At 43.6% G+C, this 144,179-nt stretch overlaps 1 protein-coding gene across 1 annotated transcript; it reads right to left on the bottom strand.

Moving 5' to 3' along the window:
• Positions 1-33,271: 33,271 nt before the first annotated feature.
• On the bottom strand, positions 33,272-137,580 carry TGFB2 (transforming growth factor beta 2). Its single transcript, XM_044289669.1, has 7 exons — positions 136,607-137,580; positions 52,294-52,457; positions 48,131-48,263; positions 46,879-46,989; positions 43,242-43,404; positions 42,728-42,881; positions 33,272-39,273 (listed from the first exon to the last, which is right to left on the bottom strand). Exons 1-7 carry the CDS (start codon positions 136,959-136,961, stop codon positions 39,115-39,117), a joined length of 1,239 nt encoding a protein of 412 aa, XP_044145604.1. The 5' UTR covers positions 136,962-137,580; the 3' UTR covers positions 33,272-39,114.
• Between the last annotated feature and the right edge of the window lie 6,599 nt (positions 137,581-144,179).

The following is a 144,179-nucleotide window of genomic DNA, read 5'->3' as shown; positions in this document are numbered from 1 at the left end:
CAGATGCCGCGTTCATTGCTGATTACAGCATCCGAGGCTACAATTTAGACCTTTCAGGAGTTAATCAGGGTAAAACTTAAAAAAATAAATACTCAGCTTGTCCATTTACTCGCGTAGAGGTCGTCGCTGCCATCTTAATTGAAGACACCGCACAAGATCACTGCTGAAGAGCTGCATGCGGTATCAGCCAACATAATCCGACCTGCCCAAAGATGCAGAGACCTGAACGGTGACCACTTTCAGCATCGTTTGTGACTTGTGAGAAATTAACAAAAACTTGCTTGTTCATCTTGTCATACTATCGCTGGATCCGGGCTACTCTGTATAATAAATATACTAAAATGTTAAAGGCGTTATCCGAGACCTAGAACCTTGTTTAGTTTAGCCTTTATCTAGTTCCTTATACAACTTTACAATTTACTTGCCTTTTAAATTGTGCCCCGTTCACCCGCTCTCAATTGCAGTCACATGACGCACCTGCTGGCTTCATTTCAACACATCTGCTGAAGAGAGTAGTCAGGTGCCATAATCCCCAGCACTGATGTCGACGGAACGTCATCAGCACTGATACAACGCCCCCATTGCGGCTCCTCCACATCAACCTCCCTAGTTTAACAGAGAAGAGTGGGTGTAAACTAGGCAGGTTGACGGGTAAGAGCCACAAGGGGAGTTGTATCATTGCTAATGACGTTCCGTTGACATCGGTGCTGGGGACCCAATGACTCTCTGCAGTAGATGTGTTGAAGTGAAGCCGGTTGGCGCATTACATGACCACAATTGAGAGCGGGTAAACGTGGAACAATACGAAAGGTAAGTAAATTGCAAAGTTGTATGGGGTACTAGATTAAGGCTAACTAAACAAGGAGTTTTCTGTGCTAACAATACTAATGATCTATCCTCAGGATAGGTCATCAGTATCAAATTGGTGGTGGGCCAACTCCTGGCATCCACACAATCGATTATTTGCCGGAGCTGCCTGAGCTGGAACTACCATTGAGAATGGAGCCATAAGCAAAGCTCTGTTCAAAGTGTAGTGGTCATACCAGGTTACTGCAGCTCAGCTCCCATTCATTTCTCAGTGGTAGTTTTGACAACAGGGGCTGCCATGAACAGCTGATTGGGGGCTGTTGGGTGTCAGACCCCCAACAATCTGATATTAGTTGCAACGGGGCGCCAAAGGCGCACTCGGTCTCCCATCAGCCGCAGACCTGCTGCTTAGCTACAGGAGCGAGGATCCGTGTTTGGCCTCATTCCCAGGGCAGCTTTGCGAGCTGGGAGGCTTCCTGCTCCTAGGTCTGCCTTGAGCGCCGAGCTGAACACACGCTGCTCGACTTGTCTGTCTGTCGGTCATGTGATGCTGGCCATGTCACATGACCCTCACTCCCCACTATAAATACAGGCGGCCTGCTGGCTACAGGTTGCCTGTTATTTTCGTCCTATAGGCTGTGTACTTTATTGTTATTAAGCTACCTCTGGAATTGAACCTCAATCCGCCTCTTGACACCTCTTCTGCCTGCTCCCTGTACCTTGACGCTACCTCTCCGATTTTGACCTCGGCTTGTTTACGGATTTGTCTTTGCCTCTTCCCTTGTTCTGACGTGACCTCCTGGACTGACCTCGGCTAGTTGACCCGCCTCGCCTTCCGTTTTTGTTCTACCTCTTGTCCGCTTATTGTTACTTCTCAATTGCTGTCCTCTTTCCTGCTGTCTCTTTCTCTCTGCTTGCACTTAGTAGGTTAGGGACTGTCACCCAGTTGCGCTCCGTCACCTAGAGCGGGTGGTGCAAGTAGGCAGGGACAGGGGACCGGGTGGCAGCTCAGGGGGTGCACCTCCGCTCTATCTTGATTAGTGGTCTATATTGAGGATAAATTAAGTTCAATGTCGTTACTTTAGAAAACTCCTTTGATCACTGGAAAAATAGATGCTGCTCTGGTTCAATTCGAACTCAGGACCCCAGTACTACAAGTCAACAATGTCAACCATTGAGCCTATGAACTACCCAATGGTATTTTCTTCAGAATGTACATCTAAAAAAAAAGTTACATTGACTGCATGATAGATTATTAGGTAATATAGGATGAAACATTCTTGGCAAATCCCAGGATTCACTTGTCTAGGAAGACATAATGAAAGCGTCATAGGTAATTTAGAGTCAAGTGCTGTTCCTTTAGGAATACGAGTCACGCTGCTATGATGAGACTCTGAATCTCCAGTTAACATTCATTCCTTTACATTGTATGCACATTTTGAGAATCAAACTGTTATGATATCAAAAGATATTGCTAATATTTGTCTATGAAAAGCAGATGTTTGACCATGTGGTGCTACACTGCTGTGAAAACCTTGTGGAGGAGCAGTCACACGAGAATCTACATGTTATAGAAAGTTTTGTTGTAAAAATTTGGATGATAATGTCCTGTGTTATTGTTGTATTCCGCAGTCCAGGCATATTTGTCTACTCCCGATTCCCAGAGTGTGCATGCTACTGTTATTTATCCTCCATTGTGCTGTACAAAGAGGCTGGAAATGAGTGAGAACAAGAAAACAAAAACATACAATAATCAAAGCAGAGCAGTTTCTGACGTCAAAGGTATGTACACTTTTGCAACCATTGTTTTTATTTGCATCTAAGGGCACGTTCACATCTGTGTTGGAGGCTCATTCGCAGATTCCACCAAAATGAGCAGCTAAAAAAGCGGACACCTGAATGCATACCTCCCAACTTTTCAAAAAGGGACACTTATGGTTTATTATGTGAAAGGTCCACTTTTCTTGCATATTTATATACCTCAATAGCTTTTTTTTTTTACACAATAGCGCAAAAATGATCTGAATATAAAGATTTCTAAAATCAAAATGGCATCAAATAAGGAAATAATATGCAAGGCGGGCTTTACTATATAGATATGAATCAGGGAAACACATTCTGAATCAATATTGTAAATGTAATAATGCAAAACTATACCTCAGATCAAAATGAGGGACATTTAAGGAGCAAAGAGGGACAGAAGGACTTGGATCAAAAAGAGGGACTGTCCCTCCAAAAGAGGGACACTTGGGAAGTATGTGAAAGGACCCCATTATAGTCAATGGGGTCTGTTCCGCTCTGTTGGTTTTAGTTATGTGCCAGATCCTGGACTTCTGTTAGTTTTGTTGTTTTGATCCTGGAGTAGAACAATGGATATACCTAGCGGTTATGTGAACATAGCCAAAAATGAGCAACTTTTAAAAATAGGTTTCATTTTTACAGTTTTTGTGCATTCAGCTCTTATAACAATGCTTCCAGTGAAATCAGATGGACCCACAGAAACCTCTAAGTGAACATTAGATTCACAAAATTAAAGCAGCCCCTCTGTGACCATTTGGGGGAGTTTAGACATGACATGTAAGAACATGCTGAAATAGGCATCTGATGGTCCATAATGAAGGCTTTACCACTTTGGCATGGCGTTTTGCTTGACAAATGCCAGAAAAGCCAAATCTTCAACTACTCTACCATTCATAGAACCACAGTCCATGAGTTCCATAGGTACACCAGCCATGCTAAACTACTGTTCTACTAATGTTCTAGATGCAACCAAAACACTATGATGATAGTCTCAAGCCCAGAGGTAGTTGACTTTTCAATGATAGCCACTTACAGTATACACCAATGTGGGCCAGAATGATTGATTGTTCGGTATCTCTATTAGGACTGTTTCTCTCTAGAGTGGTGTAAAAACAATGGAGACACACCTCAGATAAAACAGATCCCATAGTTTTGCATGGGGTCCATTTCTTGGTAGGTGGCATCATTTTCAACATGGAATGTCTCCTGTAAATATGTTGCATGCAGACTATGGTCACCAGACAGGTACAAAAATTTATGAACTTTTTCATCAGCTGCTTTCCACTCGGGGAAAAAACAGACACAACTATGAATGACCCGCTGTATGGACATGAAATATAAAGTTTCTGCATGGAGCCACGATAAGGTCTATACATTAGAGCAGTGACCCTGTCCGACAAAGCCAGGAAAAAATAAAACCAGGATATGGTGGGGCTACTAGGGTAAGGTGGAATCACAAGGCATAGTTGCCAACAGTCTGGAATTGTCATGGATTGTGCCCAATTTCAGGCTGCCCAGTCAAAAATGATCAGAGATTATGTAAGCCACACTTGTAAGTGGATGGTCCCGTATTTGTTTGGTTCCGTTGATGTTAAGTAAGACATCAGGGCAGTGTTCTATCGAGATAGCCCCTTTCAGGGTGGACACACTGATGAGTAGGGGTAGAAGGGAAAGGTTGAACCAGAGAGAGTCCTGTTCCGTGGAAAGAGCCGACATGTTTTTCATATAGCAATTTAAGGACCACTAAGGAGAAATATGTAAAGTTACGGTATAAGGAGAGTGAAACCTTAAGAGCGTTCTAAAGGTTGAGTGCAACAGTCCGAATTATATCATTTATATTACGTTGACTATGATGTGACATCGTTATCACATCCATTTCAGGATTATTCACAATGTTTTAATTGCAATGTTCCAAAAACTATGATTTTTAGGTTACAAAACTGACCCTTAGAGTCACTAGATTAGTAGAACGTTTGTTCTTCCTTCATATTTTAACTGCATGAAAACAACCTGGTGGAAACTTACTGTTATGCTAGTGGCCCATGCTTGCAGTATCCCACATCAGTGTGTAAATGGGACACTTTAAACATCTGCCTATGTATTTGAATTGTATGGTATTTCCTATTATCAGGCTGGCATTGTCATTACACCCAGTCGCCCCTAGGTGGTGCTGGCACCACATAATATATATAGCTTGGGGTGTGTTTAGAACAGAAAAGTTAGTAGTTAGTGAAAGGAGGTAAAGCAAGTGTATGCAGGAGAGAAACAGGCATCGTCCACCTCCTGACGAAGCTGAGGCGAAACGCTCGTCGGGGTTCCAGCCTGCCCTGTGTCCGTTGTCTCTGCCCTCCATCATGTCTCTGGGTATGTTTGTTTTTCTAACAGGTACCTGTGGGCGAGTTTTTTGCTTATAGCCTCTATTTTGATGGCTTGGTGTATGGGGACTTGTCTACCTGAACACTTCAGATAGATATTATGTAACCTGTCTTGTCATTATTTATATATTACCTAGGGCCCTACACCTTTATAGACTCGCTTCAGGGTTATGCAGTGGAGTGAGGATCACAGTTACTCGTAGTGGTTTTGCACCAGATACTACTTACTTGTAAATCACCCCACTGCATTTTGCACATACACCAGACATGTGTTCCATCTGTTTGGCGGGTTATTGAGACACCGGCGGGGGGACTACGGCATCCAGGTTGTTTGCTGACTTTTTCCAATTAATTCTGTGTAATAATGTCTTATATCTGTGAATTTTGATCAATTTATGATATAATAAAGTATATATATTTTTAAATATACTGAGCACTCTATGGTTGTTTTTTAGCAACACTTTTAGGTTTGTATGATTGGTTCTCCGTTTGCCCTACTTTACGGCTTTATAGTGAGGCCTTCTTTTTTGGTTCATCGTCCACCATGTAGTCTGCTATTTCTACCCCTTGGTCATGGCCAGGTTAAGGGAGTACAGCGAACATTTCTCTAGAGAAACCAAGCACCAGACAGTGAATAAAAATGCAATAAGCCTAGTGAGGGTTACAGCTGAACCTAGCTTATGGACCTCATCAGCACAAGTGACCAGGAGTAGCTTTCCGAGTACCTGGACACAACTGGATGATTAAAGCCATAATTGTCCATATCCACTACACAAGTCTTCCGGGACATAGTGAAAAATAAAACTAAACCTTTTTAGTGGAGCATCCTGCAAATAATGAAGCAGAAGTGTTTGCCTGCTGCGAGGGGAACATCCTTATTAGATAGCTCAAGTAGAAAACAGCATATTTAGTACCAGAGTGCTATAGTTTGGACTTAGAATAATTACAGAAGTCTTGCCTGTAAAGATTCAATCCTAAAGAGAACTCCTCAACTGACAATTGCCTAAACCTGATAAAAGGAATACAATTTAACTTATTTCTGAGTCATCACTTATATCACACAAATTAACTGTGTCTGTACTGACTACCTGAAGACAATTGATTTTGTAAATGTTCAACTGTTTGATAACAACTGACTCCTCATTATTTCCACTACTAAACCATCTACTGAAAGGGACTCTGTCCCTTGTTGCTCCAATGCAACTGGCATCACAACAAACAAAAAGAACATGAGGAAGGAACCCCTCGGGCCATCGGCCCCCATGCACTGCACACCTGAAGCCTCCCCAGGCAGTGACTGGCTATCCTGGGTTACTAAAGGCACTTTCTCCTATGAGATGGTGCCTGAGCAATAGGTTCTAGTTATCTAGTTTCCTGCAAACATGTACTCTTTCTCATTCATCTGCCATGTACTAACATCTGCTTGATTTCTAGATTTGTCTTTTCAATGCCTGACCTCTGCCTGTTCTCCATACTGACCCTGAGCTGCTGACCTTGGGCTGTTTATGGGATCACACACATCTGCCTACCCTGACCTCAGCCTGTCCCTGATTATGGTTCTGTCTGATCTCTTGGTGCTCTGCACTGGTGTCTCTTGACCCCTATGGGTAAGCAGTCACTTGAAAAGAGACTACTCCAAGAGGTAGTGGCCTGGTGGTTCCCCTGCGGCAGAGTACAGATCCCTGTACAGGAGTTAAAGGGTCCACTTTGAAAAGGCTCTTAGGAGTAGCCCCCCAGCCAAATCTGTTCTGTGACACAGTGGATCCACATCCACGTCATAACACTTACCTTCCATTCAAAAGAGATCTAAGGTCAGTAATCGAGTACACGAAGACTTGGACTTGACAATCCAGAACATACAGACACTAGAGGATCAAAGTTAAATGCACTGGAAAGATCATCAACAGTTTAAGAGAACGGTTTAGTACCGAGGGTTTGCTGACTATTCCAAGGTTTCTCGAAGCAGTGAAAGGGTAAACAGAGGACTAAGATATATTACAGAATATAGCTATTTGTGTAGGAGCTGCGGCCCATAAAGTCTTAAATGAAATGTAATCAGTCTTCTAGCCATAAAATATGCGAGTTCACGTAGGGATCTTTTTAACATTATCCCAGAAACCAATGCTAGAAACTTGTTTAGTCAACGGCCGGGCAATCCTGATGGCTTGAGATTCTGTTTTTATTGTGAATGTTTTATCTTCTTCTCATCCAAAGTTAGAAGGAATGTCGACATAACAAGCCTCCCGGGAGCAGAGCAAGACGTTGTGATGGAGTTTAGGGGATGGCCATTATTGTTACCATGCTTTATGACTGCTCCTCGGCCAGTAATAAAAATTTTGTGGTATATTTTGTTAATTCTAGTAAAAATAGGTTTTAACATCTTCAGTTCTGTGCTCTCCCCAAAACTGTTAACTTCTTCGGCACAGGACGATGCAACGCAGACATTTCATATAACGATTGTGGTTTTCTTTGAGTTCTGTACTTGAGTTCATACTATGACACTTTCCCTAAAGGGGTTGTGTTACGAACCATATTCTACATTTTTCAAACCAGCACCTGGATTTGAATACTTTTGTATTTGCATGCGATTAAAAATTTTGTATAGCCAGTGAGCTATTCAATACAATGTATCTGTATAGCGCCACCTGCTGTTTGTTCTTTCCCTTATTTTCTGTCTATCTCACTGAGCTGGTCGAATGTGCTCAGTTTAAATCTTGAACTGCCACCGAAGTAGATTCGAAGTCGCTTCGCTCAAAACTTTTTTTAATGCTGAATGGAGATCTGTCTCCGTACAGCATTAAAATGTATGGGTCCCGACTTCAGAATTTGATTATTAAACTGGAAAACCATTTTAAAATCGGTATCTGAAGTCGGTATGGACTGCTTCGGAACCAAGTTTTAAAATGCTTTTCAAGTTGAAAAATAAAATTTCCCGAAGTGATTCAAGGAAGTCCCACGAGACTTCGGTGATAACGTACTTGCCTCACCGGAGTCCATACATTTTAATGCTGTATGGCAACTAATCTCTGTCTAGCATTAACACAAAGTTTTGAGTGACGCATCTTTGGATCTAGGATCCGAAGCTCGCTTTGCTCATACCTAGCCATCATTTGCTGCAGACTGCTAGCGATTCATTCATAAGCCATAATGTAAGTAGTTACTGAAACAGTCAGATGAGGTGACAAGTCCTCTTTAGGTGCTGTGCCTTCTATACTGTAAGTAGACAGCATCACTATCTTCACTGTAAAGACTTCTTGCTTTCCAGGAAAAAGGCTGGGGGCATCTGCCCCTTGGTTCAAATGATTAGTGGGGGTCCCATACTCTATAGAAGTCCCTTTTGAACATGTCTCTCCTTGCAAAATCTAAATAACAATATTCCTTATTAGTGTTTAACGCATCGAAGTTCATGAAGTGGACTTCAATACGAATTTCAGGGAAAGTCCGATTTGCCGCGAAGCCGAATTTCCTCGTGCTTCATGGTAATGAATCAATTTTCCCTAAAATGGTGGTAAAACAAATTCATACTCACCTCATCCATTTCAGCGAAGAGCCCTCTGCGGCCATCTTGATTGAAGATCTGGAGCAAAATCTAGTGCGTGGTGACGTCATCACGCACCACGCACGATTTTGCGCTAGATCTTCAAGCAGGAGGTCTGCAGCGGGCTCTTCGCAATGGATAAGGTGAGTATTTTAATTTTTTTTTTTTTTAACAGATTAACCCCTGACAGCCTACAATGGTCATCTCGGATACCAAGATCAGTGATGAACATGGCATCTGAGGGGATCAATTACGGGTGAAGCGCAATTCATCACAAAGCGAATTTCTTTGTGAAATTCGGCAAAGCAGCCTAATCGAAGTTTTGAGGACTTCACTCATCTCTATTCCTAATGACATATGTAGATGAGGTAATTTGGCGTCTGACTATTTGGACTTCCAGTGATAGCTGGCAGTGATAGCAAAGATTGAAAACCCCAAAAAGGAGTTTGAGCGAGATGTTCCTTAAAGCGAACCTGTCACCGGTTTTTAACCATAAGAATCATCGGCATCCTGAGATAGTTCTCCCCCACCCTAATCATCCTAGTTTTTTTTTAGTTTTTTTTAACACCTCCAAGTACTTCTTTTACAGTCCACTTTCGCTTTTTTCATAAGAGTGACATAATCTAAAGATCCTACCCTCCTCCCGAACTCACGTCCCAAATCCTGTGCATGTGCAGAACCAGTCACTGATGAAAAAAAATCTAAAATACTTACAATTACGAAGATATAGCACTATATTCTAGATCTTCACGAATTCTCTAAATATGCCGATATTCACGATAAAAATTTGTGATTAGAATATTCGCGATCAACACTACTCCTCATCTCACACTGATCATATAATGTATACTGCACAGCTGGAGACTTGGAAGAGAAAGGGTGGGGATGAGCAATCGTAGAGGGTGAGTCTTATTTCTTTTTGGGGGTGGCTGCACTCCAAGAGTCAGAGAACCCTGGACTCCTCTGAAGCATTGAGAAGACAGGACTCAACTAAGGTTCATTTACATATATGGCGGGAACATTTATTTTAGTTTTTTCTTTGAACTGATAGTTCGCTCAGAATTGATTTGAATATCATTATTAATGTATTAAAAAGTATTTATAGAAAAGTGAGCGGATAAATAGGCTTAGAAAGTGATGACAGGTTTCCTTTAAAAGTGAAGTTTAACCCCTTAGTGACCACCCATACGTGTTTTTACGGCGGTCACTAAGGGGCCTTAAGCGCTGCACGGATCCCCCGTGCAGCGAGGAGCACGGACCCGGCTCTCACATGAGAGCCGGGACCCTGCTCTAACAGCCCGGACCGGCAGAAGTGCCGATCCGGGCTGTTTAACCCTTTACATGCCGGGCGCAATGGCGCCCGCTGCATGTAAAGTGGTGACAGAGGGAGCGGACTCCCTCTGTGTCCCATCAGCACCCCGAAAATAAGATTGCGGGGTGTTGATGTGTTGGGAAGCTTACCTTGTTTCCGATCAGGGCCCCGAGACTGTCTTCCGTTATCTCCAGCAGGCTGTGCCTCTGGCGCAGCCTGCTGGTCAAGGTTTGAATAGCATTGCTATTGAAATGTAATGCCTTATAGAGATAATGCATTACATTTTAAAAGCAATCAAAATACTGTATATTATAGTCCCCTTGTGGGACTTTTAAGTAGTAAAAAATGTTTTAAAAAATACACATTTATTAAATAAAAAAAAATCCATAAAATAAAAAAATATGCTTTTTTTTCCATTGAAAATACGCTTTTCAATGAAAAAAATAGCAAAAAGAAGATATTCCCCATATGTTTGGTATTGCCGCGTCCGTAACGACCCGGACTACATAAATATTACATAAATTATCCCCTATGGTGAACGCCGTAAAAAATAAAAATAAAAAAAGACAGAATTTCTAATTTATTCTTAGTTTCCACCGAAAAAAACGTAATAACAAGCGATCAAAAAGCGCCATTTACTCCAAAATGATACCAATGAAAAATACAAGTTGTCCCTCAAAAATCAAGCCCTCACACAACTCCATAGAAAAAGAAAAAAAAAGTTATGGGTCTTGTGAAGTGGCAATGCAAAATCATTTTTTTGGTTAATAAAAGGGGTTTTATTGGAAAAAAATGTAGTAAAACGTACAAAAAATTATAAGTATTTAGTATCACTGTAATCGTACTGACCCAGAGAATAAAGATATTATGTTATTTGTACCGAAAAATGAACGCCGTAAAATTTATAATGTAAAAACGCAGTGGCAGTATTGCTATTTTCCCCCATCTCCCTCCCAGAAAGAGTTAATAAAAGTTAATCAGAAAGTTATGTATACCCCAAAATGGTGCCATTAAAAACTACAACTTGTCCCGTAAAAAACAAGTCCTCATAAAGCTATATAGTCGAAAAAATAAAAAAGTTATAGCTCTTGGAACGAGACCATGAAAAAAGGAAGAAAAACGCTTGGTCATAAAGGCCCAAACAGGCTTGGTCACTAAGGGGTTAAAATAATCAGAATTAGGCCGCAGTGCTACATGAGGTTCCCCAGATGGGTGCTCTCAGCCAACAGATTCACCCAATCTATACAGCTCAATAAATATATCAAAAAAGAGAAAAAATATTTAGAGATGGAATAAGTATTGCGATGGGGGCATAATCGACAAATTCAGACCTATTCGAATATTGTAAAGAATTATCTCGATTTGTCCATCAATAGACTACAAACTGTGTAGACAAAATCGGAGTAATCTCGAATATATAATGTCGCTACACACCATGCGATTATTTGTACGATTATTTATGTGAAATTCTGGATATTGGATCGAAAACTAACAAACAAGTTCTATAGGAGCACCTTGTTCTTAATTTGTGATTGTATTATTATGGTTTATATTGTTTAAGTTATTGTTTATCCCGTTTTAGTCTGGCCAGACGTGTCACCTATTAAATATAGATTTTAAGATCACACATTTTAAGATTTTATGAAATAAAGCACCACTCACTCCAGATATAGAGAGTGCCCAGACCCTTTTTTGATAGGTTTCCTTTACAGAAGCGACAGAAATAGCTCATGCTACCCACCACTCGAATAAGTATCCAGCATATTGGAGCCCCTCATCCTAGAGGACATCCACCAATCTAGAATTCATCACCTATCCAGTATATAGGTGATAGGAGTTTGGGGTCAGGATATCCCTTTAACTTTGCTTTGAAAACATTGTCCGAGATGAAAAAAATAAATAAAAAATAAACAAAGACAGCTCCGGCTGCGATACGGAGCTCCAGGGTGGGCGGGGGGTGTCATGTGGAGGTGAATGGTGCAGAATAAGTCAGCACCTGTTTCCTCCTAGGTCAGGCAGAGGACACCACTGTTTTGGGTCCCCTGCCAGCGCTGCTATTGGCTGGAACAACAATCCAGTCAATGGCAGCGCTATAGCTGCACAGGAAGAGGCAGAACTTCCCTGCATGCAGCCATTCTAGCTGGTGACTGCGTGCAGAGAGGTTCTGTGTCTTTCTGTGCTGCTGTTGGCATGCTGGGACTTGTGGTGCACCACCACTGCAATTTAACCCTTTCCTGCTGAAAGAAGAACGAAAGAAGAAAAAAGAAGAACATCTGGAATAGCTGCACTGATTTTTTTTTCATTTGCAGCTGTTCCAGATCTCTAAACCACACTACGTCCCTGTCCCTTTCCGCCCGCCTTCCTTTTTTTACGGACGCCATTTGGTCCGAGCACTTTTTTTGGTCTTTTTATTTATTTTTTTACCATTTTCCAGCTCTGCGCCACTTTTTCTGCATGCCAGCTGTGACTACCAAGTGCTGTTCAGTGCGTACCTGCCTGATCAGCACCTGGGGATTATTTGTGCTGATTTTTTTTTCCAATTTTTCATTTTTGGGGTTAAGAACTGGTAGTTAGGGCTTTATATAAATATATATAGAGTTCAATATTTCTATATATATACAGTACAGACCAAAAGTTTGGACACACCTTCTCATTCAAAGAGTTTTCTTTATTTTCATGACTATGAAAATTGTAGATTCCCACTGAAGGCATCAAAACTATGAATTAACACATGTGGAATTATATACATAACAAAAAAGTGTGAAACAACTGAAAATGTGTCATATTCTAGGTTCTTCAAAGTAGCCACCTTTTGCTTTGATTACTGCTTTGCACACTCCTGGCATTCTCTTGATGAGCTTCAAGAGGTAGTCACCTGAAATGGTCTTCCAACAGTCTTGAAGGAGTTCCCAGAGATGCTTAGCACTTGTTGGCCCTTTTGCCTTCACTCTGCGGTCCAGCTCACCCCAAACCATCTCAATTGGGTTCAGGTCCGGTGACTGTGGAGGCCAGGTCATCTGGCAAAGCACCCCATCACTCTCCTTCATGGTCAAATAGCCCTTACCCAGCCTGGAGGTGTGTTTGGGGTCATTGTCCTGTTGAAAAATAAATGATGGTCCAACTAAACGCAAACCGGATGGAATAGCATGCCGCTGCAAGATGCTGTAAAACTACAGGGTACATCAAGGATGAAATTAAATTAATGCTCCATGGATGAGTGGTAGATTCTGAAACAATCTTTGATGCACAGGCCAGGTTTTTCTGGGCAGGTTTCGCAATGGTAAATGGTGTCTTTCCTTATCTGCCTTTTGGAACACACCCTGCATTTTTTTGGGGTCCTTCCCTTCCTCGCTGTTTGTGGGACTTCACCAGGGAAATGTTGCCCTGGTCATACTCGGGCACTGTAACTTGCAGATGTACTGGGGCCCTCCATTGCTTGGTTTAGAAGAATTAGGGCACCACCTCTTGAAATTGTAACAATGTTCTTGTCTGGCCTTTAGATCTAAATAGTACGTATGCACAGCACATTGTACAGCGCCATCTGTACGAGGTGCACGGACAGCTTTTTGTACCACACTTTTGTTTTTCGTGTGGCACTGTAGGGTTTCAGAACTTGATCTGAAAGATCAACCCCGCCCATCTGCCTGTTGTAGTCCAGAATGCAGTCTGGTTTGGGGACAGAGGTAGTGGTACTACGTACAGCGGCAGGGGAGATGGTGTTACTGTGAATAGTGCTCAGTACAAGGACATCCCTCTTGTCCTTGTACTTAACCACCAACATGTTCTCATTGAGGAGAGCACGGCTTTCTCCTTTTCTTAGTGGTTACCCTACGAGGGATCTAGGGAGGCCTCTCTGATTTTTGCGTACTGTGCCGCACACCACAGTATCTCTGGAACTTAGTGACCGGATCAGTGATAGACTCGTGTAGTAATTATCCACGTAAAGATGGTAACCCTTATCAAGCAGTGGGTGCAGTAAGTCCCACACTATCTTCCCACTAACTCCTAGGACGGGGCGGCATTCTGGGGGTTTAATCCGGGTGTCCCTTCCTTTATAAACCCGGAACTTGTGAGTGTACCCAGAGATACAGTTTTATGCCATACCTTGCCCGCTTGCTGGGCAGGTACTGGCAGAATCTTACCCTCACTTTGAAAAGTAACAGGGATTCGACTATGCAGCCATTTTGTTCTGGGGTGTACACTTCTGAAAACTGTGTTGAAGTGGTCAAAGATGGGCCTAATTTTGAACAGATGGTCAAATGCGGGATCATTCTGGGGTGGACACTCTGCATTATCGTTGTAATGCAAAAACTTCAGTATTGATTGGAATCGATTACGGGCCATGGCATTACTGTAAATTGGAGTGTGGTACAAGACATCCGCACTCCAATAATGATTAATCTTATTTTTATTTTTTTACTATGCCCATATGCAGCAAGAGCCCCCAAAAGGTCATCATCTCTGCTGCATTTACTAGGGTCCAATCTTGGGGTCTAGTGTAATGCGATGTAGGGTGCTGGGAAATAAATTGCTGGGCGTATAAGGCCTCTTGCACATGACCGTTTGGCTTTTTCAGTATTTTCCGGTCCGCAAAAAACGGATCCGCAAAAAATACGGATGATGTCCATGTGCATTCCGATTTTAGCGGAACGAAACAGCTGGCCTCTGATAGAACAGTACTATCTTTGTCCGTTATGCGGACAATAATATGTTCTTTCTTTGAACGGAACGGAATAATGGAAATACGGAAATGAATGGTTCCATATACGGTCCATAAATGGAATGCAAAAAATGGAATGTAAAACGAAAAGAAAAACGCTTGTGTGCAAGAGGCCTAAATTTGTTTGGGTTACCATCAAATTTATAAAATCTTCATAGTAAAAGATTTTTTAAAAATCAATTTCAGTCTATCTGAAATTCCTGAGTTGCCCACAAACTTAGGAATTTGGGACTGATAATTCTCAGGGGGTGGGGTCCATGTGGGCTCTCTGGGGGGCTGCCTCCTCTGCTACCCTGGGGCACCTTCTAGAGGGTCCCTCATCAGCGGATGATAATGATGATGAGGGGGTAGAGGAGTAGAGGAAAGTGGGGGGTGTAGTTTCTAAAATGGGGTAATTTATGGGTGGTTTCTAATATGTAAGCCCCAGAAAGTGACTTCATAACTGAACTGGTGCTGAAAAAATTGGGGTTTGGAAATGTTCTTAAAAATGTTTTGCTTCTAATGTCCCAAAAAAATAAAATGTCATTTTCAAAATGATAAAAATATTAAGTAGACATATGAGGAATGTAAAGTAATAACTATATTTGGAATTATATTTATTATGAAAGTAGAGAAATTGAAATTTGAAAATTTGAAAATGAATTTTTTTTAAACTCAATTATACCAGTGTCATGAAGCACAATATGTGACGAGAAAACAATCTCAGAATGGCCTGGATAAGTCAAAGCGTTTTAAAGTTATTACCACATAAAGTGACACAGGTCAGATTTGCAAAAATCGTCCTGGGATTTAATATAGAACAGAAGACCGGCACTTCACTGGTAGAATCTTCACTTTTATTTTAGCATGGAGGAAACAGCGCAGATGCGACACGTGTTTCGGCTCAGGCATGAGCCTTTGTCAAGCATCATGCTTGACAAAGGCTCATACCTGAGCCGAAACACGTGTCGCATCTGCGCTGTTTCCTCCATGCTAAAATAAAAGTGAAGATTCTACCAGTGAAGTGCCGGTCTTCTGTTCTATATTGTAAGTGGGCTTTTCATACCCTGGACGCGAGCACCACGATTCTGCAAGAGGACTGCCAACTGTTTTTCCTTTTTGGCCTGGGATTTAAGGTGAAAAGTGGCTCGGTAGTGAAGGGGTTAAAATAACAAATTAATCCTATAATTGGTTACATTTGCCTCTGTTCTGGCACCACCGCTCGCATCCTTCCCGCAAGACTTTGATACATTGCAGCAGTAGCCACGTGTCAGTATACGCTATGTATTTGCTCAATGTGCCACAACTCTGCTGAGGCCAGTGATTGGCTGCAGCAGTCACTTGGGTTACACAAGCATGTCATCGCTGCAGCCATGTAAAAAAATTCGACAAGAGTGGCAATTCTGGAGCTAAAGGGCACTGAATCCGTGGGTACAGGATATTTTATTATTTTAACACATTCTATGAGTTTGGTCCATATTTATTTTTAGCTTGAATAAACCCTTGGGGTTGTCTAAATCCTAACCCACAACCAATTAAGGGCTGGAATGAGGACCGGAAGTGTGACATCTCATTCTTCATCACATGCACCTCTGCAGCCATTAATTAGCCTCAGCAGTGACCTCCCTAAGCACCACGTGATGACCGAGACTAGTGAATGGCGGCAGCAATGCACGTGATGAAAAATGAATTTAGAGTTAGGGGGTAAGACAACCCCTTTAAAGAAGCACTCCAGTTTTTTGTTTTTAATTTTGCATATATTACTAAATCACCACCAGTATCCCAGTGGTGTCATTTGTTATACCCTAACTCAGTTGCATCCATACATTTTGAACTTATTCTCTCTCATGACTCTGACTTCCTGTGAAGTACCGGATGACATCATCACCCATCAAATCCCTTCCTGGCAGCCCCTCCCCACGCTCCTCTGTATGTCCCTGTATTCTGTTGAAGGTATAATGTCTCCCCATCTAAAGGACTAGGAGTGGAGATATATAGTAGGTGCAAAGCCGGGCTTAGTAGGAAATGTGGCACAGGACGATGCAACACAGTCAGTACTATTGAGTATTATTACAAAATTGTACAGGTCCTTCTCAAAAAATTAGCATATTGTGATAAAGTTCATTATTTTCTGTAATGTACTGATAAACATTAGACTTTCATATATTTTAGATTCATTACACACCAACTGAAGTAGTTCAAGCCTTTTATTGTTTTAATATTGATGATTTTGGCATACAGCTCATGAAAACCCAAATTCCTATCTCAGAAAATTAGCATATTTCATCCGACCAATAAAAGAAAAGTGTTTTTAATACAAAAAGAGTCAACCTTCAAATAATTATGTTCAGTTATGCACTCAATACTTGGTCGGGAATCCTTTTGCAGAAATGACTGCTTCAATGCGGCGTGGCATGGAGGCAATCAGCCTGTGGCACTGCTGAGGTGTTATGGAGGCCCAGGATGCTTCGATAGCGGCCTTAAGCTCATCCAGAGTGTTGGGTCTTGCGTCTCTCAACTTTCTCTTCCCAATATCCCACAGATTCTCTATGGGGTTCAGGTCAGGAGAGTTGGCAGGCCAATTGAGCACAGTAATACCATGGTCAGTAAACCATTTACCAGTGGTTTTGCCACTGTGAGCAGGTGCCAGGTCGTGCTGAAAAATGAAATCTTCATCTCCATAAAGCTTTTCAGCAGATGGAAGCATGAAGTGCTCCAAAATCTCCTGATAGCTAGCTGCATTGACCCTGCCCTTGATAAAACACAGTGGACCAACACCAGCAGCTGACATGGCACCCCAGACCAGTGATAGGCAAACTGCGGCTCTCCAGCTGTTGCAGAACTACAACTCCCAGCATGCAAAGACTGCCTACAGCTTTCAGCCTACAGCAGGGCATGATGGGAGTTGTAGTTTTGCAACAGCTGGAGAGCCGCAGTTTGCCTATCACTGCCCCAGACCATCACTGACTGTGGGGACTTGACACTGGACTTCAGGCATTTTGGCATTTCCCTCTCCCCAGTCTTCCTCCAGACTCTGGCACCTTGATTTCCGAATGACATGCAAAATTTGCTTTCATCCGAAAAAAGTACTTTGGACCACTGAGCAACAGTCCAGTGCTGCTTCTCTGTAGCCCAGGTCAGGCGCTTCTGCCGCTGTTTCTGGTTCAAAAGTGGCTTGACCTGTGGGAATGCGGCACCTGTAGCCCATTTCCTGCACACGCCTGTACACGGGGGCTCTGGATGTTTCTACTCCAGACTCAGTCCACTGCTTCCGCAAGTCCCCCAAGGTCTGGAATCGGTCCTTCTCCACAATCTTCCTCAGGGTCCGGTCACCTCTTCTCGTTGTGCAGCGTTTTCTGCAACACTTTTTCCTTCCCACAGACTTCCCACTGAGGTGCCTTGATACAGCACTCTGGGAACAGCCTATTCGTTCAGAGATTTCTTTCTGTGTCTCACCCTCTTGCTTGAGGGTGTCAATGATGGCCTTCTGGACAGCAGTCAGGTCGGCAGTCTTACCCATGATTGCGGTTTTGAGTAATGAACCAGGCTGGGAGTTTTTCAAAGCCTCAGGAATCTTTTGCAGGTGTTTAGAGTTAATTAGTTGATTCAGATGATTAGGTTAATAGCTCGTTTAGAGAACCTTTTCATGATATGCTAATTTTTTGAGATAGGAATTTGGGGTTTTCATGAGCTGTATGCCAAAATCATCAATATTAAAACAATAAAAGGCTTGAACTACTTCAGTTGGTGTGCAATGAATCTAAAATATATGAAAGTCTAATGTTTATCAGTACATTACAGAAAATAATGAACTTTATCACAATATGCTAATTTTTTTAGAAGGACCTGTATATTGGAGGCCTTTTATTGAGAATTTTTATAGTAAGCATTTTTATTTTCAATCTACATATAATTTAAATATGCAGACTGTTTTTTTAGCATTAGGCACTGTTTTAAATTTGAAGCCTAGCTTGCTGTACCTGTTTATAAAAAAAAAAAATATATAAAACATACAGAGTCTCAAAAAAGTATTCATACCCGTTACATTTTTACAAATTTTTTCATGTTGCACACATTTTCACGTAAATTTATTGGGATTTTATGTAAAAGACCAACACAAAAGTAGCAAGTATGTGTGAATGATACACATACAAAATGCTTTATAAAAAAAAATCTGGAACGTGTGGCGTTCATTTGTAGTCAGCACCTGAGACAATACTTTGTAAGACCACCTTCTGCTCATATAAGTCATTTGGGGTCTGTCTCTACCAGGTTTGCACATCTAGAGGCTGAAATTTTTGCCCATTCTTCGTTGCAAAATAGCTCAGGCTCAGTCAGATTGGATGGAGAGTGTCTGTCAAAGGCAATTTTCAAATCTTTCCACAGATTCTCAGTGGGATTTATGTCTGGGCTGTGACTGCGCCATTCTAAGGCCTCATTCACACAAACGCGGATTTTCACAGACCGTGGTCTGACAAAACCCGGCCTGCCGTTCTGCTGAGTGCACGGTGTCATTGGTTGCTCAAGGACAATCCACGTATGTGTGAATGAGGCCTTACACATGAATATGCTTTGATTTAAACCATTCCATTGTAGCTCTGGCTGGATGTTTAGGGTCGTTGTCCTGCTGGAAGGTGAACATCCGCCCCAGTCTCAAGTCTTTTGCAGCCTCCACCAGGTTTTCCTCCAGGATTGCCCTGTATTTAGCTCCATACATATTGCCATCATCTCTGACCAGCCAAAAAGTTAAACTTTGGTCTCATCTGACCAAAGCACCTTCTTCCACATATTTGCTTCCACATAATGGCTTTTTGCCATTCTTTCATAGAGGCCAAATTTATGGAGTACACGGTTAATAGTTGTCCTGTGGACAGATTCTCCCACCTGAGATGTGGATCTCTACAGCTCCTCCAGTGACCATGGTCTCTTGGCTAATTCTCTAATTAGTACTCTCCTTGCCTGGGCTGTCAGTTTAGGTGGATGGCCTTGCCTTGGTAGGTTTGCAGTTGTGCCATATGCCTTCCATTTTTGGATGATGGATTGAACAGTGCTCCATGAGATGTTCAGAGCTATTTTTTATACAACTTAACCCTGCTTTACACTTCTCCACAACTTTATTGTTGACCTGTCTAGTGTGTTCCTTGGTTTTCATGATGCTGTTTGATCACTAATGTTCTCTAACAAACCTCTGAGGCCCTCACAGAACAGCTGTAGTTATACTGAGACTAAATTACACACCTGTGGACTCTGTTTACCAATTAGGTGACTTCTGAAGGCAATTGGTCTCACTGAATTTTATTTAGGGGTATCAGAGTACAGGGGGCTGATAATAAATGCACACCACACTTTTTAGATTTTTATTTATAAAATTTTTTGAAAACCATCTATCATTTTCATTTCACTTCACACATACTTGCTACTTTATGTTGTTCTATCACCAAAAATCCCCCAAAACATACATTTAAGTTTGTGGGTGTAATGTGGTAACGTTAAAGGAGTATGAATACTTTTTCAAGGCAGTGAACTTATCTGCTCCGTTGTGGCTCCCTGCCACATTTTTTCTAGCCCCTGTCCTTAAACTTTCTGGATGCGGTCATGTGCACCATTTCAGCCAATGTGCCGATTGGGGACTTGTCACCACTGAGAGCAGTCATTGACTGGGATGGCATGTATGACCCAGTCTGTCCAGAAGTTTACAGGATGGGGATCAGATGGCCACAATAGAGAGCCAAAAAGCCAGAACAGACCAGCGAGGAGCAAGTGAGCGTTGTTTCTTTAACAGGAACCGCAGACTACGCTTCAAAACTGTAAAAAACTTTTTTTTTTTTTTATAAAAATGATATATAAATACTTATAATTAGGGATGAGCGAACTCGAACTGTATAGTTCGGGTTCGTACCGAATTTTGGGGTGTCCGTGACACGGACCCGAACCCGGACATTTTCGTAAAAGTCCGGGTTCGGGTTCGGTGTTCGTCGCTTTCTTCGCGCTTTTGTGACGCTTTCTTGGCGCTTTTTGAAAGGCTGCAAAGCAGCCAATCAACAAGCGTCATACTACTTGCCCCAAGAGGCCATCACAGCCATGCCTACTATTGGCATGGCTGTGATTGGCCAGAGCACCATGTGACCCAGCCTCTATTTAAGCTGGAGTCACATAGCGCCGCCCGTCACTCTGCTCTGATTAGCGTAGGGAGAGGTTGCGGCTGCGACAGTAGGGCGAGATTAGGCAGATTAACTCCTCCAAAGGACTTGATTAACTGATCGATCTGCAGCTGTGGATCATTGAGCTGCTGATCCTCAATTGCTCACTGTTTTTAGGCTGCACAGACCGTTTGTCAGTCTCATTTTTCTGGGGTGATCGGCGGCCATTTTGTGTCTTGTGGTGCGCCAGCACAAGCTGCGACCAAGTGCATTTAACCCTCAATGGTGTGGTTGTTTTTTGGCTAAAGCCTACATCAGGGTGAAGCTGTCACACCAAGTGCATTTAACCAGCAATAGTCTGTTCATTTTTTGGCCATATACAAAATCAGGGGCAAGCTGCGCCTGTCACCAAGTGCATTTAACCCTCAATGGTGTGGTTGTTTTTTGGCTAAAGCCTACATCAGGGTGAAGCTGTCACACCAAGTGCATTTAACCAGCAATAGTCTGTTCATTTTTTGGCCATATACAAAATCAGGGGCAAGCTGCGCCTGTCACCAAGTGCATTTAACCCTCAATGGTGTGGTTGTTTTTTGGCTAAAGCCTACATCAGGGTGAAGCTGTCACACCAAGTGCATTTAACCAGCAATAGTCTGTTCATTTTTTGGCCATATACAAAATCAGGGGCAAGCTGCGCCTGTCACCAAGTGCATTTAACCCTCAATGGTGTGGTTGTTTTTTGGCTAAAGCCTACATCAGGGTGAAGCTGTCACACCAAGTGCATTTAACCAGCAATAGTCTGTTCATTTTTTGGCCATATCCCAGTCTAATTCTGTCACTAAATCCATACCGGTCACCCAGCGCCTAAATACTAGGCCTCAAATTTATATCCAGCTAAATCTGTCCCTAGTGCTGTAGCTGGGCGAGTTATTTAGTGTCCGTTCAAGCACATTTCTTGTTCTGGGTTGAAATACAATTCCCAATTTAGCAATTTCATAATTTAGTGGTTCCTGCTATATCAGAGCTCTTTGAAATCTATCCCAAAAAGGGTATATAATATTGAAGGTGCACATAGGGTCATTCAGAGTAACTTCACACACACCCGCTACTGTGTATTTCCAAGTCTAATTCTGTCACTAAATCCATACCGGTGACCCAGCGCCTAAATACTAGGCCTCAAATTTAATTCCCTCTAAATCTCTCGTTACCCACCGCTGTACTGTTGTTGCTGGGCAAGATATTTAGTGTCCGTCAAAGCACATTTTTTGTTCTGGGTTGAAGTACAATTCCCAATTTAGCAATTTCATAATTTAGTGGTTTCTGCTATATCAGAGCTATTTGAAATCTATCCCAAAAAGGGTATATAATATTGAAGGTGCACATAGGGTCATTCAGAATAACTTCACACACACCCGCTACTGTGTATTTCCAAGTCTAATTCTGTCACTAAACCCATACCTGTCACCCAGCGCCTAAATACTAGGCCTCAAATTTAAATCCCTCTAAATCTCTCGTTACCGTTGTCCTGTTGTAGCTGGGAAAGTTATTTAGTGCCCGTCAAAGCACATTTTTTGTTCTGGGTTGAAGTACAATTCCCAATTTAGCAATTTCATAATTTAGTGGTTCCTGCTATATCAGAGCTATTTGAAATCTATCCCAAAAAGGGTATATAATATTGAAGGTGCACATAGGGTCATTCAGAATAACTTCACACACACCCGCTACTGTGTATTTCCAAGTCTAATTCTGTCACTAAATCCATACCGGTGACCCAGCGCCTAAATACTAGGCCTCAAATTTAATTCCCTCTAAATCTCTCGTTACCCACCGCTGTACTGTTGTTGCTGGGCAAGATATTTAGTGTCCGTCAAAGCACATTTTTTGTTCTGGGTTGAAGTACAATTCCCAATTTAGCAATTTCATAATTTAGTGGTTTCTGCTATATCAGAGCTATTTGAAATCTATCCCTAAAAGGGTATATAATATTGAAGGTGCACATAGGGTCATTCAGAATAACTTCACACACACCCGCTACTGTGTATTTCCAAGTCTAATTCTGTCACTAAACCCATACCTGTCACCCAGCGCCTAAATACTAGGCCTCAAATTTATATCCAGCTAAATCTGTCCCTAGTGCTGTAGCTGGGCGAGTTATTTAGTGTCCGTTCAAGCACATTTCTTGTTCTGGGTTGAAATACAATTCCCAATTTAGCAATTTCATAATTTAGTGGTTCCTGCTATATCAGAGCTCTTTGAAATCTATCCCAAAAAGGGTATATAATATTGAAGGTGCACATAGGGTCATTCAGAGTAACTTCACACACACCCGCTACTGTGTATTTCCAAGTCTAATTCTGTCACTAAATCCATACCGGTGACCCAGCGCCTAAATACTAGGCCTCAAATTTAATTCCCTCTAAATCTCTCGTTACCCACCGCTGTACTGTTGTTGCTGGGCAAGATATTTAGTGTCCGTCAAAGCACATTTTTTGTTCTGGGTTGAAGTACAATTCCCAATTTAGCAATTTCATAATTTAGTGGTTTCTGCTATATCAGAGCTATTTGAAATCTATCCCAAAAAGGGTATATAATATTGAAGGTGCACATAGGGTCATTCAGAATAACTTCACACACACCCGCTACTGTGTATTTCCAAGTCTAATTCTGTCACTAAACCCATACCTGTCACCCAGCGCCTAAATACTAGGCCTCAAATTTAAATCCCTCTAAATCTCTCGTTACCGTTGTCCTGTTGTAGCTGGGAAAGTTATTTAGTGCCCGTCAAAGCACATTTTTTGTTCTGGGTTGAAGTACAATTCCCAATTTAGCAATTTCATAATTTAGTGGTTCCTGCTATATCAGAGCTATTTGAAATCTATCCCAAAAAGGGTATATAATATTGAAGGTGCACATAGGGTCATTCAGAATAACTTCACACACACCCGCTACTGTGTATTTCCAAGTCTAATTCTGTCACTAAATCCATACCGGTGACCCAGCGCCTAAATACTAGGCCTCAAATTTAATTCCCTCTAAATCTCTCGTTACCCACCGCTGTACTGTTGTTGCTGGGCAAGATATTTAGTGTCCGTCAAAGCACATTTTTTGTTCTGGGTTGAAGTACAATTCCCAATTTAGCAATTTCATAATTTAGTGGTTTCTGCTATATCAGAGCTATTTGAAATCTATCCCTAAAAGGGTATATAATATTGAAGGTGCACATAGGGTCATTCAGAATAACTTCACACACACCCGCTACTGTGTATTTCCAAGTCTAATTCTGTCACTAAATCCATACCGGTGACCCAGCGCCTAAATACTAGGCCTCAAATTTAATTCCCTCTAAATCTCTCGTTACCCACCGCTGTACTGTTGTTGCTGGGCAAGATATTTAGTGTCCGTCAAAGCACATTTTTTGTTCTGGGTTGAAGTACAATTCCCAATTTAGCAATTTCATAATTTAGTGGTTTCTGCTATATCAGAGCTATTTGAAATCTATCCCTAAAAGGGTATATAATATTGAAGGTGCACATAGGGTCATTCAGAATAACTTCACACACACCCGCTACTGTGTATTTCCAAGTCTAATTCTGTCACTAAATCCATACCGGTGACCCAGCGCCTAAATACTAGGCCTCAAATTTAATTCCCTCTAAATCTCTCGTTACCCACCGCTGTACTGTTGTTGCTGGGCAAGATATTTAGTGTCCGTCAAAGCACATTTTTTGTTCTGGGTTGAAGTACAATTCCCAATTTAGCAATTTCATAATTTAGTGGTTTCTGCTATATCAGAGCTATTTGAAATCTATCCCTAAAAGGGTATATAATATTCAAGGTGCACATTGGGTCATTCAGAATAACTTCACACACACACGCTTCTGTGCATTTCCAAGTCTAATTCTGTCACTAAATCCATACCGGTCACCCAGCGCCTAAATACTAGGCCTCAAATTTATATCCCGCTGAATTTGAATACAATACATTGGGCCAAATAATATATTTGTTGTTGTGGTGAACCATAACAATGAGAAAAACATCTAGTAAGGGACGCGGACGTGGACATGGTCGTGGTGGTGTTAGTGGACCCTCTGGTGCTGGGAGAGGACGTGGCCGTTCTGCCACATCCACACGTCCTAGTGTACCAACTACCTCAGGTCCCAGTAGCCGCCAGAATTTACAGCGATATATGGTGGGGCCCAATGCCGTTCTAAGGATGGTAAGGCCTGAGCAGGTACAGGCATTAGTCAATTGGGTGGCCGACAGTGGATCCAGCACGTTCACATTATCTCCCACCCAGTCTTCTGCAGAAAGCGCACAGATGGCGCCTGAAAACCAACCCCATCAGTCTGTCACATCACCCCCATGCATACCAGGGAAACTGTCTCAGCCTCAAGTTATGCAGCAGTCTCTTATGCTGTTTGAAGACTCCGCTGGCAGGGTTTCCCAAGGGCATCCACCTAGCCCTTCCCCAGCGGTGAAAGACATAGAATGCACTGACGCACAACCACTTATGTTTCCTGATGATGAGGACATGGGAATACCACCTCAGCATGTCTCTGATGATGACGAAACACAGGTGCCAACTGCTGCGTCTTTCTGCAGTGTGCAGACTGAACAGGAGGTCAGGGATCAAGACTGGGTGGAAGACGATGCAGGGGACGATGAGGTCCTAGACCCCACATGGAATGAAGGTCGTGCCACTGACTTTCACAGTTCGGAGGAAGAGGCAGTGGTGAGACCGAGCCAACAGCGTAGCAAAAGAGGGAGCAGTGGGCAAAAGCAGAACACCCGCCGCCAAGAGACTCCGCCTGCTACTGACCGCCGCCATCTGGGACCGAGCACCCCAAAGGCAGCTTCAAGGAGTTCCCTGGCATGGCACTTCTTCAAACAATGTGCTGACGACAAGACCCGAGTGGTTTGCACGCTGTGCCATCAGAGCCTGAAGCGAGGCATTAACGTTCTGAACCTGAGCACAACCTGCATGACCAGGCACCTGCATGCAAAGCATGAACTGCAGTGGAGTAAACACCTTAAAACCAAGGAAGTCACTCAGGCTCCCCCTGCTACCTCTTCTGCTGCTGCCGCCTCGGCCTATTCTGCTGCTGCCGCCTCGGCCTCTTCCTCCGCCTCTGGAGGAACGTTGGCACCTGCCGCCCAGCAAACAGGGGATGTACCACCAACACCACCACCACCACCACCTCCGTCACCAAGCGTCTCAACCATGTCACACGCCAGCGTTCAGCTCTCCATCTCACAAACATTTGATAGAAAGCGTAAATTCCCACCTAGCCACCCTCGATCCCTGGCCCTGAATGCCAGCATTTCTAAACTACTGGCCTATGAAATGCTGTCATTTAGGCTGGTGGACACAGACAGCTTCAAACAGCTCATGTCGCTTGCTGTCCCACAGTATGTTGTTCCCAGCCGGCACTACTTCTCCAAGAGAGCCGTGCCTTCCCTGCACAACCAAGTATCCCATAAAATCAAGTGTGCACTGCGCAACGCCATCTGTAGCAAGGTCCACCTAACCACAGATACGTGGACCAGTAAGCACGGCCAGGGACGCTATATCTCCCTAACTGCACACTGGGTAAATGTAGTGGCAGCTGGGCCCCAGGCGGAGAGCTGTTTGGCGCACGTCCTTCCGCCGCCAAGGATCGCAGGGCAACATTCTTTGCCTCCTGTTGCCACCTCCTCCTTCTCGGCTTCCTCCTCCTCTTCTTCCACCTGCTCATCCAGTCAGCCACACACCTTCACCACCAACTTCAGCACAGCCCGGGGTAAACGTCAGCAGGCCATTCTGAAACTCATATGTTTGGGGGACAGGCCCCACACCGCACAGGAGTTGTGGCGGGGTATAGAACAACAGACCGACGAGTGGTTGCTGCCGGTGAGCCTCAAGCCCGGCCTGGTGGTGTGTGATAATGGGCGAAATCTCGTTGCAGCTCTGGGACTAGCCAATTTGACGCACATCCCTTGCTTGGCGCATGTGCTGAATTTGGTGGTGCAGAAGTTCATTCACAACTACCCCGACATGTCAGAGCTGCTGCATAAAGTGCGGGCCGTCTGTTCGCGCTTCCGGCGTTCACATCCTGCTGCTGCTCGCCTGTCTGCGCTACAGCGTAACTTCGGCCTTCCCGCTCACCGCCTCATATGCGACGTGCCCACCAGGTGGAACTCCACCTTGCACATGCTGGACAGACTGTGCGAGCAGCAGCAGGCCATAGTGGAGTTTCAGCTGCAGCACGCACGGGTCAGTCGCACTACAGAACAGCACCACTTCACCACCAATGACTGGGCCTCCATGCGAGACCTGTGTGCCCTGTTGCGCTGTTTCGAGTACTCCACCAACATGGCCAGTGGCGATGACACCGTTATCAGCGTTACAATACCACTTCTATGTCTCCTTGAGAAAACACTTAGGGCGATGATGGAAGAGGAGGTGGCCCAGGAGGAGGAGGAGGAGGAGGAGGAAGAGGGGTCATTTTTAGCACTTTCAGGCCAGTCTCTTCGAAGTGACTCAGAGGGAGGTTTTTGGCAACAGCAGAGGCCAGGTACAAATGTGGCCAGCCAGGGCCCACTACTGGAGGACGAGGAGGACGAGGATGAGGAGGAGGTGGAGGAGGATGAGGATGAAGCATGGTCACAGCGGGGTGGCACCCAACGCAGCTCGGGTCCATCACTGGTGCGTGGCTGGGGGGAAAGGCAGGACGATGACGATACGCCTCCCACAGAGGACAGCTTGTCCTTATCCCTGGGCAGCCTGGCACACATGAGCGACTACATGCTGCAGTGCCTGCGCAACGACAGCAGAGTTGCCCACATTTTAACCTGTGCGGACTACTGGGTTGCCACCCTGCTGGATCCACGCTACAAAGACAATGTGCCCACCTTACTTCCTGCACTGGAGCGTGATAGGAAGATGCGCGAGTACAAGCGCACGTTGGTAGACACGCTACTGAGAGCATTCCCAAATGTCACAGGGGAACAAGTGGAAGCCCAAGGCCAAGGCAGAGGAGGAGCAAGAGGTCGCCAAGGCAGCTGTGTCACGGCCAGCTCCTCTGAGGGCAGGGTTAGCATGGCAGAGATGTGGAAAACTTTTGTCAACACGCCACAGCTAACTGCACCACCACCTGATACGCAACGTGTTAGCAGGAGGCAACATTTCACTAACATGGTGGAACAGTACGTGTGCACACCCCTCCACGTACTGACTGATGGTTCGGCCCCATTCAACTTCTGGGTCTCTAAATTGTCCACGTGGCCAGAGCTAGCCTTTTATGCCTTGGAGGTGCTGGCCTGCCCGGCAGCCAGCGTTTTGTCTGAACGTGTATTCAGCACGGCAGGGGGCGTCATTACAGACAAACGCAGCCGCCTGTCTACAGCCAATGTGGACAAGCTGACGTTCATAAAAATGAACCAGGCATGGATCCCACAGGACCTGTCCGTCCCTTGTCCAGATTAGACATTAACTACCTCCCCATAACCATATATTATTGGACTCCAGGGCACTTCCTCATTCAATCCTATTTTTATTTTCATTTTACCATTATATTGCGAGGCTACCCAAAGTTGAATGAACCTCTCCTCTGCCTGTGTGCTAGGCCTAAATATATGCCAATGGACTGTTGCAGTGGTGGGTGACGTGAAGCCTCATTCTCTGCTATGACATGCAGACTGATTCTCTGCTGACATGAAGCCAGATCCTCTGTTACGGGAGCTCTCTCCTCTGCCTGGGTGCTGGGCCTAAATTTATGACAATTGACTGTTGCAGTGGTGGGTGACGTGAAGCCTGATTCTCTGCTATGATATGAAGACTGATTCTCTGCTGACATGAAGCCAGATTGTCTGTTACGGGACCTTTCTCCTCTGCCTGGGTTCTGGGCCTAAATTTATGAAAATTGACTGTTGCAGTGGTGGGTGACGTGAAGCCTGATTCTCTGCTATGATATGAAGACTGATTCTCTGCTGACATGAAGCCAGATTGTCTGTTACGGGACCTTTCTCCTCTGCCTGGGTTCTGGGCCTAAATTTATGACAATGGACTGTTGCAGTGGTGGCTGACGTGAAGCCTGATTCTCTGCTATGACATGCAGACTGATTCTCTGCTGTCATGAAGCCAGATTGTCTGTTACGGGACCTCTCTGCTCTGCCTGTGTGCTAGGCCTAAATATATGCCAATGGACTGTTGCAGTGGTGGCTGACGTGAAGCCTCATTCTCTGCTATGACATGCAGACTAATTCTCTGCTGACATGAAGCCAGATTGTCTGTTACGGGACCTCTCTCCTCTGCCTGGGTGCTGGGCCTAAATTTATGACAATGGACTGTTGCAGTGGTGGCTGACGTGAAGCCTGATTCTCTGCTATGACATGCAGACTAATTCTCTGCTGACATGAAGCCAGATTGTCTGTTACGGGACCTCTCTCCTCTGCCTGGGTGCTGGGCCTAAATATATGCCAATGGACTGTTGCAGTGGTGGCTGACGTGAAGCCTCATTCTCTGCTATGACATGCAGACTAATTCTCTGCTGTCATGAAGCCAGATTGTCTGTTACGGGACCTCTCTGCTCTGCCTGTGTGCTAGGCCTAAATATATGCCAATGGACTGTTGCAGTGGTGGGTGACGTGAAGCCTCATTCTCTGCTATGACATGCAGACTGATTCTCTGCTGACATGAAGCCAGATTGTCTGTTACGGGACCTCTCTGCTCTGCCTGTGTGCTAGGCCTAAATATATGCCAATGGACTGTTGCAGTGGTGGGTGACGTGAAGCCTCATTCTCTGCTATGACATGCAGACTGATTCTCTGCTGACATGAAGCCAGATTGTCTGTTACGGGACCTCTCTGCTCTGCCTGTGTGCTAGGCCTAAATATATGCCAATGGACTGTTGCAGTGGTGGGTGACGTGAAGCCTCATTCTCTGCTATGACATGCAGACTGATTCTCTGCTGACATGAAGCCAGATTGTCTGTTACGGGACCTCTCTGCTCTGCCTGTGTGCTAGGCCTAAATATATGCCAATGGACTGTTGCAGTGGTGGGTGACGTGAAGCCTCATTCTCTGCTATGACATGCAGACTGATTCTCTGCTGACATGAAGCCAGATCCTCTGTTACGGGAGCTCTCTCCTCTGCCTGGGTGCTGGGCCTAAATTTATGACAATTGACTGTTGCAGTGGTGGGTGACGTGAAGCCTGATTCTCTGCTATGATATGAAGACTGATTCTCTGCTGACATGAAGCCAGATTGTCTGTTACGGGACCTTTCTCCTCTGCCTGGGTTCTGGGCCTAAATTTATGAAAATTGACTCTTACAGTGGTGGGTGACGTGAAGCCTGATTCTCTGCTATGATATGAAGACTGATTCTCTGCTGACATGAAGCCAGATTCTCTGTTACGGGACCTCTCTCCTCTGCCTGGGTGCTGGGTAGTGTTGAGCGCGAATATTCGAAAAGCAAATTTTTTTCGCGAATATCGCAACTTCGCGATTTCGCGAATATTTCGAATATAGTGCTATATATTCGTAAAAACGAATATTCGTTTTTTGTTTCCCCCCCCCCCCCCACAAAATTACAGTACACATATAATTGATTGTTTCCCAAAGGTCCAACAGCTCAGATCTTACTCACATTGCCTAGAAAGTGATTGAGGCGCGAATCTTCGTAAGGCGATTTTATTAGCGCACATGCGAATATCGGCACGTCCCAGAACAGAGGCAAAGGGCTTTGCATTCATACATTAGTGAATTGAGTTGCGAATCTTCGTAAGGCGATTTTATTAGCGCACATGCGAATATCTACACTTGTCCCAGAACAGAGGCAAAGGGCTTTGCATTCATACATTAGTGATTGAATTGAGCTGCGAATCTTCGTAAGGCGATTTTATTAGCGCACATGCGAATATCGGCACGTCCCAGAACAGAGGCAAAGGGCTTTGCATTCATACATTAGTGAATTGAGTTGCGAATCTTCGTAAGGCGATTTTATTAGCGCACATGCGAATATCTACACTTGTCCCAGAACAGAGGCAAAGGGCTTTGCATTCATACATTAGTGATTGAATTGAGCTGCGAATCTTCGTAAGGCGATTTTATTAACGCAAATGCAAATATCTACACTTGTCCCCAGAACAGAGAGGCAAAGGCCTGTGCATTCATATAGTATAGCACCATATTCGCGAATACGTAGAACTTCGTAAAATTCGATTTACGAATATTCGTATTTTTTATTTTACTTTCCACCTTACAGATTACATTGATCTGTACTCTGTCAACTACTGTCATCACCCCCCACTGTATCTCGATTGATTCCCAAAAGTCTCACATTCCCTAGAAAGTGATTGAGGTGCGAATCTTCGTAAGGCGATTTTATTAGCGCACATGCGAATATCTACACTTGTCCCAGAACAGAGGCAAAGGGCATTGCATTCATACATTAGTGATTGAATTGAGTTGCGAATCTTCGTAAGGCGATTTCATTAGCGCACATGTGAATTTTGCATAGCATATGTATTATGCGATAATTCGAATTATCGCATATGCGAAATAATAACGAATTTGAATAATCGCGAATATTTTACGAATATTCTTTCGAATATTCACAAAATTTCGCGAATTCGAATATGGGACATGCCGCTCAACACTAGTGCTGGGCCTAAATTTATGACAATGGACTGTTGCAGTGGTGGGTGACGTGAAGCCTGATTCTCTGCTATGACATGCAGACTGATTCTCTGCTGACATGAAGCCAGATTGTCTGTTACGGGACCTCTCTCCTCTGCCTGGGTGCTGGGCCTAAATATATGCCAATGGACTGTTGCAGTGGTGGCTGACGTGAAGCCTCATTCTCTGCTATGACATGCAGACTAATTCTCTGCTGACATGAAGACAGATTCTCTGTTACGGGACCTCTCTCCTCTGCCTGGGTGCCGGGGCCTAAATATCTGAGAATGGACTGTTCCAGTGGTGGCTGACGTGAAGCCTCATTCTCTGCTATGACATGCAGACTAATTCTCTGCTGACATGAAGACAGATTCTCTGTTACGGGACCTCCCTCCTCTGCCTGGGTGCTGGGCCTAAATATATGCCAATGGACTGTTGCAGTGGTGGCTGACGTGAAGCCTCATTCTCTGCTATGACATGCAGACTAATTCTCTGCTGACATGAAGACAGATTCTCTGTTACGGGACCTCCCTCCTCTGCCTGGGTGCTGGGCCTAAATATATGCCAATGGACTGTTGCAGTGGTGGCTGACGTGAAGCCTCATTCTCTGCTATGACATGCAGACTGATTCTCTGCTGACATGAAGCCAGATTCTCTGTTACGGGACCTCTCTCCTCTGCCTGTGTGTGTGCTGGGCCTAAATATATGCCAATGGACTGTTGCAGTGGTGGCTGACGTGAAGCCTCATTCTCTGCTATGACATGCAGACTGATTCTCTGCTGACATGAAGCCAGATTCTCTGTTACGGGACCTCTCTCCTCTGCCTGTGTGTGTGCTGGGCCTAAATATATGCCAATGGACTGTTGCAGTGGTGGCTGACGTGAAGCCTCATTCTCTGCTATGACATGCAGACTAATTCTCTGCTGACATGAAGACAGATTCTCTGTTACGGGACCTCCCTCCTCTGCCTGGGTGCTGGGCCTAAATATATGCCAATGGACTGTTGCAGTGGTGGCTGACGTGAAGCCTCATTCTCTGCTATGACATGCAGACTGATTCTCTGCTGACATGAAGCCAGATTCTCTGTTACGGGACCTCTCTCCTCTGCCTGTGTGTGTGCTGGGCCTAAATATATGCCAATGGACTGTTGCAGTGGTGGCTGACGTGAAGCCTCATTCTCTGCTATGACATGCAGACTGATTCTCTGCTGACATGAAGCCAGATTCTCTGTTACGGGACCTCTCTCCTCTGCCTGTGTGTGTGCTGGGCCTAAATATATGCCAATGGACTGTTGCAGTGGTGGCTGACGTGAAGCCTCATTCTCTGCTATGACATGCAGACTAATTCTCTGCTGACATGAAGACAGATTCTCTGTTACGGGACCTCCCTCCTCTGCCTGGGTGCTGGGCCTAAATATATGCCAATGGACTGTTGCAGTGGTGGCTGACGTGAAGCCTCATTCTCTGCTATGACATGCAGACTAATTCTCTGCTGACATGAAGACAGATTCTCTGTTACGGGACCTCTCTCCTCTGCCTGGGTGCCGGGGCCTAAATATCTGAGAATGGACTGTTCCAGTGGTGGGTGACGGGAAGCCAGATTCTCTGCTATGGAACCTCTCTCCAATTGATTTTGGTTAATTTTTATTTATTTAATTTTTATTTTAATTCATTTCCCTATCCACATTTGTTTGCAGGGGATTTACCTACATGTTGCTGCCTTTTGCAGCCCTCTAGCTCTTTCCTGGGCTGTTTTACAGCCTTTTTAGTGCCGAAAAGTTCGGGTCCCCATTGACTTCAATGGGGTTCGGGTTCGGGACGAAGTTCGGATCGGGTTCGGATCCCGAACCCGAACATTTCCGGGATGTTCGGCCGAACTTCTCGAACCCGAACATCCAGGTGTTCGCTCAACTCTACTTATAATATGAAATGACAAACACATAACTGTACAACTGAAATAATTTATTTACCACTACAGCACCACGAAAACAAACATACAATGTGTTAAAATACAGAATAATCAGTCAAAAATACAGCTGAACTGGTTGTATATTTATTTTCTCCTACGGTCTATACAGGTGTATTGTTGATAAAACAGCCAACACTGAACTTAAGTTTTTCTCTTATGGAAATTTTTTTTGAAACAATACATAAGGAAAAAAATAAACCAAATTCAAATAGAAACACCGAAATCCAGAAGTGGCACGTTAAAAAAAAAAAAAAAAAAAGACTAAACAATGCACTTTTGAAGAAATTCATTTCACTCACATTTAATTGCCTCCACCACAGGGTAATGGATTTGACATGCAAAATAAAGAGGCCTTTGCTATCCAAAATACCTCCAGTAACCATTACTCATTTGCTTCTCTCTTTAATCATCTCAACCCTTCAAAATTGCTTTACTGAAATCTTGGCGTTTTTCCTGGAAAGCGGAAGTCAAACAAAAGTACTAAGAACGGTTTAGTCAATATTTTATTTAAAGTTCATGTTAAAAAATGAAAATACACCTTTCAGGGGTTGTTACTGTTTATATGGTGCTTCACGGCCCTTTATAAAATATTTTACACTGAAATTACTGGAATATGGCATATTCACTGCACCTTCCTAGCAAAATGAAAAATAAAAAATAAAAATAAATTGTAAAAAAAATTACAAAAAAAAAAAACACAAGTTGTTCCTGCTCATATTTATAACTATTTACATAGTTGAGAAGAAAAAAGGTCATTTTTTTTTCAAAGCATACTGTAGGTTGAAGAGTATATCATGAGCTAGTGTATCGACGGGTATTTCAGTAACATTGAGAATTATTGGGCATTAACTGTATTGAAAAAATGTCATCATTTGTGCAAAAAAATTGAAACAATTATAACTTTGGTGCCATCAGTTGTACTGAAATGGAAAGGTATAAAATCAACAGTTTTTTTCAATATTTTAAAAAGCCATAGTAACAAAATTGACAAAAAATAATTTCATATTCAGGAATCCCAAATGTAATTTAAAAAAAATAAGAATTGAATTTCCTTAAAACCTAATTTAATTCATCATTTATCTTATGGTTTTAGCCACACATATATAGCAGAATTCCTGTGGTTACAGATCCATCGTCACTCCATATTCTTTCAGAAGGGCACAACAGAAGACTATGGGTGCTGTATTACATCTACCTGTGCTTCAGAGGTTGAGCTGTGCAAGGGGCCCTATATTCACCCAATTGTCTAGACTATTACTTTAGTCTATTTTTTATTTATTTTAGCATATATTTTATTTCACTTCCTTCAGTGGGACAGTTATCTGAAAAGTTGGATGTAGCCGTTTTCTTCACTAACATACTGACCAAGATGCGGACCATCCATATTGAACTAATCTAAGAAGCTCTAATTACCATAGATGTACAGAACTGGAGAATTACTAAAATGTTGAGATGTTTTTGTATGGTTTTCATAACCCTTGAGAAACATCACTGGTGCCCTTGTCATGTATAATCAAACCCTTGGCTCAGGGGCAGACTGGTCATAGACCTTATAGGGAACCACCTAGACTCTCCTCACGGTCAGCCAGTGGAAGTTTTTGGGGATCTATTTTGTGCTGCTGGCAGTATTTCCATCAGTTTGGACCAAACTACAAAATGGGGCCACTTTTAGTATTTTTTCCAGGGCCATTAAGTTCTTAGTCTGCCCCTGCCTTGGCTCGATCAGTGTTACTGCTTTGGGGACCAAAACGAGCTTGTTATTGGCTCCGAATCCTATAAAATTTGAGTAGAGTTTTTTTAACTTGGTTTGGCAGAAGGATTTCCACTTGCTACCCTGAATATTTTGAGCTAACTCATTCATTTAGGGCTCGTACACACGAACGTGTGCTACCCGTTTCCGCATTGCAGATCCGCAATACACGGGCACCGTTCCATGGCCATTCCGCTTCACGGATGCGGACTTATTAATTTCAATGGGTCCGCAACTCCGGAGATGCGGAATGGTGCAGAACAGAAGAATGAAACGGAACACTACGGAAGCACTACAGAGTGCTTTCTGGGGTTCCGGTCCGTGCTTCCGCACCGCAAACAGCTAGAACTTGCTCTATCTTTTTGCGGAACGGAAGGATCGCAGATGCATTCAAGTGAAGGGGTGTGCGATCCCCATGGGCTTGCCCCACAGACGGTGCCCATGCATTGCAGACCACAATTTGCTGTCCACAGCAGGGGCATGGGCTTCACACGCTCGTGTGAACGAGCCCTTAGGATGATATAAAGCTAAGTCTGTAGGTCCAAGTCATATCTGTTCCTAGGATTCAGATTTTGTTCTCTCGAGAATGAATCCTTCTGTTCTACATTAAAGGGGTTTTCCGGGTATTTAACAGATATCCTCATGTAGTTGCTTTCCTCATTTCTATTATGCTTTTTTTTCCCCCAATTTGGACTCTCCTGACCCATTTTCATCATGTACACAATTCGCTCTGGTTTGTTTCTATCCTGGATGTAGCAATTGCTTTTGCTGTATCCAACCAAACCCATGATCCACTTCTCCTTTCTCTACCTCAGCTCCAACACTGCCCATAACAACGCCCAGCAAGTTTATAACCCCTCCCACCCAGCTAGTTACATAGACACTCTACTACCACTTCCCCGCCCATGGACATGACATCACAGGAAATGAGAAAGAGCTGCATGGACGTGGTCATGCGATGGACCAGAAGATAGGAGTAAAATAAGGGTAAAAGTAATATATTACAAAATTACAACTACGAGGTTCCTTCATAAAGGACTACTTTAAAAGAGGTTAATGCAAACCGGAAAACCCCTTTAAATATTTTTGGTGTTTGATTTAGCAGTGAATATTAAGTCAGATTGGAGTCCAAACTAAACATCTTTACATATGTCAGATATTTAAACCTGCCTCTGAAAGTTCAGAATTTAGAAAACAGTGTAATTCCCAAAAGATCTCAGATTCATTACTGTAAAACTGCTTAAACGTTTCATTCTGTTTGGAAACATGCAGAAAGTACAAGGAAAAAAGAACAGGTAGCTTACGGCATAATTACGAGCAAGATGTAGTATTGTAAAATATGTATTCTAGTGCAAGTCAATGTACAGGACTCAGCTCATACTGGCCAGCTACACAGAACCGAGCAATCAAAAAGAGCCCTAACTGTAAATGAAACATTGCTATAGCTGACATTTTGTACAGAGTATAAAAATATGGTTGGTATGATTGTACATTTTACACATGATGAACATAATTATTGGTTTTCAATGTTTACAACAGAGATCTAAAGAATAGTTTCCAAATATTGTTGACTCCATATTGCCCCCCCCCCTCCCATTGTAATACTATCGGTACAATTACATATACCCAAAAACACAAACACATATAGCATAGCTATACAGCATCGTAGCAAGGTCTGTTGATTAGACCAGTAATCATTAAATATTTCACTGGTTTAATAAATGAAATTTACATTAATTAATTAAATTGCATAAATGCCTCAGACAAAAATTTTGGAGAAGGATGTGGTCAATGACTCTAAGTAATCTTAACATTTTTGTTGGGTAGGCCAGTTATCAAATGGAAAAATACTATCCAGAAGGGCATTTTTAGGTAAGAAAATAGAGCCAGGGCGGCCAAAGACCTATAATAATCAACACATTATCAGAAAAGTTACAGATTCAGATTGGTTTTTATGGGCGAGTCATGACACTGTACATGGTCCAGAGGTGCCATGATAAATCGAGGGTGAACCAAAAAAGATTTGGGAATTTTCAGTTCATGAAAATTCTACCTTTTTGTTGCGATGACCTTTTTGCAACAAATAGTGTTATAATGCCCAAACCACAGGTGGCACGAAAACCCAACCGGCACCCTGATGACTTCTTTGCTCCAGTTTAGCTTCATTAACAGATCTCTTCCTATTTGTGCATAAGGAGAGACCTGTCAATCAAGCAGAGCCAGGCAGACAGAAGCTGGCACTGAGTTTCCTCCAGGATTCTTCTCCCAGTTCCTGACTCCTGTTTAAACACTGTTTTCTCTGAAACACTGCAAAGAAAAACCAAGATGTCTGCAATGACGGAGCTCGACAAGATTTCATCCTGCCCATGAATCTCCTGACACGTCCCGTTTAATATATGCCGTAGGTCTAAGTAGCCACATGAGTAGAGAAAAATGGTCCAGGCATCAGAACTTCTTAGAGGACTAGTTTCAACTTATTCCATGAACAAATCTGAACTACTGAGGATCACTATTGTTCCAGAAGAATCAAATATAGAATGGATGTGACCTACTAAGAATTTACAAAAATTAAAAAAGTATTCCCATCTGGATGTTTATGGTATATAATTAGGATAGACATAAATGTTTGATGGTCCAACCCCTGAGACCCATTTCTTTCTCAAGAGTGGGGCCCCATCATGAATGGGGTTTAAGCCGCACATGTGCAACTTTCTCTAGTCACTGCTATGGGAGTTCCAGAAATAGAAGAGCACTGCTTCGACCTACCCGAGCATTTCTTTGGCTATTTTCAGAAGTCCCTCAGAGGTGAACGGAGGGGTGGTCACACATGCGTGGTGTCCACTTCATTCACCGCCTTGGGACATCTAAAAAAAAAATTGCCAAGCATACTTGCTTGGGTATTTTCAGAAGTCCAATAGCTGTGAAAAGAGAGGACGCCATGCTCTTCATTCGTTGCCGGGCCCCAATTTTGAGACAGTAGCGGGTCCCAGGGCTGAGATGCCATAAATGTTCAGATGGGCCAGATGAGTTAACCCCTTTATGGAATCGGGGGTAAGTGTAATAAATAATGCACAGGAAAACAGTGGTAATGCCTACAGCAATCTGTCAGAGTCTGTCATTTTTGAACTGTGGAAACAACAGACCAAAATATTGCTTTGGGCAACTCGTTTCTCAGTTGCCATTTCTGATACAAGTTTTTATAGGAAATCATCTTGTATCTTGGAAACAGTGATTGACCTCAAAAACATAGGCACGTGCATTCCTAATCAGGGAAAAATATCAAAAAGTGGGGAAATTAACCAAATGTGTAGACAGCCTGTTATAAAGGAAACAAAGAAATCTGAATATTACTGGGAGAGATACAGCTCTACTAAATGGGCTATTTCCATTGTTTTCTTCTTTCACATAATATCACTAACACATTATTCCAGTGTTTATTCTTATATTAATGTTTTTATGTTCTTCAAAGATGCTCAGAAAAAATTGAGACATTCGATTCTGTTAGTAGGTCAGAAACTACGTAAGGCAAATCTCCTATGTTTCTACAAATCTACTTTTTATGTCTTTTTTTTATTTTATAGTGTCAACTACAAATACAAAAACATAAAAATAAAATAAAAAAAGTGGGCCATTCAAAAGCTGGTTACGACACAGGCGTGGAAGGAGAACCAAAATGATGTATTCAACAGAGTACCAGAGAGGAAAAATGATGCATCAATAAAATTAATTTCAGGAGACCTGGGTTGATCCTGGCAGGCATCGAGAATGAAAAAAAAATTGGCCCAAATCTCTTACTGTAACACAGGAATATCACAGCATAGGAGAGGGGGTAATGTTCCACTCCAAGTTTTATTACCAACTCTGGATAAAACCTTCAGTGACGTATAGTTTCTGCCAGTTATTAAAAATAAACTTTCCAAAAAAGTTCACACTAGTACCGTTTTTTCTTCTTTTTTTAAGAATATAACACTGATCGAACAAGGCCTATTTTTGCTTTTTTTGTTTTCTTTGAAAAAGTTTTTTTTTTCTCTGTTTTATCCCATCAAAACAACACATGCTGCTATGGCAAATCTAGCCACATTTACATGACTTTACAATCATATTTGAAAGCTGTTCAATTTTCGGTGTCTTTCCGACATAGTACAAGATGGTCAAAGATTCTAAATCTTGAGATACACAACACGGTGAGGCAGATGCTTCTGGGTTGATTGTGTTATACAGACCGAGCACCTATGAAAAAAAGAAGAGAATTTTTTTTATGTTCAATGTGCTCAATGTGCTATGACCAGAAATGTAATGGTGGTTCTCAATGCAAAATCTGTAATCATCCTGATTGTCGCATGTCCATTACAGTACCAGGACAAAAAGGGACCTCTGGACCCTCTCTGGTTTCAGGGCACATATGTGACTAACTTCTTCACACACCAAAGAAAACTACTAGTAATAAAGTAATAGTAAAATCCAGAAATTTGACAGGAATTTGACAGGAATTTAGCAAACAGTTAGGGTTCGAATAAATTTAAATTTTGTTGCGATTCGGACCAGAATTTAATTTCTTTTAAATGTATTTATGTCCAGTAATAATATTTATGGGGGATCTGAGGTTAGGTGGCAGCAGTAGGAAAATAAATTGAGATCTGGACTCCTTATCTACAGTACTACTCATGTACTACCTCAGATAATAGCCCAAAACCATGGTGAAGGATTCTCTAAGCTGGCCATACACCATTTTATCAAAAGTTGACAGAACCATGTGTTCCCATATGCTACGGTGCCTCCATGCAACATCACATTCACTTCTAGAAGCTCTGCTTCATAATATGAAATCCAATGGGACCATAGATTTCTATAGGTATCACAATATGGACACATACAACACATTCATAATACAGTCATGTATATTAAAGGGATTGTGCAAGAATGCCGGGGTGGGGGTGGTTGGTTGGAAAAGCCCCCCACATGGCCAGACCTCTAAAGGGAAGCTTACTTACCTGCGCCCCGGTGCTGGTTCCCCCTCCTTCTCTTCCAGGCCTGCGATGCTCCACTGGGCTCCCTAGCTGAAAACATCCAGTTTGATGCCTCCTGTAGCCAATCACTGGCCACGTGGTGACCAGCTTCCTTTACATCAAGATAAATGGTCACATTGTCACGGACATTCCCGTGACAGGTGCCAGGAGATCAGTGAGACTAGCAACAAGTGGTTTGATCTGACAGGTTTCTTGTGGATCAATTCTTGTCTGTGTTGTTTCTGGTAATGGCCACACCCCTTGACTCAGGTGTTGCTTATGTGGTAATTTTACCTTCCCTATTTATTGTGGCTCCTCCCACCATGTGGTGTGGTTTATAGCTTCAGTCTTGTTTTGGATTGCTGGTGTTTGGATCTTGGCTGAGTTCCTGTGCTTTCATAGCTACTTAAAGTTAAGTGTCTCCTTCCTCTGTTGTTTTATTGTTTGGGTTTTCTTGTGTTGCTCTTTTCCCTGCCATTTGTGTTCAGGCCTGAGTGAGACTCCTGTTCGTCCTACCGTTTGGAGGAACAGGTTGTCTCTTGTCCTAACATTAGTAACAGGGTACTACAGGTTGAGTTAGGACTCTAGGTTCCTGTGTAAGAACTTTCCTACCTCTGGGGTCAGTTCATACTTACGGTCAGTCAAGACTTGGATTAGGGTTTCTCTAGGAGGTGACCTGCTTCTTTCCTTAGTTTCCAGGCCTTTTTCCCCTCACCCCTTTCCCTCCTACGTTCGGTGTGGGTTTCCCTCCCTTACCGAAGCGTGACATACACGATGTAAGGGGATCTAGTCATCCGTTCATTTTCAGCGAGGGTAAACAGTGGAGCATCACAGGCTAGGAGAAGAAGGAGCGGGGAGCCAGTGCTGCAAAGCAGACAAGTGAACTTCCTTTTACCAGTCCGGCTAAGTGAGGGGGGGGGCTGCCAAAAGCCCTCCATTAATGTACAACCCCTTTAGGAAAACATCTAGGTGGAAAGAAGCCCTTTATATATATTTTTTTTTAAAAGCAACAATTGCACATTTGACAAGAAAAATAAATATACAAAACCAAATATAAAAAAGTTATAAAATACAAAAACTCAAGTCTCAAAGTTGTAATGCAACTATCTACTGTATATAATTTGGGTCTATTTCTGTGGAACTATAGGAAGTGTGTAGGTTACCCAGTGGCATCACTTACAGATTTATAAGGATGCCATTAATAGGTTAGCAAAACACAAAGTGACCTTTTCCTACAGGTTCAATGGACTATTTATATCTGAACACAGAAGACCTCTTCAGCATCTCTACAAAGCCTACGTTGTGTTACATTCCTGCTGGCGTCTTGTGTACCGTAAATGCCCAAAAGATATTTGTGACAGCTGAACTTCCTGAGAATATTTCTCCTGTAAAGCAAGGAGTGAGGTTTTACTAAGGTTCTAGATGTTCCTCTATATATCCAAGTAAGGTGGTAGAAAACTCCAACGTATAGAGATTAGAAACCTCTTGAAAATGACCACACTAAATTGCATTGAAAAACACTCTTCTAGGACAGAAGGTCCTCTCGAGGAAGATGGAAAGTACATAGAGTGTAAGCTGGAAATGAAAATCTGTCACAGAAAATATGATCTAGATACTTAAAGGAGAGGTCTTCTTAAAGACTCCAGGGGGCTTTTGAATGCAACAAATTTCAAATCTTAATATTAGACTGTTATATGTAGTATTAACAAATAAACTAGCTACATAGAGTGTCTGTGTGTGCGAGTGTGTGTGGAAGGGGGGTATAGCAGATATGAAAATGGAGAACGTGTTGTGATGCTTCATGCCAGCACACCAACCCATCACAAAATATCATTGGTTGCCAAATTTTGTACTACTATGCATTTGCCAATGATATCTTACCATCGCTCAACTAAGCAGGGAAGGCATCATCAATGACTTCCCTACATTAAAAGGGTTATCCAACATATCAGACCCAATAGAGTGGCCGACCCGCAGTGGTGATCATATTTATCTGGTCCCCACTGCTGGGTTGCTCCCCATTTGGCTATTCATCTCCCTGGTGCACTGATATCAACATCCTTTTGACAGGGGCGCATGTGAGCACTGCAGCCTATAGCTGGCTGCAGCAGTGACCTGCTCTCCTTGCTTCACATGACAATCTTTTGTGGCGCAAGGGACACAGGTCACTGCTGCGGCCAGTAATTGGCAGTGCTCATGTGCGCTTCCCTTCCAGTCAACAGAAGGTTGATATCAGTGTACCAGAGAGATGAAGAGCTGGCTGGGGAGCAAGAGACCAAACTCAGTGGTAGAGGACCAGATAAGTATGATCACTACCGTGGGACGGCCACTCTGTGAGGTCTGATATAAGGTTGGATAACCCCTTTAATCTAAGCACAACACAAGGAATGGTCATCTTTACCAACCTTTAGATTACTATTATCAGCCATGTCAGATCAGGCAACCCACCAGAGGAAATTGTTTAAAAGACTCTTTCCAAATGAGGTTGACTTTTGCGTCAACAATGGTGCCCACTAGACAGTCCATGGATGGTGATGGGAGACTCTACATATAGCTCATACTGTATATGCCAATTCTAAGTACAACAACAACGAAACACTTGTAAAGCGCTTTTCTCCCAGTAGGACTCAAAGCACATTAAGTAGAGAAAGATACACCAATGAAGTAGGTTAACTTACCCGACTGTGCTGGGTGTCAGCACTCCATAAATAGGGACAAGCTCCAGCACAAAAGTTTGCATTGTAGCCCTTCGGTTCATGTATCCATTTCCATCCAAGGTCCCTCTTGAAGTCAATATACAAAGATCGTAGACAACAGTTGTCTTGAACATTTCTAGAAGAAACAACCATCGCGGTTAACTTCATATGGTTTTCCTGCTGGTCAGTTTTCTTAAAATATACATTTTTGCCATTTCCTCTACATGGTGACTTGGTTAGTGCACTCACTAAGAAGTATTACATGAAGCTCTTTCAAATCCAAAGGTTGTCTATATAATACATGGTCAGGTTGGCTTGGGTTTATAATAACTGGCATCAATTATCCAGTGGTGAGGGTAAAGATGAAAACTAATTACCGGTTATTAACTCTATAATCTCTAATAGAGTGCCATATTTTAAAATGGGCTTTCTAAACCAGGCAACCCGTTTAAAGAACACCTGATTAAAAATTTTACCATCAAGTCTATTCACATACCTGAAACAATACGCAGCATCTAACGCCCGTTTCCTCCGCCGACTTGATTGCTGGGAATCTTGTCTGTATGGCGGTAGCAGCATCAGCAGTAGATGGGGAGTATGGTTGTTTTGCTTTTTTGGACCAGGCTTCACAATGGGATATGAGAATGTGTCATCAATACCTAAAATATAAAAACTGGAATCATAATTCAAATCTGCAAGTTAAGCAGATATATAATCGACAGTGACTATATCGGCAGTCCCATGTAAATAACACCAGTTCTCTCCCTCCAGTCCTATGTAAATAACCTCTCTTGCTTACAGTCTTCTATAACATACAGTCCAATGTAAGTAACATCACTCCTCTCCCTCCAGTCTTCTATACCATGCAGTCCCGTGTAAATAACACCAGTTCTCTCCCTCCAGTCCCATGTAAATAACTTCTCTTCCTTTCAGTTCTCCATAACATGTAGTCCTATGTAAATAACTTAAATCCCCTCCTTCAGCCCCTCCAACACACAGCCCCATGTAAATAACATCACTCCTCACCCTCCAGTCTTCTATAATATCCAGTCCCATGTAAATGAAACCAGTTATCTCCCCTCAATGTTATATAACAGTCCCATATAAAAAAAACATCTCTTTCTTACAGTCTTCTATAAAGGGAAGCAAACAAAAACAGGTATGGCAGCACAACATCTCACATACAAACAATAAAACTTGGAGAAGCTCTTTGCGCACATTTTTGATCAAATGTGTGTCAGGCCCATCTACCAGGCGTCACGGTGGCTTCTGCAGATGGGTCCGCCCTGAATATTGTAGGCTTAGGTCAAGCCCAGGAGAGGCAGTTCTGTTAGTGTTAGGGGCCCATCGGCAGAAGCCGCCTTGACGCCTGGTAGATGCAGTGGCATACACACAATCCATGGGGCCCCAGTGCAAAACTGAACCATGGGGCCCCCCTCTCCGTCGCCGCCCTCCCTCCACCAGCAGCATGCGTTAGGTGCGGATCCATCTGGTAGACGGATCCGCACCTATAATGCAAATGCTTGTATCCGTTCAGAACGGATCCGTTTGGCTGCAAGCAGCGTTTTGGTGTCCGCCTCAAGAGCGGAATGGAGGCTGAACAGAGGCAAACTGATGTATTCTGAGCGGATCCTTATCCATTCAGAATGCATTGGGGCTAAACTGATCCGTTTTGCACTGTTTGTGAGAGCCTGAAACAGATCTCACAAGCAGACCTAGACACGCCAGTGTGAAAGTAGCCTAAATGTGGTGAGCAATTATGAATTTTTTTTACAAATCTTATCTTCACTTCCGGACCGGCACCGGCTTCTTCGCACTCTCCCGAAAGCTTTTCTCCCTGCTGCGTCTCGGGCGTTGTTGTGCGCCTGCGCAGCCTAGGGAAACGTCATGTCCGGTGCGGCCGCCCAACAGGAAATGACGAGGCACGCCGCACCCACACGGGTGGGGCTGGCCTGGCACTGCAGCGCAGAAACTCAACACTGGGCGACGGGCCCCGGGTTGGTCGCCCGGGTTATACAGGCAGGCACAGCACTACAGCAAGGCGGGGCCAGGGGTCCACAGTGCCAGGCCCGGTCGCAACTGCGACCCCCTGTATGTACGCCCCTTGGGTAGATGGACCCGACACACATTTGATCAAAAATGTGCGCAAAGAGCTCCTATTTTTTCATTTATAGTAGTTATAATACCACTTTAATTCAGTATAATCCCCATTTCCAAGTTTTATTGTTTGTATGTGAGAGGTTGTGCTGCCATACCCGTTTTTGTTAGCTTCCTGCATGCTAGCTTTATGGTGTGCACCTGCGACTATTTATGTGCTAGTTTAAATTTTCTTGAAGTAGTCTTCTATAACACACAGTCCCATATAACTAACAGCCCTCCCCTCCCTTCAGCCCCTCTAACATACAGTCCCAGTTAAAAAACATATTTCCCTCCAACTAAGCAGGGAAGGAGGTATAATGGGGAGAACCACATCTCCCAGCATTTCTCTGGCTCTCACATTCATTCCATGTCATCACAGGTCTCCTGCTATGTCTCTCCACTGCTGAGCGCTGCCCTTTTCTGCACTGATCCCATGATGGTGAACTCATCACAGGTCCTACCACCACTTCCACTGTTGAAAAGATCACATGACTATGATGTCCTCGCAGGTCCTGCAGCTATAGAGTTTAGGCAGGTTCTGCTGGCACTGGGAAAGGGCCCCCTCCTTCACTGAACCAGCTGCACAGGCCCCTGAGCTGCCAGCTCGAAATAAATGTAACAGAGCAATTGGAACAATGAATGTTGAGGTCTCTGGATCCATGTGAGGTACAAGGCTGGTTTTAGCTTTGTTACAAAGATATTGTTATGTACTATATGATGTCTGATTATCTTTTTTTTCTTCATTAATCATGGGAGAACCCCTTTAACTTAGCCCTAACATGTTTTGTGAGGTATCTGTACATATGGTCCGGGGTCTATATTTTGGGGATAATCTGGTGTGGACTCTGTATTTGGAGAATCTGGTGTGGGGTCTGGTCTGTGGTCTATATTTTAGAGGGTCTGTTCTGGATTCATTTTGAGTTGTAGTAAAGGTGTTCATACGCACTATTTGGGATTTAAATGCCAAAGGGTAGAGGCATGTCCTTTACAAATGGGGGGGCATACGGGTAAAGTTCTTACATGTTGTACCACTTAATTTTTCTCCTTTCATAACCTTCCTGATATTCCTTTTTAAAGGGAACCTGTCACCTGGATTTAGGGTATAGAGCTGAGGACATGGGTTGCTAGATGGCCGCTAGCACATCCACAATATCCAGTCCCCATAGCTCTGTGTGCTTTTATTGTGTAAAAAAAAACCGATTTGATACATATGCAAATTACCCTGAGATGAGTCAGAGCTTGAAAATATGACTCTTCTCTGGTCACACAAGTAAGATATGACTCTTATGTTAATTTGCATAAAAGGCGGGAAGTACAAAAATGCATAATACTTATTGAATTCGTCTGCAAATGAAATGAAAAGTGTAATTTATATGTTTAGGGTAACACAATGAAGATTTAGAAACGCTCAGTGAGGGTAGCATAGTAGAGGTGACAGGTTCCCTTTAAAAAGATTGGTAAGTATGGCATACATATAGTTGAGGAATGAAAATCCTTGAAGATTTGGGATTTTCAGAGCCTGATACGTAGGGTAGTAAGTGTACTGATCCACAGCCAGGACAGCTCTTTCATAGGGGATAAAGATGTGCCAGAGAGGTCGCACGGGCAGAGATACCATTGGTGCAGTGGTACAGGGCCCTTATAGGAAAAGGGGGAGCATACTACTATAAAAAAAACAAAAGGGTACGGAGATTTTCCTGGATAAAAATTACTGAAAAATTCAGATCCATTAGATGAAGGATTGAGTAGAGTCATAGTAAGGGATGAGAAGCACTATGATGATCCCCTCACTCTTTATAAATTAACTGCAAGGGTTCCACATACTATTTTTGCTCAGGGGCCCTCTACTGGCTATGTCAGCCCTTGGACATAGGCAACTGGATTTTGATCGACATTAGGCTGGTCCACAATGTGCCAGGTGATGACACTGATTGTATAAAGCAGTAACCAAATCTAGGCTAATATCCATTTATTGTCATACAAGTTCACTGTACCTGCAAATCTGGTCTCCAACTCCTCACTTTTGTTGGGGATGATATAGTTATTGGAGGGAACAAAGGTGCAACATGGACAATGTAAACTTATTTTAAATCCAAGATTTCGATCTGTAAAAGAAAAAAAATATATAAATTCATAATTCATGATAATTCATTTATATGCAATCAAATTGTTAGAGTAAAAATGATCTAATTTTCAAAATGTTGTATGACATTTTTGACCTGTCATCCATGCTTTTATTTCTTTAAATGGGTTGTCCCCCTACTTGTGACCCACCTCTTTGAGCAAGAATACTCTACTGTACTTGGGTAATTTATTGAGGTGCAGAGGTTGCAATTCTAATGGAACTCCTACTCTATGGTGGTCCATAGGGCCACCTGCCGTGTAGTTAACTGTGTAACTTGGGGCAAATGCAAATTATGTAACCAGCCAACTCAGGATATTTCTAACATATTAGTGTCCACTTACGTGGATAAGAGGCTATGGTTCCACTTAATTTCCATAGCTACACCTCTGCTGTTTGTCCACAGGTGCGAGGAACCAAACAACGAGATGACGAAATTCTGATATTGGTGGTCCTTTCACGAGGTGTGGGCTATACTGTCTAAAATCATCACACACGGTAAAGATAGGTCATTGCTAGTGAAAGGTGGACCTGGGTATAGCATTTACACCAGGGACCTTAATGGTGGACAGTCTTTTGGTTGAATGGCAAGAGAGTATTGAGCTTTACTTTGGTAGATTGTCTGACATGTCAGACAAAGTCAAATTTTTGGGTGTTTTTTTCCTCTAAATGGACTTGTGAGCCTTACTGGGAAGTGTTGTAGACACCTGGAAGCATCAATAGTAAGTTTAAAAGTGTCCCACAAATGGGGTTGAGCATTGTTTTTGTTTGAAAAACATTCTGTATGTAGGTCTAATATATGCAAGGGATGTGTCTAATGCAAATCTGCATTAAAAGGGGCATTTCTATAGAGTTTGGGTAAATTCTTGCGCACAGTTGGGGCAGTTCTTCTATGATTCAAGTATTGGGAGGTACAGTACATGAAAAGCATTAGATTAGGGTTCCCTAACTTGTGATCCATGGGCCCTCAGAAGATCGAATTCAGAAGGTCAGTAAACTTGGAGGGTAAAAATTGTGATATGGCCCGCTTTACTGGTAGTCCCTTTTGATGAGATCTATTCAGTGGTCCACAGCCCAAAAAATTAAACAACCCCTGCATTAGATGAGCAAAGATACATCTTTACCTCTGTGACGGAGCCATTCTTTTATAGCTTCTGTCACATCGAATGACAACCACTCCCCCTCTGCTCTCGTTTTCACTACTTTACTGTCTATGTAGCGCTGCATCGGTGACGTTAAGTCTTTGGATTTAAGAATCTGTATAGAAAGATACCCCCAAAAAGGTAAGACAAGGTAAAACATGGGCTGTAGTCCATTAAATACACCGTTATACACCAATATAGCATTTTTCAAATTTTTCGAAACTCCAAACATAAATGTGCGGCAGTGGAAAATGTGATGCTCTTTCCATCCATCCAATATCTATCTATCTAATATATACAGTATATATCTAATATCTCATTATCTATCCAATATCTATATCTAACAACTATCTAACAGCTATCTATCTATCTTTGTAATATCTATCACCTATCTAATAATTATCTACCTAATATCTCTAATATGTAGCTATCTATCTCTATATAAATCTACACACACTACGGTGGCTCAGTGGTTAGCACTGGTGCCTTGCAGCACTGGGGTCCTGGGTTTGAATCTGACCAAGGACAACATCTGCCTGGAGTTTGTATGTTCTCCTTGTGTCTGTGTGGGTTTCCTCCAGGTTCTCCGGTTTCCTCCCACACTCCAAAGACAAACTGATAGGGAACTTAGATTGTAAGCCCCTATTGGGGACTGGATTGATACTAATGTCTGTAAAGCGCTGCGAAATATGTCAGCGCCATATACATGCATAAAATAAGTAATAATATTATCTTGGCGATTTGCTTTTACCATTTCTTCTAGTCAATGTCCTCTTTCGTTCAGCCGCCGGAGCAGCACTCTCTTTGTACAATCCTGCCTATTGACCCCTCAGTAAATGTGAACTCCCCGCTGATATAAAAGACATCCGACTGTCCGGAGATCTTCCCAGTTTTTACAGCAATAAATGCTATCTGCCGAGAAGACTTCTTATGAAGTGCAGCCTTATCTGATCACATTCCAATAAAGTCAGCATTTGGCAGAAATCCTCCAAAACGGAGCTCTGACCCCATGTGACTCTGCAACGATTCCTCCTGAGAATTGCGTTGTTATTATCTAATTTCCTTGTATATCCAGAAAGCATCAGTGGACCACCAACATTAATCTCTTCTATCCTGCGAAGATCTCCTATGAGTCTGTGAACAAGGAGAGCGGTGGCCAGTAATCTGCAGCTGATGTGAAACTACAACTCCTAGCATCCCCTGACAAACTCAGTGGTAGTTTCACAATAGTTGGAGATGCGCTGGTTACAGACGACTGCTGTAGAATATGGAAACCATGCATTCCCAAGTCCCATGTAAAAAAAAACAAAAAATATTAGAGTTCAGGAAGACCTCAATATTTTTTCTTCGCTTTCAGATTGTATGACCTTTTCATTCTAATAATTCTCACAATTACACGCCCACAGATCAGTAAGTGATAGCATACCCTAACTTACTATGATGGGAAAATCACCTTAACCAATTCACATCCAGGCCATTTGCCCCCTTCTTGACCAGGTCTAATTTTGCAAATCTGACATATGTCACTTTATGTGGTAATACCTTTGGAAACGCTTTTACTTATCCAAGCCATTCAGAAAATGTTTTCTCGTGACACATTGTACTTCATGGGAGGGCATGGCTCTTCCTGCTCTGTATACACAGTGCTCGGTGAGCGCTCTGTATGCAGCGATCCAGAAGGCAGGGGAACCTGGGAACTGTCCCTGCCTTCTCTCTGGGTTGCCCTGCTGTCTGACAGCGTGCAACCCGCTCTGCAGCTGCACGATTAGCGTGCAGCTGAGATCTCTGAATGGACGTTCAGAAACATCCATTAAGAGATAGAGAACCACCTCCCAGATGTTTATAGTCAATGGGCGGACGGGAGGTGGTTAAAGGGGTTGCCTTGTTCACATTTTTTTTATTCAAAATCCAACAAGGATACAGTATCGGAATGGAAAATTCCTAAAATCTGGCTCCTACTGATTTCAACGGGAGGCAGTGACTGATGCTTCCTTTTTTTCGGCATTCTGAAAACACAACCCTAGAGTGCCATGGTTAGTGCACAGGAACTAGCACTTAGTTGCCTGATTTTCAGAGACAGTCCTAGCAAATTTGTGATGTCCCAGGCCACAAATGGGCGGGCTATAAGAAACCCCACCCATAAGTGGGTGTTTCCAGGTGTTTTTGGGGCATTCCCAGGGACAGGGCTTATATGCCCCAAATTAACCAAGTTAAATGTCAGTAAGTATGCACTAATCAGCCCCACTGAATGGGGGTAATTGGCATGCAGACCGGCAGGTGAATCCGTAAGCTCAGCCTGGACTTTCTGCGGCAGATTCCAGAAGTAAAATATGCATCATATTTTTCAGGGAATGTAGTACTAAAAGGTACAGAAAATTCATTATGTGAGATACGGGGAGATGTGCATACTGGAAAGTAACAACCCTTTCTAATATACTCCTTGCTTAATCATTATTCTCAATCTGATCTCTGCAGGATAACTGTAGAATATGTTTTTGCTTGCTCTGGGGTTGCCATGGTAGCATCAACATTCTTCTGTGTATGGACTTCCTGTCAAGTGACCTCCACTCATAAGAGCACAGGTATAACCATGGAGGTCACATGACAGGAAGAAGATTGTGAGAATCCTTTAAAAAATATATAATAATTTGCGGCAGTGTGGCTTTGGCCTTCGTTTGGAATTTTTTTTTACTGCCATTATCAACTACTCTTTAGGGGAATTTTATGAAAACTGGTATAAAGAAGAAATGGCTTAGTTGCCTATAGCAACCAATCACATTTCAGCTTTTATTTTTCAGAGCTCCTTTGGAAAATGAAAGGTGGAATATGATTGGTTGCTATGGGCAACTAAGCCAGTTTTCCTTTTTACACCACTTATAATGCATCTCCTCAATTATGTACCTAAAACATGGTTGGACCATGGAAATCCATTCACTGCATTCATTTTATTCATTTATATAGCTCTTAAATAATCTGCAGCGTTGTACAAAGATTGCTGGTATTCACGTCAGTCCCTGTCCCCACTGAGGCCCACAATCTTAAGTCCGATCCTATCAGTACGTTTTGGTGGAAAATCCATGCAAAAACTGAGAACATACAAACTTTGTACAAATGCTGCCCTTGTTTGGACTTGAACCCAGGACCTCACAGAAACAGCGCTAACCACTGAGCCACTGTGCCGCCTATAAAAACATATATAATCATATCATTGTATCAAGTAGTAGTGGAAACCCAATATAGAATACATTGCTCTGCCAATTATACTGTAATGTCTAGCATCAGGCATGAAGACATATTCTTGAAGCGGTGGTGTCACAAAACATTCTACATTTTTCTGAATACTTTTGTAACTGCATGTAATTAAAAATTTAGTATAGCCAGCGAGCTGTTTAAAAAAAATCTATCTGCATAGCGCCACCTCCTATTTTTTTGTCCACCTCATTTGAGGTGGTCGCACATGCTCTGTTTAAATCTTCAACTGGCACCATCCATATGCCTGTGGAAGTTACAGGGAAAGAGCTACAGCAGAAAGGAAAAGTCTCCTGAGCTGCCAGGCTGAAGATAATCTAGCAGAGTAATTAGAGTAGTGATTGTGGAGATCTCGGGATCCATGTGAGGTACACGGCTGGTTCTAGCTTTGTTAGAACAGTATTGTCATGTACTATATGATGTCTGATTCTAATTTTTTCCATAATGCTTGTCTTACCAAAGACATTGGTGGCATAAATTTAGGATATGCCAACAATGTCTTATTGGCAGTGGTCCAGCTGCCATGCTCCAAGATGGTCACTAGAGCTAACTACCACTTCATCTGCTGTCTGTTCTGCTCAGTTTTCCATTGAAATTCTCAATTTTTTTTCAAATACCCAAATACATCATTTTGGTGGTCCCCATTTTAGAGCATTTACTTATTAGCCAGAGTGTACTGTGGCTACAAAGACCGATTCTCTCTGGAGGGCTGAGCACGTCCACACATTACACTGATACTATGTAATATCTCATTCCACCTCTGGGGTCGCTGCAGGGAAACAGAACACTAGCTTACCTAATAGATTACTGAGGGTCTTATCAGCTGGACAACCTGTGATCGATTTACCATTATCACTCTTTTAACAAACACTTATATAAATGAGTCTGTCGCTTACCTGATATAGTTCTATTCGTTGTTCCGATACTCGTGCTTTTGGGTTCTGTAAACGAAATATTCTAAATTCTGCCTTCACTAAATTGGAAACATTTTTCTCCATTGCAGAGACGTCGAACCGGACGATTCTGAAGTAAGGATTGTAGTAATTTGGGTGGATGGCATCTGGAAAATGTAATAATATTTTTTGTAAAAGTACTGTAAAATAGTGTTCATTATATAAAATATCATATGCATCTGTAACCTGGTGGTAATTTAATATTTTAAAGAACTTTTGGGAGCCTGAACTAAAGAGCTAAGTGAAATGGCAGCTTTTATCAATGCTGTTACTGAACCCAAAATCAAGCACAAAAATCCAAAAGATGGTGGGTGTGGCGAGTAGCTATTAAAGGGGTTGTGCCACAAAAAATATTCTACATTTTTCAATCCAGCGACTGGATCGGATTACTTTTGTAAATGCATATAATTAAAAATTTAGTACAGCCATTAACCGATTCAACAAAAGGGATCTGTATGGCGCCACCTGCTGTTTGCTCTTTTCCTTAGTTCTTGTCCCCCTCACTGAGGTGGTCACACACGCTCAGTTTACATCTTCTGTTAGAAGTTAGCAGTTACAGGCAAAGAGCTGGAAAGGACAAAGTGCTCTGATAGTTAGAGCACTGCAGCAGCATGGACATGCCTCCTGAGCTGTGATAGGGAGAGAGCTGCAGCAGAAAGGACACACACCCCTGAGCAGCCAGCCTGAAGAGAATCTAGCAGAGCATTTGGAGCAGTGAATGTGGAGATTTTTTAGACCCATGTGTGGTACAGGGCTGGTTCTAGCTTTGTTTGAAAGGTATTGTTGTTTACTATATGATGCTCCAATTTCATTTTTTACATCAATCATGACATAACCTCTTTAATTGTACATTGTATACAATGTGGTTGGACCCCTCATTGGGGCCTTTATCCATTTTCCTTCATTGAATGGATTTCTGAAAGGCACCTTAGGGACCTCCAGGAAAGATTCCGAACCCAGCAACACAACTTGAGGCTTAGCATTCCTTGTTTCTGGCTGAGCTCAGCAGAGCTGTGCCTATTTCTTGCTAGATGAGAATATACCTGTTTGTTGTAAAATTTTTAGACAATGTACTGCAGCCAGAAATTGCCCGTATCTCCTTTCCTCCATATTTTTTCTCCTTGGGTATATTATCTCCATATACAACTAATGACACTGTGCTAACAATGGAAACACCTTCTCAAGAAGTATTCATAAAAAATTCCTCACCCAACTCAGTTTCTTGACTATACATATTAACAAAAAGGCATTGGGGATGTGTTGTCCATGGTGATGTCACATCTCTTCTCTATCATACATGATGACATAGCATTGCTTGCATGCTAATTGTATTGTTCATAGTGGAGAGCATAGACAATGAGTGGAGCATATATAAAATGAGTGCCGCTTGCCCTGGAGGACCCAAGATGTCCATGCATTATACAGACAGCCCTTTAATTTCAACAGGCATTGTGCAATGCTGAAATTCTCCTGCGGCGGCTCTGCAGAATAACTGGTCTGTAAAACAAAACATGCAATGCAACAGCTCTCTGCAAACCAAATAAAGTACAAAAATGCATAATAATTGCTGGTGCTATACTTTTAAATTAGAGATGCTTGGCAAATCATTTTGTACAAAATCGTGCACTCCTGACCAGCTCGTCTGCCCCACAGGCTGATTTTAATTAGTGAGTATATAGCTTGGCCTGCTCCCCCTCACTCACTGGAAGCCATTTGGCACCAGGAGAGATATAATGTGAACTCTCATTGTATTCTTTGGTGGTCATTTGGCACCAGGAGTAGTGTGGAGTGGGATCGGCATGCATGTTGGTACCTGCATTCCTTGGATATAATGGAGGCCATTTTGGCACCAAAGATGACAAAAATTAAAGCAGGCCCAGCATGCATGTGGAACCTACACTCCCTGAATTATATGGTAGCCGTCATGGCACATAACAGGTAGAATTTAGTGTTAGGAACCAGTCTTACAGAGATCGCCTTGACGTGTGGCAGACGGGCTCAGATAATTTTGTACAAAATGATTTGCCAAGCATCTCTAATTTATAAGTATAGCACCAGCAATTATTATGCATTTTTTGTACTTTATTTGGTTTGCAGAGAGCTGTTGCATTGCATGTTTTGTTTTACAGTGTTGTTCTCAGCCATAGCAGCGTGCCCCTGCGCATTGGGATGTGCTGACTGACCCCCTTGCAGAATAACTGGTCAACTGGCTCCCACAGAGTTCATAGATATGTCAGTGGAATTCCCAGTAGCCGGACTACCTGTGATCACCTTATCATTGGAGGAGGACCTTTCTAATAATAAAAGGATTGTCCATGGCAGGCAACCCCTTTAACTGCACATATTGTGACTGTTATTGAAAGTGTTCTACTACAGCCGAGAGATTTCTGATATAGCAGAAAGCAGTTCCCTTAGTTATCTCATAAAGGTCATGAATTTGGCATCACTGTGTCTTATGCGCACAAGGAAATAGTTGGCACCATGAATCTCCTTGGTTTTCAGTAAGTTCAAAAAGTAGAGTCAAAAATATAAAATATTTACCACCCTTGACTATTCAAGAAAGGTATCCCAAAAAGAAACACTTGAGATGGAACAGATTACATACAGTGGTGTGACTTTTATCTTTATATGTGGCTTAAAAATCATACAAGAAGCCCTATTCATCCTTAACAATACACAGCTACTGTTCTTCTGATGCTTTATCTGCTGCTCCAGAAACGCCAGCTCAGACAATCATTGCCTATAGCAGTGTCCCACCTCGGGTAATGTTTGGCTGAGCAGACCTTACCTGGTGTCAGGAAGTGCAGAGCAGCGGGGCCCAGAACAGCATCAGAATGGCAACAGCTTTTTTTCTATTTTTAACCCACTGTGAGCTATATATCAATAGAAACTGTAATACCTTTGGACAACTCACTTAAATAACTACTAGAAAGTCTTTGAGGACCTTTACTGCCAAAGAAGTGAGTCAAGGATTCAAGAAGCTGTACTTATATGAGTCTTAATTATGTGACAACAAAATGACCATGACTAATTCAGCTATGAATCACTTGGAATAAGTCTAAACCCTTGGCCATTTGAGAAATAAGTTGTTTTTCATATTCAAGATGTCTTATGACAGTAGTGAAGATTCTTCATGCAAACTGCAGTTAACAACAGACAGATATAAGAGACCATGAGTCAACCGAACAAAATTTTAGATTGATCCAGATCAATGTTTCCCAGTCGAGGTAATGTCTTGAAGATTTCCTTAACAAGATGTTTCTTGATGGGAAATCCTCCAGACATTACCTGCTGGTCATTCCTTGGAAATTTGATGGGAAACACAGATTTAGAAGGATTCATGTCATCCTTTGCTCGTGGTTCTTCTCCTCCACTTTCACATGATGACTTAGGGCGCTGTATTGACCAAGGAAAACAGAACAGATGGGCTTGATGTCTTTTATTCCTATTACCCCTATGATGAGTCTTCAGAAGAGGTTTATAACTTTATCAAGTTTCCACAACTGGTTATGCCATACATAAAAGGGAGTTCTTCGGGCTTGGATGAAACATGGCTGCTTTCTTCTCGAACCAGCTCTCCACCTGTCTATGGGTTGAGTGTGGTGTTGCAGCTCTATTCAAGTGAATTTGGTCTGGGCTGTAATACTATACAACCTGTGGAAAGATGTGGCATTACTTTGAAACAAAGCAGTGATGTCCTTCTAAAAATGTATAAGCTTCTAGATCATGAAATGCAGAAGATCTGTCCAGGATAAGAAGTAAGATTTCAACACTCATCTGACCATAGACATTTTTGTTTAAAAAAAGGCTCTCCTAAATACAAACCGGGTTCCAAAAAAGTTGGGACACTAAACAAATTGTGAATAAAAACTGAATGCAATGATGTGGAGATGGCAAATGTCAATATTTTATTTGTAATAGAACGTAGATGACAGATCAAACGTTTAATCCGAGTAAATGTATCATTTTAAAGGAAAAATACGTCGACAAGTAGCAATAAGAGGCTGGAAAAAGTAAATTTGAGCATAACGAAGAGCTGGAAGACCAATTAACACTAATTAGGTCAATTGGCAACATGATTGGGTATAAAAAGAGCTTCTCAGAGTGGCAGTGTCTCTCAGAAGCCAAGATGGGTAGAGGATCACCAATTCCCACAATGTTGCACAGAAAGATAGTGGAGCAATATCAGAAAGGTGTTACCCAGCGAAACATTGCAAAGACTTTGCATCTATCATCATCAACTGTGCATAACATCATCCGAAGATTCAGAGAATCTGGAACAATCTCTGTGCGTAAGGGTCAAGGCCCTAAAACCATACTGGATGCCCGTGATCTCCGGGCCCTTAAACGACACTGCACCACAAACAGGAATGCTACTGTAAAGGAAATCACAGAATGGGCTCAGGAAAACTTCCAGAAACCATTGTCAATGAACACAAACCACCGTGCCATCCGCCGTTGCCAGCTGAAACTCTACAGTGCAAAGAAGAAGCCATTTCTAAGCAAGATCCACAAGCTCAGGCGTTTTCACTGGGCCAGGGATCATTTAAAATGGAGTGTGGCAAAATGGAAGACTGTTCTGTGGTCAGACGAGTCACGATTCGAAGTTCTTTTTGGAAATCTGGGACGCCATGTCATCCGGACCAAAGAGGACAAGGACAACCCAAGTTGTTATCAACGCTCAGTTCAGAAGTCTGCATCTCTGATGGTACGGGGTTGCATGAGTGCGTGTGGCATGGGCCACTTGCATGTCTGGAAAGGCACCATCAATGCAGAAAAATATATTCAGGTTCTAGAACAACATATGCTCCCATCCAGACGTCATCTCTTTCAGGGAAGACCCTGCATTTTTCAACAAGATAATGCCAGACCACATTCTGCATCAATCACAACATCATGGCTGCGTAGGAGAAGGATCCGGGTACTGAAATGGCCAGTCTGCAGTCCAGATCTTTCACCTATAGAGAACATTTAGCGCGTCATAAAGAGAAAGGTGCAACAAAGAAGGCCCAAGACGATTGAACAGTTAGATGCCTGTATTAGACAAGAATGGGAGAGCATTCCTATTTCTAAACTTCAGAAACTGGTCTCCTCGGTCCCCAGACGTCTGTTGAGTGTTGTAAGAAGGGGAGATGCCACACACTGGTGAAAATGGCCTTGTCCCAACTTTTTGGGGATTTGTTGACACCATGAAATTCTGATTCAACATATTTTCCCCTTAAAATGGTACATTTTCTCAGTTTAAACTTTTGTTCCGTGATTTATGTTCTATTCTGAATAAAATATTAGAAGTTGGCACCTCCACATCATTGCATTCAGTTTTTATTCACGATTTGTATAGTGTCCCAACTTTTTTGGAATCCGGTTTGTAGTATAATGAGTCTAATATATTCAGATAAGAAAATACTGGGCACTCTAGTTCATGGAATACCATATGTTTTATTGAATGATTTTGGTATAATACCTTAAAACAATTGATAAAAATTATTATTAAAAAAGACAATACACAGTTCTAAGATAAATGACCATATACAGTATTAAAACATCATGGTGTTAATCCTAACCAAAATCACTGGAAATCTCATATATAATAAAAAGTAAAATAACACAAGTAAAATGCACTGTATGTATGTCCGTTTTTGTGGAGATAAATTGGATGATTCCTGGATACAGGGATAATTCAAATAGTATTTCTTAGGTGAGCGTTAATGCGGCGTCCCGCTTTACTCACTTAATTCAGCGCTGTCCCGTTAAGTCCTTGCAAGATCAGCTTGTTTGCAGCTGCTTTTCCGGTGCAGTGTGTTGGTGCTGCTGCACAGTAGAAGAAAATGACTCTGCCGTTCGGAATAGTCGCTCTGGACACCGCTCCGCTATGTACTAGAGCCGGTATCCATTTTTCCATGGATAAGCTGGCAAATCTTTAGGGGGGTCTTGAGCCAAACCAGACGCGTTTCAGGGGTTAATATCGCCCCTTCCTCAGTGGTAAGGGGCGATATTAACCCCCGAAACGCGTCTGGTTTGGCTCAAGACCCCCCTAAAGATTTGCCAGCTTATCCATTGAAAAAGACTCTGATAACGATTATGCCGGAGATACACGACCTGACACGCTGATTCCAATTAACCAACAGGAACACAGCTGAGATCACACAAGCGTCTGGCTGTACGAGCGTGGAAGAAGGTATACTAAGCTCGTAGGATACCGGCTCTAGTACATAGCGGAGCGGTGTCCAGAGCGACTATTACGAACGGCAGAGTCATTTTCTTCTACTGTGCAGCAGCACCAACACACTGCACCGGAAAAGCAGCTGCAAACAAGCTGACCTTGCAAGGACTTAGCGGGACAGCGCTGAATTAAGTGAGTAAAGCGGGACGCCGCATTAACGCTCACCTAAGAAATACTATTTGAATTATCCCTGTATCCAGGAATCATCCAATTTATCTCCACAAAAACGGACATACATACAGTGCATTTTACTTGTGTTATTTTACTTTTTATTATATATGAGATTTCCAGTGATTTTAGTTAGGATTAACACCATGATGTTTTAATACTGTATATGATCATTTATCTTAGAACTGTGTACTGTCTTTTTTAATAATAATTTTTATCAATTGTTTTAAGGTATTATACCAAAATCATTCAATAAAACATATGGTATTCCATGAATTAGAGTGCCCAGTATTTTCTTATCTGATTGTATTCTTGTTCAGAGGAAGGGCGAATCCTCTATACTGAGAGCACCTTTTCCAAACTTCACCACTCCGCTGCGTCACATATTTAATTACATTTGAGTCTAATATATATATATTATAAGTCGACCCTCCACCACATGCCTTCTGCCTCTTGAGATTAAGGAAATGATAGATTAGCCAATCACTGGCCACAGCGGGTCATGATTGCAGTGAGTAATTCGCTGAGAAAGTATTTCCTGTGTGTTGAGATGGAACATGGTATAGAGACAGGTGGAGGACCATAAAGCATCAAAATGGGAGCAGTGAGGATCGGTGAGGTGAGAATTTAGTTATGTTAAATCATTTTTTATTATTATTTATATTATATTTAGGATCATGGGGGAAAAGACTGTTCAAATCTTACTTCTCTTAGTCTGGAAAGAACTTCCAAATGTCATGATCTTCTTAAATTTCATGATCTACGCTAGAACACTATGATGTAATTGTAAACCTTCTTGTTAGGTAGATTGAATTGTGGGAAATCTACATTAGGGTGGGAGTTGCTCTTTAAGAAAAATACATCATTGTAAGACAAAAAGTTTTGTTTTCCAAGCAGAGCCATGTTGGCAAATCCATCATTGGCAATAAACATTGAAAGATTAGCACAAGTGAAGAAAAAATAAATGTCTCTTGTTTCCTCAAAGGAAAAACAACTGAAGGCCACAATGTATAACAAGGATGAGCTTGGTATAACTGCCTGAATTCTGTAAGGATCTGTAGACTCTAAGTAACGTCTTTCGGTTGTAATTACTGCTGGTAAACAAGTGTTACGAAGATTTATTTTTATGGTCTTTTGTGTTTATGAAGTTCCTGTTCTTTGGTTTTAGGCCAACACTTCACAATTTCTGTTTCCAACCTGGTCTCCGAAATGCGGTAGTCATCTAGAGAGGATCTGCAAATATTTACAGTTACATCCACTTATTAAACACAGCTCTGATCCCTTTTTTTAGATCCCGGCCAATTTCTCTTCCCACCGGCAATTAAAATAATTAGGCAGTCTTCAAAGCCGATCTACCATGAAACCCTGAACGTACAGTATCTAGGATGAGTGTTAACAATGCCGGGGCGCGTGAAAGCATCAGAGAAAAGAGCTGTGCTGTGGGGGGATGCACCAATATTCATCAATATTAGTACAGCTCGGAAAACCTGTCTGCCTTTATTGATGTCGGTGGCTTTTTGAGGATTGATGGAGGCCTCTGGAATGTTAGCTGAGACAAGCAAAATTGCTCTCACTACTGTGTGAAAATCTGCCTCCTGCATCAATGATGTGACTGGCGTCTAACGCACTGGCTGAAGACTTGAGAATACTCCAGGTCGAAGCACACATGGTTACAGGGATAAATCAACGGAGATATATTAACTGGCTAAACCGTCGATAAGGGCCTGGGATACAGTGATACAACAATTTTATTTCTCTTAGAAACATGCATCAATGATAGATAGAGTTAGATAGATAGACAGAGACCGCTAGATAGAGATAGATAGATACTAGATAGATAGATAGATAGATAGAGGTTGAAAACATTGTTAATATAAGTCTCTTAATGGGGGTTAAAGATGTAATTTAAAAAAATAACAAAAATGCAATCTAAAATGCAGTATAAAGCTAGTATAAAGCACATTTTATTGCACACATTACACAAAAAAATAACGGGTTATTCAGTGTGCAAGATGAAGTAAAATTTAAAAGCAGCAATGCCAAAAAGCACTTTTTCTATATTTGCGCCACAATTTTTTTTGGTAGATTTATATGTACCCCTAAATAGCATCAAAGAAATATCATTTTCCCTGCATAAAACAAGGCCTCATCAATTCAGTACAGCCATATCAATAACAAAACATTTCTTAAAAATTATGGCTGAGGGTTAGTGGCAAAACAAACCCTCTCCTTACGAACATAATCACATAAGGCCTAGTTCACACGAACGTTTTTTTTGCGAGTGTACGGGCCGTTTTTTTGTGTTCCGTATACGGTCCGTATACGGAACCATTCATTTCAATGGTTCCGCAAAAAAAATGGAATGTGTTCCGTATGCATTCTGTTTCCGTATTTCCGTTTTTCCGTTGAAAGATAGAACTTGTCCTATATTTGGCCGTAAATCATGGGTCGTGGCTCCATTCAAGTCAATGGGTCCGCAAAAAAAACTGAACACATACGGAAATGCATCCGTATGTCTTCCGTTTCCGTTCCGTTTTTTCTGAAACATCTATTGAAAATGTTATGGCCAGCCCAATTTTTTCTATGTAATTACTGTATACTGTACATGGCATACGGAAAAACGGAACGGAAAAACGAAAAGGAAACGGAAACACAACGGAACTCAAAAACGGAACAACGGATCCGTGAAAAACGGACCGCAAAAAACAATAAAAGCCATACGGTCGTGTGAACTAGGCCTAAGTAGATAGGTCACTGCCTCCCCCAGGCTCAACACACTCTTCTGCTGCTGTCATCATTGCCATGACCTAGTTGGCTGCACACTGTTCTACTGAATGTCATGACACATTTTTACATAACCCTGTCCTTACCAACATAATCAGATTAGATAGGTCACTGCCCCCTACAGGATCAGCACACTCTTCTCCTGCTGCTCCTATCATGCCCATGATCAAATTGGATTCATCACAATGCCTTTATTTATAGGAGGCTCTGCCATTACAAGCATCATCACATGAGAGCCCAGGTCACTGCCTCCCACAAAGTCAACACAGTATTCCCCTGCTGCTGTCATCATTGCCATGGTTTCATTATTTAAGTATGCCGATTGCATCCATGTTTCCAAATCTACCAGGTGGAATTGTCTATGAAAATAACACTCGGGCAGCTCTCAGCATGAGGTCACTTTCCCTGGCTTCCTAAAGGGTCAAGTAAGCGATTCAGGTAACGGAATCATCTCGGTCATGTACTCTCGAGTAAAGTAGCACCTTTGCAAAAGTTGTCATTTTCTTGGTTGCTCCAAAAGCACCAGTGTGACTGCAGTGCGGAGCACTAGGATAATGTTAATATAGCTTGCATGGAGTATGTTTCCACTGTCCCGTTATGAAACGCAAACTGGCAGATAAATGACCAATAAAAGTATGAGAATTTGGGAAAAAGGACTAATGATTCTGGCTAAAATTCCCAGCCTTCTTCTCCTGGGAGAGACGGATAACAGTAGATCTTCTGTTTTCTATTCCCTCTCTCTTGAATGCAATGAGAGACGAGCACAAGACTCAATGGTTCTGCTTTGCCAAACCACCTCGTTGTCACAGCAGCGGTGCAAATTGCCAAAATAACATATAAATTCTGTCAAACTCCGCTGCCTGGATTATTCTCACTAGTAAGGCACTAAGCAATGTTTCAGCAGATCGGACTATAAAAAAGTGTTGGGATCCAAATATTACCACACCCTGACCACTCTTCTCCACACCCAACCATACTAGAAAGAAATGGGACACAAAAGAGATTCTGTGTGTCAGTATCATTAGTGGGCATTTCAATAATTATACATATAATATACAATCATTAGGAGAAGAGACACCAGACAATAAAACCAATATTTCTACAAAACAACCTTCATAGGCTTCACGTAGGGCCTGACAGATCTTTAGATAACCAAGTTTGTGCCATTTGATTTTTTAAATAACTAATACTGCCATAATACTGCCCAAATAATAGCGTCATCCTGTGTCCACACAGCAGCACAGAGTGCTCCCAAAATAGCATCACAAAGTGATTAATAATATAGTATCATACAGTGAATACAGAGAGCGGCATCCAATGCCCAAAAAACAAAGTAATATATTACACCCATATAACTACTGTACAGTTCCTAAATAGTACCAGAATGGTTGCCATTAGGCAAGTTCGGAACTGACCACCAGGGGAGAATAATACTGTCACACAGTGTCTGAATAATAGTATGTACAAAAACACGGTAGCAAAGAGCGCTCTCATAAAAGCATCACATGGTGAGTACATAATAAATAGTACCATACTGCGATCACATAGTGCCATACAGTGTAGATTTACTTAATCGTATAGAAAAATGCTTGCCATGAGGTGAATTTTAGACTAGCCCACAGGGAAAAAGCATAGAGCTGTCAAATAGGTGTCTCAATAATATCATTCACAGCAGCAAAATCCTTTAGAGTACCGCAAAGGGCTTACATAATAGTATCGTAGAGCGGGCACATACAGTGGTTATATAATAAAAACTATATAGCGCCCATATAACTTCTGACGGCAAATAAACACCACCTATTGCCCATCTATATGGGTTTTTATGGTCGTGATTATCCCTCTGTCCATTTGCCCGTTTCAGAAGCTAATGCATGCGTCAAGATGTTAAAGGGGTTATCCAGGAAAAGATAGTTATGACTTTTCCTCGGGATAGGTCATCAGAATTAGATCTGCGAGGAGTGCTAGACAGAGGACCTCCACCGATCAGTTGTTACAAGAGGCCTTGAGAGCTGCAGCCTCTTCCTAGACCAGCGACATCACTGTACATCAGCCTAGTTGCAGCTCAGCACCATTCAAGTCAATGGGGCTGAGCTGCAATACCAAGCACTGCCACTATGCAATGTACAACGCTGTCCTTGGAAAGCTGCCAGAAGCCAGCATCGCTCACCAGAACTAGGGTGAGCACAGCGGTTCCTTGGATGCCGTGACTTGGACCCCCGCTGATTTGAAAATGATGACCTATCTTGAGGATAAGTCATCATCATCTTTTCCAGGATAACCACTTTAAGTCCTCTTCAGCTGGAAACAACTAACCTTAGTGCCTCTTCTCTGAGGAGACCAAGCTTCCCACCTGGCACTTTAGTCATGCTGGTCATCAGTTGTGGCTGCAGCAATTGCATCTGCTTCCGTAACACCTTCAGCAGCCACCTCATCTACCAGAACACTGCACCGTGCTACAGCCATCTCATCTGCAGCTGTCTTCTGCTGGCATACCCTCTCCTCATACGCTGCAGCTCTACATGCTGCTCTGTCACTATGGGCTGTTATTGTAGCAGTGGTGATTACCAGGGTCCCTGCAGCAATTTTGAGAAAGTGGGTCCTTGGGGAAATAAGATACTGACTGGCCTGCCTCTGTCCCTAGAAGTCATCTCAGCCACCAGATGCATCTACTGTAAAATAAGATAAGCGAATTGATTCCACCAATTTGGAATTCATCCCAAATTTCCCAAAATGTTCAAACCCAATTTTTATTTTATTTGTTTCAGGCTAATCAGATAGAGAAACTAGAGGAACGCTGCTAGCCTGTAATGGTCATCAAGTATATTTACTTATCTCCATAATAGAAATAGTACCCACCCAGAGTTCCCCCCAAGGCCTTTCAACTAGAAAAGCAGATTATGTCTACTTTTCTCTGATAAAGGGCTTTGTCTTGAAAGAGCTAGTTGCAGATGTGAGGCTAGCTTAGCTATTTTCCTAAATTTGCGACATAAGTATGTTTAAAAAGGCTTAGCAATGACTGGAATGATATGCTATACTGTAGTTGTCAAACACTCTCTCTCTCTCTGTGCAGGATGTGAAGGACTAGGGGCCCATCTTTGCTCAGGGGATCCACCTGTTCCCCCTATGGGCCAGTCCAAGCCTGTGCACAGCAATTAAAGGGATTGCCTAAGGATAGCGGTACAGGGATGGCCGCCCTGCTAATATCTTTGGAGGGTACCATTTTCGTAAAGTTGCCGCCTAAAATCAATCCATCTATCCGTCATCTATGAATCTAAGCAATGCATATTTTCTCCAATTCCATCAGAAAATGTTCCACAGAACAACTGAAAGAAAACACACTATTATGTGATCAAGAAAGATTACCATCCTTCCCCGTCCCGCAGAGCCAGTTCGAAGCCTTTGAAACCAATAACCTCAATCGTTTACATTCCTTGCGGAATTCAGTCCTTCCCACTGTATTTAAAACAGACAATGGCCGACTTTCTCCTCAAACATCAACCATCTGTCTACAAATTGCCGAGCCAAAGCTTCAATAGAAGAAAGATGTCAGATATTACAGCCTCTGCCCATTCTTATTGCTACTTTCCTCTGTGCAATCACTCTCTACAGATCTCATTACTGTGCACTATCACCGCCTCGCTCCATTCACTTCCCGTCCTGATTACTGCAACCTTCCACTGGCTGCATTCATCTCCTATTATAATCACACTAATTATGGAGTGGATGTGGCATGGAAGTATCCGAAATATGAAAATAAAATAGTGTTTAGCGAAAGATTTCCTTCTTGTTTTGGAGGGTCTTGAATTTATGGAACTTTCTTAAAAAATAAAGGGTAATTACACAAAACATAACTATATGGATGTTAATTGCATCAATGTTTAAATATTATATTAGGCAATTAAGGGGTGGCATAAACAGGACAACCTCTTTCTACTTAAGGTATTCTGGTGATCAGATGATCGCCACAGGTCTGCCTTAAGAAAGCTGCGGCTGGCTATGAAGTTCCCCTGCAGTGGCCTCTATAGGGGAAACTTAGTATTACAGGCAGCAATTCAACCAGGTAATAAAGTCCTGATTAAAAGTTTAAGACCACTTGAAAAATGGCAAAAAATCATATTTAGCATGGCTGGATCTTAACAAGGTTCCAAGTAGAGCTTCAACATGCACCAAGAAGAAATGAGAGTGAGATAAAACATTTTTTGAGCATTCATTTTAATGAAAACAACGAATAAACTGAAACAGGCTGTTTTTCAGCTGATCAAAATTTAAAAGGCCAAATCTGTGCAAAGATGTGGATTCATTGTCATTTTCTGTCAGGTAGTCACACATTGTGATGGCAAAGGCAAAAAAACTCTCCCTTTTTGAATGTGGTCGGGTTGTTGAACTGCATAAGCAGGGTCTCTCACAGCGCGCCATCGCTGCTGAGGTGGGACGCATTAAGACATTTGGAATTTCTTAAATGATCCTGAGGGTTATGGAACAAAAAAGTCAAGTGGAAGACCTAAAAAAAAAATTTCATCAGCACTGAGCCGGAGGATCCAATTGGCTGTCCGTCAAGACACTGGACGATCCTCGACCCAAATTAAGCCCCCTACTGATGCTGACTGCAGCCCCATAACCATCAGACGGCATCTGAGACTGAAGGGCTTCAAAAACAAAAAATGTCTTCAAAGACCTCGTCTCCTTGAACGCCACAGAACTGCTCGTTTGGACTTTGCAAGAGAGCACCAGACATGGGACATTCAAAGGTGGAAGAAAGTTGTATTCTCTGATGAGAATTTTTTTTTTACCTTGATGGTCCTGATGGTTTCCAACATTACTGGCATGACAAGCAGATCCCACCTGAGATGTTTTCTATGCGCCACAGTGGAGGGGGCACCATAATGGTCTGGGATGCTTTTTCCTTCAGTGGAACAATGGAGCTTCAGGAAGTGCAGGGGCGTCAAACGGCCGCTGGCTATGTCCAGATGTTGCAGAGAGCATTTCTCATGACTGAGGGCCCTCGTCTGTGTGGTAACAACTGGGTTTTTCAACAGGACAACGCTACAGTACACAATGCCCGCAGGACAAGGGACTTCTTTCAGGAGAATAACATCACTCTCATTTCTTCTTGGTGCATGTTGAAGCTCTACTTGGAACCTTGTTAAGATCCAGCCATGCTAAATATGATTTTTTGTCATTTTTCAAGTGGTCTTAAACTTTTAATCAGGACTTTATTACCTGGTTGAATTGCTGCCTGTAATACTACATTTCCCCTATAGAGGCCACTGCAGGGGAACTTCGTAGCCAGCCGCAGCTTTCTTAAAGGGATTCTGTCACCTCCCCTAACCCAAAATCGGATTTTAAAGCAGTCATGCAGCACAGCTTACCTTGAATCGTTTTGTTCGGCGCATGCCCAGTAACGACGATGAAGCTCCTGCCCTCAGTCTCCTGCAGATCGCACTGTGGTACCCTCAGTGGGTACTGCGCCTGCGCGAGAGTTCGTTCGGCCGTGAGGGAGGGGGAGGAGAGGGATAAGAGGCTGTGGGCGGTTAGGCATTCTGAAGGAAGGCGTTTTGGGCACTGTAAGAGGGGTGTTACTGGGCACACTAAGGGGAACAAAACGACCCTCTGGGCACCTTCAGGGCTAATTAGCAAATTCATAAAAGTCATTTTTCTCCTAAACTACTGGACGGATTACAAGATAGAAGAGCACAGCCGATTCAAGGTAAGCTGTGCTGCATGACTGCTTTAAAATCCGATTTTGGGTTAGGGGAGGTGACAGAATCCCTTTAAGGCAGACCTGACCCTGCAGCAATGTTGAGAAAGTGGGTCCTTGGTGAAAGAAGATACTGACTGGCCTGCCTCTATCCCTAGAAGTCATTTCAGCCACCAGATGCATCTACTGTATAATAAGATTAGCAAATTGATTCCACTAATTTGGAATTCATTCCAAATTTCCCAAAAAGTTCAAACCCAAATTTTTGGTAATTTGTTTCAGGCGAATCAGACAGAGAACCTAGAGGAACGTTGCCTAGCCTGTAATGGTCATCGAGTATATTAACTGGTCTCCATAATAGAAATAGTACCCACCCAGAGTTCCCCCCAAGGCCTCCCAACTAGAAAACTGATTGTCTGCTTTTCTCTTATAATGGGCTTTCGTCTTTAAAGAGCTAGTTGTAGATGTGCAGCTAGCTTTGCTATTTTCCTAGATTTGCTACATAAGTATGTATAAAAAGTCTGAGCAATGACTGGAACAACATGCTGTAGTCGTGAAACTCTCTCTCTGTTCAGGATGTGAATGACTGGGGGCCTACCTTTGCTCACGGGACTCTACTTTGTTACATGAACTCTTTCAGTACTGGACTCTAAATATTTAAAGACCCTTCCCCCATTGCTTTTTGCATGATAGTTTTGCCCGTTTCTGTAGAGCTTGGATTGACTTGGATTGCCACTGAATTTGAATTTCTGCCTTTGACTTTGTCTGCTTGGAATATGGTATTGCATGAACTCGACCAGCCCTGGCTTTTGGTTTGACAGACCACGAAATCCACCTCCTTTTTTTTGCTACTACAAACTGATTTCTACTCATTTCCGCCATTGCCTACAGATTCCACTCCAGAGGTGATGACCTCTATCTAAGTCAACCCAGAGGATACCCTATGGTTAGGTTCACATAAGTGGCATGAGCTCTAGTAGTCTGTTCAAGTACAAATACAGACTACCGGAGCTTACTGTATTCGGGCACTGCTGGGTTTCCATTGACTATAATGGGATTCTACAGGAAACCTGACAGTTTCTAATATAAACACTATTTTTCGGACGGGCAAATACTGTTGCATGCAGTATTTTTTGTCCAGATGAAAGGCGGCATTTATGCCAGAAACTGGCCATTACCCACTGGATGCCATTATAGTTAATGGGGATCCGGCTGTAAGAGCCAGTATCCAGCTGTTCCAGAGTTGGTGCTGCATATGTAAACATAACTGAATTCACATCTGCATTGAACTTTCAAGTTCTTCTGATCGATCAGAAGAACAAAGAAAATGATAAATAACGAATCGGTCTTATTTTGAGCATCAATTGTGATCAGTTTGCATCTGTCCCATCACACGTCAGTTATTTTGCATGCAGTACTTTTTCTCCCGTCAAAAATAACTGACATCTAATGGAACTGACACAAACTAAAGCAAACGGATTAAAACATGCTCAAAATAAAATGGATCAGTGATTTTGAATTTTTCCGTTATGCCTCATTCACACGTCAGTGTTTGGTCAGTGATTTCCATCAGTGATTTTACACCAAAACCAGGTGCGGCTCTAAACACAGAACAGGTGCAGATCTTTCCCTTATACCTTATGTCTGTGGAGGCTCCAGTGCTGGTTTTGTCTCCCAATCACTGATGGAAATCACTGACCAAGCACTGATGTGTGAATGAGGCTTTAGATTCTACCACATCAAATTACTGAAGAGGGCCTGGTTTGGAGTGCTGTGAGATTTCCACTCTGAAGCCTGCAGAACTGTGAAAGCAGTTCAGGAGTAATACAATATGCTATAACAGTACAAGAAGTAATGTATGTACACAGTGACTCCACCATCAGAATAGTGAGTGCAGCTCTGGAGTATAATACAGGCTGTAAGTTAGCATCAGAACAGAATAAGTAATGTAATATAATGTAGGTACACAGTGACTGCACCAGCAGAATAGTGAGTGCAGCTCTGGAGTATAATACAGGATGTAACTCAGGATCAGTACAGGATAAGTAATGTAATGTATGTACACAGTGATTCCACCAGCAGAATAGTGAGTGCAGCTCTGGAGTATAATACAGGATGTAACTCAGGATCAGTACAGGATAAGTAATGTAATGTATGTACACAGTGATTCCACCAGCAGAATAGTGAGTGCAGCTCTGGAGTATAATACAGGATGTAACTCAGGATCAGTACAGGATAAGTAATGTAATGTATGTACACAGTGACTCAACCATCAGAATAGTGAGTGCAGCTCTGGAGTATAATACAGGATAAGCAATGTAATGTATGTACACAGTGACTCCACCAGCAGAATAGTGAGTACAGCTCTGGCGTATAATACAACTCAGGATCAGTACAGGATAAGTAATGTAATGTATTTACACAGTGACTCTACCAGCAGAACAGCGAGTGCAGCTCTGGAGTATAATACAGGATAAGTAATGTAATGTATGTACACAGTGACTCAACTTTATATATAGATTGATTAAATACGTAAACTGGGGGTCAAGGGTGGATATACCCTTGAAGCTAGGGACTATAAATTCTGTACAGCACTGCAGAACGTGTCAGCACTATGATCATAATATAATACACAGCTAGAAGGTAAGTACTGAACCTCTGAACTTCATACACTTCAATGTGCTCGTGTCTGGTTCATATAAAATAGCTTGAAATTGACTCTCTAGCCGCTTCTTTGATGCCTTCAGAGTTAATGCATGAGGTCAGGAATATTCACCAGAGACTTGTGAAATACTAACTTCAAGGGGAGCTCTTAGCAGATGGGGAGGATGCACCTGCACAGAGTTCTTCACCAACGCCAGTCCAGCTCCCAGATCCAAACAAAAGGATGCATTCTCCAGGCTGCCGTAACCAGAGCTGAAGGGACTCATCAATATAACATGCTAATTAAACCAAATCACCAACAATGTCCTCAAATTCATCCCAATCAGTCAAATCCAGGCCTTACAATAATAAAGCCGACTTTCTGGAAATCTGTAAAATCCACCTTAATTTCAACAAATACTTTGCCATTACAGGACGACTACGCCTGATATCCTGCAACTGCCAGTCAAGCTGATTACCCACAATCTGGATTAAGGCTCGTTCACATGAACGTTTTTTGCGTTCCGTATACGGGCCATTTATTGAGTTCCGTATAAGGAACCATTCATTTCAATGGTTCCGCCAAAAAAACGGAATGTACTCTGTATGCATTCCATTTCCGTATTTCTGTTTTTCCGTTCCATTCAAAGATAGAACATGTCCTATTATTGTCCTCAAATCACGTTCCGTGGCTCCATTCAAGTCAATGGGTCCGCAAAAAAAACAAAAAACGGTACACATACGGAATGTACTCCATATGTCTTCCGTATCCGGAACAATCTATTGAAAATTTTATGCCCAGCCCAATTTTTTCTATGTAATTACTGTATATGCCATACGGAAAAATGGAATGAAAAATTGGAATGGAACCGGAAACACTACAGAAAAAACTGAAAAACAGATCCGTTAAAAACGTCCCGCAAAACACTGAAAAAGCCATACGGTCGTGTGAACAAGCCCTTATTCTCATGGGTTTCCAAGATTAAATAACAGAGTTTTCTATAGAAACAGCACCACCCTTCTCCATGGGCCGTACCTGGTATTGCGGCATATCCCAGTTCAAGTGAATCGGGCTAGGCTGCCATACTAGACACAGAGTAGCGCTATTTTAGGAAAATGGAAGACCCAAAAAGAAACAAAGATTATCTTTAAGCCCAGTGCACACTATTCCCTACAGAAGCCATCAGCATTGTTCATGAAAATGTTCCATACAGATGTAGCAGAGGTGAATTTGTAATCATCTACAGGAAGGGCATCAGAAGCTGCTACACATAAATGGTAACCATGTGCTTATCACACCAGAAACATCAGTACAGCCAAAAAAAGATCATTTTAAAGCAATTTACTCTTTGAGAAAGCAATGTGTAATTTATTCTAGAGGCACCCATCCACAAAGTGGTTGTCCATATTGGGGTTAAAAATGTAAAAAAAAAAAACAATCAGACATCATGTAGTACATGACAGTCTCTATCCAACAAAGCTAGAACCAGACCTGTACCTCACATGGATCGAGTGATCTCCACATTTATTGCTTCAATCCAAAGATTACAACAGTTTGCTGAAATTATGTTATAGACAGCGAGTAGACCCACAGTACCAACCAACCAGTTTGGCTTTGGGCCAACTCTAAGGGTATTATACTGGCAGTCTTAAGGTATCCAACCTTTAACCCCTATACAGGCATCTAGACTTTGCTGCGGAGTAACCACCTGACCTCTACCTCCCGAAACAATCTCAGTGTGGTTGGGGTCAGAGATAGTGGTGTGAAGCACCGAAGGATCAGGCAATATGTGTAGTCTGGAGACAGGCCAAGGTCAGGGCAGGTAGAATACTTGCATATCCATAAAACAAGTCCAAGGTCAGGGCAAGTGGCAGTAGGGAAATTCAAGAAACAGGTTAAGGTCAGGGCAAGTGGTTGGAAGTCAGAATCGGTAGTCACGCTGGAGTACGCTACAGTGGTAGTCAGATTGAAAAAAACACCTTTGCTGGTTACTAGAAACTAGTAAACCTATAGCTCAGGAACCCTTCCACTGGAGAAGGTACCTTAAATAGCCTGGAGTGGCTAGCCATAGGCTAAGGAAAAATATAGATGTGTGCCATTTAAAAGGGTTGTGCAGGAAATCTATATTGATGACCTAACTTCAGTAGCTCAGAGATCAAAAGCTGTCAGCTGAGCTGCCTGACGGAATGCAGTTAAAACACACAGCCTGCTTTAGAGAATCTCATGCCTTTACCGAGCTAAGGGCTCAACATTTTTATTAAAGACCAATTGAAAAAAATAATTTAAAAAATTGCCAACAAAGATGTACATAACCTTTAAGTGCCCAGGAGATGGCTCTTCACTGTAAGGCGCTCCCTGCATTGAACTGCATCACAGCTCCTCTTCTTTGAGTCACAGTTTTAACATCCAACCAGTAGATCACTAGGGGCAGTGAAGCAGCTTCATACAGAGAGCACTTCACAGTGAAGCAGCGCCTTGGGCACTGGCAGGAGCAGAATCTGGCCGAATAAAACTTTATACTCTCAATACTTCTGATACGAAAAGCTCCACAAAAGGTACGTTTGTACTGCTCTTGCCAGTCCCGACCTAGTGCTGTCAGCAGCTTAGCATGGTGAAAACTGCTGACAGTTTCCTTTTAAAAGGAGGTGTCCCCTTCTTAAACAAAAGCAGGAATGGCGAGATCACCCAGGTCTGGCATTTCAAAGGCAAGCAGTTAAGCTTCCATCTGACTATACAATTCACCTGTAGCAACCAAATAGCTGGCTGACCATGTAACAAATGAATGGGCTGGTCCGAAAGTTGTTCTGAAAAGAGAGCCCCTCTATGATGTCCAGAGGGCACATGAACAGAGGTTGTCCTAAGCCACCCCCTTTATGTTTTTTTTTTCAGTACAAAAGGGATGTTCTCTGTAGTCAACTGCAAGCTAAGAGTTAACTATCAAACGTCGCCTTTCGTTTTGGCTTTTCACTTGGGAAACAGGTCATCAATAACGGGCAGAAATAAATACTGTGAGGAACAGTCTGCCGTCAGCCCATTCTACATCTTAGATTTCCAACATTTGTTTGCAAAAGCCGTATGATACCAGACGATACGTAGGCTTTCTATAGAGAGCAGGCTCCAAAGCCCATCAATTAAAGGGCAGCCCGTGTTCGCTGTACTATGAGGTCCGCAGAAAAAAAAAAAAACACTAACGTTTTTAAAAAGTTTTAATACAAGCACAAATAAACATTTCCCAAAGTCTTAGGTCTTTCTTTTCTTTTTGCAGCCTTGTTGTAGGGTCAACAGTGTCTGGAAGCTGTCACTTTGTACACGATAAACACAATGTCGAAGGAAATGGGGGGGGGGGGGGTCATTTCCCATCGATTGCACAAGCACAGTTTGAATTATTCAGCATGGTATTATGTGTCCCTACCTTGGGGCAAGGAAATTGAAGTGTAATTATCTCTCCTGCTTGCTTCTGCATAATGTCAGCGCAATAAACTGTGCTTCAGTTTTCAATTAGTCTCATTAACTCCCAGAGCCATCTAAAACAAAGAAACGTGTGATAGCACATACCGCTGACTTAATCAGCATCCCGAGTTGTTTGACTTACAGCGGTATTACGATATTTCACGGTACGTGCCGAATGCAATAGGGTGATGCAATCAGTAAATGAAAATTAATATGGAGATGTTTATTTCTGAGATACGATGACGAGTGATGTAGATGGAACAGAATATTACCGGTAGGACATGGTGGCCATAGACTGTTGGCTTCTTAGCAACAGCATCTGACCAAACACTAAAGGACCCCATAGAGATTACAGTATTGACGGCCCAACCCATAGATTTTGCGGGGCTGGTCAACGATCTTATGTGTATGGGGAGTTCAAGACTCTACCGGATAGAAGATGTCGGAGGATAGAAGGATCAGACGTGTTGAATTTCAAGTACCTGTGTATGGGTGAATCAGGAGAGAAAATTGTCGGCTAAATGAGCTGGTGGCCATCGAAGGTGTATGGGCACCTTAAGACTAACCATACCGATTAGAACCTCTCACCCCTCATGCTCATGAATGCTCGACCAAGTACAAATGTGTTCTAAATGGGGATAGGGGATAAAGCGTATCTCCTCTGATGGCAAAAGGATTGGGTATGTTGAAATCCAATATCCTGATCCTTCTCTCTCTCTCAACATCTGCTGTCAGGGGAGAGTTGGAAGGCCTCCATACACATTTGATGGTCAACCAGTAGTATAGTACTGGTATATACACTACTGAAAAGTGTACATATAGGCTCATTTAATTCCCAAATGGGTAATCCTAGGGTACTAGGGAACCTTTTTAGAAATTCCTTAATAACTTCAAGAGCTGTGACTAAGACTAGGCAGGACATGGGCAGGATGGGGTGGATCAAAAGTAAAATAAATTACTGCTTGTCTGACAACTTTCATGCTGAATTTCAAGGACCAAGGGCGGTGGAGAGCTTTCTCAAGACAACATCTTGGGCACCAACAGAGCTTGTCCCACTCCTGGTAGGAATGGGGCAGTCTTACAGGGCAATATTTTTTCAGGATTGGCCCAAGGTTTGGAACTATGACTTAATTGTTTTAAAGGGTCACTAACTAGTCAAACTTTACATATGTCATAGAGACATATGAAAAGTTTAGATTGGTAGGGGCCCCAGCATTCAGACCCCCATGGATCTAAGCTTTTGATAGGTCTCTATGACATATGTAAAGTTTTTTGAAAAATGTGCGCATTCTCTCCTTGCTGCTAAGGACGGAATCAAGACGGGCCCATAGACTTCTATAGAGCCCATCTTGTGCATTGAGAAGAGAGAGAGTGCTTCTCTATCTTCATTCTAGGGATCAGTAGGGGTCTCAGCTCTCAGACCCCCCCTAATCTAAACTTTTGATTAAAAAAAAATTGAGATAAATAAAAAAACTCCCATAATGCCCTGCTATAAAAAAAATCCAAAAAGTTGAATATTTCTCATGCAGTCCAATCCCAGAATTCTACAAGTATAGCTCCAATCCGCAGGCCCTTCCTCTGTTCTGGACTGCTTAACATTTACACTGACACAATTCATCTCTAAACAAACTCCAGATGGCACCAGTGAATGACTATATCATGGGTATAACAAGACGTTCAGGAAATGCGGGCGAGCTATTATGGTGCAACCTCTAATTGAAATAAATTATAGCTGGAGACATCATAAATTAGCAATTGTTGCAGTGTCATCATCATTAGAACACGGGAATGCTATCCAGGGTTATGACAGATGCCGTTGAACCTTCCAGGAGATGCAGCAACGTTTTGGCATTTTCACACATATTGTAGATTATGCAGGAGCTACTGAAGTCTATTTACTAAAATATTTTTTTATTATTTTTAAGTATCGGGCCCGAAGTACTAACTGTTTAGTCCATACTGTGTGTATACTTTATTACTAGAAGAATATGGCCTACTTAACATATGCCTTCAAGTTCTGCTTTAAGATTGTGCACAATTTTGGCATGTACTGTACTGTAAGATGCACTGTCAAAAACTGGCCATATTCCCATAATATTAGGCAGAGAACCCCATTAACAGTGCTAGATTGTCCCCAAAACAGTTACAATCAGAGAGCCCAAATATACAGTTCCAGAAAGAATATTCCCAAAAACAGTGCCAGCCAGAAAGCCCCAAAAACAGTGGCAGCTAGACAGCCCCAAAAACAGGGGCAGCTAGACAGCCCCAAAAACAGGGGCAGCTAGACAGCCCCCATAAATGTTGCCAGAAAGCCTCTATGAACCGTGCCAGTCAGAGAGCAGTGGAAGCTAGGGACCCCCAATAAACAGTTCCAGAAAAAGAGCCCCATAAACCATGCCAGATAGAGAACACCCATAAGTTGTACAAGACAGAGAGCCCCAATAAACAATGTGAACCAGTAAGTCTCTATAAACAATGCCAACCAGTGAGCCCACAAAAACTGTGTCTGGCGCTATTTATGGGGGCTCTCTGTGTGTAACTGTTTATGGGCGGGTCTTTGTTTGTCAGAAAGCCCCTATAAACAGTGCCGGACGGACAGCCCCCATTATCAGTGCTATCTAGAGAGCCTCCATATACAGTGTCAGATAGAGTGCCCCCATAAACAGGGCCAGACAGAGAGCCCCTATACACATTTCCAGAAAGAGAGCCTCATCAACAGTGCCAACCAAAGAGCTCCCATAAAAAATTAAAATCAGAGAGCCCCATAAACAATGCCAATGACAGAATGTACCCCATTTATAGTATCAAGCTTCTATTTCAATTAAATTAAAAAAATATATATAAAAATTTTGTATAAAATATAATAAAATGCATGTCTTGGGTGACATACCAGGTATGTACGTAGATTATGTTTACTAAAAATCACAAAATCACCCAAAGCCCAGTGTGCTGGCACCAGACCCGTTTCTCATTCCTGCTGCATGGCTAACGGTAGCCATACACTTTCCGTAACTGTCTCCCAAACTACAGAGAAATTTAAACTAGCAAATTCATATTCATAGTCACAGGTGCACATCCATAAAGCAAACATTGTTGATAAAAAAAATAATAGGTGCACAACTTTACACATACAAACAATAGAGCTGAGAAATAGGGATCATTCTAAATTAAAGTGGTATTATACCTACTATAAATGAAAAAATAGAAGCTCTTCGCGCACATTTTGATCAAACTTGTGTCGGGCCCATCTACCAGGCGTCAAGGTGGCTTCCGCAGACGGGTCCCTAACACTAATATACCGCCTCTCTTGGACTTACCCAAGTCTACATTTTCAGGGCAGTGTAGTATAGAACCACTATAATTTAGAATGATCCCCATTTCTCAGCTTTATTGATTGTATGTGTAAAGTTGTGCAGCCATTATTTTTTTTATCAACCATGTTTGCTTTATGGATGTGTACCTGTGACTATGAATATGAATGTGCTAGTCTAAATTTCTCTGTAGTATATATTGAGGGTAGCGCCTCTTTTAGACTGAGCAACGCCCATCTACCTGGGGCTTCTGAGCAAAATCCAAGAGAGGCGGTATATTAGTGTTCGGGACCAGTCTGCGGAAGCCACCTTGACGCCTGGTAGATGGGCCCGACACAAGTTTGATCAAAATGTGCGCAAAGAGCTTCCATTTTTTCATTTATAGTAGGTATAATACCACTTTAATTTAAAATGATCCCCATTTCTCAGCTTTATTGTTTGTATGTGTGAAGTTGTCTCCCAAACTAGCTATTCCTAACAACTCCCCATGCACATGCATGCTCAGTTCAGCCAAACATGCATGCGTTACTAATGGGGAGAGAATAAGTTGCTGCCAGATGCTTATCTCTCTGTAGAACAAAAGATCGGGCTTTGAAAGGCAACCTGCCTGATCCTTCTTTTCCAAGACACTATCTTTAGGTGAGAGTCAGAAGGTCACCATGCACACTAGGTGGACTGCTGGTTCCACCATTCATCTAATATGTATGGCCACCTTAAGAGGATTCGAGATGGGATGGTACATATGGGGTGAGCCCACAAGGGAGCTTGGGAGTGGTTGTGCCGGCGAGGATGGCAGTAGTAGTCCTCAACCTGGCACTCCCTGGGACATGCAGTAAAGGGAAGGGTGCACCCTGGTTCCTTTGCTGCACTCCCTGGATTTGTGGAGGCTCCTACCTGGTGATGGCTGGGGTACCCTTGATGGTAGGTAGATGAGCAGTAGGGTAAAATGCAAAAGGGCAGGTGTAGGGCTGGAGGAGGATCGTGGTGGAGTCAATGACCAGGTCCCTTTGGTTATAATAAATAGAGTCTTTCTTTACTGTGCAGATGGTGGGAATTGTAGTACAAATAAATGCAGTAGGCACAGTTATGTGGTATATCACACAGCAGGCTTTTCCCAAAGGCTGTATATAGGAGGTGGCAATGATGGTAGTCATTCTCCCCGAGTCTCTCTCTAAATACATTTTGCAATCTTCCAAAATCACCACACGTGTGCAATCACTCACAATATACTTTCTGCGATGCCCAGTCTGCAGTCCTAGACTGGATGGCCAGTCCGTCTCAGAAGTGTGCCAGGCGCCAGAAGCAAGTAACCTTTACCACATGCAGTAAAGTCTATTGTCAAACGTTTGTTTACCTTACTATCGCAATAAAAAAGCACAGCCTTTAAAATGGTACTCTACCTCTGTACAAATTCTGACGTGTCTGACGTGGATTGAAAACAGCTTTATGAGTCTTGAGAGGTTTCTTAAAACAAGATACTAATAAATCTTCATGTATCCAGGATTTTGTATACAGGGGAGGAAGGGGTTAACAAAAGCTAATTGCAATGCATCCTGGGAGATTCAGGTGCTTGATGAGCTGCTGCCCACCCACAGAAACTGAAGAAAGTCTTTCACATGTGAGTAAAAGTTTTTTTTTATTTTTTTTTAAAGGTTTGAAATTTATGGGATAACCCCCTATAAAAGGATATGGAGCACACTATAGAGATGGGTCTACTGGTGTCTGTCGTGGATACTATGCACACACTGAATGAAAACAGCTTTACGAGTCATGAGATATTTCCTAAAACAAGGTACTAATTATAAATCTTCACATATCCGGAATATAGCTGCTATTTCAAGGGCTACAGTAGCTTCTAATGTACAACCCACAATAAATGCTTTCTGGCTTCTGTTCAAATACTAGAGTTGTCTTTCCGTTTCCACAGAGCAGTGTGAATCCCATATGACGAGAGGCTCGTAAAACCAAGCCCTGTAAGAAATAAAAGCAAACAATATGGAATTCCTGCAGACGTGTCGTAGTATCGCGACAATTTTTTTAATTTTCCAAAATGATTTAAAAAAGGTATACAATGTATCTGTTTAAAAAAATATATATTATGGATTCATATTCTCCCTGCCAAACTAGTTATGTCTGCTCCAAGATCTGACCATCGTCTATTGTTTATGGGTAGGGGATCAGTCACCTCCAAAATCCATTTCAAAGTAAGCATACCGCCTTGTAGGGTAGGTACCCACGGAACATAACCATACCTTTGTCATGAAAATCCTACTCCTGAGAAAAGCTTTTTTTATAAAACTGGTTTTTTTAAATGTAATTTTAATATATATATTTTTTTTTATTCACATAGGAATGTTTCCCTACATGGCAGTTTTTCCCTGCGCACATGACCCTTGCTGTATTCACACATACATCATGCATCATTCACATGTGTCTGCTCATACGGTTGAAGTGTCAATCTTTGGTAGCAGCGAAAACATTTTTCCTCAATCTTTGGATTTTTCCCAAATCATTTGCCTTGTTTTTCTTTCTGCCCTGGTAAATTATGAAACTCAACATCTGGCATTGAGAATGTCCAACTGTTTTCTGTACCTCAGGTTGAATTAGCAGCTCTATAATTACCGGTACGTGTATCAACTTAAAAATATATTTAATTTTAATCCATTTAATACCGAGATTAAGGGGAAAAAAATGAAAAAGAAAGCAACACATATAATCCTTTTCAGGTGTTTGGATTATGCGGGGCAATTAGGTATCCGGCACTTAACCCATTTGTTGCCAGGAAGCACTAAACTGTGATTGGAATTGGTTCATCTGTAAAGAAGTCTGGGAAGGATCCGTGTTTGGTCCACGTGTCCGTTTTTTTGCCCTCCGTGTGTTCCATGGACACTGCTAGTCTGAAAAGTAATTTCCAGAGCATCTCCCACCAATGGTCCATGAAAAGCATGGACCAAAGACGTATGTCACCTGTCTTGTGTTTATGGTTTTCACAGTCCCATAGACTAGAATATGCGTGGGAGATCTGTAATCACTGACACCACGGAAGCATCCGCCGTTTTGTCACCATGGATTCATGGTCCGTGGAAATCCACTGATGTGTCAATCCACATAATAAAGTCAGTGGATGCGTGAGCGGACCGTGGAGACCACAGACAGCATACATCCATAATTCACTAATGCATGAAAGAGGCCTAAGGCAACATCTGTATGGAGCTTGTTTCTCCTGCCGACTCCGATTTCTGAAACACAAATTAGATACATTCTCACACAGACACATATAGCGTAAATAACGCCTGGCAGAGTAGCACATTTTGAAAGATGTGCATTTCTGGTGGCGGTTTTCAATCTCTTCGAAGCTTACCAGGCACACTTTTACTGGCTGTGCTTGGCATTGCAGCCAAAGCCCATTAACTTGAATGGGAGCGAGGTGCGCCAAGGCCATGTGACCGATGAACATAACGTCACTGACCTAGCAAGAGGCCGGAGATCTACCCGGAGCACCAAAGCCTCAAACAGCTAATCGGCAGGGGTGCAAGATGTCAGACAACCTACCAATCAGATACCAATGACCCATCTTGACGACAGGCGATAAACACTCAGACACCTTTAACCACCATGCTACCCATCTCAAAAAGTGTCTTGCCAAGTTCTCCCAACATAAGCAGTAACATGCCCTCCAAGGGCTTCTTAAAGACAACTAAACCACAGCAAATATGTTGTAAATAAATATATTCAAGAATAAATTAATGATTTTTGTGTCTTTATACAACCGATGCAGTTTAAATAACGGTTCACGCAAGATAAAGTTCCACAAGTGTTTATTGCACTAACTGATGACGACTAAATCCCCAGACCTCCCGGAATCCTTCATGCTGGACTTTAAAAGTGATTGATAATCAATTTGACGTAATCTGTTCTTACATCAGAGGTCAGAGGTCTTTGCTCCGGTCTACAAGCCGCGAAGCAATGGGCGAAATATCTACAGAAGAACAGGTGAAGACTGAAGAGTTGGTGGCAGCTTGACCAGATAGAGTTGACAAGGGTTGTACAACATGCCACCCAGACATGAACCACAAATAGGTACAAGGTTCTCCAGAGAATTGGAAGGCATGTGAGATGTTTGCTGACACTTTTGAACCCATCTCTGTCAGCACATTTAAAAAAAATAAACCATTCTAACAAACCTTCCATTTCTCTAACCACTTCCAATGGACTTCTTTGAAGAAGTTAAAAACAGGATGTCAATTCCTCTCTCGCCAGCTTCACACCCACTCGTTCAGGCCCATAACACTCCTATTATTCCTCTTCCAGCAATGGGAAAGGTGTAGGAGGAAAAGAGGAATGAGTGACAGAGTTAGATAGATAACAGTAATCCCTCTCTCTGGGAAAACAAACAGCCGTCTACCTTTTGTAAGACAAGATAAATATGGAATTTTTTCCACAGTATAAGTCTACCTTTACAATATGTTAAGGAGGCGTTAGAGCTAACATCTATCTCATATCCACTTACTATGCAATTGAATATAATCTAAAGGTTGAGGAGAGGTCAACAAGGGTGGGATTATGGATAGAAGGTCAAGAAATATCCTTGACCCCCTTCACCCAACCTTGGTGACTCCAAGACCAATACTTTATCTCCAGAGGTAAGAAAATCTAAATATATTTTCATATTGTCACGTACAAGTTTAGTGGCCCTATGATCAAAATGTTTTTCCCCACCTGGACATCAAGCTTCTCAGCTTATGTGATTTTTTTAAAACTGAAATGTCAATGTGACAAGCTTAGCACAGGTCTAGGGTATACTATCTATAACTTATGTAGAGAGTCTTCCCAGTGCTCTCTGGGAAAAAGGATAAGTAAATTAGCTCTCATCCAGGAGGAAGAAATCTTCCTCTGTAGTACCACCAAATGGAGGTAATAGCTGTCTGCAGATGGGTGTCTTTTCCTAATATTTTGCCTTGGCTTCTATGTCGAGTCATGTATCTAGGCCTCGGGATTTGACTTATAGGGGAGCTAACTCTCATAGGTAGAATAAAGAGGCAGTGTTCTTCCTCTTGGGTGAGAGCAAATTTACATACTGTTTTTCCTAGAGAGCATTACTTGGTTTATAAGACTTACTACATCAACAGGAAGTCTACAGAAGGAGAAAGAGTACCCCCTAGGCCTGTGCCGGGCTTAAAAATGCAGTCAACATTATGGCACTTCTTATTTACAAGCTCAACACACAGATGAATAAAACCCACCTGCTGCTGGATCTCACCTAGAAGAGGCCATAGATTAACCGGTTCAGGGCCAGACAAAGTTCAGCTATTTTTAGTACCTAAGTCTAACAGTATAAAAGCCTAAACTGATGCCGTTAATACTGAATATGTTTGCGGGAGGTGAAGGACCAGGACTGCCCACCATAAAAACTACACCAAAAACTACAGGCAGTTGCTGTTGTTGAGCATGCTATACTTGAGCAAAAATCACACATTTGCCAAAAACACACTAGATGTTGGGGGCCTAATTTTTTATACTGACTAAAGGCTAACACCTAGGGGTGAGTTCAAACACAGTGTTTTTTTGAGCCAAAGACAGAAGTGGATCCAGCAGGATCCAATTGTGGTATTTGTAGTGTCCTGGAGAAAGGGTACTTTGGAGAATGGACATTTGCCCCTATAAAGCTATCAACTCCTTACTTTATTGCACTTTGATTTATGCCGTTGTTCACACTTTTAGATGTTTATTTTAATGTAGCCTGATCATTTGCACTGTTATTGCGCTATATTTGCACTACACTGTGTAAAGGGTTAATGCACAGCCAGCTAATATTGAAAGAGAGAAACATGGCAGTAAGTGTCCCAGCAGCGCCACCATAAGGGAAAATTAAGCATTACACAATGTCCATTCATATCAATGGGGTGTCTGTGTAATGCATGACAGGACAGGTCCTCCATAGTGAGAGATGCTCTTTGTAGCTACTCTCGACCCCTGGGCAAGAGATGAGGACCGGGAACAAAAGACCCCCCATCTATTAACTTTGTCCACCAGATCGAGCTTTGCGCTGGAATTCTAACACGTTCAATGTGAACACAGCAGATGGTTAAGTGTTGCAATTGTAGGGGAAAAACGCCAAAGGAACCTGGCATCAGGTGGGAGTCCAAACAGTGGGACTTACATGGATGACACATCTGATCAAAATACCAATGCCTACCATAGGAAAGCTATTATACAGGGAGTATGATACACTGACAGAGCACAGCATGCTGAAAATTATACGGGAAGTTTGAATGGAAAGTGAAGGTTGGTGAAGAGTGACCTGAATACAAATATCCACAGATTATGTAACCAGCTGTTTTCTCGAAGTCACTAAAACTAAAACCCAGTTTAGGATTTGTGTATTTTGGAAGACACCAATCTCTTGAATATTTTAATCCATCTGTCTTCAATCCCCGTGTCTTGATACGTCTTATACTGCGTGGCATCCCAGCCTTCACATTACACGTACAGTATGTATCTACAACACGCACCGCTGCTCCTTTCTGCTAAAGCTGCTTAAGCCTTCTGCCACCAGGAGTCATGGATGCCCCTGTGACCAGGGCACAAAGCCACCTTTTCTGCTTCCTGCAGTGTAAGGCTATTTTCACACTAGAGCTAAAATGTTCAGGCGGAACAGCCTGCCGGAGTTCATTGCTTTCGCTGGAGACTGCCAGAGAACCTCTAGGCCCCTTCGACTATAATGGGACCCATTGTGGATCTGGCCGGTATCCGGCACTAGTAGACAAAAATCAGTATTTTTCCGACCAAATCCCAGCACTAATGTCCGAAACAGGCCAGATCTCTGCTGGGTCCCTTGGTAGTAAATGGGCTCCAGTAGGGAAAGAAATGATGAACTCTGGCAGGCTGTTCCTCTACCGGAACATTTTAGCACTACCGTGAAACTAGCCTAAGGCCAATGTCAGAGGTTTAAAAGGGTATGTCCACATGGTGGACCTTCCCACCAAAGTCTGCATGGAACCCGCTTGAAATCAGCCTCCCGTTGTTGTCAATGAGAAATCTGCTCCATACAGGTTGGATTTGAAATCCACGTAAGCCTTTTTTGCCATTGATTCTGCTTGAAAACCACGCCACACACAGAGTAGCCTCATGAATCTAATCCATGTGTGGACCTACAGAAGAAATCCGAGTGTTAGCCGGTGGAAAAATCCATGCACATACAGTCCCACCTTAAAATCCAAAAATACACAGGTAACCATCCTTAAAAATACTCTGTGTGAATTTGGCTGAAAAGGGATGATTTATTTTTGCTCCACCCAAATATACATGTTTTCTGAATTGAACTACTACAGTATATCCTAATTTTACAAGGGTTAACAAGGAAAACGGGCAAAAAGAAGACATTCAAAAATGCATCCATCGATTTACTATGCCAGTGGCGCCTCTACTTCCAGAGTCCTTTGCAAGTCTCTGCTCACCATCCTCCCGCAATGACTTCACACGTGACTTCCTCAGCGGACACCGCTGAGGAGTGGTCACATGTCCACATCATTACTAGAGGTAGGTGAGCAGTGACCGCCAGAGACAAATAAAACAGTGGCAGGGTAATCGGCAAGGCAAATATATTTTTTTAGCATCCTAACTTTTTGGTAAAGGCTCAAGGGGATGGACAACCCCTTTAAACTGCATGGGATGGTTACGGACTTGGTTCATAAATGATTGGTTACAGGACTTGGTTTAGGGTCCTGGTGATGAAGACGAGTCCGGCCAACACGTCTAGCTGTATGGGCTGAATCCATCAGAAAGGTAGTTGGTCTTACCTATAGGTCCTCCGTTATGACTTCTAGAGGGGGATGTCCAGACTGATGGACCTCAATCTCAGACATTCATGTGACTCAATAAGTTTGATTTAAAAGAAAATATCATATGATTCCTCCGTGCATTGTAATAAAAGAACAATCAGAATACATGCTAACTCTCACGAAACGTCTGGGAGGCTAGTCCAAGACACCTGTAAGAGCTGGTAAACCTCCAGGGTGCTCCAGATGCCTCCTGATTAGCAAGGGTTAACAAACTTTTCTTGTGTTTGGCGTGGGGATGCTGCATCATCGGATTCAGCCCCAGCATACAAACACACATGCAAAGGGGCGCGGCCTGAAAGAAAGGGGAAGGTTATGCCCCTAACCTAAAAAAAATATAGGTCAATTATCATAGACATTGTCAACATGGTCTTTCTCAGATATATAAACTGATGACATAACTGATGAGATTAGATTTTACAACACTCTACAGCTACTCCGAGCTTGCGTTGCACATTAGGCAAGCACTTACATGAAAAACGGTGTGTATTTTGGATCCCATGCTCACCCACATGTTAGTGTCTGTAGCATAAATAATCTATTCTTAGTCTTGTCATACACACCAGGACGGCCTTTCAACACAACAGTCAACCGGTGACTTCAATAATCTGACTGATCTACCTAGGGCCAAGCTCTAGACGGCCATCGTACTGTAGGTGCCTAAGTATTCGATTCAATTGTATCACCCCAGAGTCACATTACCACCTTTTACACCCCTCTACTATCACCTACGGTTGATTCTGTGTCATCATGTGTATTAATTCTAGGTCCTGCAAAATATGTATTTGTATTTCTGATTCTGCAACTGTTAAAGTGTAATGTGCCTGGTTCACCAGCAGATGGCGACAATCTTGGCAGAGCTAGTTTGCCTAGGATGGAACCTTCTGTCCATTCTAGCCCTCTCTAGAGATGGAGGAGTTTTAGTTAGTGAAGGCAGTCTAGCCTTCCCCTCCTTGGGGACAGGTGGTGTCTAGAGAATCCCCTCTATGGGGTAAATAGCAGGCCTCGTCGCTGCTGGGGGGCCCTGCCAAGGCCAGTAGAGCACCATCAGCTCTACTGGAATAAGAGAGAAAAGCAAAGAGCCACAGAAGCCAGGAAGAAAGGTTCCCTGGACAAAGATAAAAGACAAAGAGAAAGATACATATCAAGATAAAGACAGAGTCAGACTACAGCAAGCTAAGTATAGCAGAGAGGAAAAGTTTCTATTTAATCCTGATAGCACAGCAGGGCTAAAGAAAGTGACAGGTGTAGCAGAGCCGAATGTGTTTGCCTGACAGAATTTAAGTCAAAGCCTGCTGGTGACCAAGATAAAGTTGGAAGATTTTTTCTCTGATGAAAGTTTATTTAACTAAATCTGCTGTTCAACGTTATACAAGGTCTGGACTCCATTTCTTTCTCCATCCACTTCAACCATTCCATTTTCTGCAGCTGACCACCACGCCTGGGGCTCCAGGATATCCAAGTAGGAGCACCGTGACACATGCACAGCCACACCTAAAGGGACACCATAGGCTACCTTCACACCACTCTGGCATGCCTACACCTGGGTACCAGTAATACCATCTACTTAGGGGGACTCCGTCCCTCGTTGCTGAAATGCAACTGGCGTCACGAAAAACTAAAAACAACCCATAACAACTTAAAGGGATCCCAGCGATGTTTATCCCCCGTGTGCGCTGCACAATCATTGGTCCCGTCATGTTAGCACCAGTACCTTCTTGAAAGTAAGAATAGAAGCCACATTTTCACTAAAGAAACAGATTACGAAAATAAGAAAATCATCAACAAGCTGTCTATATTAAGTGCATAATGGTGTACTGTCCTCTGATCAGTTCCATAGCACATTTGTTATTTTCTGCAGAACGAATGACCATTGCAGCTCAATTCATGAAGGTGGAGCACCCTTTCAAGAAAGAGCAGCTAACCTGCTTTTTTACAGTCTCTAATTAGTAGTTACTGATATTTCAAACATTTGACTTGTAGTTGCAGACACGTCCTGAAGAGGGAGGTAGAGAACCCTAAATGATGAAAGCCTAAGGGCATTTGCCCCTTCCGCCCCCCCCTCCCCTTAAAAAAATAATCCTCTCCTATATCAGCCTTTAAGACTTTTAGTCCAATATTATAAATTGAATGCAATATTTAACCTTTCTCAAATATCCTATAATCTAAAAAAAATCCAATACTTTGGCGCCCCATGGCTCCAAAGTATTGCAGAAAAACAAAATCGCCCAAAAATGTTTTGTGACTTGTAGTTCTTCAGCAGCCACAGAACCTTTGATTGCATGATTTAAGCTTTAGTCCTTCACTATATTTTTTTTTTTTCCTGTCCAGATGGAAAAAGTTTTACTTCAAGAAAAAAAAAAAAAGTTCAGAGAGTAGGCGACTGATACAGACGAGGAAGGGATTTGGAAAGGAATGGTGCACAGGGGAAATGAAAAAGTAAAATGTATTCATGAATAAATCCATAAAATGAGATGAGGGAATGTGATGTGGGACTGCAGCGGCAGAAGAAAACCCGGACAGAAACAATATGATTTGTTCCATTTACCGAGAGAGCAGTGGAGGTGAAGAAACAAAGCTCAAAAAGTTGGAATCGGCGAAGTCATAACTAGAGACCTGCTCCTCGTGTCATGGCTCTGCCTGCCAGCCTGTCTACGTGGTATGAGAATTAGCTCTATAGCAATAGGCAAAATGGAATCAAATGCAGTCAGAGATGGTGACATAGAAGTCCATTTCATGGAGAACTTTGCCTGTTCTTTATTTCTGGTGCACAAAACAAGCATATAGCCTTAACATTCAGGCCCCAAAACACAGCTAATTATACAATTCTCCCTGGCTATAAAGGAGGCCAACTGCTGACCACTTAAACAAAATTATTGTGTGTTACCTCAAACCAGGAGTAAATGTCCACTTGGAGGCTAGCAACCTCAGTAACGGTCTCTCCAGACAGGTTCCCTCTCCTTAGTTGGCTCTCTTTCTCTAGTGCACACCTTACACCTTAAAAGCTCAGTAATGAGCTGGACTGTGATACAGAGAAAACTTGTACTGGTCAGGAAGGGAATGATAGGCCCATCTACCAACTGCCAATCGTTCCACAAAATCCTGGCCTGAAAACAACTTACCAAAAGCCCTCAGCAAAGCTACTCTCTTCCAGGGATACTGAGGTTTCCGGGATTCCCTATATCTCATCCTGCTTTTTTTTATATATACTTCCTATAGCCTAGTACACATATGAGAGGAATCTTGGGGAAATAAAATGACAGTTAGGCCTGTTTCACAGGCAGAGGATCTCAAATCCGGAAACAAAATGGTTCCGTTTAGTCCTAACGCATTCTGAATGGAAAGAAATCTATTCAGGATGCATCAGGATGTCTTCCTTGCCGTCAGCATTCCATTTTGTGGCCGGACAAAGAAACGGAACAAACCAGAGGCGTCACTAAAAACAATGCAAGTCAATGGTGACAGATCTGGGTTTTTCTTTTAGGAAAAAAAAGAACAGATCCAACAACCACTGACTTTCAATGTATTTAGTGACGGATCAGTTTTGGTCCGTTTCCGGGTGAAAAAGGCCTTATCTTACTTTGAACATACGAGAAAAGCCAGATGAAAAATAGCTTGAAAAAGTCTAACAAATTGGATGACTAACAACTTGAGTCCAACAAGGAACACAGACCATGTCGTGGAGAACCTCAAGCACCCAAAACATAAGACAGGACAATCTGGAGTAACACTATTTATCGACTTAAAGGAACGTTATAAAATAACCATGAAGAGTATGTATTCAAGGAAACTGTAGCGTGTAGATGACTTGGTTAAAACCACAGGTATGAACTCTGTATATCTGACAGTAGGAAGTCTGACATTCCAACTAGCAAGAAAATGAACCACTAAAATCCACCCATTTATGTAGTGCAAGTCAAAAACACCTGATGTGACATAAACCCTTCTAAGAAAGTGTAAATCCCAAGACTCATTAAAGAAGGCTTTGTAGTGAATCAGAAAGAACAACCTAATGCACCTGCTGAAATTACTTTACGAAATGTGTTGGTTCTCAAAAAAAATTAAAATTTAAATTAAGAACATATAGAATCATTAGTGGTTATCTTAGAAGAATAATTGGGTTGTCTGGCTCCTGTTGGATCTACTTCTGCACTAAGAACTCTATGATACTGGTCCTACTAATTTACAATACTTATGATTATATTGTACTTAACGGCTAGCTGTACTTTCATAAAACCTTTGATATGCCACAGGGATATATCAAGGGTTTTGATTGGTGGGGATTCAAGTGATGAGACCCCCATGAACACTAGAATGAGAAGAAAAGAGCGTTCACACAGCACTGTCTCTCCTTGCTTATGAAAATGGGTTCATTAAAAAAGGTCTATAAGTCACCAGTCCATTATCAGCTGTAAGAAGAGACAGCATTGTGTTGGAGTGCAGCTAACTTTTCTGTTTCAGAGTTACTGCCCACATTATATTCCAGAGCTGCATTCACAATTCTGCCAGTTTGTACACAAGTTTGTCGACAGTTTTCAGTAAAGACATAAAGCTTAATAAGGAAGGTGCACTACTATGGATGCAAACAAACAAGTCTGACTAAACCCTCAAACTGGTGTTAAAATTGAGAATTTAGCCAATATATCCTTATATTAAGGACATATCTGAGCCCGAGCACCGCGCCAAGGTATCTCAATCGTGTTCCTTTAAGACTGAATGCTTTTATTAGATTTGATGGAATTGTTGTGCCTAGCACTGTAGAGGATCTTCTATTTGGATTCCACAATGTGGATAGTCCTAATGCTAGATTGTGTACATTCTTCTCAGACATGTCAAGATCTTCAGACTATACTATTTCCTTTTTTCTTTCCTTGCTTGCTTATTCTGTCATGTTTGGTAACTTCAATGCTTGGTCACAGATATTGGGGCACATTTATTAAGACTGGCTTTTTAGATACAGGTCTTAATATGCCCCTGTGCTGGCAGTGGATCCACCAAAGTTATTTAGAGGCCCCAGCCTCTGCATAACTTCAGCAGATCCACCACCGTTTCTAAATGTAAGACGGCTCCCTTGCAGTCTCACATTTAGACCATTTTCTATGCCTATACCAGGCGCGGAAAATGATGAATGAGACGGGCCTATCGGCCTGTCCCCTTCCCCACCACGTCCCCCTTTTTATAGAAATGGTGTGAGCAGGGAAAAAGTCTTAGATTTTGCCACAACATGGTGTGCGACAGAATCTGCGCCAGATATTTGCCACAAAAGTGGCAAATGTCCCCAATTATCTTTACAATAGTACCAGAGGGGTATATATAAAGGACTTCCTGGTGTTGCAGTGGGCCCCGAGTCCTTCCTTCCTAATGTCTAGGAGTACTACAGAATGCTTCTCAGTTTGATGCAACCCCTATAACACTTTGGGCTTACACGAACTTCAAGCACAAAATGAAACTGTTACGGCAGTAGGTGTGGAACCATTGTGTCAACCAACAGATTGGACTTAGGGCTTAGCCTAAGGCATCATCCTGACAGTCCCCTGCAAAATCATAGTCAAGGTCGGGCCAAGGTCAGGGCAGGCAGAGTAAGTGCTTTACAGTTAACAATCAGAGGTCGGGAAGGGGGGGGGGGAGCGAAATTTCAATACAGAGGTCAGGCACAGGTCAAGTCAGGCAGCTGATGCTCAGAATTCCAGAAATGGGCAGAAGTCAGTACACAGGCAGACAAACAAATATACTGTAGTACCTGGCAAATTATGAACCTATTGCTCAGGCACCCTCCTGCATGGGCAGATGTCCAAGTACCCAAAGGTGGCCGATCATTGGCTAGAGACAATTAGGGTGTGCTTTCAAACCCTACGGGCAGAGGAAGAGATGCGTTGCTAACAAGCAGGCAGCAGTCTGCATGGGAAGAGATAGCAAGATAGGCAGGCGGGCCCAATGGGAAGAAGGGAACAGCAGGAGGTGGGTACCAAAGGACTAGGTCAGGTGAGCAGAACACTGGCGCCCTTTTGTCACTGCTGCAGCAGAAGAGGAGATTAAGTTTTTGGGGTGGGGTGTTTTGACACTAGCTCCTCTTTGTAGTCCCATGGGTCTCCATCTAACGTAATATTGATGTCTTCTTACTTGGCAAGGGAATATTTGGGCACCCTCAGGTGCCGTGCCTGGGTCCAACTGCTGCCCCTGCACCCTGTTGTAATCGCATATTAGAAAATTAAAAAAAAAATTATAATAATCCTCAAAAAGTAAGCACTGTCTGGTCAGTAATCAATGCCAGAGATTTAGTGCCATTTTTGAGGTTATGATTTTTGCTCATTACTGGCGGGTCTTCTCAGCACTGCATTATCTCTTTTTAACAAAAAAAGTGCTTTTCTCCCCTATCCTGCTCTGACTTTGCCAACTTAATCCACAATGGCAACATTCTTAGGCATTAAAAACACAGCTGTTGTCTAGAGCAGGAATGCTGCGCTTTGCAAAGGCGGCTGCAGTTATTATTCTCTGGTGTTTCTGGATGAGGTTGGGGACTATGAGCCAGTTCGAACCAAGTGAAGCATACAATAAAGATTCTCACCAAAAAGCATTTACAAAAGGCGTGCTTATTTTCCTTCTTCAATGCAGAAAATAGTTGGTTTAAGTCAGCATTTGGGATTTACGTTGTGAGACAGTATGTTTAGCTCAGCACATCAGCCTTTATGTAGTTGTACCGGTTATTTTGTGGAATTCTCAAGAACAACAAAAATGTTTCTAAGATATTACAAATCCAGTTCACAAAATGAAACATCAGAAAAAGTTTAAAATGGCCAATTTACAAAAACCATATAGAATCCAAACATATGTTGGGTACACAATTGCCTGAAGGATCCATTCACACGTCCGCATCCATTCCACAATTTTGCGGAACGGGGGCGGACCTATTTATTTTCAATGGGGCCGGAAAAGATCCACACTTCCGTTCCGTATCCGCACCTCTGTTTCTACAAAAAAACAGAACATGTCCTATTTTTGTCTGCAGAGACGGACAACAAAAGGCATTTCTATTTAAAGTGCCTGGCAAGTGCGGTCCGCCGGTGCCAGAGTTTCGCGGATCTGCAATTTGCGGACTGCAAAACACTTGCGCACATGTGATGGACCCTAAAGGGGTTCCTCCAGGAGGACAGGCCATCAACATTTGAGTGGTAAGGGTCTGATCTTTGAGACCCCACTTGATCAGCACAGTAAAGGGGCCTTGGAGGTCACATGAGCTCACAGCCTCTTGATTTTTTACCCCATATTAATTTGCATGTCTAGTACTGTAGCTTGTCCCATTCATCCCATTTCCAAGCATATCAGCACCCACCACCACTTCAATGTGCTGATCTTCAGGCGTCACGGAGGTCAGACCTCCAGCAATCAAACCACGATTGCTGTAATTTCAGGTCATCAATGTTAAAAGTCCATTTTTCAAAGCTTAGATGCTTAGGACCATAATGCATCCTTCAAACTTCAAGGTTGGACAGGTTTTCCAACAAGAAACCCATTTCACAACTGACTGCAGTGTGTTAAGAAAGGGAAGTCTGAGCACATTTAACAGTGGTAGGTAGTCCGTCACAATGGGAATGCGGTGGCCTCAGCTTTGCCAAGAGTTGAGGAAAATAGATAAAATTACAATTAGAAAATCGAGGACAACTGTTTATTGTCCTTGAAATAAGGAATTTTCTCAGAATAAGGTGTCATATTAAAGAAAAAACTGCGATCGGCTGTAATCTGTAGGAGTACTTGGCAGCAACTCTTCAATTCTCCATGAAGAGCCACCACAGGTGATACAAAACATTACCTCCCATTAAAATCAATGGGAAGTCCATGTAATGCAAGGACCTGGCAGGTCCTCCACAGCTAAAAACACTCTTTACAGCTGCTAGCATATTGATAGAGGTCCCAAATGAGGGAATCCAAAGACCCTTTTACACAGGCTCATAATCATCCAAAAAAATGCATGGTCGTAAGAATGGCTGTTCTTTGTCCTCGTTCAGTCAGAAATTACTATTTAGAGATATTAACCAGATATTACATTCTGACAATCCCATTCACACACAAGCTTGACATGACATGTATGTGTTCTGGATGGGTAGAAGAGAGCAAACCGCCTCCAGACACCTCTGGCGGCAGGTTCTCTCTGAGAGGAAATACACTGTCAGTGGTGAAATCCAACTCTTTCAACAACTCCCATTGGAGGAAGCATTGGGAGACCATCACGCACACTAGATGGTCATCCAATCCTCTCTTAATCTGTGGATTTGGCCTACTAAAATCCAAAATGTACAGCCAGCTTTACATTCAATAGCTAGCTTACATGTAAGGTGTTTTCAATTTAGGATTCTTTTTAATGACGAAATAAGATCAAATCCCCAAAAATTGATAGGAAAAGAGACCACGTGAACACAACTCTCATAATAAACAATTTACTCATATACTGAGGAAGTTCATGTAAGGTGATAAAACGGTTGTGTCAAGTCTTGGCACCATTCATTTTCCTTTCGTCCACGTTAAGTATGGAGAAATTTGCTTCGTTCTTGGAAACTGGCCTCCTGGCCCCTTTTAACTTTTATAGAATTACGGCTCCTGTAATAGACCCTTTCTTAGAGGTGTCGTAATAACCAATTATGATTGTGGCTAACTTTTTCCTTTTAGAGAAAAAAAAAATAATCATACTTCATAATAAACCAGTCAACAAAACCCCTCTTCTCTAAAAATGTTCAAAATAAACAAGATTCAGAAATGTAATCAGAAACCAAAACTATTCGAGATGCTTATCATGCCTAAAAAAATAAAAAATAAAAATAAGAGTGCAAACCAAAGGCCCAGAGTTAAGCAGCTGGGATTTTGGAACATAAGGGTTAAAATGGAAAAAAAAGAAGCTAATGCTGTGATTTTTGGGAGGTTTCACAGATATTGTTTTTTCAGCTGGAGGTAAAATCCAATGAATCCGAGCATCAATAAACTCATAAATCCATCTGGTAGATGCTATATCGTAAGATATTCTGGACCTAGACATCAGGTATGAAAGATAAGTCCCCCAGAAGACATTTATAGGGACTACTGACTATTACTCAAAGATTTTCAACCACAATGTACTCATGAATATACATGGATGATACACTGAAAGGGACAACTGTGCACTTGGGACATTTATGGGACACATCCATAAATGTTTTAATCATATATCAATCTATATGTGAATACTTTTTTTATAAAAAAAATGGGTAGATTTTTTTTGGGTCTCATTTTTTGAAGCCACAGTACACCCCCGACCATCAACTTTTGAAATACCTGTGGTCCTCCAGCAAGCAGCGCATCCAAATTATTGTTAATCAGCCCAGATCCATCATTTAAGAAGTGGCTGTTCTTGTTAATGCTGCTAAGGCTCATTGACTTGAGTGGGCCTGAGCGGCAGTACCAGGAACAGGCACTACTAAAAGTACAAAGCTCCTCCTGGTGAACAATAAGGACACTCTGACCCTCATCAATCTGATATTGACAGCCTACCCAATGGGTAGGCCATCACTTGAATGGGACGGTGCTGCAGAAAGGCCATATGACTTCACAGGCAAGGAAGGTCGCAGTGGTCGCCTAAAAACCATGGCCCCTTCCAATAGCTCAACAGACAGTTGAAGTGAGTTGGACTTCCACCAATAGAATACTGATAACCTATTCTGAGCATAGAAGACAAGAGTAATGTAGGGGTGCTCCTCTAGTGTGATACCTCAGACGGTAAGTTTCCCGTCCCCATCCAATAAAGCTCCTTACCAGAATGTGTTGTACACACCGAGAAAAACACTGGATAATAGCGTAAGCACTCCTACAAGGAGGGGGTCCAGGCTGTTGCCCCTTCCCACTGGAGATATTCACCAAGAGCTGGAACAGAAGCACATATATGTGTATATACACACACACACACACACACCGGATTTTTCGCCCATAAGATGTTTTTCATTAGACCTCATGTCAGACCATCAGTCAGACACCTAATGTTAATCAGACCTCAGATGACATCAGCCCCAATCAGACAACCAATGTTAATAAGACTCCAATAAGACGTCAGATTAGACACGTCAGATAAGACACCCAATCAGACCCCAATGTGAATGACCCCCGATCAGACCTCAGATAAGAGCCCCATGCCTCTTATCAGCCCCCAGATCAGCCTTCATGCCTCTCATCAGCCACCATAGCCATATTTCAGCCCCCACATCAGCCCCAATTGTCATGTTTCAGCCCCCATTGTCATGTTTCAGCCCCCATTGTCATGTTTCAGCCCCCATGCCTCTCATCAGCCAGAGAACACATAAAACAATAAAAACCACTTACCTCTCCTGCTCAGGACGCCGCAGCTCCTCGCGGCGAAAAATGCATCTTATGGGGCGAAAAATACTATATAAAAAATATCAGCTATGCTTTTCAGCAGTGGTCTGCTGCCTTGCTCAGGCTTTATCAAGTCTGAGGAAGGCGGTGGTCCGCTTATTCTGGCCATAGGTCATCAATATTTAAGTCCAAGACAATCCCTCTAAAAGTGGCAGGCTATCACTTGAATGGGACTGCACTGCAGAAGGGCCATGTGACTGAAGGAAGTGGCTTTACAAGTGAGGAAGAGGCAGCAGTGCTCATCCAAGTGCCATGGCATCCTTCCAAAAGTTGATCGGGAAGGTGCCAGGAGGTAAACCCCCACTGATCAGATACTGATAACCTATTCTTGACATAGCTCATCTATATTTAAGACTGAGACAACCCCATTAAGAGGTACTTGACCAATAAAAATGTAAAAAAAACTGAATGTGGTTGAATTGGTTATATCAGTAATCAAACCTTGTAGAGGACCCTTTAAGAAACATGGACAGACAGATACAACTTGTTACAGTTAAAGAAAAGCAAAAGGTGACCTCAAGTCAAGTTTAATGAGTTTTCAAACTGTCCCATTACCGAAGGAATTCTTTCCATCGCAAGGAAAAAATTACCTCACTTTGTGCCTTGTACAGTACGTTGCAGGTCACAGAACTGATGCGTCGTCCTTGATAGACTACATCCTCAGGACAACAAATGAAGACTTCCCTTATGTAACAGGTCGAGATAAATCATTCACACAACTGGGAGTTCTTGGAATCTACGTGGAAAGATTGAAGGATGTTTTTCCAAAATATAACCTTCTAGAGGAGAAACAATTAAAGTAATATCTTTAAAACTATCATGAGAATGTACTGTAAGGCAGGAAATACACAATGGTGAATATAGTGAATCAACACAAACAGGAATTGTTACTGACTCACCAAAGGCTGAGCTCAAAAACAGCAAAATTCAAAAATTCTCCAAATCAAGTCTTTCGGAAAAGTGACACAAATGTGAAATTAGACTGTTTTCCTGTTACAATAATGGAACAGAAGAAATAAATCCCTGGATGTGGCATGTACCAGACACCAACAGTCCCCAACGGACTCCACTGTCTGTAAGGCCTCTTTCACACGGGAGTCGCGTGTAAGTGCCGGATAAGATACGGGTGCGTCACGGGAAAAATGCACGATTTTTCATCGCAAGTGCAAAGCGTTTTAATGCGTTTTGCACGCGCGTGAGAAAAATTGCCATATTTGGTACCCAAACCAGAACTCGGACTTCTTCACAGAAGTTCGGGTTTGGGTTAAGTGTTGTGTAGATTTTATAATTTTTCTTTATAACATGGTTATAAGGGAAAATAATAGCATTCTTAATACAGAATGCATAGTAAAATAGTGAAGGAGGAGTTAAAAATAATAAAAAAAATTTACTCACCCCATCCACTTGGTCGCGTAGCAGATCTTCTTTCTTCTGGACCTGGCTAAAGGACCTTTGATGACGTCACTGCGCTCATCATATGATCCATCACCATGGTGATGGATCATGTGACGGACCATGTGAAGAGCGCAGTAACGTCGCCACAGGTCCTTTTCCTCCTGGTCATCAAAGAAGAAAACAGAAGAGAAGCCGGGCTGCGCGAACAAGAGGATGAGGCGAGTTAAATAATTTTTAACATTTTTTTTAACCCCTCCATCCCTACTTTACTAAGCATTCTGTATTAAGAATGCTATTATTTTCCTTTATAACCATGTTATAAGGGAAAATAATAATGATCGGGTCCCCATCCCGATCATTTCCAAGCAACCATGCGTGAAAATCGCACCGCATCTGCACTTGCTTGCGGATGCTTACGATTTTCATGCAGCCCCATTCACTTCTATGGGGCCTGCGTTGCGTGAAAAACGCACAATATAGAGCATGCTGCAATTTTCACGCAACGCACAAGTGATGCGTGAAAATCACCACTCATGTGCACACCCCCATAGAAATGAATAAGTCTGGATTCAGTGCGGGTGCAATACGTTCACCTCACGCATTGCACCCGCGCGGAAATCTCACCCGTGTGAAAGAGGCCTAAGGGAACGTTATTTGGTGTCTTCGGGGTTGTACCTGTCATAGTAAAGGGATTTCAGTCGTGAGAAAACCCCTTAAAAGATGCAGACCACACTGCCAGAGCCTAGAGAGCCAAACCTACTGTCAAAACTAGAACCTCACCGAAACCCCTGGCAGACGCTGATAACAGATGTGAACAGAGTCAAAGAGTTATAACTGCCTTTTGGACATTCGCATGACTTGGAGAGTGGTTGCGACAACTTGCAGATTAACGATCTGCAACTACAAGAGTCAAAATAGTAAGTTATAGGCCCAAAGCCTGAGGCTGTTTTACTTGTATATTGTCATATTGCAAAAACCTAGAAAAGAAATAAAGGAACCTACAAATGCACGCACAACCTCCTAATAAACACAAAAAGCACCAAAATAGTGTACAATAGATTCATTCACCAGACTGAATTTTACAGGGAAACAGTAAGGCTTAACTCACAGAACCTCAAAAAAGATGTAGCCTACCTCAAGCTTTCCGTTGGAGTTATAGGCATTGATGGTCAGTTCGCAGTGTTCGCCAGCGGCGGCTGTTCTCGGAATTGCCTGCTCCCGGTGACTGCATTTGATTTCAGACCGGCTCCCAACACAGGCACAGGTAAGGGCTTACCTGTGGATCGCCGGACGGGTGAGTCTACCTTACTAAAGATGGCAGCCCGCATGTGTTCGCTGGCGAACACTGCAAACTGACCATCACTGGTTATAGGTCGGAAGGATGAAAGTGTGATGTGAACAGGGTCTAATTTACATTTTGGAGGGGTTGTGCCACCAGTAACTGTTATTTTAATATAATTCAGTAGTTATGTTTGGTTATTTAATTTTTGTTTCAAACATGCTCCAGTTGTAAGATATTCTCTTTTATGCATTATTATGGCATCCCCTCGTGTTTAATCTACATACTAATATCTATGTCCACCTACTGGAGGTGGTCACACATGCTCAGTTCAATCCTTAAAGGGACACTCACAGGGCCAATAAGCATATTGAGGTATATATATGGCACTACAGGTCTTATAATGGGTATTACAATCATATAAGTATCCCCCCTGTCCACATTATACATACAGTAAACTTTAAGTTTTATAACCTGCTCCAACGGTCTTCAATCTGCCCAAGGGGCGGCGTTTCACCTCTCTTGCGCCCAGCCAGCCTCCCCCAACTGCCGCTTTGAAGCGCCGCCCAGCTCATGAATATTCAGTTTGCTGGGCGGCTTCTGCGGTCCCCGCTCTGAAGCGCTGCCCTGAACAGTGCCCTGCGCATGCGCCGGATCTTGTGAAGTCGGGGACAGTAAGCGCCGCCCAGCGAAGTGAATATTGATGAGCTGGGCGGCGCTTACTGTACCGGACTTTACAAGATCCGGCGCATGCGCCGGGCACTGTTAAGCGAAGCGAAGTGAAACGCCGCCCCTTGGGCAGATTGAAGACCGTTGGAGCAGGTTATAAAACTTAAAGTTTACTGTATGTATAATGTGGACAGGGGGGATACTTATATGATTGTAATACCCATTATAAGACCTGTAGTGCCATATATATACCTCAATATGCTTATTGGCCCTGTCAGTGTCCCTTTAAACTGCCCCCTGATGGATATACTGTTAAAAGCTGTTACAGGGAGAGAGAGAGCTGCAGCAGAAAGGGACATACACCTGGAGCTGCGATAGGGAGAGAGCTGCACCGGAAAGTACAGGCATCCTGAGCTGTGATAGGAAGAGAGTTGCAGCATAAAGGGCAAGGCCCCCGAGCTGCCAGTCAAAAGATGATCTAGCAGGGTTAAATCTCTGGATCTATGTGAGGTACAGGGCTGGTTCTAGCTTTGTTAGAAAGGTATTGTCCTGTACTATCAGATCTGAGTCTAATTTTTTACATCAATCATGGCATAACCCCTTTGCATTTATAAAAACAGATGAGATAATGTATAATTCTCCTTATCAATGTATTGACAAGTTAATGGGGGTTGAACCATGAAAAATATTCCAGAGTTTCCAAACCAGCACCTGGATCTGAATAATTTAGTAATTTTACGTAATTAAAAATGTTGTATAGCTACTGAGTTATTCAGTAAAATGTATCTTTATAGTGCCACTTAATTTCTTATTTCTTTGTCCTGCTCATTTAGATGGCCGCACATGCTCAGTTTCATCTTTCAACTGTCTCCTGAGCTGTGATAGGGACAGCTGAGACACGCCCCCTGACCTGTGATAGGGAGAGAATGGACACGCCCCCTTAGCTGTAGTGGAAAAAACACTCCCCTTGAGCTGTCAGCTTGATATAAATCTAGCAGAGCAATGAATGAGGAGATCTCTGAATCCATGTGAGGTCCAGGGCTGGTTCTAGCTTTGTTAGAGAGAGGTTAACATGTCCTATATGATGTCGGAATTTCATTTTTTACATTAATCATGGGATAACCCCTTTAAGTACCGTAAATTCAAGTGGTCCGGAAAAATGAGTGGAGATTGATTTTTATTTGTCCCATTACTTTTAACTACCACAAACCATGTTAAAGATCATATCTGGGCCTGTGAAGCTTATTCCCTATGAGGTACAATCCTGAAGAGTGCCCATGGGTGTCTTACACTTTTCAGGCCACTGCAGTAACATGAGAGATTCCATTGTGCAGTATAAGGACTCTTGCACACGAACGTTGTCCAACAAGTTCTATTTTTTGCGGTGAGGAGGCGCAGCCAGAAACACCACAAAAGCGCTCCGTAGTGTTTCCATGGTGTTCCGATCCGTGCTTCCGTTCCGCATCTCCGTGATTGCGGACCCATTCAAGTCAATGGGTCCGCATCTGTGATGCGGAGTGCACATGGGCCAGCGCCCGTGTATTGAAGACTTGCCGTAGGCGAGCCACAATACGGCCACGGGCACACAACATTCATGTGCAAGAGGCCTAAAGCTAAAGAAGAAGAAGAGACTTTGCGAATTCCAACCCAGATTTGCTTATTAGAGCCTCACAGTGCAGCCCGTGAAATCCTCAGTGCGAATTGGAAAAATCTCTGGCAAACTCCATATCTCGCATAGATACGATACATTTGAGAGAGATGTGCTCTATGTGAACATTTCAGATGGTAGAATGCACAATAACTAGATCACAGTCAAAAACACATATTAATTGATATTTTTGGGGGCGTGAGGGATTGCTTCAGCTCTATATTTTTACATCGCGGAGACCCTTCTTACACGGGGCTGAAAGAAAGTCCATCAGGCTGATTGGATGGGTCTTTAAAAGGGGCAAACATCTATGTTCCCCATTCAGTTTAAGTATTACCAGCAGAACATTGTAAACAGTATATGTGCTGTAGACAACACCAATCTTAACCGGGGACAAATGATCGTAGTAAGATTGGTTATCCCCCTTTCAGTTGGCATGTTAGCAGCACATAATGGGTTTACAGTGTGTTTCCTACAAATACAATACTTTTTGGTGCTGCATAAAAGATGTGACCACCAGTCAAGTGTGTGCCCATTTGCTGGCAGATCACCGGAACGTTTACATAGGGCAATGATCAGTGCCCGATGATCAACCCACATAAAAGTAACCTTAGGCTCCTTTTACACAGGCAGATAATTGCCTGTAACAAGCGCTGGTAGATAATACAGTAATTTAATTGGTGCTCAAAAATAACTTTTACCCTGGATGACTATCGGAGGTAAATGGCCAGATGAGGAATTATTCATAACTTAAAGGGGTTTTCCAGGATTTTTATACTGATGACCTATCCACAGGATAGTCATCAATATAAGATTATGTCCGCCACTCATCTGTTTGCGATGCAGCATGAGAGCTTAGGCTTCTTCTTAGACCTTCCTCAAACAGCTGATGGGTGGGCATCCGACGTCCGGCATCCCTGAAGATCAGCTGTTTTAGTAAGACCCAGGAAGAGGCCGAAGCATTCAGGGAGCGCTGTGGCCCCTTCGATAAGCTGATAGGCAGGGTTCTCGATATGAAAGTCATCAATATGAAAATCCTGCTGTGCAACGTCAGGTCACAGTGTAGCGCGGAACCCAGAAGACGACCAGGTAGCGGTGAGCGCAGGAAGAGAGCGCAGTCCGGAGTAGGAGAGGTAATTTATTTATTTTATGTCTGATCTGATGAGGATTGGGGGGTCTAATTTGAGGTATGATACAGATTGAGGAGTCTAATTGGGGTGGGTTTGATCTGAGGTCTAATAAAGATTGAGGGGGGGGGGGCAATATGCGGAAGAGTGGGGTTTCTGATCTGAAGTCTAATCTGAGATATGATAAAGATTGGATTCGGGGGTGTCTAATCTGATGTTTAATGAAAATATTTATTTTCTGATGTTGCTCCTCTAAAACCCTTGGTGTGTCTTATAAAGTGAAAAATATATATTACAAAATGTTCACCATTGCTGTCCCAACACTATATTTAAAATAAACCGAAACATCAGTTACACTTTAAATGCCGAACTGAGCTCGGCTCCATCGGTAAACAGGAATTTTTCTTACACTGCCTGGCAATTATCCCATAACCTAATCCTCAGGCGCCCCATAGGCACGTGCCTACATAGCGTAACTGGAAGTCTGCATTAGAACCATGCCCACCTAATTGTATACTGCAATAAGAAAAACACTTCGAGCCTTAACCAAGGGAAGTACGGCCGCGGCACAGTTGACGTAGTTGGGATGGCTGTTTAAACTTTCTTGAGGCTGATAATTATCACACGGAGGATTGAGCGGCCTAATTCGTTGTTTACTTTGAAAACCGCCGGTTCGGATGGTCGTTTGCTATCTTTGGGTTATCCCTCGTAGTATTTTTTTCGACCGTGAGCTGAGACGTTCAGCTCTATCTCTTCAGACAAGCTGCTGAGTGATTAAGGAACATTTCCTCCATTCCCGTACTGTATTATGACATGTGTATTTGTAAAGGCCTCCGCCGGCTGCTATTACAAAGAATTTCAAATACCTCGCTGCCACATTAACAGATGTTAAACAAACTCCGCTCCTTTGTTCGCCCGGCTCCTTTTAGCTTTTCTTAAACATTTACTGTGGGGATATAAACTTAGGTATTCCGTTTGCATATATTCAGGGGCTTATGCAATTATTACTGTTGAACAAACTTGCAAAGATAGACTGAAGTGTTCTCGGGGCTACCGTATGGCGGTCAGAAGATTGGTTCCACGTGCGCCTGCAGGCTGAGGAGTTATCTACATTACTCTGTATAAGTGAATCACATAATAATGAATGGGCAGCATGGTGGCTCAGTGGTCAGATCTGTTGGGCCATGCTACTTATTCAGTGATACGATTATAGGATTAATTTCATTTCATTGTGGGTGGTCAGTATGACAGCTTCCATTCCACTTAGGAAAATAAAATAAGGTCACTAACACTGTATGTGAGCTTTTCTATATCGCTTGGGTCACGAAAAAGCAAAAAAATATTAAAAATTCAAGTAAAAATAAACCATTTTGACCGCTTATTCACACGACATCCACCATAGTGGAAAAGTGGAGCCAGACACTTGTTTGCCCTATGGGGAAAGTCACCATGTCTCATGAAGTAGTACCACCAGTCTTATTTGCCAAGACTATCTATATTCAGATTAAATGGGTTTGAAAGATCTAGAAGATCTAAAATAATCGATGTGTCCCTCCTTAACTTTTCTCTTGGCTCAAAATAGCCCAATATGAGGGATGCAAGCTGACTAGCTTTGAACAAACAAAAACAATGCCAATTTCTTTTCCAAGCAATCATCTTATGCCACTCATCTATTCAAAAAGGTAAAGAAAGACACATTTGTATCTGAATTAGATTTGCCATAAATGTAAAATTGATAGGGACCCACCAACTATGAAACCAGCCAATTCGAAGACCAAGTCCTAAACCTCAAAAACAGAGGTGGAAACATATGTAAAGATCCTCTCTACTGAGATTAGTGTAAGAAAGAGCTGTCACGGTCCCTCCTATGATAGAGGTAAGAAGATCGGAGAGACTGACGGCACGTGAGGGTATCTCACAGTCTCTCTGTTTTCTCCTTTCAGTGTTGTGTTTGGTACTGACTCACACTGCTTACCGTGCGGTTGATATTTCCTGCTGGAGTTGGTTGAGCTGGTGTGTTGTTCCTTTGGATCTCCTGCTCCTCCCTTCTGCTTTAAGCTAAGTGCATTTTGTCTTGCATTTTGTTGTTCACTTGTGTGTGTTGTTGTCTAGGCCTCAGGGAGACGCTGTGTCACAGGTTAAGGGGAAGAGAAAACACCAAATACACACCACAACTAATAGACAACGATCTAGGCCTCAAAAGCTAAGGAAGATGGATGGTGACCTCCTAGTAATCCCTAAGCCTTTCCCTAACTCCTGCCAGTATGAGCAGATCTTGATGGTGGAAATACTCATATGCCGGATAACTAAAGCCCTGCTAAAACTGACGAGCCCTAGGATAGGTAGCACGGGATGAGACAGCTGGTTCCTTCCAGAATTAAGGAACCTGCGTCTCCCTGAGGCCTAGAAACAACACACACCAGATAATAAGAAACAGCAAAGGCAACATGTACTTACCTTAGAGATGTATGGAGAAGCAGGAGATCCAAGACAAACCAGCACTAGCAACTCCAAGCAAAAACTATCAACCGCATGGTCAGCAGTGTGAGGCGGATCTAAATAGGTGAAATCCTGCCAAACAACAACATACTCAGAGGAAAACAGAGAGACCTGTCAGATAGCCTCACGTGCAGCAAGTCTATCCGATCTTCTCACCTCTCTAACAGGAGGGACCGTGACACGCTGGTTCCTTCATCTGGGGAGGAACCAGTAGTCTCATTCCCTGCCACCATTCTTAGGGCCTTCCAGGGCCTAGGTTCCAGTGTATGAGTATTTCCACCTTCAGGGTCTACTCATACTGGCAGGATTCAGGGAGAGGTCTAGGGATTTCTAGGAGGTCGCCATCCCTCTCCCTTAGCTTTGAGGCCTGGACTCCGGTATATTCCTTCTGCGTGTCATTTGGGGTTATCCCCTCCCCATTACCTGTGACAAAAGCTCTCACTCGTTAGGTATGATTTTAGGAAGTTCGCTAATAATAGTTGACCCCAACTTCATTTTAAGTTGGTTGGAGAAGTTCTCCAAGTTGCTAACACAAGGATCAAGGAATTTAGTGAAGACCCTTAAGAACATACGCTGAGATGATAAAAAAAAAAAAAAAAAATGAAGCAATATCAATAGGATGCTGCGTGTTCGCTGATCTTTATCTAAGCCCAGTAAAACCTTACTTGTAGGTGGGAAAAAGTCTGACGTGAGGAAAAGACAAGACAATCCATCACTAAAGCCTCTGATGCACAAAGCAGCTACAGAAAGGCAGATAATTACCGGATGAAATGTCTTAAGTGGTGGAGAGAAAGCTGAGAGATTCATGAAAACAGGTGAGCAAACAAACGTCCTCAAAAATCGAAGGAGTCAATATTGTGACAATGTATCAGGAGAAAAGCAAAGAATGCTCAAAAGAGACAACCAAAGATCCATAAAAAGGAGAATGATGCACATGTGTGTGTTTTGGGGGCTGGGATGACAAAGGCCCCTTTCTCACAACAATCTATGACCAGTGTCCACGTTATTGTCTTCTTTTACGTAGTTTCATAGTACCATGAAAGATAAAAAGACAATATATATCAGCATGTACTACCAATTTTCAGCCATTGAAACCTTTTCATGTTCTTTCCTGCAACTCACAGAAAACCCCCCTTTACTTATTGACACCCCGGTAGATCTCAAAGAAAGGTTTGCATCACTAGAAGTAATGTATTATCCTGAAATACTTTGGTCCTTCCTGATCAGCGAATCCAAATGCCTAGACCTTACAATCTAAAATATACACATTAGTTTAATGGGTTGACCCATCAGGACTACCCCTGTCCACATGCCCTATTAGGATATTATGGGAAGTCCCCAGCTCCACATCCCACTTTTTGTATCAAGCACTGGCTGTCATTTTGGCATACTTGGGCCATCCACGTCTCATTTGAATGGACTCCGTGTAACTCTAGATGAGCAACAAGCATATTTCACTAGATGGTCAGTCAACGGTGTGTCTGTGCTTCCTTTAAAAGTATTGTCCATGGGTGGTGGGAGAGATTCTTCAAAAAGGGCTCAAAGTGGGCTTAAAAAAATAATTGAAGGGATTATAACCTTCACCATTGCCCTTCAGCTCCAGTTTTATGAGGTTCCAACTGGTCTCTACTTCCTGGCTTGATCTCGAAAAGTAGGAAATACCTGAGGAAGCCTGCTCAGCCAATCACTGACTGAGGGGGATCATCATTGTGGCCAGTGATTGGCTCAGCAGGGATCTCTAGACATTTTTTCTATATCGAGACAGGATCGGAACCAGTTAGAACCCAGTAAGGATCAGAGTGGGAACTGCAGGGGGATCACTAAGGGGGAGTATGCCTTCTTTCTTTTTTTCATCCCACTTTCAGCCCTATCTAAACAATGTTTCCCGCTTTTAGGCTCTGAAATAAAGCAGAGTTGTGGACCAGCGCACCAATGTGCAAGCAAAAAATTCAAAGACTTAAAAGATATTGTATGAGATTGGAAAAGGTCTTTTTTCCCAGAAACAGCACCACTCTAGCCCATAGCCTATGCCTAGTATTGCAGTTCAGCCTCATTCACTTGACTAGGGCTAAACTGAAAAAAAAAAAAATCTAACCTCGATAAGCCCTTTAAGTCGTGCAAACTACTTAGAATCTACTTAGGAAGAATTAAGGTTATTAAGCCATAATAATGCTCAAAGATTGAAGAAAAGATCTAGATTACATGCTCTTCGTGGATAGAAGATGCAGGGAAAGTGACATTTCTAAGTGAAGGAATGTACAGCAAGGGATTGCTCTTCTATTTTGGAAAGGCATGCATGAATTTCTATCCTAAGGCAAAGCTGAGAAGGACACTTTATTACCACCCCCTCCCTCTGTATGAAGGAGCTCATCATAACTTCTGTTCACGCTCATCTGTAAACCTTCTGCTGTATCCAGAGAGCGGCTTAGGAACAGCAGCAAAAAATATTCACCTTATTGGACCCACAAAAAGAAGAGTTTTTGACACTAGGGTAAATTTACTAAAATGCAGCGTTGTACCAGAGAAGAATATCATGGTTACAGAGTTAGGCCAGTGCAAGACCAAGGAGCCCACCAGACAGTCCATCAGTCTAAAAACTGCTACTGGAGCCTAGAAACTTTTTTTTTTGTATGTTTCTATGGATATCTATGTTCTCATTATAAAAATGGCTCCTGGAGTGGTATGCTTGACTTCTAAAGTCTACATGAATAGTTCCAGGTGTGGCACAAGTGCAGGTAGAGTTGACAGTCAGCTAGGGCTCAGAGGAAAAGGTATATTAGGGTTAGCAGCAGGAGTTGGTCGTTACTGGGGAGGTACCTGCAAAAGAAGAGTGTGACTAACTTGTGCTCTGGAGTGACTTACCTAGATCGATGAGGCTTGTCTATATCAGGGGCATGACTCTCTCCTGCATATAGATATTGTGACCCTTGGTAATTGGGCAACAGGAACCTGGTGTTTGGTGCATTGCATAACGTGTTAACGGGGCTTGTACGGCATGTGGCCAGCATGAGCGGCGCCTATGTGGTATTTCTCTAGTGAGTGACACATGTACAGTATGTGTCCAGTGCATAGGTAACACCTATGTGGCATGTGTCCAGCACATGAGTAGAGCCTGTGTGGCATTTGTCCATTAAGTTTGTGGTGCCTCTGTAGCATGTGCACAGTGCAAGAGTGACGCCTGTGTGGCATGTGTACATTGTCAGTGGTGCTTGTGCATCATGTGCCCATCATGTCAAAGCCACCTAGACAACATATGTCAATCAGCTCTTGAGTGGCACCTCTAGGGCAAGTGTCCAATGTGTGACTGATACCTGTGCACCATGTGTCCAAGACATGATTAGCACCTGTAGGACATGTGTTCACTGAATGAATGGTGTCTGTATGGCATGTGTCCAGTGTGGGTGGTGCTTGTGCGTCATGTGTCCAGAATGTGAGTGGTACCTCTGCAGCATGCATCCAGCATGTGAGTTGTGCCTCTGAGGTATGTGTCCAATGTGTGAATGGCACATGTGTACAGCTAGTGAGGAAAATATGTGATAGTCCTCATACAACAGATACAGGGGTCCTCTGCCGTTTCCACCTGCACGTGGTCTGCTTTTTATTGCCAACTCCTAAGGACCATCACAGTTGGCAATTGTGCCAACTAAAACGGACCTCCTGGGGTTTTTACATGCTTCGTCAAAAACAAATTGCCAACCAATTGTTAGCCCTATCTGGAGAAGATTATACTTTAAACTTCACAATATGACAGATGGTGAATATTATACGCATAGTAGTTAAAGTAACACCGATATACCAAGCGCGTCTCTCAAACCCATAATTGCTTAGTTGGACTTGTACGGCCTGGATCAGAGTTGACTATGGATTACAATATCTACAGAGCACTTGTCAAAAATGTTTCCAAAAATATAAAAAAAAAAAGAACAAATGTTGTAATCTGACAACTGCAGTGATGCCAAAATCTAGTCACATTGAGAAATCATCACACAGCGGCGCAGTATTAAACCCATGTGCCCATGTGAAAACCATTAATGGAACATTTGTGCTTCTGGAAGAGTGATACTCAATCTCCCTGCGATGGAACATTTTCACATAGTAATGCTTTTCATCTATCATGGCACAGTATGCGGAAGGTCTTTCATGCAGTGAAAGCTTTAGAAATCAAATATTCCTCTGTTTATGGCAAAGCTAAATCTCTCCGGGACGGAACGCAAAGCAAATAGGCTGCTTGTCTTTGTTGCGTGGACCGCGAGAACTGCAACATAACATCAACGCAACGAATCAGCTTTGACCTGAATGTTAATGGGATTAAAGATTTTGCTGTGGTCCTAGATTAAGGGCAGACGGCATGCACAATTTAACACTACGAGGGAATTATAAAAACATCGGCCCGTTCGAGCTTTCAACACGTTACTGTCATATAGAGCGATGTGGGTGGTAAAGCCCTGTAGTAAATTGATCTATTTGGTTTAAGGCTTTAACTGGTCTAGCACGGGCAGAGACTGGTGTAAAGCCAGGTGGATCTCGCGTCCAAATGGAATTCACAAAAAGAGCTTGTTATAGCTGGGACAACCTTCAAATTAGGAATCAGTAAAATACCGCATTAAAGCAGTTGTAACGATTTGCAAAAATGTGCCAAAAGCAAGGAATGTGAGGAAATAAATAAAAAAGCCTATAGTCACCTGTTCAATCACTCACCGATTCAGCATCACCGACCTGGTGTCGGTCGGTTTTTGTGGACATACAGTACATGCAACCATTTCATCCAAATTCTACATGCAGGTGCAGCAAGCACGGGAGGACAGGAGCGGTAGTGGTGAGATGATAGCAGTGGTAGTAGTCATGATGGCCAATGTGAATGAGCAGGGTGACAATGGAAGGTAATGATGAGGCCAAAATTTAGGGTATCAAATCCACCGGTTCTTTACTGAAGCAATTCTTGTATAGGATACACATTTTCTTCAGATTACATGCAAGTTCTTCCCAAGGCTGTATGGAGGGGGGAGGGGTTTGGTCTAGACCAGGAATGGGCAAACTCGGCCCTCCAGCTGTTGTAAAACTACAAATCCCATCATTCCCAGTCTGCCTACAGCTATCAGCCTACAGCAGGGCATGATGAGATTTGTAGTTTTAGAACAGCTGGAGGGCCGAGTTTGCCCATCCCTGGTCTAGGGCATAGCACAAAAGTCTGAGTCTCTTTCCCAACTAATCCAAACAAGCTTCCCAACTCGGCTAAAGTGTGAAGTCTCTCTCACAATGAATTCTCTCTACCTAGGTAGCACTACAATGCAGGATGTAGTCTTTAACAGATGGCCAGTCTGTCTCAAAAACATAGTAGGGTATCTGAGGCTTTTCCCCAACCAAATGCAGTGAAGTCCACAGCCTACATTCATGCTTAAGCTTCACTGAGGCTATTGTCTATACCCTGTCCCTTTTGTAATGGCCCTCAACCTTTAATTAAGTTCAATGTTTTTTCTCTCTCAGCACTGGTTTTTGGCTTTTATATGGCTGGTAGAGCTCACAGGGTAGATGTATCTCTGCCTACTGCTTCTCTCTCTCTCTCTCTAACATCAGCTTCTCCCAGTAGCTCCTTTTAAAATGAAGGCTGCATACTCTCTAGCAACATCTCCTGGCCTGAGGGGGTAGGACCAAGCAACAATTTCTAAGGGACATGGGTATTAACCCTCAACTACCTGTATTGAGCCTTTTTATCTGCCCAGAGTACCCCAAACATTGCCTATTTTTGCCCCATATACCCGTTTTTCATTCCAGCACTTTCCCTCCTCCGTTCTCAGCATCACTGCATCCTGGCACGATGTTTACATGCAGAACTTCCTGTTTTCATCAGCTTCCTGCTAGGTTTTCTAACCAATCACAGCATGCTTTGCTCTGTAATGTTTCTCAGGGCTTGCTTCACCTGCCACACTGTTTTCTCTGCAGTAGTCATGTCCCCATACATCACTCTTTCCATGTTAGTTAGGCGGAGCAAATCCCACGAAATATTACAGAGCAAAGCATGGTGGGATTAGTTAAAAAACTCAGCAGGAAGCTGAGGAAAACAGGAAGTTCCACATGACCACATCCTGCCAGAATGCAGTGATGCTGAGAACAGGGAAAGGAAAGTGCTGGCATGAAAAACAGGTATATGGGGCAAAAATATGCAGTGCATGGGGTATTCTGGCTGGATGTAAAAAAAAATCATTATGAATCCATCAATGTTTTACTCTTGGAAAACCCCTCTAATTCTGAAAGCTGGTTTCTCACTAGGAGACAACCTGACACCTTTCAGGAGAAAAAAATAAAATAATCTGGTGAGAACATGGATTTGATTCTGATTTTAAGCACAGAAAGGTGATGCAATCGTAAATCACAAACACATACTTATGTATTATAAAAACTCCCGGCCGCAAGTTGACTAAAGAGCTTTTTTTTCCCCAACAAGGTCCCTAACCAGAGACCACCCTCGGAGCGCCTGGGATTACAGATACTTTACAAAACAACACTTACAGGCCGTAGTTTAGTGTATATAGAATGAATGGCTCTCTTGTCTCCTTGTATACAAGTGTGAGGCCGGGTCATAAATTACAATAAACGAGACTTTTATGCAACATTTTGCTGAATATTCTACAATTTAGTTATAAGTGAAGAAAGAAAAATAAAGCTAAAATGAGATATTGCCGTTCTGGATGTCTCTGCCTCGGGTACAGTATATAATGTGCAGTGTACCATTCTACACGGTATAACATAGCCACAAACATTATAAAATCATTTCCAGGGACACTTGGCTACTGAGCCAGGGCATTTAAGGCCATTCTGTTTGCCGAGAATTTGCTCAGCTACAAAACTGCATTGCTGTATGTCAGGTTTAATAAATTTTGCTGAAATGCTGCATTTTGTAGTTATGTATAGTTTTATAGCGCTAAAAAAATAAATAAAAAAGCTTCAATCCATCAAGGTTAACCCTTCTAGCGCAAAAAGCCCAACTGATCCAGAAGAAGGCGAAAAAATTTACAAAAAATAACCATGAAATGGCACAGATTAGTTTGCTTAAGTTTTGCTTGTATTGGGGGCAATTTTTTTTTCATTGCCGTGTTCCAAGAGCTATAACTTTTTTATTTTTACCATCGATATAGCCATATGGGGGATTGTTTTCTGCAAGACAAGTTGTAGTTTTTAATGGCACACATTAGGTACACATAACTGGTTAACTTTTATTTCTGGGGGGTTGGGGGGGGGGGGGAACACAGCAATACCACCACTTAGTTTTTACATTATACATTTTCAGACGTTCAATTTGCGGCACAATTAGCATGATAATTTTATTTTCTGAGTCAGTAAGATTACAGCGATACCAAATATATATAGTTTTTTTTTACGTTTTACTTTGTTTTTGCACAATAAAAACCGTTTTACTTTGCATTGCCGCTTCTCAAGACCCATAACTTTTTTATTTTTATTTCTAGGGAGCTGTGTGAGGGCTTGAGTCTTGCAGGATGACTTGTACTTTTCATTGGCACAATTTTGAGGCTACATAACACTTTTTGATAGCTTTTTATTATTTTTTGCGGTGAATACTCAAAAAACTGCATTCTGGCTTTTGTTGTTTTGTTTTTCCATGGAGTTCACATGTGGGATAAATTACTTGACGATTATATAGTCTAGGTCATTACAGATGCAGGAAATCCAAATATGTGTGTGCGTGGGGGGGGGGGGGATTTTTTGCAATTTTCCTTCCATTGAAAAGTATTTTTCAATGGGGAAAAAAGTGCATTTTTTAAATACTTTTCTGATGCCAGAACGGCCGCCGCTGCCTCGCCCGGTCACGCGGATGAAAACAACTGGCAACGTGGGTGGGGGGGGGAAGGCAGCAGTCAATAGCAGGCTGCAACAGGGACGAGCTTCCCTAGCATCGAGACTGAACCTCAGCTCCTTTCTACTTTCCAGTGCTAGCCATTGCCCTCAGAGCTTTGAAATCATCATGTGTGTGTTCTCTCTTGGGAACCAATTCTCACAATCGGTAGGATCAACCCCATCAACAGTATGCCTGGTTTAATAGGGTTGATCCGGCTGGCAGGTGCTCTTTAAAGGAGTCATCCAAACATATTTTACCACTCGAGCTGACATCGAGCGTTGAGAGAAGCAACTGCGCACAGGGAAGTATGGATGCTGAGAAGACCATCTGACATCTAGTGAGTATCAGAATATAAACCTATGCACAATACTCACTGGGTGTCATCTGGTGGCCTCGGTAACTGTACCATCCAGCATGGATCTGTGTCTCTTCACACCTGATAGTTTCTTCTCTCTTAGCAGAGACATGTTAAAGGTTTTGGTCATGTGATCTCTGGCTTTCAAACATGATGCTTTTTCCTGGGCAGGTTCTATGATATCATTAAGGCCCGCAAATTAAACCTAGCTGGTCTTCACAATCATTGCCTGAAAATCAAGGTACAAATCTTTCTCATCTCCTGTTCACTTGCTATTAGGCAATATACTATACAAATGCTTTCTCTTCTACCTCTGCCTCGTTCCTGACCTCAACTTTGCCTAACCCTCCTGTTCAGCCTGCCTAGAACTTGAGATGATTCCTGAATTTTGACCTTGGTCTTGTTCCTGATCTCATCTTTGCCTAGCCCTCCTGTTTAGTCTGCCTAAAACTTGGAGGTACCTCCTGAATTCTGGCCTTGGCTTTATTCCTGACCTTACTCTTATACCTCACCTGACTTTGCCATATTTCTCTGGTTCTAACCTCTGGTTTATTTTGCTTCTTAATTATTCATAGGCCTGATGCCTTTTGCCTTTCTACCTAGAGGTTGGCTTATTTTCTGATATCCCTTTGCAAATCTAAGATCTCTCATGGGAATGGTGACCTTGTGATTCTCTGCAGTGAAGTCCATATCCTGTGGGGTGAATGACAGTGAATCTGACTCCACACACTTCCTATTAACTAGCGTCAATCAGATTGCGGCTTTGAGGGTCCAACTACTCTCCAATAGGTGAAGCATAACATAAACTAGGTGTGGTCAATAGGTAGAGTTGGACTGACGTTGCTTGGGTCCCACCAAATAGACCACAGCTTATGGCCGAAGGTAGGAATCAATAAAGGGGATTGTCTTGATGGCACAACCACTTACAATCTAGAGTAAAGCTTGGCATAGACAAGATCATTGTTGGCAGATCCAATTTGGACAGGATTTGCTGACAATAAAAATATCTATTACGCCAAGTAGAGTCTCGGCCAAGAGTTTCCGAGTGGTTGAACGGATAAATTATTTCCATCTAACCCTCTAATTTGCCTTAGAGGTAAGTGGCATCGAAGTTGCCTGGCATCTATTCATCTTCTCCCATTTTTTTCCATTGGTTTTGTGTGCCTCAGGATCATTCATTAGGATAGGACTGAGCTGCAGAATCAGGCATAGCCTTTGGACAAGAGGGGGGCGGTGTTTTAAAAAAAAAAAAAAACACACACATCTATTTTCTAACCCCTATTATAAATTAGCATAAACCATTCTACTTCTGGACATCTATTATTCAGCACCCTGAGTCCCGTTCTTCGCCTCTGCCTCTCTTAAAAAGCTGTTTCGAATTAAACATATGCAGCACTGGATGTATCTTAATCTTTTAAATCTTCCTCCAGTGCTCTTAAAGACTGCGCTACTGTTTTGGAATAGAAAAGGTATGTCAGAAAGAACAGGTCCCGGGGGAGACCTATTGAATATGTTTATTAAATAGACTGGAAAGACTCTTATAAAGAGCAAATAACAGACTCCAGTGTGAGAAACGGTACGAGCTCGTAGGACTGGCACACGGGCAAGTTGGCAGGCAGTGTACCGCTGCAGCCGGTAAGCACAGCAGTATGCTAACTATGGAGCACGAATGTGCTCTCCTAACCTGTCTAAGTAAATACTTTGTATCTACAGTGAAAAGATTCTGGATAAATCTAAATTGTGCCATTCCTCTGTTATTCCTCCTAGAAGTGTGTAAATACTTAGAAAAGGTGAATGTTAACACCCAGTAGTCAAAGGGATGTGCCCCACTACAATCATCACCGATTGGACAGTATCAAATTGTTGGAGGACACACTCCTAACTGGTAAAACCCAGTTGTCAATTTGGCCATTAATTTCCAGAAGGAGTAACAGGGGAATGGTAAAATGGAGGTGATCCAGAATGGTTATCCTATGAGAAATACAATTATTTAGACACATATTAGAACCAAAAATTATAGACTGGCCAAACACGTTCTACTCTAGGTCAGTTATACATTGGAAGATAACTAACTGACTTCAATGGTCAAAGAAGATCTTAACACATGGAACCCCTACAAAAGGTCTGTGTGATCAAGATTTTTAATGTAGGGAAGTCCACGTAGAGATGTGCCTTGAAGCTTCTGGGCCCCAAAGCAAAATCTATAAGCAGGCCCATCAACAAGTCCACATCAATTGTTAGTACTAGTGGTAGACGGACCATTACTGGTTTTTTTCTGATGTGATATGAAAGCTTAAATCCATGCTGCTCTCTGCTGCTCTTCCTCCCCTCTCACAGCACACGCAGTCTCACACACACAGAGCTACTGAAGTGAAAGCAGAGCCAAGAGCTCTGACCAATCCAATGACACCCTCTGCTGCTCATTCTTTCCTCCCACAGCACATGCAGTCTCATATACACAAAAAGAGAAAGATACTGCAGTGAAAGCTGAGCTGAGAGCTGACCAATCAAATGCTACTCTGCTGCCCTTTCTCCCCTCTCACAGCACATGCAGTCACTCTCTCACACACAAACACAGAGGGAGAGTATGAGTGGGAACTATATACACAAAACGGTACAATTGTTTTTTTTATCTATACCATATGGAAGTTTGTTCCTTTTCATATTTTAGATCGAGAAATGGAAAAGGAAAGAAAAGAAAGGTTCCATTAGTGTAAATACCCTCCCTGTTTTTTACCAAGGTTACACCATGCCACCTCGAAAGACAGGACCTCTGCTGTCCGTATGGGTGGTCAATTGAAATGAAAGAAATTCTAGTCAAATTTTCACAATTCAGAACGGATTCACTCATCTCTGGGGCAGCGTTGGACCACAAGAGGACATTTTTCTGAGGACCCACCCTCTATGTATATAGGACCTTAAAGGGGTTGTGCAAGAAAGAGAGGGTGGGTTTGCAAACCTCCCAATTCTATGGGACCTGCAAAGGTAGGATGACTTACCTTCTTCCCGGCATGTGCCTTTGCATCATGACAAATGGTGATATGGTCGCAAGGGGAGCCAGACACCACGGCGGCATATGTTGACATAGCTGTAGCCTACAGGAGCATCGCAGGCCTGGAGAAGAAGGAGCGGGGAGCCGGAGCCAGGATGCAGGCAAGTCATCTTCCCTTTGCAGGTCCCACAGAATTGCCAACCGCACCCCCCCCCCACCCCATTCTTGCACAACATAAGGGCTCAGTTTTTTTAGGGGTCCATTATTGTCAGAACCTGGGACCACCAGAGGATCTTCTGGTGGGCCAGTCTGACCCTGCTCTGGGAGGGAAGGGGGGATGTACTGTATAATAATGTAGGATCTTTGAAGAACTACAAATATGATTATTATTTTTTGTCTGTCTTTTTGTGAAGTTTTGCTCATAAATATCATTTAGTGTTTTAGATGACGTTATCCGTTGAAATGAGCAATCACCTCACCCACCGCACCGCCATAAATCAGCATCATTTCTGCGCCTTACTCCGCTGTGGCTCTTACTTTGGGTAGAAAAGCGCGGTGGTTTTTCCTATCCAAATAAACTTTGCTAAGCAGAATATATAAGCCGAAGAGCGCTTGACAGCCATCAGCGTTTGTTTCGTATTTTGGAAATCTTTCGCAGAACGGCGTTTAGTATTCAGTCATTTGCATATTTGCAGTCATTCTTAAAGAATTAGTAACATACTTGTAACATTGGTTCGAGAGGATATCCACCCACCGGGCACAAAGTAGTAAATCGGAAGTGAGAGGAAACCAAAGTTCTTGGCAAAAGTGACGGCAGGAAGTGCTGCCATTTTGGTTGTGACTTTTACTTCTTAGAAACCTGTAATTTTGTCTAGATGTTCTACTGGAGAAAAAAAAAGTGTTAATTTTATGAGAAGGATAACTGCTAGATAGGTCGGGGTTTGATCATTGGGACCTGGATTACAGTAATTGCTAGATCAATAGCTGATCAGCAGAGGTCCAACACCTTGCACCCCCCCCCCCAATCAGCTGTTTCAGAATATCTCCAGAGCCAGAAGTCGGCATCAAAACTATACAGGTCCGTCCATTGCGTACGGGACAGACCTGATTGGTAACCAGCTTTGTCCACCATGGATGGAGTTGTAGTTCTGGCACCAGAGTTACTGTGAAACAGCTGATCGGTGGGTGGAGTGGGTGAAATAATATTAAAATCCTGTGGAATCCTTTTAGGTGAATTTCAATGGCGCTATAGTCTGTGTGTGGATCGACTAGTAAATCCGTGGTAGAAATTCCTGCAAAAATCTATGGCAAATCTGTGAAGTGTGAATATCACTATTAAACATGGATAAAAACCAGAGTGGCCCAATTACGGTCAAAGTTAATTTCCTTTTTGTTTGTTTGTTTGATAGGGAATTTAAATTTTTTTTATACTATTTTATGTGGTCAAAAATATTCTCATCTTCAAATGGACAAAATAAATTGATAGAAAACAACTTATTTTCGGCATCTGAGCGCAGACGGAGAAATCTTTCAGAAGAGATGTCTGCGAATTCCACTAGAGAAACTTTTAAATAAAGGGAATTCCAAGAACTTTAAGGAGATGATTTAATAACTCTGTACCCTGCAGTGTAAAAACGACTATTAGGAGTCTCCATTTTGCTGCGTCCAAAGATGTTCCTCTGTGTTCTGTAAACTACAAACAGATGCTCTGCAGCCCGATCCCCCGCCGATGATGCCGAGCTTCCTGGGGTGAGAAACTACTCAGGTCTTCGTACAGAAGCCTAGAAATGTACAAAACCAAAAAGATTTCAAACTATCTGCCAATCCCTGCAAATAATACATGGACATACTCGACGATGGGTCTGGATGATGTTGATTTAAATACTAGATGTATGAAATGCAGTCGGGTTCGCCATCACTACTCTCTACCCATCCCTCAGCCTCTCCATTACTATATGGGCAACCCCATCTGAGACAGTGATGGCGCATCGCCAAGATATGCTATCAACATCAGATAGGTGTGGGTCTCACCTAGAGATCGGTGAAGTGAAGGCAGAGCAGCCAGCCTCCATTTACTGCTATTGGAGTTTCGGCTCGGCTATTTCCAGCAGTCCCATAGCGGTGAATGGAGAGGTGGCCATGCTTGCCAAGTGCGTTCACTTCGGGGGACCATGTTCTGGAAATAGGAGCTGGTACCAGAGCTGGGACCCACACCTATGTGACATCGATGGCCTATCCTAGTGATAGGCCATCAATATCCGAGATGGGAATACCTCTTTAAAGGGGTTTTTAGGCACTACATTATTGATAGTCTATCGGGTCATCAATATCTGGTATGTTACTTATACCGCCAAATGTGCTTAGCATTATAAAAAAGCAATTGCCTCTTCTCAGTGCTCCAGGTCAGTGCCGAGCATCCGATCCCCGCTCATATTTTGTCACGTGCATCGTTGCAGCCATTCACCGGCACGTGACCAGTGAGGCTAGTGAATGGCTGCCGCACACGTGGCGATGGACGGGAATTCACGGCTCTGTGACGTCATCAATAAGTAAGTAGCTTTTTTATGCTAAACAATCTCGGAGGCTTAAGTAATATTGCTTTGGGGTTCTGACAATCAAAATGTCTAAATAATATTGCTATGCAATCAATATTACGATTTGTGGTGGTCACAAGTCCCGAGTGCCAGGAGGACAGGTCGCACACCCTTTAAAGGGGTTTTCCAGGATTATGGGTGCTTTGATCTGGTCTGCGAAGTGTGTGGCACCTAATGAAAAGAATCACTCATCTGCTCCTTGCCGCTCCGTTTTGGCACGCTGGCTCTGTTTGGTGATAGCCTGTTCACTTGTGGCCGGGGTATGGACAGGCTCGTGTACGTTGCCGCAGCCAATGACTGGCCTCATCAGTGACATGTCCCCAAATGACGTGCTGCTTGAGGCTGTGCACGAGAACCCGTCTGTACCCTGGCCAGAGGTAAATAGGCTAGAGCCCGGAACATTGCTGAACAGAGCGGTGCGGAGCGGGTGATACAAGTTTTTTCATTCGGGTAGGTAGATGCACACAGCAGTGTAGTTATGCAGAATTTCCGCATGGATTTTTGGGCAGTTGTTGATGCGTTTCCGCCCCAAAATCCGCAGGTGTTACTTGCGGGTTTTGACATGGATTTGCCACAGATCCCACACTACACTTCGCAAGAGGTTGAAATCTGCACCACAGGGTTATTTCTTCATTGAACATAACATTTTGAAAATCTCATCTACTTTGTTGGTACTGTATTTTCCGCATGTGTAATATACACCATGCGCAGATATGCTCCCGGGCCAAGTAGGGCTTCTTTTACAGCTGCGTTATTAATTCCGGTTTTGAGATCCGGCAGAGGATCTCAAAACCGGAATTAAACACATTTTTTGGTTTTGTTAGTGGCACCATTGACTTACATTGATTTTCATGCCGGATCTGGTTTGTTCCATTTCATAAAGCAGCGGTTTTGTGTCCGGCACCAAAAAGGAACGGATGCATACTGTACTTATGGATCCTGACCATTTTTGTCCCCATGGACAACGAATGGGGACAAAACTGAAGCGTTTAATTCCAGTTTGGAGATCCTCTGTCGGATCTCAAAACCAGAATTGAAAAATGCAGATGTAGGGCTGAAACGATTCATCGATTTAATCAATGTAATCGAGGCAAAAAAATCCTTGATGCAGTTTTTCTGCATCGAGGATTAGTTTAAATCACATGACTACGGAGCGCGAGTGAAATGAAGCTTCTCACTCACCGCTCCGTGGCCTCCCGTCGGCACCGCGCTGCAGGACCTTGCGTTCACACATCGCGTGACGTCAGGTCCCCAGTGCCTGCTGGGATGAAGACGCGCCTCCTGCGGACTCCATGTGTTGGCGCACTCTGCACTGAAAGGTAAGTATAAAGGTAGCAGAGGCAGCGAAATGGTGGCACCTGTGATTTGGCAGGTATAAAGTTATGGGGGTGGGGAGGGGTTAATGTGGACACCTGTGATTTGGCACATGGAGGGGCTGATCTGGGGGGTGGGGGACATGGTGGATGGCATGGAGGCACTGGGGAAGGGGGGACATCATGGCAATCTGGATGGAGGGGCTGATGGCAGTGCCATCATGGGGGGGCACTGGGGGACATGGCATAGAGGGGCTGCTGCTGATCTGATGGCACTGGGGGACATGGTGGATGGTGTGACGAAACCAACCTCGCCACGGTGTTTTGGAGGGGGCTGGTTGCTAGCCTCTTGCCTCAGGATTATGGCCCATACTAACTTTAAAGAAAACAGGCCGGCCGCACAGCTTAAATCTGTCTTTGGAATTGTGTTTTATGTTATTATGCGTTCAGTTAAATTGTATGTTATGTGAGGGCACCCAGATAGCTAATATTATTGTATTCGTGTATTCTGAGTGCCATTCACCTAATGATATGCACTCAGACTTGAGCTATCTGGGGATATGTTAAATGTCTGTGTTTGCTGTGGGGGTGTGCCATTGTGTATTTGGGTGGTGATTCCTGTCCTGTTGTTCCCACATGTGTATTGGTGTTTTCCCTTTGTCCTGAGACATAATTGGATTGCTCCTCGGGTGTCGCCAGGCAGAGAGGAGGAAACCATGATGCATTGTGGGGATGTGTTGTGTCTGTGTATCCTGAATTTCTGCATATCTGTACTGTGTCGCAGTCTCCATTCTGGTCCCCTAAGGGCGTGGCCACCAGATGGGGACCTGCATAAATACGGGCGGGTAGCCCTCAATAAAGTGTTCCTGTTTTATCCTTCATCATGCTGAGACTGGTGTTTGGATAACTGATCAAACTGGGGGATTGCTATACGCTGAAGATTTGCTATACTCCCCTGGCATAACTACTAGCTCTTGTAAGAGCTGTTCCTGCTCTCTGGCTGTAGGAGAGGTTCACCCACTGGAGCCTGGAGCCTTGTCGTAGGTCCAGCGTGGGTGGAGGACGGTGAGACCCCAACCAAGCTGCGGCGGTTCGTGGGGTCTGCAGGGCGTACGGTGTCAAGTGGAGTGCTTGGAGTCCTCGGAAAGCACTAGGAGCATCTATCGACGGAGGTACCCGGTCGGGGTGCTAGGAGATCCGTTACATTGGTGGCAGCAGTGGGATGGCGTCCTAGTGTGAGGAGAAGCAGCTCGGAGACACCGTTCGTGGAGTATATTGAGGGCAACGCTAGTATCCGTACAGCGCCCCTGGCTACAGCAGGATGGAATCGGCTAGTCTTCGAACAGCGTTCCACTACGAGGAGGATGATGACCCGGACTGGAGGGATGCAGTCCGGAAAGGCGTCTGGCACGAGGCCCTGGAAGATGTACAGCGTCGGCGGGGCGAGTGTCTCCCCAGTGAGGAGCAGCAGTTGCGGATGCGAGTGGCCCTGCGAATGCCCCTTCTGGGAGAGGAGCCCCTGAATGAGTGGGTGACAGAACTGGAGAGCCTGGTATGGAAGGAGCTTTGGCTAGATGACGCCTACCAGGCACTCTGGTGGTATGTGATTCGGCACTCTCCCTGGATGGCTGAGCACGACAGACCCGAGGGTGAGGATTATGATGGCCCTGGCCTGTTGTTTGAGGCCTTCGCAGAACCGGAGTTCGGAGATGCTGGAGGGTCCCGGTTCTGGGATATCTATGACTACAGAGAGGCTATGCATGATTGGGCTACAGCGAGAGAGGTGAGACAAGACCTGGCATCTCTAGTCACAAAGGAGTGGGAGCTGGAGCAGGACTACCAATACTTCTTCAGCTCAATTCGGTCCCAATATACACTGCCAGAGAGCTGGGTGGCAGTCCCAGACCTACAACCCTACAGCTGGGAAGACCCGACTGAAGTATCCCCTGCTTCAGTACCAGCTACAGAGGTAGGGGTCCTCATAGACTGGTCCTGTGAGGAACCACAACAGGCAGGTGGAGAAGGGACCGAGGGCTCTCCACCGGGATGCTGGGATGCTGGCCCAGACCCTCAGCGGCAGCCGGAGTTGCCAGGTGTGGACGCAGGTGATCCTGACTCGCAAATGTTGAGGGACCTCACAGACTGGTCCTGGGAGGACCCACAGATGGCAGGTGGAGATGGGACCGAGGTCTCTCTACTGGCCCTACAGGGATGCTGGGCCGCCTGCCCAGATCTCCAGCGGCAGTACATATCACAGGGAGAGGAGACAACCGGTCTCTCTCCCCAGCGGCAACCTGAGTTCCAGGGGGAGGAGATGCGGGGTCCCTCTGCCTTACAGCAACCAGAGTCCTGGGGAGGAGAGGCAACCGGCCTCACCTTCCACCAGCAGCCGGAGATACCGGGAAAAGGGGAACACAAGCCCCTCTGCATGGGCGCAGATGAGACCGCGGGCTCGGTGCCAGTCCTACAGGGATGCTGGACAGTCGGTCCAGATCCCCATCCATCTCCGCAGGGATACCAGGAGGAGGAGGTAAGCGAGCCCTCCCCTTCCCAGCTACTTCCCAACAGAGTTCTGGGGGCAGGGGATGAGCCTGTGCTACCCACTGATTTCTTCCCAGCGGAAGAGCTGGCATCAGGGCAGAGCGCCGTCGGCCTCTGCCCTCCTCTATCCTCTTCTCCAGAGCCGGACATCCCACAGGCTACCCCAGCGGAAGTGCTGGCATCTGGGCAGAGCGCAGTCGGCCTCTGCCCTCCCCTATCCTCTACTCCAGAGCCGGACTTCCCACAGGCTACCCCAGCGGAAGAGCTGGCCTCTGGGCAGAGCGCAGTCGGCCTCTGCCCTCCCCTATCCTCTTCTTCAGAGCCGGACTCCCCACAAGCGACCCCAGCGGAAGAGCTGGCATCTGGGCAGAGCGCAGTCGGCCTCTGCCCACCAAGTACCTACAGCTCCAAGCTGGAGAACCACAAGGCAGCAAGGAGTCGCAGATGCCCGCTCAACAGCTGGGGACATACGGAACAGAGCCAGGCCCCAAAATTCAACAGGTCCAGTATGGGGTTGTGGTTGGACTGCCAGACTAACTCAGGTACTGACCGTGAGGTCAGGTATCTGGTTAGTCTTCCCTGGAAGGGGGAGATGTGTGACGAAACCAACCTCGCCACGGTGTTTTGGAGGGGGCTGGTTGCTAGCCTCTTGCCTCAGGATTATGGCCCATACTAACTTTAAAGAAAACAGGCCGGCCGCACAGCTTAAATCTGTCTTTGGAATTGTGTTTTATGTTATTATGCGTTCAGTTAAATTGTATGTTATGTGAGGGCACCCAGATAGCTAATATTATTGTATTCGTGTATTCTGAGTGCCATTCACCTAATGATATGCACTCAGACTTGAGCTATCTGGGGATATGTTAAATGTCTGTGTTTGCTGTGGGGGTGTGCCATTGTGTATTTGGGTGGTGATTCCTGTCCTGTTGTTCCCACATGTGTATTGGTGTTTTCCCTTTGTCCTGAGACATAATTGGATTGCTCCTCGGGTGTCGCCAGGCAGAGAGGAGGAAACCATGATGCATTGTGGGGATGTGTTGTGTCTGTGTATCCTGAATTTCTGCATATCTGTACTGTGTCGCAGTCTCCATTCTGGTCCCCTAAGGGCGTGGCCACCAGATGGGGACCTGCATAAATACGGGCGGGTAGCCCTCAATAAAGTGTTCCTGTTTTATCCTTCATCATGCTGAGACTGGTGTTTGGATAACTGATCAAACTGGGGGATTGCTATACGCTGAAGATTTGCTATACTCCCCTGGCATAACTACTAGCTCTTGTAAGAGCTGTTCCTGCTCTCTGGCTGTAGGAGAGGTTCACCCACTGGAGCCTGGAGCCTTGTCGTAGGTCCAGCGTGGGTGGAGGACGGTGAGACCCCAACCAAGCTGCGGCGGTTCGTGGGGTCTGCAGGGCGTACGGTGTCAAGTGGAGTGCTTGGAGTCCTCGGAAAGCACTAGGAGCATCTATCGACGGAGGTACCCGGTCGGGGTGCTAGGAAATCCGTTACAGATGGTATACGAGGCACTGGGAAAGGGGGACATCATGGCAATCTGGATGGCATGGAAGGGCTGATGGCAGTACCATTGTAGGGGCACTGGGGGACATGGAATGGAGGGGCTGCTGATCTGATAGCACTGGGGGACATGGTGGATGGCATACGAGGCACTGGGGAAGGGGGACATCATGGCAATCTGGATGGCATGAAAGGGCTGATGGCAGTGCCATCATGGGGGGGCACTGGGGGACATGGCATGGAGGGGCTGCTGCTGATCTTATGGCATGGGGGGACACGGTGGATGGTATACGAGGCACTGGGGAAGGGGGACATCATGGCAATCTGGATGGAGGGGCTGATGGCAGTGCCATCATGGGGGGGAACTGGGGGACATGGCATGGAGGGGCTGCTGCTGATCTGATGGCACGGGGGGACATGGTGGATGGTATACGAGGCACTGGGGAAGGGGGACATCATGGCAATCTGGATGGAGGGGCTGATGGCAGTGCCATCATGGGGGGGCACTGGGGGACATGGCATGGAGGGACTGCTGCTGATCTGATGGCACGGGGGGACATGGTGGATGGTATACGAGGCACTGGACTGGGGAAGGGGGACATCATGGCAATCTGGATGGCATGGAAGGGCTGATGGCAGTACCATCGTAGGGGCATTGGGGGACATGGAATGGAGGGGCTGCTGATCTGATGGCACTGGGGGACATGGTGGATGGCATAGGGGGACATTTTTATAAAGCAATATGTTATTTTAAGAAGGTTTTTCTTATTAGATTAAATCGATTAATCGTAAAAAATATTCAATCGAATACTCGATTACTGAAATAATCGTTTACTGCAGCCCTATGCAGATGTGAAAGTATCCTACAAAAGGGCATAATCTTTGAAAGCCCTTTTAATTTTTCTACAAAGCTGTAGCGGTTCTGTATGTTACTACGCAGACTCCATGAGCACAGGTCTACGGCAGGATTTGGTCTCTTAAGATTCAGGAAGAACAGGATGAACGCCGCTTGTGGTCCCTTCGTGACTCAATAAATGGAGTTACATGAACCATTTCGCAGTTCTACCTGCGGCCCTCCAGATGTTGCAAAACTACAACTCCAATCATGCCCAAATAGCTGTAGACCGTGGAGTCATGCTGGGAGTTGTAGTTTTGCAAGAGCTGGAGGGCCACAGGTTGGGCATTCTTGTTCTACATCTATGGGTTCCTTAAGGGGGCTGCCTATCCTCAGGATAAATCATCAATATCAGATTGGCGGGGGTCCGATCCCCAGCACCCCTGCCGATCATCTGTTTGGAGGGGCCATCAGCGCTGTGACCTCTTCCTAGGCTGGTGACGTCACATTCATCGGTTTTATGGCCTAGGTGCAGCTCAGTCTCGTTCAACTGAATAACGGCTGAGCTGGGATACCAAGCACAGCGCTTGGTAAGCTGCGAGGACGCCATGGTGGTCACTGGAGCGCTGCGGCTTCCTCAAACAGCAGATCGGCGGAGGTGCCGCGCGTCAGATGCCCAAGGATCCTGAGGATAAGTCATCAATTTTAAACACTCGTCAAACCCCTCTAAGATAGACCAGTAGATCCAAAGGCAACGCGAACTGTACGAGTACTGGAAACGAGATACTAGGAGGGGGTTAAGAAAATTATGGCCAAGGAAAATCTAAATCCCAAACAGAAGGGGGAGGAGGGGAGGGATAAAAACGGAGAAACAAAGGAATTATGTGAGGGAAACACTGGCTTCGGAAAGAATGACATTTTTACTGCTGTACTTGCGAGAATACAAATCAGAGTTTGACTTCCACAGGAAGCGTCGAAATTAAAGTTACTGAAATCTATCCAATATGTAAAAATTCAATTATCTCCCCCAGAACATTTTCATTTCATCACTGGCAAACAGATGGTTTAATGGCCTCAAATCAATTTTAACTTCTGTTCCGCCGAGTGGGGTTGTTTTCTTCAAAAAAAAAATTGCAATTGCATTTGTCTTGTTTTTTAAGTATCCATTTTTGTTTACAAAACGTTGAGGGGAAAAAAAAATAACATTTGAGAACACGAAGAGCTTCTCGATTGTTGCATCTGGCGGCTAACTAAGCGGTCCTATGAATGAAACAACGGCCTAGTCAGGAGCCGGGACAGATGTGGTATTTCTCAGTGTGGTGTTGGGGTTTGATACGGCCAGATAGAGCCAAATAAACACGGCCGGGGTCAGGGTAACAGAAGGAAGTTTTGTGCGGAGCAGAAGAATACTTCAGTATTAGCTAATTGACTTAATGTTAAGTAAACAGAAACACTCCGGCTCCTCTGTCTTGGCTTTTTTTTTTTTTTTTTTTTGCAGAATTTTTTGGGGGGAGGAATAAATATAAGCAAAAACATTTGTCAAGGTTAAAGCAGCAAAAAAATTAAATAAAATGTAAAACAGAAAGAAAATAAGCAAAAGAATAGTACATATATGATCATGATGGGCTTAGAACTTGCAGTCTTGCTGATCTTCGATCCACAGGTTTAAATCCAACTAGGGTGATGTGCACTGTGAGGTAAAGGGGTTGTTCGGGTTCAGAGCTGAGCCCGGACATACCCATATTTTCACCCAGGCAGCCCCCTGATGTTCGCATCGGAGCATCTCATGATGCTAGATCGCGCAGGGCACGGGCTCTTTTGTTTACAATAACACACTGCCGGGCAGAGGCTTCCACCCGACACTGTGTTCGGTGATGTCACCGGCTCTGATGGGCGTGCTTTAGCGCTGCCCTAGCTGTTTTAATGGCTAGGGCAGCGCTAAATCCCGCCCATCAATGCCGGTGACATCACCGGACTTCCTGGCAGCCCCATGGAGAGCCCCAGTACGTCACCGGAACTCCTGAAAATGCCTTTGCCCTGCGCGATTTAGCGGGGGCGTTGTCGTTACTCCTGGAGGCTCTGCTCTCTCTGCAACTGCCGCACTTTGACAGTGAATCTGACTGTGAAGGTGCAGAGGTTGCGGCAGTTGCAGAGCCTCCAGGAGTAACGACCTAGAGGCTCTGCTCTGCCTGCAACTGCCACGCTCTCTGTAATTTATTTGACAGGTTCAGGAGTGATGATGCAGTTGCAGAGAGAGCAGAGCCTCTAGGTGTAACGGCAACACCCCCGTTGCTCCTAGAGGCTCATTTGCATATATGAAAACATTTTTCTCAGCAATGCGGGCACATATGAACATGGGACTAACACAGATGCCTTCAGCCGCACATGTAACAGGTCAGCCAGTGTCATAGGTACAAATCTGCCCTTTTAGTACGTATAAATTAAAGTTAGTACCTCTGATTGCTTGCACTGCAGAATTTTTCACCTGCAGTTACGTACAGAAACGTAATGGTCCTTATTTATTCTGATGGCTGATAACAGAGAACAGTAGTTTGTCAAGGAAAGAAAGCGAAGCTTGTCCATGAAGGTAGGGAAAGTTTTACATTAGTCGTCCTTTCTTGCGCCCCCCTTCACCTACAATGTGGCTATACAATGAAAGATGCTGACATTCCATTAGAGGGGTATTCCAGGATTGTAATACTGGTGGCTTCCGCATAAGCCATCAATATCTGATCAGTAGGGGTCCGACACCCCACACTCCCACGATCAGCTATTCTGTAGAGGCTCCTGAAGAAGGTGCCGCATATAAACAGTTGCCCCCCACTGACTAGTGGATGGAGCGGATTTCTGCACTGAAATGAATGGGAGCAGCACTGCAGCAACCAGCTATTTCCAATACACAATGGCCGGTGAGGGCCATGGGTGCACCACCGGTGAGGCCAGGTGAGGCCAGCACCAGGTAGGGGCAGCCGAAGGGCCATGGGCCATGGGCAATGAGCGCTTTCATTGTGGCAAAGGGGATAGGTTATGAAACTGGCATTTAGCGGAGGGGCGCCGGTGCAATTTTCGCCTAAGGCAGCAGAAAGGCTAGGTGCACCCCCGACTCCTGATCAGCTGCTTGAAGAGGCTGTGGGGATCCAGTGAGAGCCGCAGCCTCCTCTTAGGCCAGTGACGTCCCATTCATCAGTCCCGTTCAAGTGAATGGTCCTGAGCTGCAATACCAAGCACAGCCACCAGCCAATGGAAGGCGCTGCACTTGGTAAGCCAGTGCGCCGCAGCCTCTTAGACAGCCAAGGACACAGGGTACCCCGGGCAAATCTGATGGATAGGTCATCAATATCAGAATCTCGGAAGACCCCTTTAACATCTGGTATACTACTACCACCCCCAACAGATGATCACTGCAGATACTGTAAATCCCGGTTTAGAGAGCGGGGGAGAAAACATCACTAGGGGGCGAGATAATAGAAACTATCTGGCAGAGGAGGGCGGCAGTACAGTAGTACGCACACAGCGCAGCGGGCGAGTCCCCTCGGCACCGCACAATAATTCACACAGAAGGAACCTATTATCTAATGACTCACGTTCTAACATGTCAAATAGAATGATCCCACTACTTATGATAGCGGCCTAATAATCTGCCCGTACAGCACTCAAATATCAGCCGAGGAGCGAACGACACGCCGGCTCGCAAAACTTAATTAGAAAAAAAACTTGCAACCGGTTACGCACATGTGTGACATCGAAACCCACCAGCTGCAAAGCAGGATTTTATGAATGTGGAGGAATGCGCGCCTCTGCCACATGGTCCGTGGAGCGATTCCACCCATTATATAATTAGACACGGATGCAATCAGCGCTCCTACAAGAACAGGGTTGTGGAAGTCTAAAGAAAAACATGGCTGCTTTCTTTCAGGAACAGCGCCACTCGTGTGCAGAGGCTGTATGCGGTATTGCAGCTCAGCCCTATTGAAAGAGGACCCGTCACCCCTCATGACATCTACTTGCATTCCCTAACAATTTTGGAGCATCTATTCCTATGGCTCTAGGATGTGCCTCTAGTATTGCTATTAGAAGCTATAACTGAATTGCTAGCAGTTTGCAATAAAGGTCCAACTGGGTTGTACCAGTTGGGGGTGTGTCCCTGCACAGTCTGAAATTATCCAATCAGTGCTGCCAATGTCAGACATCCTCCCAGCTGGTAGCATCCAGCAGGACCTTCATTGCAAACTGGTGGCAATTCATTCATAACTTCTAGCAGGAATAATAAAGGAATGGCACAACATAGAGTCATAAGAATAGATGCCCCAGAATTTTTATTATATGCAAGTAGCTGCCTAAACAGATATGTCAGGAGAGGGGACGGGTCCTCTTTAAAGGGGTGTTCCCACAACAAACATTTATGACTTATATACTGCAGTTGGTAAAATTGGGGCAAGTAAGCCCTGACCTGGGAAAGCCCAAGTCCACTAGGGACTGCCTACTTATGGGTTTTGAAAATGGTCTCTGCAAGTTGGGGACTGTTGCCGACTACAGTATATGGCAGGTTTTACTGCATGTGGGCTTCTTCCCACCCAGAAACCACTCATCAAAATTCTGTATTCTCTACATGGGGCCAACGTCAGCACCAGGCAAACCAAGCAGATGCCAGGGTCAACTGGGCTTCGGTGGCCCATGACTACCAGGACGACACCTGGAGCCGATCCATGGCTACACAAGAGACTTCCTCTCAATGCTAAGGACCCTCCCCTATAAAGTACAAGAAATTATAACCCCAAATTCAAGCAAGTCAAGGAGGAGTAGAAGATCCAAGAAATCAGAAGACTACAAGGGACATTTATTCTATGGGTCAAAGAGAAGCTTTTGGCCAGAACCGGACCTATAATGTGTGCGTTAGACCATGAAGCTCCAACCTAAACCCCCAGGCCAGATGTCGGCCGTTCTGCAGCTGATGACCTCTCCCAGAGGGCTTCCCTGTGTGACATAACTGTTTACGGCCTTCGAGTCCAACTTTCTAGCGTAGAACAATGCCTTTATTGAAGGACTTGGACCGTTCTGCTCCGTTCATTTGACTTTTTCAAGACTCGACCTAAACTAACCGGGACCTTACTTTTTTTCCCCCACCAGGAGCCACAAGCAAAATTTTTTCTTTAATTGCTTTGACCTATGTGCTAATTTTTGATTTCCCGTAGCCAAGCCCTTTGCTTGGTTTTGGACAGCAGCCATTAAACGTCTGTCATTCTTTAGCCTGTAATCAATCATCAGACCTAATTCCTAATCCCCTGCCATTGAACACCATAATAAGTTTTTTTTTTTGCACAGGGTATAATTATAGGCTGCGTAGTTTGGCGATATGTGCAGTAACTTGTATTTAACCCTGATCGTTCTTCTGAGAGTTGGATTTCGAAGCATCGTTCTCGGGCTCAATTGGAACAGATCTGAGGTTGTTCATGGTCTTGGAGGAAATTCTCCTTTAGGACCGTGATGTGTGTCTTCAAGATAAAGGCAGAGATCAATCCTGTGAGACCGAAACACCTGTTCTTCCAAGGATCTTCTCCCTGGAAACATTTACGTCCAAACAGGGGGATAATGTATCGATTTGTATCCCACTGCTTCAAAAGCCGATGGGGGGGGGGGGGTGCCAGGAGTCGAACCACCACCGACCTGATATTGATGGCCTATCCTGAACATAGGCCGTCAATACTAAACACCCAGACAACCCTTTTAACGAGTATGGACGTTCTAGATAAAGACCGATGTCCATGGGCCCTAACAGCTATGGGGCTCTTATTCATCCTGCACGGAAAAAAAGAGTCCTGGGGATGAAGGAGTCAACAGTTCCTATGCCAACGTGCACTACTGCCCCATCATCACTACCTGGCATAGATAGTCCCAATATCACCAGGCTGGTCTGCCCCTTGGACATCCATCCCACCACCTTGGTCTCACAGTCAGTGGACTTAATGAGGTTGTCCAGTCCTTTTACAATGATGGCCTATCCTCAGGATAGGTCACAAGTATCTGACTGGAAGGGTACAACTCAGGGGTGCGTCACTAATGAGGCCAGGTGAGGAGATCGCATCAGGCCGCACCAAGTCGGGCAAGAGGGAGGGGAAGAAGTCGAAGGGCCATGGACTGAAAGGGAAAGGGTTAGGTTAAGAAATTGAGATTGGGGAGGGGAGAGGTGCTGTTTCAGGTTTCGCCTCAGGCAGCAGAAAGGCTAGGTGCACCCCTGGTACAACTCCCCGAACCCCCGCAATCGACTGTTTAGTTGTAGCTTTGGTGTTGTAACTACAGCTCCATCTATTGTGTAGTGGACAGAGCTGGTAACTGCAGCGCGGCTTCCACTGGAGTAAATGCAGTAACCAGCCATATCCACTACACAATTGACGACCCATGTAGTTCCGGTACCAGACAGTTGACTGGTGGGAGTGCAGGGTGTCGGACCCCAGCCGATCCTGAGGAAAGACCATAAACAGTAAAAATACTGGACAAACCCCTTTAAGAAATGGAATACATCTTGGAAAATCATCTGGAGCTCGCAGCCAGGAAGTTCTTTTGAAAACCTTCCAAAAATTACAAAAATGCAAAACAAAGCGAAACGCGTTTCACACGGCCCAACAATAAAGATCTTCTATTTTATGGGACATGAAAGACAACCTGCGAGTTCCTGCAGACGTGTTTATACAGCGTTAACGTGCCCGGAAAATGTAAATGAGCAATACAAGATAAACTTCCCGATTACATGAAATCTCATTATCTGAACCTCCCCTTCTTAAATAAATGACACGAGCACAATATTAGGAGCCAAGCCTTACAAGCTGTGAACGTTGTGATATATGGAAGGGTATTATACTCCAGAGCTGCACTCTCTGTTCTTCTGGTGCAGTCACTGTGTACATACATTACTTATCCTGTACTGATCCTGAGTTACATCCTGTATTATACTCCAGAGCTGCGCTCACTATTCTGCTGGTGCAGTCACTGTGTACATACATTACATTACTTATCCTGTACTGATCCTGAGTTACATCCTGTATTATACTCCAGAGCTGCACTCACTATTCTGCTGGAACAGTCACTGTGTACACACATTACTACTCCTGTACTGATCCTGAGTTACATCCTGTATTATACTCCAGAGCTGCACTCACTATTCTGCTGGAACAGTCACTGTGTACATACATTACATTACTTATCCTGTACTGATCCTGAGTTACATCCTGTATTATACTCCAGAGCTGCACTCACTATTCTGCTGGAGCAGTCACTGTGTACATACATTACTTATCCTGTACTGATCCTGAGTTACATCCTGTATTATACTCCAGAGCTGCACTCACTATTCTGCTGGAGCAGTCACTGTGTACATACATTACTTATCCTGTACTGATCCTGAGTTACATCCTGTATTATACTCCAGAGCTGCACTCACTATTCTGCTGGTGGAGTCACTGTGTACATACATTACTTATCCTGTACTGATCCTGAGTTACATCCGTTATTATACTCCAGAGCTGCACTCACTATTCTGCTGGTGGAGTCACTGTGTACATACAGGGCGCCGGTTGTGGGGGTACCAGGAATCCTGCCTCCACAATCTAATATTGGTGACCCTTCCAAAGCATAGATCAGCAATATTAAAGTCCTGGAGGCAGAATGAAGGCGTCTGGCTGCGCCACCGCCATATCCCTGTCTTTACTTACACAGGGCCCAATTCATACAGGAGGCTGTGCTTGGTACTTGGACTGCTAATAGGTCCAGGTGAATCCCCTTTAAAGGGGTTGTCCGGGTTCAGAGCTGAACCCGGACATACCCTTATTTTCACCCCGGCAGCCCTCCTGAGCCTGGCATCGGAGCATCTCATGCTCCGATGCGCTCCCGTGCCCTGCGCTAGATCGCGCAGGGCACAGGCTCTTGTGTTTACAATAACACACTGCCGGGCGGTAACTTCCGCCCAGCAGTGTGTTCGGTGACGTCACCGGCTCTGAGGGGCGGGCTTTAGCTCTGCCCTAGCCGTTTTACTGGCTAGGGCAGAGCCAAATCCCGCCCATCAGTGCCGGTGACGTCACCGGGCTGCCTGTCAGCCCCATAGAGAGCCCGGTATGTCACCGGAACTCAGAAAAATGCCTTTGCCCTGCGCGATTTAGCGCAGGGCAAAGGAGAGCATCGGAGCATGAACTGCTCCGATGCTCATGTCAGGGGGGCTGCCTGGGTGAAAATGGAGGGATGTCCAGGTTCAGCTCTGAACCTGGACAACCCCTTTAAGCACAATGGAGGTCATCTAATCCATGGGTGACAGGGTAACCATAGAGGGGTGGACCATACAGCAATTTTGACAATTTCCATAGAGACGTGAGGACAACTTGAAAGCCAAATCACTGACAAGTCCCATCACGAGACTCCAGTGAGGAGTCAGTTATAGTGGTTCCCAACCGTGGCAAAACTGCAACCTCCAGCATGCCGTAAATTGTGGTTTTGCAATGAAAATCTCATACAATTTTCGGATGCTCCTCTGGGTATTTTAGAACAATAATGAACTTCACAATCTCATTCTGAAAAGAAATCTCTGCAGCCCAGTCGGCCACTTCCTCCCCTAGATAGGAATCCTGCTATAGTGCCAGCCTTGTGAAAACACTTCTATCTGATCCCCAGGGGCATCTCACTGCTTATGTGCACTGGTGATAAAAGCCGAGCAGCTTTCCAGAGGAGACCAATGAAAAAGAACTGCGAAAACACAACGTTCACAGTCATAAAACAATATTGTTACTAGAGAGGCAAAACAAAAAAAGCCAACGAGCCATCCAGAAAAATGGAATGGGAGGAAGGAATATGAGGCCAAAGAGATGCACTACATTACGTATCCTGTTCTGATCCTGAGTAATCCTGTATTATACTCCAGAGCTGCACTCACTATTCTGCTGGTGGAGTCACCATGTACATACATTACTTATCCTGTACTGATCCTGAGTTACATCCTGTATTATACTCCAGAGCTGCACTCACTATTCTGCTGGCAAAGTCACTGTGTACATACATTACATTACTTATCCTGTTCTGATCCCAAGTAATCCTGTATTATACTCCAGAGCTGCACTCACTATTCTGCTGGTGGAGTCACTGTGTACATACATTACTTATCCTGTACTGACCCTGAGTTACATCCTGTATTATACTCCAGAGCTGCACTCACTATTCTGCTGGCAAAGTCACTGTGTACATACATTACATTACTTATCCTGTTCTGATCCCGAGTAATCCTGTATTATACCCCAGAGCTGCACTCACTATTCTGCTGGTGCAGTCACTGTGTACATACATTACATTACTTATCCTGTACTGACCATGAGTTACATCCTGTATTATACTCCAGAGCTGCACTCACTATTCTACTGGTGGAGTTGCTGTGCACATACATTACATTACTTATCCTGTTCTGATCCTGAGTTACATCCTGTATTATATACTCCAGAGCTGCACTCACTATTCTGCTGGCAAAGTCACTGTGTACATACATTACATTACTTATCCTGTTCTGATCCCGAGTAATCCTGTATTATACTCCAGAGCTGCACTCACTATTCTACTGGTGGAGTCACTGTGTACATACATTACATTACTTATCCTGTACTGATCCTGAGTTACATCCTGTATTATACTCCAGAGCTGCACTCACTATTCTGCTGGTGGAGTCACCATGTACATACATTACTCATCCTGTACTGATCCAGAGTTACATCCTGCATTATACTCCAGAGCTGTGATCACTATTCTGCTGGTGGAGTCACTGTGTACATACATTACATTACTTATCCTGTACTGATCCCGAGTTACATCCTGCATTATACTCCAGAGCTGCACTCACTATTCGGCTGGTGCAGTCACTGTGTATATACATTACTTATCCTGTACTGATCCTGAGTTACATCCTGTATTATACTCCAGAGCTGCACTCACTATTCTGCTGGTGGAGACACCATGTACATACATTACATTACTTATCCTGTACTGATCCTGAGTTACATCCTGTATTATACTCCAGAGCTGCACTCACTATTCTGCTGGTGGAGTCACTGTGTACATACATTACATTACTTATCCTGTACTGATCCTGAGTTACAGACTGTATTATACTCCAGAGCTGCACTCGCTATTCTGCTGGCAAAGTCACTGTGTACATACATTACATTACTTATCCTGTACTGATCCTGAGTTTCCACATTTATTTTACAAAATTTGTACCAAAGCTGAAATTCTTACCTTAATCTTCTTCACTTACATCCAAAGTGAGAGCCAGAATTCCACAGTCATGTGACCTAACAAACTCGCTCTGACTGGCTGCCTACCAGTCATGTGAGTGTCCACCGTCCACTGCCCTCTGGTTACAGGAGGCCGGCAACAATGTAATTTTAGCTTTGGCTGTAACTAGAGTGCGACACCTGCTTACCTCCAAAATGGTCCAAGATAAGCAAAGCAAAGTATTGTCTTAGGGATTCCTCACCTTATGTAGAATGGAAAAGTGAAATACGCCAGAATGTAGAGTCCCCCTTTAACTCATACCCAAATGAAACGCTTACGTACAACGATTCCCATCTCCCACAATATATAACACCAGAGATTGGCGCTGAGCCCCATCAATCCTCATTAGCTCTATTTTAAGGGGGAAGTCACTTAGCCAAAAATAATATTTAATTCTGAATAAGCCTTGGGATACAGTCACTGTCCATCACAGCCGCGCAGCACGGCTATAAATATCTGCTAAAACGGGAGACGATCCGCCGTGCCGTCTATATATATATAGCTCGCCACAAGTATAACCGGGGCATATTTGTAATACTTTGGAAATTACTGGGAGGTACACTCTGGGCGGCGAAAGCGACCCTAAAGGTCTTTCCCATGCCACCGGCTTAATCGTATGGCCTACCGTGCAGGTCTACGGGGCTTATCAGGCCTTCTATCCTAAGTGGGCTTGCTGGTTCTGACCGGAGGGTGGACCTCCGAGTCCCCAGGGACTATAAATAATTCTTAGAAAATATGTTTTTGTGATTTTAGGTTTTAGGAAGAGAATTAGTCTTTCTGCAGCCATCTAGGCACCGAGAAGCAACGGATCCGAGAAGGTCTGTCGCCCTCTACTGGCCACCAGTGGAAACACAAGCCAACTTTTACTAAATCCCCCCTTTCCCTAAAAGAAAAAAGGAAAAAAAAAAAAAGTCGAGGATTTAGGTTCATTTTCCACTGACACAAAGGTGGTTTGCAAAATCATAACAATTCCTATATTCATAACAGGAGGCCGTGATATGAATAATGTGGACATGGCGGTGGCGGGCGTGCGTGTCAGTAAACGTCATGCGGGGCTAGGTTCACAATGGGCGCTCTATGAAGGCAGAGGCCCTAATGTCTTGATCACTTATTTGGCCATCATAAGTAACGAGGATGATGATGATGAAGAGGACGACGACGACACGCTCTAGAATATGTTGATTTGGCCCCGGCAGGTAACAGGCGTTCATCCCCCCGGGGAGAAGACGAGGGTGGAGTGTGTTTATCATATCCCTGATGTAATGAGCCATGTTAAAATACCATTAAGTGCCCGGGAGAAGGGAAAATCTGCTATTTCTTGTGTCATCATTCTGGACTGGGACGATTGTTCTTATTGGATATAAAAAGCTATTTTTTTAAATAACGGCTGCTGCAGAACCTCTTCCCCCCCCTTTTTTTTTTACAAGCGGCTTCAGTCAGCGATGGACAGTTTTGCTGAGCAAGAGGTTTTACAGCAGCTGAGGCAGCGGACATACAGTCCAAAAAGCACAGTAAAGTCAATGGGTGCCAGTGCCTGTAAGGTGCCCTAAAGGGCCCTTGAATCTTGTAATGGCAAAGATTTAAAGGGACAGCGCAGCAAAGTCGGCGTGTGCGTGCTTTATAACAATAAGAGGGGATGATGCCTTTTGGTCCATGGGGGAACAGAGAGCAATAGAGGAAATGCAGCTGCTCGACCACAGAGGAGACAATTGACATTCAGCTTGAATGGCTATTGTCTAATCAGTGGGTGTCCGTCTGTTGAGGAACTAATACTCTCAGTGTGCCTGCCTGCTGGGAGTTGTAGTTCCATTCCTTATTCCTGAATGAGGGTCTCGGGGCATTGGGTGTAGCCGGGTCATTATGCACGGGGCGCATTACATCGGTTCCCAAATCTCCTATAGTGACCTCACGGTTAACCCCCGTAATCCAAGGTAAAAGGACCCAGATTTCCATCACCCAACCTACAGGAGAGGTTTACGCGGGAGGTGTCCAACTCCTGCGCCCCTCTCTCTCTCAAGGTTTCCCCTCGAACCGGAGGGTGACCTCAAGGTCCAGCCCAAGGCAAGAAGAGGTTAATCCCGTCACCACCAGGAGAGCTAACAGCGCATTGCAAAATTTCTCTTGGCTGCGAGTCAATTTCCAGAATGCAGCTCACATTCTGTATTCGCTTCATATATACCGTATATATATATATTTTATTTTATTTTTTCGCCTGGATGTAACTACCTCCCCCCCCCCCTCCGGTTCCCGCTGGCTTCCCGATACTATGAGGGGGTGTCACGCTGGACCCTGTAATCTCCTGCTAGGTAACCGCAGCCACTGTTGGAGCGCCAGCTGGACCGCCAACCGGGTGCTAGATGAACCTTTACGGGTTACAGAAGGGGGGGAAGCAAAGATATTTTTCAATGTCCGAAAAAGTAACGGGGGGGGGGGGGGTGTAGATAGGTGAGGATAATCGCTATGTGATAACTACCGGAGAGGGCTGAGCGACTCTTAGAGATCAGTAGCCAGATGTACAGCAAGGTCAATCCACCATCTCCGGTACCTCTATGGATGCAGGTCTTGCTATAGACCAGTAGGGCGGCGCTACAGCTCTTGCACAACTACAGCCCTCAGCATGCCCTGACCGCTGGCACGCTGAGAGCTGTAGTTCTGCAACAGCTGGATTACTAAGGCTTGGAGATCCCAACAGTTTGCAACCTGTCACCTTCCAGGTGTTGCAAAACTACAACTCCCAGCATGTTCTGCGGTCGATACATTAAGATGCTATAGACATATATTGCTAACAGGACATCTAAAATGGCAAAAATTACCTGAGAGGGGGGGGGGGGGTCACTTACTTTCAGAGGTGAAAGGAGGGGTAAGAAAATCAATTTTGTAAACTTCCTTAGCAAAATACTCCTCGTCAGTCCTCTCCTTCTCGCAGATGACGGCCCTCTGGTTGGCTTTCTCCTGCAGCAGGTCCCTGGTGCTGTTGTAGATGGCAATGACATCCTGGGAGACCTCCTCGGGCTCGGGGTAATCCTCTGGGGGGCTGTTGAGCTTGAGTTTGCTGAGGATCTGCCCTCTGATGGCCTCGATCCTCTTGCGCATGAATTGCTCCATGTCTAGGGTGCTGCAGGTAGACAGGCTGAGGGCCAGGAGGGCCAGGTCCAGGGTGAGGAAGACACTCAGGAGATAAGAAGAATAGTGCATCTTGACTTTCCTGGGATCCACAAACAGGAGACTAAAAATGATACAATGTAATTTATGTACAAAATATTTATAATATTAATAATTATAAACAACAATGTGCAAAAAAAAACACAACAAAATGCCAAAAAAAACTTCCCAAAAAGTTTCCAAAAGTTTTTAAGAAGTTTCCAAAGTTTTTCCAAAGTTTCTAAAAAGTTCTTAAAAAGTTTTCAAATGTTTCTAAAGGTTGCCAAAAGTTCCCAAAGTATAAAAAAGTCCTCCAGAGCAACATGTAATACTAGTAATAGACGTGACAGGGTGCCGGATGAGCAGTCCATGGAGGGGTGCAGTCATGGAGGTGATGAGAGGCACTGCTGCTGCTGCTGTGCTGGGCTCCAGATCCCAGCTGGGGCGCTCATAGACCGGGCAGGGAGATCCTGGGGGCTGAGTGAGAAGGCTGGAGGTCTGACGTGTCGTGCAGGCTGCATCCAGGGCTCCGGGGCTGCAGGCGGGCAGACAGACAGGCAGCACTCCCTCCAGAGCTGTGCGCGGCTCTCTGCTCCTAGCTGCTGCTGGCGGCGGCTGCACTCACCGTGCGGAGGCGCGCGCTCTGCCCCATGTGTGACGCTCAGCCCGGACACTGCCAGCAGATAACATCACACGCACATTTATAAGGGCTCCCGCACCACGTGCTGCACCACCGCACTGTGACGTGGGGTGCGCGGAGGACACAGCCCGGGGGGTGCAGGGTGCCCGGTGACAGCCCGTGCCAGCCGTGCCCCGCACCATCCACCCCCAAGACAGGCCAGGGGCACAGACCCAGTGCCAGCAAGTGGTAGATAGATAGAAGATAGATAATAGAAGAGATGGATAGATAGATAGATAGATAGATAGATAGATAGATAGATAGATAGATAGATAGATAGATAGATAGATAGATAATATAAGGGATGGATAGATAGATAGATAGATAGATAGATAGATAGATAGATAGATAGATAGATAGATAGATAATATAAGGGATGGATAGATAGATAGATAGATAGATAGATAGATAGATGATTGATAGATAAAAGATATTAAATAGATAGATCGATAGATAGATAGATAGATAGATAGATGATTGATAGATAAATAGATAAAAGATATTAAATAGATAGATAGATAGATAGATAGATAGATAGATAGATAGATAATATAAGGGATGGATAGATAGATAGATAGATAGGAGATAGATAGATATAGATAATAGATAGATATGAAACAGATAGATAGAAGGGATAGATATGAGAGATTAGATAGATAACAGATGATAGATAGATATAAGGATGGATAGATGATAGATATGGCCATACATTTATTATAATAGATGATAGACAGATAATAGGAATAGATATAAACGATAGAGAGATGGAAGGGTGGATAAATAGATTATCCTTCCTTGGACGCAGGGTCGGCAGTGGTTACATTTGGCCTCCAGTGAATCAGTGCAGAGTGAGAGCTATGTGGTGGTATCTCCTGGGACCATGGGTGGTTGGATCTCTGAAGCTGGGCCATACCCAGCTGTCCTTGTGTCCAGGAAACTGGTATGATTTGGTTAACGACTATCGTCCCAGGTCACATTGCGCGGTTTTGCACAGATGCTTGTCTGTTCTATGCGCTTGCTTGTTGGGGGTCTGCAGCCTCAGTATGCTGTATGATGATACTACTATGTGGCGCTCTCACGGGGGTTGTCATTGTTGTGAGATACTTCCGCTTTAAGTCCCATCTAATTTTACCCAGGAACCCCCACAAAACAGAATGCATCAGGATGCCCCTTTATATGCAAATTAGTAAAAACTCCGCCCCTCCTGAGGATCGGTTCAGAGTCAGGGATGTAATAAATAAAATAAAACACTGGGAAGATTTTTAAACCCATAAAGTCAATGGGGTGAGGGGGCGTAGAAAATGTAGGTTTTTATGCTTTAAAGAGTTTTTCCGCTTTTCACAATGTCTTTTTGGGTCGAAGAAAGCGCCAACCACATAGTAAGCTGCCCCTGGGAATCCCTCCAGATCTCAGGAGGAACCTCACAGCAGGTGTTCAGTTCCCCTGCAGCGCCACCACAGGTGAAATGAAGAATGACACAGTTACCTTTGAAAACAACTGGCCTGGACTAATGCGTGGACATCCTGGGTCCTCCAGAGGGAGAGACACTCTTCGTATGCGCCCTCCAATCGGGTTAATATATAGGTGAGAGCCTGAAATGGAGGAAATACAACTCAGATGACCCTCGTAGGGTGACCCTGGTGACAATGACCTGCAAACTGGAAATCCAATGATGGAGAATGTCATAGATCCTAATGATGACCTATATGACCTCAAGCCACCGTAGAGAGCACAAGACCCTTTAACACTACATTTAGAGATTTATGTTACTGAAAAGGGTGAAATTATTTTTTAACCCTTGCACCAAGCTTGAACAAATGGGGTTCCTGGTCTTGGAGAACCCCTTTAAGTTCAGGGCTGGCCCAAAGACCCTCGGTAACATAAGAAGACGCCAGTATTATCAGGCGAGGACGCTGTTAGAGATTTTGCACTGGGGTTGAGTAGCTTCAAGTCGCCACTGTACCAGATGACAAACTGAGCTCAGCACGGGGATCTCACAGGTCAGCTAGGCCTCATCAGTGACTGCTGGTCACCATCCCTAGAGTTCCTTCACCTCAGGCCAATCTCCAGTACCTTTAATCAGCAGGCCATGATGGAGAGGCAGAGGTCATCCTGTAGTCAGCGGGTGAGTGCCATCTAGTGGTCAGTGGTGTCAGCTCTAGAGGATTATCCTGCACATTGGATGCATCATGTGGCACTGTAACCTGTGTGTTTTGTCTTTGCTGTAATTTTTTTTAAATAATGTGTATTATTTTTTAATTTTTTATATATTTTTTTAACCACACATTGTCTCTTAACGTCACTCCTGGGGCGACTACTAGAATACCAGAGGCGTGCATTGTTTTTTTAATTTTTTTGGGGAAGCATTATTGAACTTTACTTTTTTGGGACCGCTAGGGGGCCCTCTGTAGCCCAATGTATCGTGTCAGTCAGGAACAAAACTAGCAGAGTAACATGTGGTCTAAGGCAGGGTTCCTCCACCTCAGGCCCCACCTTGAGACTAATTATATAATCTGCTCAATTCTAACTAGATCCTGAAAACCTAATCAGCAGATTGGCCCCTGAGGACCACTGGTCTGAGGTGCTATTGTTAGGTGCCATATATAACCGCGGGTCCTTGTGGTTGCTAGGCTTGTTGATTAGATGACAAAGGCATAAATTGACAGCAGCATATCCAAAGGGTTAAAAGGGTTGTGTGGAGTTGGCTGCTCTCTTCATTAAACAGCGCCACACCTGGCTACAGGTTGTTCCTGGTATTGCAGCGGAGATTATGTACACTACAGTTTCTCAACCTGGGGGCACACGTCGCAGAGTGAGGGGCTACACAGGACTGGCCCGGCAGCCAGCAATATTTTGTTGCTAGAGTCACTCCACAGTAAATGATGTCATCGCGCCGCCTGAGCCGCTATGCGGGCCAGAAGAGTCCAAAGTCCTGCGGTATAGAATGGGAGTGAGGTGACGGTATGGTTTTGTTATTTTCCGTTTGAGAAGCATAAGTTGGGCCTCTAAAGGTGGTTGTTGTTAATAATGAGAGGCACTATGGTGGACTTACTAGTTTGGGGGGCACTATAGGAGGGCATTAGTATAGTTGGGAACACTATAGGAGGGCATTAGTACAGCTGGGGGCACTATAGGAGGGCATTAGTACAGCAGGGGGCACTATAGGAGGGCATTAGTACAGCTGGGGCTCTATAGGAGGGCATTAGTACAGCTGGGGCTCTATAGGAGGGCATTAGTATAGTAGGGGGCACTATAGGAGGGCATTAGTACAGCTGGGGCACTATAGGAGGCCATTAGTATAGTTGGGGGCACTATAGGAGGGCATTAGTACAGCTGGGGCTCTATAGGAGGGCATTAGTATAGTAGGGGGAATTATAGGAGGGCATTAGTACAGCAGGGGGCACTATAGGAGGGCACTAGTACAGCAGGGGGCACTATAGGAGGGCATTAGTAAAGCTGGGGGCACTATAGGAGGGCATTAGTACAGCTGGGGCTCTATAGGAGGGCATTAGTACAGCTGGGGCTCTATAGGAGGGCATTAGTACAGCAGGGGGCACTATAGGAGGGCATTAGTACAGCTGGGGGCACTATAGGAGGGCATTAGTACAGCTGGGGCTCTATAGGAGGGCATTAGTACAGCTGGGGCACTATAGGAGGGCATTAGTATAGTTGGGGGCACTATAGGAGGGCATTAGTACAGCTGGGGCTCTATAGGAGGGCATTAGTATAGTAGGGGGAATTATAGGAGGGCATTAGTACAGCAGGGGGCACTATAGGAGGGCATTAGTACAGCAGGGGGCACTATAGGAGGGCATTAGTAAAGCTGGGGGCACTATAGGAGGGCATTAGTACAGCTGGGGCTCTATAGGAGGGCATTAGTACAGCTGGGGCTCTATAGGAGGGCATTAGTACAGCAGGGGGCACTATAGGAGGGCATTAGTACAGCTGGGGGCACTATAGGAGGGCATTAGTACAGCTGGGGCTCTATAGGAGGGCATTAGTACAGCTGGGGCACTATAGGAGGGCATTAGTACAGCTGGGGCTCTATAGGAGGGCATTAGTATAGTAGGGGGCACTATAGGAGGGCATTAGTACAGCTGGGGCACTATAGGAGGCCATTAGTATAGTTGGGGGCACTATAGGAGGGCATTAGTACAGCAGGGGGCACTATAGGAGGGCATTAGTACAGCAGGGGGCACTATAGGAGGGCATTAGTAAAGCTGGGGGCACTATAGGAGGGCATTAGTACAACTGGGGGCACTATAGGAGGGCATTAGTACAGCTGGGGCTCTATAGGAGGGCATTAGTACAGCTGGGGGCACTATGGAGGGCATTTTACTACTGGGGCACGCTATAGTATCTTTATTAATACTGGGAGGGCACTATGGTGGGCTTTATTAGTTCCGGAGCATACTATGGTGGGCTCTGTTACTTTTGGGGCCACTATAGGGGGTCTTTATTACTGGGCGGCACGATAGGGGGTCTTTACTAATCCTAATTTAGGGTGGTATTATTACTACTGGGGGCACTATAGGGGTCTTTATTACTACAATGGAAACTATGGGGCATTATTACTTCTGGAGCACAATAGGGGCATTATTACTATTGGGGGCCCTGTTACCACATAGTGCACTCCTCTGGCAGATAATGATTTCTATTGGTGGGACTTGTGGGAGCACTATCACTGTGGGGGGCACCCTGTCGCAGTATCAGCTTAGCACAATTATCTTTTGGGGCATTATGTTGACGGTACTATTACTGTCAGGGACACTAGTTGCTGGGAGCAGTTACTTTTTAGGGCACCGTGTGCCTATCTGTGTGGTACTAGTATTTTAGGGGAATTATCTGTTTCTGAAGTACAGTATTGGGGAGCACGATGGGCACAGTATTGTGGGGGCAGGATGGGGTTTTTAGGAGGAAACTAAGATGTCTGTGTGCCAAACTCTGCAGAAACTAGACATGGCTGAAAGACATCATCATGGTGGTCTGGTCCTGATGGAGAAGATGAATGTCAGAAAAGACGTCGCAGGATGTAAGAGGTATGGGGCGCTGTATTCTCCTGTATGTTTGGTAGTGCTGAATGTAATTTAAATAGCAATAGTCATACATCATGGGTCCTAATGCGGTGTCTCTATCATTTTAACAGAAAGATTTGTGCTGCATGCTGCGCTATCCTTTTCCTCAAGTCTGAAGGATCTGCTGACAGAGGCTTACAAGAGACCCCGTGACCGCAGAGTGAGAATAGCCTTATTCTGTTAACATTTATCACTGTTCGCAATTCATTGATCATCAAGGTCCTGTGGGTAAGGGGCATAAAGGGCAAATAATAAAGGGCTTTATCTGGACCATAGAATAGGTAATCAATATGAGATTGTTAGCTGGTAGCTGGTGAAAATATACAGAGCTGGAACTCTACAGCACCATACGCCTGTAGTGGCCGATCTTGGGTACTGCAGTACTGCAGAAGCATCAACTGCAGTACCCCAAAACGGCCACTGCACAATGTATGGCACTGTGGATCTCTGGTTCTGTACACAGTTTACTTCGAGAACCTGCTGATCGGAGGGGGTGGCGCCCCCCACATTGAACTAATATTAATGGCCTGTCCTATATGATTATGTCATCAATATGTTGGTCCTGGAAAATTCCTTTAATGGACTATCCATGAAGTCCTAGTCATGTACCTTGTGGTGCCTGTAAAGGGCCGGTGTATCTAATGTGATGTGTGATACACTGGGAACCTCACAGCATTCCCCAAATGTTACTAAATGTCAGAAATATTGTAAATTGGAACAACAATTATTAACATTAGAAGAATGAGGAAATTCCTGAAGATAAATAACGCTGCATCCATAGCAAGAAGATATTGTCATTCTGCTGCTCGGAGCAAAGCTGCCAAGTATGACCGGTCAGCGTCTCAGTGGCTTGTATGATGTTATCAGGTTAGATAGATAGATAATATAGATAACTGATATTATAGATAACTGATAGATGATAGATAGATATAGATATAACAGATATACAGTAAGAGATAGATAAGTAGATAGATACAGGGATGAATAGATATTAGATAGAAAGATAGATAGATAGCTAGACGGGCAGACATAGATAGCTAGATAACGGGTAGATAGATTAATAGATAGATAGTAATTGATGGATAGATATAACATAGACAGTAAGAGATACATACATGGATGAATAGATATTAGATAGAAAGATAGACAGAGATAGATAGATAGATAATAGATAGATATGAGATAGATAATAGATAGATAGATAATAGATAGATAATTGATTGATAGATAGATAGATAGATAATAGATAGATAGATAATTGATAGATAGATAGATAATAGATAGATAATTGATAGATAGATAGATAATAGATAGATAGATAGATAATAGATAGATAGATAATTGATAGATAGATAGATAATAGATAGATAGATAATTGATTGATAGATAGATAGATAGATAGATAGATAGATAGACGGGCAGACAAAGATAGCTAGATAAAGGGTAGATAGATTAATAGATAGATCATAGATATGATAGAGATAGGTAATAGATAGATAGGTGATAGATAGATAGATA

Source organism: Bufo gargarizans, chromosome 4, assembly GCF_014858855.1.
Source record: "Bufo gargarizans isolate SCDJY-AF-19 chromosome 4, ASM1485885v1, whole genome shotgun sequence".
NCBI classification, from domain to species: Eukaryota; Metazoa; Chordata; class Amphibia; order Anura; family Bufonidae; genus Bufo; species Bufo gargarizans.
The sequence above is the reverse complement of the archived record's forward strand: the minus strand, read 5'-3'. Positions and strand labels throughout refer to the sequence as shown.

Bases quoted from the DNA above. Each gene is read 5' to 3' on its own strand.
- TGFB2 (XM_044289669.1), bottom strand. From the start codon at position 136,961: ATGCACTATTCTTCTTATCTCCTGAGTGTCTTCCTCACCCTGGACCTG. The intron at 52,458-136,606 runs GTAAGTGACCCC...TACATTTTCCAG, and splicing joins CCCTCCTTTCACCTCTGAAA to ATGCCATCCACCCAAATTAC. The intron at 42,882-43,241 runs GTATGTGAATAG...TGTTTCTTCTAG, and splicing joins GATGCTGCGTATTGTTTCAG to AAATGTTCAAGACAACTGTT.